Source organism: Bufo gargarizans, chromosome 10, assembly GCF_014858855.1.
Source record: "Bufo gargarizans isolate SCDJY-AF-19 chromosome 10, ASM1485885v1, whole genome shotgun sequence".
NCBI lineage: Eukaryota > Metazoa > Chordata > Amphibia > Anura > Bufonidae > Bufo > Bufo gargarizans.
The window spans coordinates 120,594,474-120,714,631 of record NC_058089.1 but is presented as its reverse complement, the minus strand read 5'-3'; the positions used below and the strand labels follow the sequence as shown (position 1 = coordinate 120,714,631).

General features: G+C 47.9%; 4 protein-coding genes across 18 annotated transcripts; 3 read left to right on the top strand and 1 right to left on the bottom strand.

The window, feature by feature from the left end:
- Nucleotides 1-10,508: 10,508 nt before the first annotated feature.
- KARS1 (lysyl-tRNA synthetase 1) lies at nt 10,509-30,781 on the top strand. Of its 2 annotated transcripts, XM_044270568.1 has the most exons (15): nt 10,524-10,627; nt 15,581-15,753; nt 16,664-16,781; nt 17,276-17,438; nt 19,423-19,516; nt 20,875-21,061; nt 22,666-22,791; nt 22,874-22,993; nt 23,068-23,230; nt 25,518-25,691; nt 26,068-26,153; nt 29,329-29,414; nt 29,533-29,659; nt 30,363-30,506; nt 30,589-30,781. In XM_044270568.1, the coding sequence occupies exons 2-15, from the start codon at nt 15,620-15,622 to the stop codon at nt 30,664-30,666; spliced, it is 1,800 nt and encodes a 599-aa protein (XP_044126503.1). In that variant the 5' UTR covers nt 10,524-10,627; nt 15,581-15,619; the 3' UTR covers nt 30,667-30,781. The 2 variants fall into 2 exon arrangements, with proteins under 2 accessions (XP_044126504.1, XP_044126503.1); XM_044270569.1 differs by lacking the exon at nt 15,581-15,753 and having other exon boundaries at nt 10,509-10,627.
- Nucleotides 30,782-32,412: 1,631 nt separating this feature from the next.
- Nucleotides 32,413-59,515, top strand: ADAT1 (adenosine deaminase tRNA specific 1). Of its 11 annotated transcripts, XM_044270710.1 has the most exons (11): nt 32,413-32,450; nt 33,137-33,198; nt 37,381-37,535; nt 37,775-37,831; nt 41,291-41,345; nt 44,312-44,442; nt 44,818-45,346; nt 51,285-51,424; nt 52,679-52,778; nt 54,676-54,762; nt 59,078-59,515. In XM_044270710.1, the coding sequence occupies exons 1-11, from the start codon at nt 32,448-32,450 to the stop codon at nt 59,202-59,204; spliced, it is 1,446 nt and encodes a 481-aa protein (XP_044126645.1). In that variant the 5' UTR covers nt 32,413-32,447; the 3' UTR covers nt 59,205-59,515. The 11 variants fall into 11 exon arrangements, with proteins under 11 accessions (XP_044126645.1, XP_044126653.1, XP_044126644.1 ...); XM_044270707.1 differs by lacking the exons at nt 32,413-32,450; nt 33,137-33,198 and adding an exon at nt 33,250-33,488; XM_044270711.1 differs by lacking the exons at nt 32,413-32,450; nt 33,137-33,198 and adding an exon at nt 33,502-33,662.
- A 1,843-nt stretch (nt 59,516-61,358) lies between these two features.
- GABARAPL2 (GABA type A receptor associated protein like 2) lies at nt 61,359-79,129 on the bottom strand. The gene is made up of 4 exons (XM_044269986.1): nt 79,024-79,129; nt 69,837-69,892; nt 64,773-64,945; nt 61,359-61,935 (listed from the first exon to the last, which is right to left on the bottom strand). Exons 1-4 carry the CDS (start codon nt 79,055-79,057, stop codon nt 61,845-61,847), a joined length of 354 nt encoding a protein of 117 aa, XP_044125921.1. The 5' UTR covers nt 79,058-79,129; the 3' UTR covers nt 61,359-61,844.
- A 4,885-nt stretch (nt 79,130-84,014) lies between these two features.
- On the top strand, nt 84,015-97,296 carry TMEM231 (transmembrane protein 231). 4 transcript variants are annotated; one of them, XM_044270486.1, is made up of 8 exons: nt 84,015-84,070; nt 85,739-85,962; nt 86,052-86,218; nt 88,173-88,301; nt 90,446-90,589; nt 92,660-92,741; nt 94,827-94,932; nt 96,216-97,296. In XM_044270486.1, exons 2-8 carry the CDS (start codon nt 85,824-85,826, stop codon nt 96,385-96,387), a joined length of 939 nt encoding a protein of 312 aa, XP_044126421.1. In that variant the 5' UTR covers nt 84,015-84,070; nt 85,739-85,823; the 3' UTR covers nt 96,388-97,296. The 4 variants fall into 4 exon arrangements, with proteins under 4 accessions (XP_044126421.1, XP_044126424.1, XP_044126422.1 ...); XM_044270489.1 differs by having other exon boundaries at nt 84,045-84,070; nt 85,742-85,962; XM_044270487.1 differs by having other exon boundaries at nt 84,066-84,149.
- Nucleotides 97,297-120,158: the final 22,862 nt, after the last annotated feature.

Below are 120,158 nucleotides of genomic sequence, written 5' to 3'. Positions count from 1 at the left end.
GTGTAAAAGGACCCTTAGACTCACAAATGCTTGACTGAGAGCAGCACCACTCAGTCTTTTCAGCAATGTGTAAATAAGGAAGACGCAGCATTCCCAAGGATGTGGATTTATTTACCGCCATGGAGCAATTTTCTGTTTTTTTCGTACGCAATGTGATGCTGTGGTCCTGGGGGGCTTTGTAGACAGGCTACTAGTTCTCACGTCTCATGAATCAGCAGGAAATTGATCACATTATTAAAGGGGTTGTCTGGCAGTTTCAGAAATGTATACTGTGTTACTTCACTTTATTTCTGAAAGAAGACACAGAAATCAAGTGATCAGGAGTCAACAGACCCCCAAATCAGACTACCATTCCTCATCAGACCTCCGATCAGACCCCCATCAGACTACCATTCCTCATCAGACCTCAGATCAGACCCCCATTCCTTATCAGACCTCAGATCAGACCCCATTCCTCATCAGACCTCAGATCAGACCCCCATTGCTCATCAGACCTCAGATCAGACCCCCATCAGACTACCATTCTCATCAGACCCCAAACAGACCTTGGATGAGACACAAAACAAATAAATGAACTTACCTCGGTGCTGCCACTCTGCAGATCCGGCACTCACCACTCCCTGGTCTTCCTCGGATGCCTCGCTGCAGTGTGACCTGACAGCGCAGTCAGAAGAAGACCAGGGAGCGGTGAGTACTGCCAGCAAAAGGAGCGTAATGGCAGTGCTAACTAGTATTTGCTTCAGACGCACTGCCATTTTTCCTCCACTTTTGAGGGCAAAAGGTGTGGGAAATACGGTAGTTTTGGGTTGGCAGTACAGGGGTAAGGAGTCTAAGGGATCCCCATTTTTTTTTAGCATTAACTCACACAAGGAGGTAAGGATTTTACTGCAGGAGAATCCCCAGGTTTCAGTCCCAAGAAAAGTCATTAGTTAGTAACCGGACACAACAATGATGAGGTGGGCCACAGCACGGGACAGACAAAAAGAAGAACAACCCGGCGGTCCAGGACCAGAGAGTAGATGAGACTTATATAAAGATAAGCAGGCACCTTCTTTTATCCAAGAATGTACCAAGGAAAATGTCAAAAAATGAAGGAAAATTTGATATCATCCACACATATAGACAAATTGCATAAAAAACATGAGATATTATTCTTCAATAAAACATAGAAAGAATAAGAATAAAAATGGGGATCATGGATGTGACGCGGTGCGCTGCTCTGTCCGGCCCAGAGACACAAACATGGTGTAATCTGAGGCAGACGAAGAAGCACACCACCACCTGCGTGCCGCCAATATGTCCCAAAGGATCCGAACTGAGTGCATATAACATAAAATCCCACCCTAAAATAAACAAAACCCCCAACTGTGAAGATGGACTACTGTATATAGATTGATATTAATAGAGCTGAAAATCCATTCCTGAATCAGTGCCGTTTGCATGCATGATTAGGTAGATAATTTGAGCACTTGATTGGTGCTAAGAATGTTCAAAATAGTGGAGCCCAATGTATCAATTCAAATGTAGCTGTAAGATGTTCAGAGTTCCTTTCGCATATTGGAATAAAGGCAATAATGTAGCCAAAACTTATCCTTATAGAGTTCTCTGTTACAAAGTAAATCGTTGCCACCAGGGCCGGTGCAAGGATTTTTGCCAACACAAGCGAAGCTCCATTTTGCCCCCCCCACAGCTCACCTGGCCCTGGTCCAGTCTGCAGCAGCTGGCTTCTCCTCTGGGTGGTCCTGGTATCTTCTCTCTGCTTCAGACAATCGCTGGTTTGATGACCGTATTTTTCGCCCTCTAGGTTTTAGAGGAGGATAATAAGAAAAACATATTTTCCATAACACTTCAGGTCAGACCAAGAATCAGCCCCCCAATGTTAATCAGACCTCAGATCAAACCCCCCATGTCAGACATTAGCCCCCATCCATCAGCCCCCCATGTCAGCCATCAGCCCCCAATGTCAGCGATCAGCCCCCAATGTCAGCCATCAGCCCCCAATGTCAGCCATCAGCCCCCAATGTCAGCCATCAGCCCCCAATGTCAGCCATCAGCCCCCAATGTCAGCCATCAGCCCCCATGTCAGCCATCAGCCCCCATGTCAGCCATCAGCCCCTATGTCAGCCATTAGCCCCCATGTCAGCCATCATGCCCCCATGTCAGCCATCAGCCCCCATGTCAGCCATCAGCCCCCATGTCAGCCATCATGCCCCCATGTCAGCCATAAGCCCCCCATGTCACATTTCTCCCCCTCCATGTCAAATCCCCCCCTATGTCACATCAGCCCTCCATGACACATTTCTCCCCCTTTATGTCACTTTTTTTCCAGGGTGCGCCCTAAGGCAGCCGCTTGGTCTGCCTTATGGTAGCACCGGCCCTGGTTGCCACATCGTTTCACTAGAGTTCACTTTTCAATGAGTGAGTAATATGGCTCTCTGGGAATCGGCCTCCTGACACTCCACGCTGCTGCTCGGCGTCCCTCGGGATCTGACTCTCCCTTGAATGGCTTAATGCGCTTGGAAATCTTTTAGGCAAAGTTGCTCCTGTAGTCACCCAACCGTATCAGCTCGGTGAGGGGTCTTTTTTGGGGGTTTACCGGACATTTGTATCAGCTCGGTCAGGGGTCTTTTTTTGGGGTTCACCGGACATTTGTATCAGCTCGGTCAGGGGACTTTTTTTGGGGTTCACCGGACATTTGTATCAGCTCGGTCAGGGGACTTTTTTGGGGGTTCACCGGACATTTGTATCAGCTCGGTCAGGGGACTTTTTTGGGGGTTCACCGGACATTTGTATCAGCTCGGTCAGGGGACTTTTTTGGGGGTTCACCGGACATTTGTATCAGCTCGGTCAGGGGACTTTTTTTGGGGTTCACCGGACATTTGTATCAGCTCGGTCAGGGGACTTTTTTGGGGGTTCACCGGACATTTGTATCAGCTCGGTCAGGGGACTTTTTTGGGGGTTCACCGGACATTTGTATCAGCTCGGTCAGGGGACTTTTTTGGGGGTTCACTGGACATTTGTATCAGCTCGGTGAGGGGACTTTTTTTGGGGTTCACCGGACATTTGTATCAGCTCGGTCAGGGGACTTTTTTGGGGGTTCACAGGACATTTGTATCAGCTCGGTCAGGGGACTTTTTTGGGGGGTTCACCGGACATTTGTATCAGCTCGGTGAGGGGACCTTTTTGGGGGTTCACCGGACATTTGTATCAGCTCGGTCAGGGGACTTTTTGGGGGGTTCACCGGACATTTGTATCAGCTCGGTGAGGGGACTTTTTTGGGGGTTCACCAGACATTTGTATCAGCTCGGTCAGGTGACTTTTTGGGGGGTTCACCGGACATTTGTATCAGCTCAGTCAGGTGACTTTTTTGGGGGTTCACCGGACATTTGTATCAGCTCGGTCAGGTGACTTTTTTTGGGGTTGCTTATAGTACCATATAAGTAGAAGAGACTTAGCAAAGCCAAGTTTGCAACGCAAGAAACGGATGACCTGAGTTTGCAATACATGAACAGCGTTGAGGTAGCAGAAATGGTGGGCAGGAGAAGGTCAGACCATGGACAGCATCCAGGAGTGGTCCAGGGAGAGAACCAGGAGCTGCAGAGGGGGCAGGCCTGAAACAGATGCAGTTAGCAGAAGGAAGCCTTCAATGGAACCACTTGGTATCATGTGTAGTTACTTAGGTCTACGGAGAAACATTATCCTTGCATTGGAAGCTTTTGAAACGTTCAAACCTTGTGCAGGACTCGTTCTACGTCCCTCATTAGCTTTTTCTTTTTGCATACTTAGTTATTTTTGGAACTCCTACAGAAGTGACTGAAGAATGCTGAGCGTGTGTAATGACCGGTATACTCACAGCAGACGCGAGATGAGTTGTTGGGGCTCTGGTGGTCCCCGACAGTGTAATTTTACTGTTCAGGCAGTGTGTTGTGCAGCCAATCACTGGCCTCAGCAGTCACGTGTGCAGTACATGCTGCCTCATTGCTCATACCGGTGATTGGCTGCAGCGGTCACAAGGATACGGTGTGTCATGGCTCCAGGAAAATGAACAAAGACTTGGCATAGACAACCGGAGCATCTGTGCTGGAGAGGTGGACCATTTTTTTTACTTATTCTTTATTTATTTAGAAAAAGCAGAATACCAGCAAAAGCCGCACCCATGTGTACTTAAGCACAATATCAATACAAGTCATCCAAAAAAAAGGAAGATATCATCAGTACACATAGGCAGCGGAGAAGTAACAGCCAAGTAAAGTTTATTGGTATATTTTATAACATTTCCTGCAATTTGTTTAATTTGTTAAACTCCCGAACAATCCCTTGAAGATTTCTGGAACCCTGATGAGAACCTACTGATAGTTTATTATAAGGGTGCACAGACCTGTGGGCTGGGGGTGCAGTGCTCCTGAGTGTGGGGGAATATCACTGCGGGCACTGCTGACCCTTCTGGTGCCAAGTTCATAAAAATCTGACAATTAGAGTGCATTCGCACTGCCGTATTTTTCAGGTCCGCGTCCAATCTGCATTTTTTGCGGATCGTACGTGGACCCATTCATTTTTATGGGGCCGCAAAACACGCGGACAACACGTGGATGTCCTCCGTGTGTGGTCTGCATCCCTAAAAACATTAAAGTGAATGGTTCTGTGATCCGCTGCGGCTGCCCCACAGGCGGTGTTCGTGCATTGCAGGACGCAGCGCGGCGTTCGTGTGCAGGAGGCCTATTACTGTGGACCTCTGAAAGTGTCCTGTGGTATCTGGCCCCAAGACGTTAGCAGCAGATGCTTTCAGCGCTGGAAGATCTTAGGTGCGGCCTCCATGAATCGGACACTTTTTGCAGCACAACTCGATCAATTGAGGTCTCAGGATTTGAAGTCAAAACCTGGATCTCTTTGCAATGTTCCCTCCCATCAGATTCTCTTTATGGTTAAGTTTATGATCAGGGGCGTAACTATAGGGGGCGCAGAGGTAGAAGTCGCTACCAGGCCCAGGACCCTGAGGGGGCCCAAAGACCCTTGTGCCACATAAGAAGGTATTAGAGAAAGTGCATGCAGGTCAAGTTACATCTCTGGCTGGAGGGAAGGGGTTAGGCCAAGAATTTGGCATGGCGGAGGGCAGCAAGAAGGCTATGTGCTCCCCTGACCTGCTGAACTCCCGCACCTGGGCCCATGAGCCTTTAGCTACGCCCCTGTTTATGGCAATGTTTGTCTCGCCTCTAGAATGGCCTTCTGGTATTTTGTCCCACTGGATTTCGGTCTTTCTCATATTGACCTACTTTCCATTTGTATAATGCGATTCTGTCCGACCTCATTATCCACTCGAGGACTGCACCGCTCCTCCTTGTTGGGCCAATTGTTAGACTTCTACTGCCTTACTGATCTGGGCTGATGTCGGATACCTGTTCTGTTTTTAGATTTTTGGTCCTGTGATACAGTTTTGTTTGTCTTTACGTATTTTCTTATAGACTTTCATGAACATTGATTAAGTAGAAAAGGGGGAACCGCGAGGACAGATGACGACACATAACTTGGGTTCCAGATTAACTGGCTTTACTGGTACAAGTACAATGTCCCGAATAGCTTTCTTTTTAGGACCACCTATAACTCTTTGGTCACGGTGTGAACCACAAACCCGGCTTTAGATTCTCTCAGTCAATACTATACTTGTCCCCATAGGTTCTCGGCGCTGGCCGGAGGACATCTTAGGTGACACGCAGCTGCACAAAGTTTCAGCAAACCTCAATGATACTCAGGCTGCTTTGTTCCCACTACAGAATTTACCAAACTATGGGCTGGACTGGTAATATTTGGGGCGGTACCTCCTGATGAAGATTCTTGCCAGATCCATGCACTGAGGGGACCATACCCTCTTCCTACCAGGCTGCCGCACCTCTCCCGATCATACACATGGCTACCACGCCACGGTACATAAACTCCAGCCTATTATCCTGGTTGGAAGCAGCGTGAGGCTGATGCCTTGTCCCTGCGGATCATCATAAGGCCTCTTGCACACAAACGTATTTTTCCCCCGTTTACATTCCGTTTTTTGCGTTCCGTATAAAGAACCATTCATTTCAATGGGGCCGTAAAAAAAAATGTGGACAGCACACGGCGTAGTTCCGTTTCGCGGCCCCGCACCACGAAGAACTGTGAGGCTTTTCAGCGGCTGCCCAGTCTTCTCTGTACCCAGCTCGGCCTGCATCTCACTGGCCATCAGACAGCCCCAAATCCTGGAACAGCGATTAAGACTCTATTCACACCTCTGCATTGTCTTTTCCATCAGATTTCCATCTCTCTATAACATCCAGAAACCCAACGTAACACGGATCTTTACGGGTGACAAAATGTTTGCGCGGCAGATGGCCAGTTATATGCGAGGCGTTCTCCTGCCATCTAGTGGTGAAAAGTGGTAGCAATAGTGATAGTAATAATCCCTAATGGGTGACAGTATTACGTCACATTGATGAGGGTGTATTCACACGGGCTGTGCGCTCTCCTCAAAATTGCAGGGGGCGCCGGGCAGCAGGAATTTCAATGTGGGCCATGGGAGCTTATGTTTCCCGTCCCCTCCGTTCAGCCTCATAGGCTTCAGGCTATCATATATGGCAAGGATGGAGGTCATGGACTGGGGGAACTATGGGGGTGGGGGACATTATAAAAGGAGGCAATCATATATGGAAAGGATGGGGGCCATGGACTGGGGTACTATGGGGGTGGAGGCCATGGACTAGGGGTACTATGGGGGTGGAGGTCATGGACTGGGGTACTATGGGGGTGGAGGTCATGGACTGGGGTACTATGGGGGTGGGGGACATTATAAAAGGAGGCAATCATATATGGAAAGGATGGGGGCCATGGACTGGGGGCACTATGGGGCTGGGGGACATTATACAAACGAGGCAATCATATATGGAAAGGATGGGGGCAATTATTACAATAATAATACAGAGGGGGCCATAATTATTACAATAATACAGAGGGCATTATACATATGGGCACTACGGGGGGAGGTTAGGTCTTTTATCTAGTGGCAGTACAGAGGGTCATTGTAACTACATGGGGCACTGCAGGGGTATCAGGGTACATACTTATAATGCGTTATACTGTAATATACCGTACCGGCCCATAAGACACACCTAGGTTTTTGGGGAGGAAAATAAGAAAGAAAAATGTTTTAACCAAAAGGTGTGCTTTTGGTGGGTTTGGAACTAATGGTGGTCTGTGGATGACACACTATTATGGGGGATCTGTGGATGACGGACACTGTTATGGGGGGGATCTGTCATCCACAGACCCCCCCCCCCCCAGCCCATAACAGTGCCATCCACAAACCCCCACCCCTTAACTGTGCCATCCACGGATGTTATCCACAGATCCCCCCCCCCCCCCCCCGCTCCAGTATACAAATATAAAATGTATTATTCAATTAAAAGTGATTACACATGCCCGCTCACTCCTAATATTACCGTACATCCTAACAGCTGCAGTACAATGGAGGCAGGCAGGCCGGGCGGGTGGCGCGTCACTCACTGACGTCACTTGCCTGCGCCGCATGCTTCATTCATAAAGTAGGCGGCGCAGGCAGGTGACATCAGGGAGTTACGCTGCCGCCCGCCCTGCCTGCCGGCATTCTACTGCAGCTGTTAGGATGTACGGTAATATTAGGAGTGAGCGGGCATGTGTAATCACTTTTAATTGAATAAGACATTTTCTATTTGTATACTGGAGCGGCGGCGGGGGCTATAGTACAGTGACTGCACCGCCCCGCCGCTATTGCCGGCCCCCAGCTCCTCCCAGTCCCTCCCCCGCTCGCTCGTAGTTTCAGCTGTGGTGAAACTACGTCTCCCAGCATGCTCCATTTATTTCTATAGAGTTCTGAGAGCAGCCAAGCAAGGGGGGCATCTTGGGAGTTGTAGTTTTACCACAGCTGGAGTGCCAAGGTTAGCCATCACTGTGGTAGGGTGACCTACTAGGGTTTCAGCCAGCCAGGGAGGGCAGAGTTCTTGTAGTTAATCCAGACTGGAGCGAGCAGTCACCATCACGCCGTCGCCGCCCTCACCTCACTAGCAGGCGCACGGGCCGGCATGTTCGCAGCTTCAGGCGGCTCTTCCTTCCACGTCAACACTGCTGCGTGCAGCCCAGACGGGACCACTCCCAGCCTGCGCCTGCACCACGCACCCGCGCGGCTCTGCCTCCGCCCCCTATGTGAATTACTTAGCCGCAGCACGCAGGTATTCTAAAGGGAACCTGTCGTTAAACTTTATGGTGCCGACGAGTTCACTTGAATGGAGCTTAGCCGCGCCCAGGCCAGTGATACTAGTGGTGACGTCACTGGGCCTGCGGTAAACAGCGAGAAGGCCGCAGCACTAGGCCTTCTCAAACAGCTGATCGGCGGGGGTCCCGGGTGTCGGACCCCCGCCGATCAGATGCTGATAATCTATACAGAGGATAGGTCATCAGTTTACCCCTTTAAAGGGAACCTGTCACCTGGATTTTGGGTATAGAGCTGAGGACATGGGTTGCTAGATGGCCGCTAGCACATCCGCAATACCCAGTCCCCATAGCTCTGTGTGCTTTTATTGTGTAAACAAACTGATTTGATACATATGCACTCATCTCACAAACAGGACTCATCTCAGGTTAATTTGCATATGTATCAAATCAGTTTGTTTACACAATAAAAGCACACAGAGCTATGGGGACTGGGTATTGCGGATGTGCTAGCGGCCATCTAGCAACCCATTTCCTCAGCTCTATACACAAAATCCCAGTGACAGGTTCCCTTTAAGCTACATTCTTATCAGGTTGATGTGATTTCAGCTCTAACTGTCAGGAATATGGCGTAATGGTTAATTATGGCTTGTGTCGCCAATTTTTCTACTGCATTATGGCAGCGAGTAAGGAGCTTTGTTATTAATGAGGAGGCTGCTGATTGGCCAATTTCGATGTGCTGCGCCTTCCTGAGACCACTGAGGAGAGAGAAACTGGCACCAGCTTTATCATATCCAATGGAGTGGCGGGGTAAGCAGCCTCATGTAAGAGGTAGGCAGTGGGCGCTAGTAAATGCTGAGTAGGGTGCATGCCCAGTCTGTTTGCAAGCTGTTTTCTTTGAATCCCGTCATCTGACGGCTCACGTGTCTCTCGTATCTCCGATCTCCTGACCTCATAAACACTTATTTAAGCCACATTCAGTTAGAGTTCAATTCTTATCAAAATGATCGACATTTGGGGGGATGGGGCATAATTTGCCTTCAAAGAGAGTGCATGAGGCCTCCACTGGATAAACATCTCCATACACAAGGAGCCTAGAAGAACCTGTATGGCATGAGGCGGAGGCTGTCTACGCCTGGGGCTAAGTAGAGGACTACGTGACTGTCAGTGGGCAAGCCCCTCATGGCAATGCTATGAGTCCAGTGGAAGACCCCTGTATAAGGGTCTGCTGTGATTATACTGGCATGTCTCTATGCAATCCCGAGTATGGGTCCCCACTGAGAGAAATATATGGAAAGTGGGAGTAGGAGTCTTAAAGGGCTACTTCCACCAGGACGTTTACGACACATGGCAGAGGGGGGACCTGCACAGAACATAGCTGTGCACTCAGGTATGGAAGGAACTCCCATAGAAGTGAATGGAGAGAGGTGCGCATGCGCAGCCACCTCCCCATTCACAGAGTTCTTGGGAGAGGTGCTGGTCCTAGTGGTGGCACCTGCACCTATCGGACATTTATGGCAGATGAAGAGATGGGAATAGCCCTTTAATGGTGGCGGGGCAAGCACTAATGCAGACCCTCTGGTTTGTGGGGTGCATGGTTTGACCCGGGCCTGGGGTGCGTGAGGGCAGGAGCGGAATCCCTAGGGTTTAGCTAGTGCACAATGGTCAGTCACGTAGGGGATCGAGCCACGTGTTGCAGGCGAATGTCGCCACGATGGTGGAATAACGGAATTGAACAAAAATTCTAGAGTCTAAAATGGCTGCCAGAGGAAAGCTGTAAACGGCTTTATCGCTCTTCGTACATGTATCAGAATGAAGGACAGGGGTATTCTCGCCTGAAGAGTTCAGATAGGTGATAAATGCTAGAATTGTGGGGGTCTGACCACAAATCACCAAAATGGAGGCCCCAGGACCAGCGTGAATGAGGTGGGGGCCAAGAAGGAGCCCTCCTGCTCTATTCAATATCTGGGGCACTGGGGTGTTCCTGTCACAGACATCAAATGAAGCCCTGTGAAGTATTACAGGAGGGTAAATAAATAAAAGTGGAACACCCCTTTAAGAGTATTTTTTGCACTCGCACTCACAAGCACGCGAGGTACAAAGTAGATTATGAATCCCTGATAAATGTTTATAACAATAACAATATGTGATGTAACTGCCTGCAATACACTGTATGAGTAACAGTCATCACTGTGACTACAGCCCCAGCTACAGCCAACATCCAGGAACCACCACATAAGGCATGACACTTGGGGAGCCAATCGAACGCTGCCACGTCACCAAGCCCCACCCCTTACAAAGACCTGTGGGCGGAAGTAGTTTTAGCGGCTGCGCAGAGTGCTTTCTCTTTACCGGCCAGGAAGAACATGGCGGACGTTGAGGCAGCCGCTCCCGGGGACTGCGAGGCGAAACTGAGCAAGAAGTGAGCAATGGGCGCCGTTTAGAGGGCGGCGGGATAGATGCGAGGCCCGGCCCCTGCAGGGAGCGGCTCGGGGATCCTTTACTGAGGAACATGTGCATCTGCACTCCGCTTCCATGCCTGAGTTGTACCGTGAGGGATTCTGGGGGTTGTAGTTTTCTAAGGCATATCCGAGTATAGGCTGTAACGGGAAGGAGTTAAAAGAAGACTACAACTCCCAAGGAGGCGGCGGGGTTGGCTGATGTAACTGGCAGAGATGGGTTGTAGACTTTCACAAAGAAATGTCTGGACAGAGGATCTAGATGTATAAGGATGAGGCAGGAGTTTGGTCCTAATGGGATTTCTTTTTTCATGTTGTGCAGATTTTCTCACATTAAATGCAAAATCTATGAGACAATATAATTAGTATAATCTATATTGGGGGGGGGGGGGGGGCTGCTTTTGTACAAGACCAAAATGACCGTTAAAGTCCAGGCTAAACAGGAGATATCCGCGTTAGAAATCGAGTCGGGAATAATCGCCGGTAAAACCTGCTTTCGCTTTCAGCTCCATTCACTGCATCCCGATTTCTAACAGCGATATCTTCCCATGTACTGAGGATGTTGCTGTCATTCTAGTATTGCATGAAAGCTTTCAAACCATATAAATCTCTAGCTGCTATCAAACCTGAGATATGAGGGTCTTAAGCAGCTGTCCCCCCTCAGTTAGGAGGAGGAAGAAGGGGAGCAGCTGCAGAGCTGACAGGAGGAGAGAAAAACAGTCAAAATATATAGAAATGTGAGATTATCATCGTCGTACTGACCCACATAATCAGATTGTTTATTTTTACTGCCTAGCGCAGGGATGCACTACAATTCCCAGCATGCCTGGACAGTCTTACAGCTATTAAGGCATGCCGGGAGTTGTAGTTTTACAACAGCTGGCAGGCCGCAGCCCTGACCTAAGTGAACGCTGTAAATAAATTCCACAAAATAATGTAAAAATATAAAAACTATATATACCCCAAAAGGGTTCCTAAAAAAAAAAAAAGACAAAAGTAAAAAATATTTAGAAGAAAAAATAAAAACGTTATGACTGCTGGAACACAAAGAAGGAAATATTATTGGTCCTTTGAGGCTAAAATAATTGTCACTAAGGGGTTAAAGACGCAGTAGTGTCCCCTGAGTTGTGCGCCAACAAGATTTACTAATATAAAAAAAAGTGACTTTTTTTTTTTTACCAATTTTAAGGTGACTGTTAGGAGGTGAAATAGGGGATGTGGTAAGGCTGGTGTCAGGTAATGCCTTCCTATGGGTGCGACTGGGGTGGGGTTAAAGGGATTGTCCATTTCTTATGTCAATAAACCATTAAAGGGGTCGGCGTTGATAATGACATTTTTGTACGTGCCCGCAGCTCGGGATACTCGTTACCTCCATCGTCCCCGCACGGTGTATATCAGGGGCAGCATGGTCACATGCTCCGCTGCAGCCAATGACTTGTTGGCCACGTCACCGCTGACTCCCACCATGCCCTGCTGTAGGCTGTCCGGGAATGATGGGAGTTGTAGTTTTGCAACAGCTGGAGGGCCGCAGGTTGAGCATGCCTGATGTCGTACACGCTCTCCGTGTAATAATACATTTTCCATCCGGGATATCAGCAGATCGTAGCTTTTATGAGCCGGGTGTGCTGCTTCAGCCGCGTTGCTCCAGGAAGGGACATGTTGTGTGACTTGTTTGTCCACAGTTTGATTTTCGTCACATGTTACTTCCAGCGACTGCACTTTTGTCACGAACAGAGATTTTATCCGGTGGTCCCCTCTAAATAATGGACTGAAAGGGGGGGCGTTACTGCCGCCAATCTGCGCTGTCAGTGCCAGAATCACTGAGCCACATCTGCTAGGGGTACACCGCCATCGTCGGGTCTAAAAGGCTGTGGGCAGTAAAGTGGTGGTCCTCTGTCAGGTAGAGTGGCAGGTGCAGGAGGTGTCAGGTATATGCTGGACCCCGTTAATCCGGTATTCTGTTCTTATATGGGGGCAGAATACCAGAATTTGGCTGCAGATGTGAACCAATGCCTAAGTGTACATTTAGGCAGAGGACCCCTTTAGGTTGCAGATTTGTGGGGCAGCCTGAATGGGGTTTTCGAAACGCCGCCTGCTTATGCCTAAAAAAATTGCTTGGATGGATTTTGTCACAGCTTTTACCCTCTGTATTGCACAGCGTGTGGACGAGATGAAGTTAAAGGGGTATTCCCACTTGGGACATTGATGGCCTATCTGTCGGATCTGCCTTTAGTGTCAGACGGGTGCAGTTTCCACCTCTGGGGTCCTGTTCTCGAGATAGAACAGAGAGTAGCTGCCTATGCGCGACCACCCTATCCGTTCACTGCTATTTCCGGCAGACCTGTTAGCGGTGTACGGAGAGGCGGCTGCGCTTGCGCGGTGCACTCTCCATTCAACTAGAGCGCCTGCGCAGCTATTTTTGGAACTCCTATAGTGATAAATGGATGCATGGGCAGCATGCTCTAGATAGGAGCGGGTCACAGAGGTGGGTCCCGCACCTGTCTGATGTGGATGGCATTACCTTGCGACAGGTCATCAGTGTCCCAGATGGACCAACCCTTTAAAATCTCACCCACTTTGCAGCTTCTGTGAAACGCTGCACATATTCTGCCTGGAAAATACTGCAGTGTATTCGCCACGTGCGGCTGTACCCTAATGGTACCCTAATCATGCTTTGATGGCAGCTTTCTCTGACCGCCTGGGCCCCGTGATTTTTTATTTTTTTTGGCAAACGTACAGAAGGGGCCATGTGATTTCTTGTAATCTCGGAGCGCTGGGTTACTCCCATAAGTGCAGGAGAAGTTTCACTTCTGTTTTCCAGTCGTCTGCAGGCTTAGATAAGCCGAATATTAGAAGTTCTAGACGTAAACTGCTAAAACTGAAAAATAATTGTAATAAGATTTTCCTGGACTATAAACCATTGCTGATATGCACTGGGCTTACAGGATAGATGTTTGAGCACTGGGATCACTGCTGAGGATCAGTATGGAGGCCCCTTCAGCGGCCTGTGCCCCTTCCTAGCCTGCCCTGTTGTTGCCCGGGCATACTCATGGGTGGTAATTAATCTAGTAGTGTGACCACTGCCCTAGATTAACCCATCTCACGGACACCGAAGACTTCTGAGACGGGCAGGTTAAAGGGGTGATCTTATGATTAATGTAATAAATAGAAAACGGATATCATATAGGACATGGCAACCTCTTTCTAAGGCCTCCTGCACATGAACGCATAATGCGGGCCGCAATGCACGAACACCGACCGCGGGGCAGCCGCAGCGGATCGCAAACCTAGTCGCTTTAATGGGTCCGCGATCCGGCCGTCCTGCAAAAAGATAGGACATGTCCTATCTTTTTTGCGGAACGGAAGTACGGGACGGAACCCCACGGAAGCACTCTGTAGTGGTTGCGCTCCGGATTTGCGGACCCATTGAAGTGAGTGGGTCTGCTTCCGTGATGTGGAATGCACACGGAACGGTGCCCGTGTATTGTGGATCCGCAGTACGGCAACGGGACACCTACGGTTGTGTGCAGGAGGCCTAACAAAGCTAGGACCAGCGCTGTACCTCACATGGGTCCAGAGGTCTCCTCATTCATTGCTCCATTTGCTCTGCTAGATCTGTTTGCAGCTGGAAGCTCCGGCAGGGCAGGCTGTCATTTCTCAGGGGGGGTATGTACTTGTCTGTCGTAGATGGTGGCACTTGAAGGATGGAAATGAGCGTGTGTGTCCACCTCAGTGCGCTGGACAAAGAATTTAGAAAAATAGCAAACAGCAGGTGGCGCTGTAGACAGGTTTCAGTGAATAGCTCAGTTGCTATAATAAGTGTTCAGATCCAGGGGCCGGTTTGAAAAATGTAGAATATTTTTAATGGGACAACCCCTTGGGCTACACGGCGACGTGCAGAAAAGTCTTAACTTGCCGTCGTGCGATTATTTTAGAGCAGTGGTTTGTCTGCAAAAACGCAACCAAAAGCCACAGCAAAGTTGCAGACGAGGCGCATGTCGTATACGAAAGTCACGTGCAGCACAAAATCCATCAGGTCTGGATTTTTTGGGACTTTAGTTGCGCAAAAAATGTTGCGACACCATTGACCATCACTAGATGCAATTTCATGTTGCAAGAAAAGTGACGCGTATAGCCCCAGTCATAGATGACGTGTCTCGTGGCATTGAGTCTAATGACTGTCAATGCTGTCACCGCACGCCCTGCGTCTCGGCAGTTGCAGGAAACTCGGCGCTGTTGGATTTTTGGTCTCAAGTTGGATGCAACTTCGCCATCATAGACTATGGTGCAAGTTGCGTGCGACTTCTGCCGCCAAGTTGCACAAATACCTTTAGTGGTGGGACGTTTCTGAGACCTGTTGCCGTGCAGCCCCAGCCTTACATACCTCCTGGTGGTCTCATTGGAGATTGAAGGGACACGCCCGCCATGCATCCAGACCCGTCTGGTTAAGTCCCTTAGTAGAAAACTCATGTTGTCCTATAGGGGCCCCATATCTGCATCTATCTTTTTATATTCCCCTGTAATACTTGCATGGGATTTATCTAGACCAGGGGACCTTCAACCTTAGACACTCTAGTTGTTGTGAAGCTACAACTCCCAGCATGCACATTTGCTCAGCTTTTCTCCCATATAAGTGAATGTTGGTAATCCAGAGTGGCGGAGGTTGCTGAACCCCTGATCTAGAGCAGGCATGCTCAACCTGCGGCCCTCCAGCTGTTGCAAAACTACAACTCCCACCATGCCTAGCTGTAGGCTGATCGGGCATGCTGGGAGTTGTAGTTTTGCAACAGCTGGAGGGCCGCAGGTTGAGCATCTAGAGGATGGAAGCGCTGGGTGACATAGAGCGGGTGCTGTGTGGTTGTACGTTGATGCTTTGCTCATGTGTAATGTCTTCCGCCTTGTTGTCTTCCTGTTAGGTGGTAACGCACCTTGGGGGTTAGGCGCTATGTGCTGCCATGGCGCAGGCTCTCCTCAGGCTGTTTAGGAGCCCGGTATGGGCGCCCAGAGCACTTAAGGAGAATATCCTTGGAAAGCATCTCTCTACTTTCTCTCCTCTCTACAAGGACCAGGCACTTCATGGGAAAAAAAGGTTGGTGCCTCCTGTTTCTTTGCGCCTCACCAACTTTTTTCTTCATGAACCTCCTGCCTGGCAGCCACTGGCAATTGTGTAAAATGCTCTTCAGCTGCTATACGAGACTTCGGCCGTATATCGGGCCATTGCTTAGAAGGCAGTTCTTTAATACGATTCTGTTACTCTCATTGTAATTCACAGTAGGATCCAGTCTGCAGGCTGCCCTAGTTTTCTGCTTTCTATATGATTTCGGGGGGGAAGACGACACTGGGATTTTGAGCCATTAAAAACTACCCCCGTAATTCTCCGCCATATGTCTTCAATAGCAGTTTCAATTTGGACAGGGTACTTTCACACTAGCGTTTTTCTTTTCCGGTGTTCAGTTCCGTCCCAGGAGCTCAATGCCGGAAAAGAACTGATCCGTTTTATCCTAATGCATTCTGAATGGAGAGCGATCCGTTCAGGATGTCTTCATTCAGTTCAGTCTTTTTGACTTTTCAGGACGGAGATAATATCGCAGCATGCTGCGGTTTTATCTCCGTCCAAAATTCCGGAACGCTTGCTGGAATGCCATTTCCCATTGACATGCATTAATGCCGGATCCGGCCCCGAGTGTTCCGGCAAAACAGATCCGGCATTGCGGTCTGCACATGCTCAGACCGCAAAAAATGTGAAAAAATTCAATTCCCGACCTGTTTTTACCGGATGACGCCGGAGAGACGGATCCGGCATTTCAATGCATTTGTCATACGGATCGGGATCCTGATCCGTCTGACAAATGCCATCAGTTTGCATACGTCTTGGCAGATCCGGCAACGGAATCCTCTGCCGCGAGTGTGAACGTACCCTAAGACGTGATATGCTCGCTGGATGGTGAAAGATGGAAAACCGCTTAATGTCCTGTCTCTCCTTCTGATGTCATTTCCAGTGAGCTGAAACGGCGGATGAAAGCCGAGAAAAAGGCGGCCGAGAAGGAAGCAAAGCAGAAAGATCAGAATGAGAAACCAGAAGCGGAGGTTGTGGACGAGGAAAGTCTTGATCCCAATGTAAGTTCCTGAGCTTTAAGGGATATTTGGTGTTTTCACAAGTTATCCCCTTTAGGAAAAGCATTAGATCAGTGGGTGTCCTACCCCTGCCCTTCCCTCCACCAATCATGAGAACGGAAACCCTGTACCCCTTGATATGAATGGAATGGCCGGTCAAGCATTTGTACTGCCACCCTATTCATCTCTACGGGGGTACAGCGCTCAGCTATTTCCAGAACTCCCGTAGAGATGAATGGAGCGGCAGTACGCCTGCACGACCTTCTGCTCCGTTCATTTCAGGGGTTCCTGAGGGGTAGGTTCCGATCCTGATTCTCTTAGGGCGCCCTGTCCACGTAGCGGTAAGGCCGCGGTCACAGTTTGTAGATTTCTGTACTTGCCACAAAACTACAGCGAGTACATATGAGGCATGACGGCGATAATCCGTGGACCTGGGTGTAGTCAGGGAGGCGAATACTGACTTTCTCAACTTTTTCCTTCACTTTCCCTTCTTCCAGCAATATTACAAAATCCGAACTCAAGCCATCCAGCAGCTGAAAGGCACCAAGGACGACCCCTATCCACACAAGTTCCATGTTCAAATGTCTCTCACTGAATTCATCGCGAAATACAATGGCCTTCAGGTCGGCGACCATTCGGAGGAAGTCGTCACTGTAGCTGGTGAGTTTACTCTTTGTCTTTTTCCATTGATGGGAACATGATTTTTTTAAAAAAAATTTGGGACAGTCTTGCTCATGAAGAATAAAACCGTAGAGCCTGAAGACTAAACTATTTAGTCTGACCTAGTTGTCGACAACCCCAGCGGTCAAAACTGGTGCCCAGTTTAAAAAAATAACCCACTCACTTGTCCACGGTACCCAGCCACTTCTGGTGGGGACTGAAAGTGGCCAGGAATGGAGCAGCAATGTGGGAACAGCGGGACAGCTGAGAGTTTAGTGGGTCATGGTTCCGACCATTGGGATTCTCCGCTCCTAGGTAGAACAGCCCCTTTAGGCCTCTTGCACACAAACGTATTTTCTTTCCGTGTCCGTTCCGTTTTTTTGCAGACCGTATACAGAACCATTCATTTCAATGGGTCCGCCAAAAAAACGGAAGGTACTCCATGTGCATTCCGTTTCCGTATTTCCATTCTGCAAAAAAATAGAACCTGTCCTATTATTGTCCGCATTATGGACAAGGATAGTACTGTTCTATTAGGGGCCAGCTGTTCTGCAAAATACGGAATTCACACGGATGTCATCAGTATTTTTTGCGGACCGCAAAATACATATGGTCGTGTGCAAGAGGCCCTAACGAGAACCTGACACTTTACCTTTATTCCCTGAGTAATAACAAAGCCAGAGCATCTTTTTCTATATAAGGCCTCATGCACACGACTGTTTTTCGGGTCCGCATCTGCGGCTCGGGTGCGGACCCCTTCACTTCAATGGGGCAGCAAAAAATGCAGACAGCACTCCATGTGCTGTCCGCATCCGTTGCACCATTCCGAGGCCCCGCAAAAAAAAAAAAAAAATGCATGTCCTATTCTTGTCTGTTTTGCGGACAAGAATAGGCATGTCTGCAATGGGCCGCCCGTTCCACATATTGCGGAAGGCACGCGGGCGGCTTCCGTTTTTGCGGACCTCAAAAAACGGCACTGTGGTAGCCTAACTCTGTAGTGCCATTCCTCTATTAAGCCTACTAGAAGTTTAGGAATGAATTGCCGGCAGTCTGCAGTAAAGTTCCATCAGTTGGCGGTGTGTCCCTGCACAGTCCGACACTGGCAGCACTGATCAGATAGGGGCAGACTGTGCAGGGAGATACCCTCAACTGTTAACTCCCAAATGGACTTTTATTGCAGACTTCTGGCAATTCATTCCTAAACTTCTAGTAGGAATAATAGACAAATAGCACAACATAGAAGCAGTAAGAATAGATGCTCCAGCATTATTACATGTGCAGTGCTAAGCCTGTGTGCCCCCACTCGGCCCTGGTCCATCATTGATAATGCACAGAAAGTTTTGTCATGTAGGCTCATAATAAGGATTGAACTCCCTATGTGTCCTCCCCCCATCCTTGTCCCTTAAAAGGGGTCCTCTCACTTCAGCAAATAGCATTTATTATATAGTGTAAGTTAATACAAGGCACTTACTAATGTATTGGGATTCTCCATATTGCTTCCTTTGCTGGCTGGATTCATTTTTCCATCACATTATACACTGCTCGTTTCCATGGTTAAGACCACCCTGCAATCCAGGAGCAGTGGTCGTGCTTGTACTCTGTAGGAAAAAGCGCTGGTCTGTGCTCATCCCCAGGGTCCCGGACACCAGCGAGGCTGACACTTTTTACTATACTGTGCAAGCACGGCCACCGCTGATGGATTGCAGGGTGGTCATAACCCCTGGAAACGAGCCGTGTATAATGTGATGGAAAAATGAATCCAGCCTGCAAAGGAGACAATATTAAGAATCACAATACATTAGTAAGTGCCTTGTATTAACTTTCTCTACATTATACATTCCACTTGCTGACTTGCGAGGACCCCTTTAACATGCTTCAAAGTGGCAAATCAATAGGGTTTTAGTTAGTAAAAGTCTGAATTTTAACCAATATTTTAGAAAACATTTTCTCACTGGTTCGTGACTTTTTTTAATTCTCCTTTTAGGCAGAATCCATGCCAAACGTATCTCAGGGGCCAAACTGATCTTTTATGACCTCCGTGGGGAAGGCATGAAGCTGCAGGTTATGGCCAACTCTAAGTAAGTTTCTAGGTTTAGACGTATTTTCTAAAGCAAGAGATTGAGGTTTAGTTACACAGTATGGCGCCACCTTGTGTTAAGTGTATCCCAACGTGGATGTGCATGCTGAGAGCTGGTGGCCACACGTGCTCCGTCTCTCTCCCCACAGCCATGTCTCTGCACAGTGATCCTTAAAGGGATTCTGTCACCAGGTTTCACCCCTGTCAGCTAAACATATGCTGATGTTCAGGGCCTCATCACGATTCCTAATGTGGGCTTATAAATGTCATCTGTAGCCTTATTTTGCTAAAAAACAGCTTTTACTAACCTGTCAGTCAAAGGAATAAGGTGCCCAAGGGGGTGTTAAGGGATCCAAGCTGCCGGCCGCACCCGCCGCCGTTCGTGCCCAGCGCCGCCTTTCCAGCTTAAATATAAAAAGTGACATGAAAAATTAAAAATAACATCATCAAAAATTATAAAAAAATATGTTAAACATAAAAAAGTGATTTAAACAGCAGGTCATTCTCTGATGACACATTCCCCCCTCCCCCCGCTTTTTACTACTGATGGCCTATCCTCCGGATAGTAAAAAGCGGACGACCCCTTTAAGCCAATAGAAATAGCTTTCTATCTGCATAGCTTTCAAATCCGACCCCAGCAGCACAGATAGCAAAATGATATAAAAGGTAAACTTTATGCCGGAAACGTTAAAACAGGTATTAAAGGGATTTTATTTTTATTTTGGAATATAATCTTCATTAGGGTTTTAAATTTTTATAACATACATAAAGAACAAGTACAATAGGTCATACTCAGACACTATCTGGGTTGAGAAGATGCAATGATGTATGGTTCTAAGAGGAAAGACCTGGACCTGTCCGTCCGGTAAGGGATTTTTCTTGACTAACACATTGATGACCTATCTTCGCGTTAGTTCATCAATATCTGACTGTTGGGGGTCCCCCACAGATCAGCTGTGTGAAGGCCCCACAGCGCTACTACCACCTCTTTAATATACCAGGCACAGCGCCATACATTGTATAGTGGCTTTGCCTGGTACTGCAGCACAGACCCATTGGCTTGAATGGGACTGAGCTGCACAAAGGCCACGGACGTGATGTCAAAGGAAGAGGAAATGGCGCTGTGGCGCCTTCCAGCAGATTATATTTAAGTCTCGGAAATCCTTCTAACAGCCTTTCAGGACATGGTTCATGGGGAAATCCTTATAGCATCGTCCTCCATTCTTTTTAGGATCTGAAATCAACCCACACCAGTACAGAATGTAAGACCTATTCCCTAAGGCGATCGTTAGAGAAATGCAGCGTTACAGATGAGCTGAAACGTAACAACTATCATTAATATTGTTTTTCTAACTGCAGATTTTACAAATCTGAGGAAGAATTCTTTGCCGTAAACAACAAGTTGCGACGCGGAGACATTATTGGAGTGAAAGGAAACCCCGGCAAAACTAAAAAGGGAGAACTGAGCATCATCCCCCAGGAGATGACCCTTCTGTCTCCTTGTCTACATATGTTACCGCATCTGCACTTTGGTTTGAAAGACAAGGTAAAGGAGACGCATCCGGAAGATCGGATCCTGGCGCTAGTCCTGCGTCATCGGGGCAGTGATATCTATGACAACCGGTCGAATATTTGCTCCCGCTTTCTAATCTTCACAGACCAAGTGAAAGATGGAATTTGATTGGTTGCTGTTGGCATCAACGCGAATTGATTTTCATTGGAATCTAGTGTAAAATGCACTTTTACTTCCATGTAAGGCACATGAAGGCGCACGTCAGCCCCCCCAAAAAGTAGTATACCCCCTGATGTATGCAGTACAATTGGGCAGTGTACAATCCCTCCCGTTAGGAGGCTGACACTAGAAAAAAGAGAAATGTTGGCTCCGCTCAGTGCTCTACACCAGGCCAACAAGTTTTAGGCCTCGTTCACATTTCCGTTTTTCACTTTCTGCAGACAGCACACGTACCCATTGCTTCAAATGTGTCTGTTCACGTTTCAGTATATTTTTTACTGACCGCGGGTCAGTAAAAAAAAAAAAATCACGGGGGCCATGCACTACTTTGATCCGTAATGCGGACCAAGCATGCCTATAGAAGTCTATGGGTCCGTGAAAATCACTGACGCGCGTCCGTGTTGCGTCAGTTTTTCACTGAAGGCTAATAGGAGATTCCTTGGAAATTAATTTTCAGCTGAGCAACGTCGGTGAATTATGGATGACACACGGATGGTAAAAACGGACACACGGACCAACCACGGATCTTTCACGGGCATCTTCACGGATGAAACGTGTACGCTTTTTTTTTTCTTCACGGACGTGACACCTACATGGAAATGTGAATGATTCCTTAGGCTCCATTCAGAAGTCCGTGGTGTGTTGCGGACCTGCAAGTTGCGGATCCACAACACACCCGCCCGGCACCCCTATAGAAATGCCTATTCTTGTCCGCAGCTTTTTTTTCTTTTTACTTTTCTTTTTGATTTTTTTCACACTGCAGCAGGGGACTTGCGTATATATTCGACATATGCTCCACGAGTTTACTAGTGCATATGGCGAACATGAAGGGTGAACACGGCCAGTGTTAGTTGTGGCCCCTGAGATATACACCTCCTTCCTTTTGGCACAGAATATTCGGATGCATCGTAGCACAAGTAGACCGCCATTCAGAAGTCTAGGAAAGCTGAATCACGAGCTCCGAAGAAGCAGCAGTCGGGGCCACACTTTTTAGCACCCAACTTTTCAAAAACCTATGAAAGAGCTGATTTTGATTTGTGTCAAATTGACAGAAGACAACGGCACCATCTTTAAAGGGGTTGTCCGATAATTATAAATCTGTGACAAGCCCTAAAATGTTATACTCTTCCCGTCCTCCAGTGCCTTTTACTGAAGCAAAAAACTTCAGCGGTGATGTGCTGAGACGCAGCACGTGACCACTGCAGCCAGTCACTGTCCTCAGCTGACTACCACTGAGGACAGTGATTGGCTGCAGCAGTGACTTTCCATATACCTGCGTGTCATATTGTTGGTGACGTGACCGTTGCAGCCATTCACTTGGCGGTTGACCTCTCCTGGGCGCAGACCATGGTTTCTTGACTGCAGAACTGTTGTTTTTTCCCCAAAAGCCTCATTATTCTTCATCTTCTATTTTGCAGGAGACCAGATTCCGCCAGCGTTATCTCGACCTCATTCTCAATGACTACGTACGGCAGAAGTTTATTGTCAGAGCGAAAATTATCACTTACCTGCGCAGGTTTTTGGATGATTTGGGATTCCTTGAGGTAACTAAACTGTTTGCGATCTGTATAGATGACGTTTGTCCGGAGACGCAACGTAATATTTAGTCACTACATATATTGACAGATTGAGACTCCAATGATGAATATTATCCCTGGAGGGGCTGTAGCCAAACCGTTCATCACCCATCACAACGAGCTGGACATGGACCTGTACATGAGAATTGCCCCCGAGCTGTATCACAAGGTAATTGTCTCCTTCTTGCCTTATGACTTGCGGTGAAACGCCATGGATTGTAGCTAACCAGTGCATTTATTCAGATGCTGGTGGTCGGCGGCATTGACCGTGTCTATGAGGTGGGCAGACAGTTCAGAAATGAAGGAATCGACTTGACTCACAATCCCGAGTTCACGACCTGTGAATTCTACATGGCCTATGCCGACTATAACGACCTCATGGAGATCACAGAGAAGCTGCTGTCAGGTATGTAATGCACATGTGTTCCCTCGAAGCCTTTGTAGCTGGCGAGTGGAGAAGTTAGGAGCAGGGCAATGGGAAACAGCGGCAAATCAATATTGCTGTAAGCCGGCTGTGGTGAAACTACGACTCCCAGCATGCGCCATTCATTTCTATGGGGTTCTGAGAACAGCCGAGCGAGTGTGCATCTTGGGAGTTGTAGTTTTACCACAGCTGAAGTGCCAGAGGTTAGCCGTCACGACTGTAGGCCATAATCCTCTAGGATGAATTAATAGGTTTATGGTAATATCCCTGGGATGTAGGGCAGAGAAGGAAATAATGTCTGTGGTGTAGGGCAGTTTCACATGAGCGAGTCCATTGTGGGACTTACGCTCCGTATGTGAGCGTGATCCCCTATTCTAGACTTGCAGGAGCGCTCGGTATTATACTGATTTATAATGCTGTGTGTCTCTGACGTTACTGATACAGAATCGGTGACCTAAAGCTGTCAATATGATCCTGTAGAAATATGGGGACACACAGCATTATAAATCAGTATAAGTCTAGAACGGAGGATCACGCTCACACAAGGAGCACGATTGTCGCAATGGACTCGCTCGTGTGAAACAGCCCTTAAAGGGGTAATCCAGTTTCAGGATATTGATGACCTGTCCAGTGTAGACGGTGTGCGGGTAAAAACTGAAGAGGGGACAGCGCTCGCCCGAAAGCTGTGGCCTCTTCAAGCATCTGATCAGCGGAGTCAAACCTTCACTGATCCGGTATTATGAAACCCTTTCATGGGTCCAGACATTATCAAATAACTACTGGGTTGTGTAGGGCATAGTGCAGGGATGTGAGATCGCTTACTAGTTTGTCTGGCTGTAGCGCGGTCCGATGGCAGCGGAGAGCGTCACAGCCAGGGAGGAAGTTATCCAAGAATTTTTTTATGTATTTCATCTTGCCTCCTTGATGTGAACTGTTGCATTGATGATTATTAAAATTTCCCTACCGGGCCAGCGCTATGCTCTCCAGTCTAATTAGGTTGCACGCACTTCTGGGATCATGTGCCGTGATCCTAGCCCGGTAACCATCCACAATGTACATGGGCTGTGCCTGCGCAGTCAGGCATCTACGGGCACTGATTGCTGAGTGTTCCGGACTGTGCAGATGCATGCCAGGCTTCAGCTGAGTGGAGCAGTCAGGCAGGAGCCATACACCTTAGACCAGGCATGCTCAACCTGCGGTCCTCCAGCTGTTGTAAAACTACAACTCCCACGATGCCCTTCTGTAGGATGATAGCTGTAGATTGTCAGGGAATGATGGGAGTTGTAGTTTTGCAACAGCTGGAGGGCCGCAGGTTGAGCGTGCCTGCCTTAGACCCATGTCAGCTGAACCTGCTGACATTTTGGCAGACCATCTAATTTGCACTGGCCCTCCTGACTCTCCGCAGATGGACGATGTTGTGGAAGATAATGATCAAGCGCATTGAGTTTTACCCACCTGATCACTTGTTCTCTGTGCACTGAGAGGAGTCTGGCAGTGGCTTTGCCCCATTCGCTACGTCTTCTTATAGGCCCATCAGTATCTGATCTTCTGGGGTCTGAAATGCAAAATACCGCCAATCAGCTGTTCGGCATAACATTGCGCTGTCCTATTCTGTAGTGGAAGAAGCTGGTTACTGCAGCACCATTGAAGTGAATGACAGCAGCACTGCAACTGGTAACAGATGTGGCACATGTGTCCTGTTATTCGGGTGCTCCAGTCGTGGGATCCCAATCACATAAGAATCAATTAAATATACGTAGGCACTCCTTAAGATGCGTTTTCAAATACTGTGCTTATTTTTTATTTGGTTTTCATGTGCAAAGCAACTTCAAGTGTGTACATGTGACGTTTCAGTCCCTCCGGGACCTTTATCAAACACTAGTTGCCATAGAGGAGAAGATTTGGGTTAGCAGGAGTTGTGGAAAGTTGTGTTCACACTGCAGGTACCAGCTCTGTCCACTACACAATGGATTAGTTCTGGTGCCGGGGTTACATTGAAGCGGCTGATCTGTGGGGTGTGGGGTTTGGGGTCCCCGTCTATCTGATATTGATGGCCTGGAAGCTGGACTTAGTACATTTTATACCAACTTTGACTTCACCCGAAACGGCGCTCGACTCCATGATTCTTGCATTCGTCTCTGATAATGATGGGAGAATCCTACCACATTGCTTGGCTTTGGAGGGCCGACTGTGCGGATACAACACTTGTGTATGCCAGATTATAGAGATGAATCTTTCCCGCTAATTAGTTTACGTTGTGTCCCTGCAGGCATGGTTAAACACATCACTGGAGCCTATAAAGTGACGTACCACCCAGAAGGTCCCGAAGGACCGGCCCAAGAAATAGACTTCACTCCACCATTCAGGAGAATCAGCATGGTCCATGAGCTGGAAAAGGTTCTAGGAAAGAAGCTGCCACCAACAGACCAATTAGACACCGAGGGTAAGGATAACAGGCGGCATGTATGGAGATGTCAGCACTTAAAAAAGGTTTAGGGTCCATTCACACGTCTGTAGTGTATTGCGGATTCGGAAATTATGAATCCGCAATACACCCGGCCGGCACCACCATAGAACTAATTATAGACAAGAATAGGACATGTTATATTTTTTTTCCGGAGCCGCGGACCAGAAGATCACTGTGTGCTGTCCGCATCCATTCCTGCCCCATAGAGAATGAATGGGTCCGCACCCGTTCCGCAATTGAATAGATCCTTAAAGACCAAATCTGTCTTCAAAGTCTGAAAATTGTTTTTAAAAAAAGTTCTTGTTGGATTCCTGAAAGTCATTTTTGGGGGGGATTTTTATCTCTAAATCAGAAACCCGCAAGTTCTTAGATGATATCGCTGTGGAGAAAGGAGTTGAATGTCCGCCTCCTCGGACCACTGCGAGGCTTCTAGATAAGGTATGTGATGGATTGTTCAAGGAATAGTAGGATCTTACATCTGTAAAGGGGCAGTGAGGCTCCGGCTGTGTCTAAAGAGGTGCAATAATATCGGCTGCACGCGTGATTTTGGTGCCTTAGTGGATCCAAAGGCTCTTTCTGCCATGTATTGTACAGGTGCTGAGCCCCCCGCTGTGTCCCCTCTGCTGTTATCTGCTTTTCATAGGCTAGGTGCACATCTCCTTATAGTAAATCCAGTAGTCTGCTCCGGCAGAGGGCATTGTCAAGTGCCCTGCTCATTATACTGGGCTCAGACAGGTTTCCAGCATGAATGCCAGCCTCTGCATTATACTGGGCTCCGACAGGTTTGCAGCATGAATGCCAGCCTCTGCACTATACTGGGCTCCGACAGGTTTGCAGCATGAATGCCAGCCTCTGCATTATATTGGGCTCCGACAGGTTTGCAGCATGAATGCCAGCCTCTGCACTATACTGGGCTCAGACAGGTTTGCAGCATGAATGCCAGCCTCTGCATTATACTGGGCTCCGACAGGTTTCCATCATGAATGCCAGCCTCTGCATTATACTGGGCTCCGACAGGTTTCCATCATGAATGCCAGCCTCTGCATTATACTGGGCTCCGACAGGTTTCCAGCATGAATGCCAGCCTCTGCATTATACTGGGCTCCGACAGGTTTCCAGCATGAATGCCAGCCTCTGCATTATACTGGGCTCCGACAGGTTTCCAGCATGAATGCCAGCCTCTGCATTATACTGGGCTCCGACAGGTTTGCAGCATGAATGCCAGCCTCTGCACTATACTGGGCTCCGACAGGTTTGCAGCATGAATGCCAGCCTCTGCATTATATTGGGCTCCGACAGGTTTGCAGCATGAATGCCAGCCTCTGCACTATACTGGGCTCCGACAGGTTTGCAGCATGAATGCCAGCCTCTGCACTATACTGGGCTCAGACAGGTTTGCAGCATGAATGCCAGCCTCTGCATTATACTGGGCTCCGACAGGTTTCCATCATGAATGCCAGCCTCTGCATTATACTGGGCTCCGACAGGTTTCCATCATGAATGCCAGCCTCTGCATTATACTGGGCTCCGACAGGTTTGCAGCATGAATGCCAGCCTCTGCATTATACTGGGCTCCGACAGGTTTCCATCATGAATGCCAGCCTCTGCATTATACTGGGCTCCGACAGGTTTCCATCATGAATGCCAGCCTCTGCATTATACTGGGCTCCGACAGGTTTCCATCATGAATGCCAGCCTCTGCATTATACTGGGCTCCGACAGGTTTGCAGCATGAATGCCAGCCTCTGCATTATACTGGGCTCCGACAGGTTTCCAGCATGAATGCCAGCCTCTGCATTATACTGGGCTCCATGCTGCAAACCTGTCGGAGCCCAGTATAATGCAGAGGCTGGCATTTATGCTGCAAACCTGTCGGAGCCCAGTATAATGCAGAGGCTGGCATTCATGCTGCAAACCTGTCGGAGCCCAGTATAATGCAGAGGCTGGCATTCATGCTGCAAACCTGTCGAATACCAGCCTCTGCATTATACTGGGCTCCGACAGGTTTCCATCATGAATGCCAGCCTCTGCATTATACTGGGCTCCGACAGGTTTGCAGCATGAATGCCAGCCTCTGCATTATACTGGGCTCCGACAGGTTTGCAGCATGAATGCCAGCCTCTGCATTATATTGGGCTCCGACAGGTTTCCAGCAGGAATGCCAGCCTCTGCATTATACTGGGCTCCGACAGGTTTGCAGCATGAATGCCAGCCTCTGCATTATACTGGGCTCCGACAGGTTTCCAGCAGGAATGCCAGCCTCTGCATTATACTGGGCTCCGACAGGTTTGCAGCAGGAATGCCAGCCTCTGCATTATACTGGGCTCCGACAGGTTTGCAGCAGGAATGCCAGCCTCTGCATTATACTGGGCTCCGACAGGTTTGCAGCAGGAATGCCAGCCTCTGCATTATACTGGGCTCCGACAGGTTTGCAGCATGAATGCCAGCCTCTGCATTATACTGGGCTCCGACAGGTTTGCAGCATGAATGCCAGCCTCTGCATTATATTGGGCTCCGACAGGTTTGCAGCATGAATGCCAGCCTCTGCACTATACTGGGCTCCGACAGGTTTGCAGCATGAATGCCAGCCTCTGCACTATACTGGGCTCAGACAGGTTTGCAGCATGAATGCCAGCCTCTGCATTATACTGGGCTCCGACAGGTTTCCATCATGAATGCCAGCCTCTGCATTATACTGGGCTCCGACAGGTTTGCAGCATGAATGCCAGCCTCTGCATTATACTGGGCTCCGACAGGTTTCCATCATGAATGCCAGCCTCTGCATTATACTGGGCTCCGACAGGTTTCCATCATGAATGCCAGCCTCTGCATTATACTGGGCTCCGACAGGTTTCCATCATGAATGCCAGCCTCTGCATTATACTGGGCTCCGACAGGTTTCCATCATGAATGCCAGCCTCTGCATTATACTGGGCTCCGACAGGTTTGCAGCATGAATGCCAGCCTCTGCATTATACTGGGCTCCGACAGGTTTCCAGCATGAATGCCAGCCTCTGCATTATACTGGGCTCCGACAGGTTTGCAGCATGAATGCCAGCCTCTGCACTATACTGGGCTCCGACAGGTTTGCAGCATGAATGCCAGCCTCTGCACTATACTGGGCTCCGACAGGTTTGCAGCATGAATGCCAGCCTCTGCACTATACTGGGCTCCGACAGGTTTGCAGCATGAATGCCAGCCTCTGCACTATACTGGGCTCCGACAGGTTTGCAGCATGAATGCCAGCCTCTGCACTATACTGGGCTCCGACAGGTTTGCAGCATGAATGCCAGCCTCTGCACTATACTGGGCTCCGACAGGTTTGCAGCATGAATGCCAGCCTCTGCACTATACTGGGCTCCGACAGGTTTGCAGCATGAATGCCAGCCTCTGCATGCAGCATTGTTTTTTGGCAGTAAGCCGGCATTCTTTCCGGACACCCGACAGATCCCACTATAGTTAACTGGGGTCTGACACAGCCACGGTAGTGTCCGGCTACGGTGCAGTAAATTCCATAGTCTGCTCCTCTTCTGGATTTACCGAACGCAGATGTGAATGTAACCTTAGATATTTGCGAACTCCGCTGAGAATGGCGTTTTTGTTTCCCCCCTAGCTTGTCGGCGAGTTCCTGGAAGTAACTTGCATTAACCCGACCTATATCTGTGACCATCCCCAAATCATGAGTCCACTTGCTAAATGGTAAGTCCTGACCTGTCACGGTCGGTCCTTACAGCTCCTGTTAGCACGTACACCATTTTACGTACATGATGAAATTAGACGGACTTGTAATTCTTTGTTTTCTCGATCTCCACACAAGGCACCGATCTGAGAAGGGGCTGACGGAACGGTTTGAGCTATTTGTAATGAAGAAAGAGATCTGCAATGCATATACTGAATTGAACGACCCCGTCCGGCAGAAGGAGCTCTTTGAAGACCAAGCTAAGGTAAGTTACTGCTATGTGAACCTCTGTGGGGCCCTTTATTCTGTATCCTACGGTTTGGGAGTCATGTCCTTCCCACTCCTTTCAATAGCTTTTTTTTTTTTCTTGTAGTCTAGGTCCTGTTAATTTGTGAAATTTCTGTCTTATCTCTAAGATTTGCCACCATTTTATGATCAGTGGGGGGGTCTGACCTCTGGGGCCCCCACTGGTCCTGAGAATAAAGCGACCACAGCGCTGCGTTCTGTCACTGTTTGTCCCCTTGCGCGGTGGCACCCCAGTCACCCAGTAAACTCCAACACAGCCCCATTCAAGTGAATAGTGCCGACTGCAGTTTCCAACTACACGGCCAGGTGCCCATGAGGTTAGTCAAAACCGAAAGGGGGGCGCAGCTTTAAACCAGCGATATGGACATCGAAGAAGGTCACAGAAGTCAGAACCCCACTGATCATAAAGTGTGACATATTGTAGCGATATGACATCACTTTAAAAGATAGGAATACCCCTTTAAGAATCTGAGAAAGATGGATGACAACCTAATGGGCTGTCATATCCCCCCCCCCCCCCCAAAAAAAGTTGCAGCCATAGGACGGTATGCAGTGTCATGATGCCAACCTCATAGCCCAGGCTACTGCAAATGTCAGAATGATCAGACCTTGTTGCCCTAAGCGTAAGATCGGTCGTGTTAACCGTTTTCTCGTTTCACTAGGCCAAAGCTGCCGGTGATGATGAAGCCATGTTCATTGATGACAACTTCTGCACTGCCCTGGAATATGGCCTGCCACCTACCGCTGGCTGGGGGATGGGTATTGACAGGCTGACTATGTTCCTTACGGACTCCAATAATATAAAGGTAAGACACGTGAGGTCCTTACGGGATTGTAACCTCCAGTGAGGTCACTGTGGTTCTAACAGCGGCCTTTCCATTTCTCTAGGAGGTTCTTCTATTCCCAGCCATGAAGCCAGAAGACAACAAGAAGGAGCAGAGTCAGGAGTCCGGGACGTCGGTGTAACTTTGGGGATCTGTCTGCTTTTAAGTTGTTTGTTACGTACTCGTCGGAGGTTCTGTCGACACCACGTTGCAGCTCTTGGCTGCTTTGTACTGAAAAATAAATTGTATAAACTGTGGTCTTGGCCTGTAGTGTTCGAACCCACTGGTAGCTGAAGACTGAGGAGCACGTGAAGTCAGAACCAATTAAATGGGTTTTCTGGGAGTTTGATCTCGATGGCCTATCCTAAAGGGAATCTGTCACCAGCGACCTCCTTATCCAACCTTTTACATTGATATAAACATATAGGCCACATACAGGAGTGCGGCTTGGGTGCAACAACAGCAATAGTGAAACCCTCATTGCACAAAAGGCCTTATTTGCATAAAAGTATAATCGCTCAGGAACGGAGCCTCGGATAAACAAGAAAAAAAACACGTTTTAATCGTCAAACAGACAGAGAAGCCACTTATCAGTGGGGCTCTGACCTCCGGCACCCCCGCCAATTAGCGGTTTGAAGAGGCTGTAGTGCTCCAATGACTGCTGCAGTCTTCTACAGCAAACCAAGCACAGCGCCTTACATTGTATAGTGGCTGTGCTTGGTATTACAGCCCAGGTGCATTCATTTGAATGGGACCGAGCTGGAAATGCGCCGCGTGACCGGTAAATGTGACCTCACTGGCCAAGACAGATCGCCGCCTCTTCAAACAGCTGATCGACCGTGGTGCCAGGAGATGGACCTGAAGCGATGAGATACTGATGATCTAGATTGATGAAAGGCCAGCAATATTAAAAGGGGTTATCCGATCCCATATGGCCGGACCCCTCACATACAATAGACTTACCTTGGTCCCTGGCACCCGCGATGCTCCTGGTCCCCACACGACCACCACTGCATCTCCCTGTGCACAGATGAAAAAACATCCGGTGTTGGGGTAGAAGGCAGCCAATGGCAGGCGGCAATGGGGATGGCTCTCACTACTGTCGCCCGCGATGATGGGGAGGGTTGTCCCACTCACCACCTATTGGCTGCCCCCCCATGAGAAAATTGGAAAGCCTAATGGTACTTGCCTAATGCAGCTGGGCTCTGCTTACCTGGCTGCAGCAGTGACCGACAACACGTGACCACCCTAGCCAATCAGTGGTGCACCAAAGAGCCCAGTGCAAGTACAACAGTGCCCAGGCGGGAGAAGCAGAGCGGCAGCGCTGAATCCTCTAGGTAAGTATGGCTCACTTCCTTATTGCAGCCTATTCTCCTGTGCAAAAAATAAATTGAAGCAAAGCACCCAAAATATCCAGGAAAATAAAATGCTAAATGTCTGTGTCCCATAATATTGGAAGACCGGTCATCAGAAAGTTCAGTATTTGCATATTATTTGGGTGCTGCAGGCGACGCCGTCATTGCTGGTACAGGTAAGACCCTGTTCACGTTCTTCCAGTCTGCTGAGAGAATCCTGCAATCTTGTATAGCGGTATACGTCACCCATAGGCTCCCCTATTTTTTTTTTTTTTTGCTATGCACCTCAGTGCAAGCCCTTCCCTACGCTAAAGCATACTGGCCCGGCATATGCCAAGCGTGTCCTTACAGTGGGTCCCTATGGATACGAAGCACAGGCCGGGTGCACGAAGATTGATGTGCGTGTTTGGCCCTTGCCATCCGACACTGATCATGCCTGAGCTATAACCCTGTAGGCCTCTGCTAAATGGAAAAGCCAAACAGTGATGCCCATAGGACTGGGATTGTTCAGAAGTCGCCATCATGCCATGACCCCACACGACTGGGCAACCGGAGCGATGTACAGAACATGGTATACTGTCCACTGCGCTGTTATATGGGGGCACTCTACAGCTGGCAGCATGCATGCAGACACACTGGCTTGTGCTCTCTTATGGGGGGCATCCTACATCTGGCATTGTGTATCTGTTATGGTGGGCACCCTACATCTGGCATTGTATCTGGGGGCACACTACATCTGGCATTGTATCTGGGGGCACTCTGGCTTGTGCTTTATGGGGGCACACTACAGCTGGCGGCATGTATAGGACATACTGGCTTGTGCTCTCTTATGGGGGGCATCCTACATCTGGCATTGTGTATCTGTTATGGTGGGCACACTACATCTGGCATTGTATCTGGGGGCACTCTGGCTTGTGCTTTATGGGGGCACACTACAGCTGGCGGCATGTATAGGACATACTGGCTTGTGCTCTCTTATGGGGGGCATCCTACATCTGGCATTGTGTATCTGTTATGGTGGGCACCCTACATCTGGCATTGTATCTGGGGGCACACTACATCTGGCATTGTATCTGGGGGCACTCTGGCTTGTGCTTTATGGGGGCACACTACAGCTGGCGGCATGTATGGGACATACTGGCTTGTGCTCTCTTATGGGGGCACTCTGGTGGTCCATTACAGGGATATGGTGAATATCTGATTTAATTTTTTTTTCCCGGTGGCGATCTTTACATTGTGCCTCTAAAATCTTGGCAGAAATTCTCAAAATTTGGAAAACTGCTTGCGCAATGCCAATCAAACTTGACTTTGCTGAAAAGGTACTGTGCCTTTAATTTTTTTTTTTATTGGGGGGCTGCAGGACATTATAGAGCAGTAGTTTTTATTTGTTACTATCTTTGTGTTTTACTTCTAGTAGTAAACCTCAGTTTATGTCATATACACACACAGAACACCGTCTAATACTACGTTCCGCGGGGACTTCTGGGTATTGTAGTCCAGCGGGTAAGATCCGCCTTTGTGAAAGTGAAACTAACCGCCGCGAAGAGACTACAGTTCCCAGAATCCCTGTCGCCTCACGTCTGGATTCCTTCCTGGCGCTAACACTGAGGTAAATTCACGGGATAAACGGAAGTGCTGACAGCCGTCGGGTCTGCTGTGTGTGGAGGAGTCTGAGGACCCGGTCTCCGGGCGGCAGAGCCTTCGGCTCTTTTCTATTCTCTTCAGGCTTAGTGCTCGGCGTGTAGTGACGTCATCAACGAAGCGACAGAGAAAAAATGGCGGGGTAATGCAACCACATGTCAGGCTGAGGCAGCGCGTGCCATAGACGGTGGGAGCCCTCTTCCCAGTATGCCTAGTCCCTTATGCCTGGTTACCCGACTCATGGCCGATAGTGGGTGCTCTGCTGGTCTCCATGGCAACAAAACAGCCATTTTCTGTCAGTATATTGCTATTTACAGCAGTTGGTGCAATTTTTCTCACTTTACAATTGCGACGCTAAATTCCTGTATCTCTTCTGTCTTCACCTTCATACCATTTTTCACTTACATCGCCCCTTCGACTTCTCTTGCCCCTGCTTGGCCTTTTTTGGCGGTCTCATGGTGGTTAGGAGCCATTGTGCGGGAGTTGATGCTCTTTTTAGTGCCGCACCCCACCCAATGTGAGTTCTGAGTGCCGCCAATGCAAAGGATGAGATCCTAAGCAAAATATGCACGTAAAACATTTTTCCCTGCATGTGTACGTGGCCTTGGCACCCGCCTGGTGAGGACAGGAGCAGCTGTCGGTGTTATACAGCTGATGCCCGCCTGCACCATACCAGGCGGGTGCTGCCAGTGTTATACAGTTGATACCTGCCTGCAACGTCTGACAACAGAGATCCCATATGATTAAGCCCTCAGATACAACGATCAGTAGTGACTGCGGCATTTAAGTGTATAGACTGTTAAAAAATGCCCCTATTTATCATTAAAAAAATAATTAATAAATATATATATATATATTCCAAAAATGGCCAGAATTTTTTAATATTACCTATCCCACACAGAAAAAAATCCCAGTGCCAGAATTGCCTCTTAAAAAGTCAGACGTACCTCCAAATGGCACCAATGGCCCCTCACATCGCCCCATGGACAGAAAAATAAAAGACAAGGGTGTCAGGTTATGGTGACACAAAGCAGACGTTTAAAGGGGTTGTCCAGGATTTTCATACTGATAGCATAGCTCACTAATATCTGATTCGTGGTGGTCCGATTAGCTGTTTGAAGAGACCGCGGCCGCTTCCTAGGTAATCTGTTCATCAGTCACGTGGTCCAGGTGCAGTTCAGTCCCATTCAAGTGAATGGTCCTGGCCTGCAATTAGGGTTGTCACCTTCCCCCAAAAATACCGGCCAAGTTAAGCCACACCGGAAGGCTTACTGTGGCTCCCAGTAATATTACCGTAATGCCTTTATTAGCACCCCCTAGAATTAGTAATGCCCCATTAGTGTACCCCAGAATTAATGCCCCATTACTGCCAACAAATAAGAGTAATGCCCCCTTATAAGAGTAATGCCCCCACTAGTGCCCCCTTATAAGAGTAATGCCCCCACTAGTGCCCCCTTATAAGAGTAATGCCCCCACTAGTGCCCCCCAGTAAGAGTAGTGCCCCCAGTAAGAGAAATGCCCCTACTAGTGCCCCCAGTAAGAGAAATGCCCCTACTAGTGCCCCCCAGTGAGAATAGTGCCCCCCAGTGAGAATAGTGCCCCCAGTAAGAGTAGTGCCCCCCAGTGAGAGTAGTGCCCCCAGTAAGAGTAATGCACTCACTAGTGCCCCCTAGTAAGAGTAATGCCCCCACTAGTGCCCCCCAGTAAGAGTAATGCCTCCACTAGTGCCCCCGATAAGAGTAATGCCCCCACTAGTGCCCCCAGTAAGAGTAATGCCCTCACTAGTGCCCCCCAGTAAGAGTAATGCCCTCACTAGTGCCCCCCAGTAAGAGTAATGCCCCCACTAGTGCCCCCCAGTAAGAGTAATGCCTCCACTAGTGCCCCCCAGTAAGAGTAATGCCCCCACTAGTGCCCCCCAGTAAGAGTAATGCCCCCACTAGTGCCCCCCAGTAAGAGTAATGCCCCCACTAGTGCCCCCCAGTAAGAGTAATGCCCCCACTAGTGCCCCCAATAAGAGTAATGCCCACACTAGTGCCCCCAATAAGAGTAATGCCCACACTAGTGCCCCCTTCTCTGCTTCTGCAAAAAAACAACAACACTCCTCTCCTCCATTTGCTCGCGCTCACTGGACAGGACCTGCGCTCCAGCGTGATGACGTCTCACGGGTCCTGTCCTCCAGTCAGTAGAGAGTGTTCCCCACAGCGCTAGCCAATGGAGGATGGGAGTTCTGTTTTTGTTTTTTTAACATAATTGGGGGATGTAAAGGCTGTACTAATGGGTGCTCCACAATGCAAGTGCCCATTAGTAACCGTCCCACAGAAAAATACCGGCAACTAATATCGCCGGTAGAAAAATAATTACCGCCTTGCCGGTGAGATACTGGCCGGGTGGCACCTGTAGCTTCAGTACCAAGCACAGCCACTATGGACGGCGCCGTCAGGAGGCTGCAGTGCTTACTAGAGTGCACCGTCCTCTTCAAACACTTGATCGGCAGGGGTGCCAGGAGATGGAACGCCAACTGACCGGATACTGATGACCTATCCCGAGGATAGGCCATCAGTATGAAAATCCCTTTAGGCCCCTTTCACACGAGCGAGTATTCCGTGCAGGTGCAATGCGTGATGCGAACGCTTTGTGCCCACACGGAATCCAGACCCATTCATTTTAATGGGGCTGTGTACATGTGTATTGGTCTTCACGCTTTGCGTGAAAAATCGCAGCATGTTCTATATTCTGCGATTTTCACGCAACGCTGGCCCCATAGAAGTGAATGTAGCTGCGTGAAAATCTCATCCGCAAGCAAGTGCGTATGCGATGCATTTTTCACGCATGGTTGCTAAGAGATGTTGTTTGTATACATTCCGTTTTTTTTATCAAGTGTGTGCAAAACGCATTAAATCACATTGCACCCGCGCAATAAAAACAACTGAACGCGATCGCAGGCAAAACTGAACGACTGCCTGCGAAATTGTGCATTTTTCACTGAACGCATTCGCAACGCATCCGGACACGCTCGTCTGCAAAAGGCCTAAGGCTAGGTCTACACGACGACATTTGTCGCACGACAGATAGGGCGCAACAGTTGTCGCGCGACATTTTGTTGCACCAATGTCGCGCGACAATTTTTATAATGGCAGTCTATGGTGTCGCACTGCAACATGCAACATGTTGCGACTGCGACGCGACAGTCGCAGAAAAATCCATCTTGAATGGATTTTCTGCGACTGTCGCGTCGCAGTCGCAGCATGTCGCATGTTGCAGTGCGACACCATAGACTGCCATTATAAAAATTGTCGCGCGACATTGGTGCAACAAAATGTCGCGCGACAAATGTCGTCGTGTAGACCTAGCCTTAGGGTCCTGATCCAGCGGACAATGCCTGGAATTGGCTGGACACAAACCACAGCATGCGCCCTCTCCACTTCATGAGAAGTCAGTGAAAACGTCATTACGCCTGGCCCTGTCAATTAAAGTGCAGAGGGCGCGGCAGTTGCAGAGAGAGTAGAGCCTCTAGGTGTAATGGTAACACCCCCGTTGCTCCTAGAGGCTCATTTGCATATATTAAAACATCCTTTTTCTCAGCAATGCGGCCACATATAAACATGGGAGCAACACAGATGTCTTCAGCTGCCAAGCGCACATGTAACAGGTCAGCCAGTGTGATAGATACAAAACTGCTGACAGATGCCCCTTAAGAATTGACACACGGTATTGAGCAGTGTAGTGTAGTATGGCATGTACCCTTGCGCACACGCCAACCTTTCACTGCAAATCCAGTGTGAATGCGGGTTAGGATCCTTGGATTTGATTCCACGACTTGTATCTTGCGGCTCATAATGTGATCCTCTGTGTGGTTAAAGGTCGGACGCTGCGGATGAGATCGCTGCTTTGTGCTATGAACATTACCGGACCAAGCTCTCCAAGAAAGGCCAGCCAGACACCAGCAAGGAATGGACTCTGATGGCTGCCGTGATACAAGTGGAGTGTGCGGCGGGAAAGGCAGAGATCAAGAAAGGTGATCATGTTTCTAAGTCTGGGCCATTGTGGTGAGTGGGCACTCTACCTCCTACAACTGCTCTCTATAAGTTTGGATTGTTAGCTCTTGTGTTCATTCATCAAGAGGTATAAAAGCCATGTGCCCCTTATTGTGTAATATTTATTCTGTCCACTAGGTGGTGTACGACTTCCATTTAAAATTTTCTAAGATTTAATTGAATATATATATCATTGTTTTTTTTCTCTTAAATTTTACAGTTGTTGCTATGGGAACTGGGACAAAATGTATCGGGCAGTCAAAATTACGGAAAACTGGTGAGTACAGACCATCCTGACACCTCTTGTCTTTATATAATTGTATGTTAAAAGGGGTTTCCAGTACTTAGATATTGATAGCTCATCCTCAGGATGGGTCATCAACATCAGATCTGTGGAGACCCGGCAAACTGGGACCCTCACCAGTCAGTTGTTTTTAGCAGGCATTGGAAACTATGCTAGGATCAAGGTTCCATCCTTATGTAGCTGTGGTACCATTTAAAGGGAACCTGTCATCAACTTTAGGCTACTTGCACACGACCGTATGTGTTTTGCGGTCCGCAAATTGCAGACCCACAAAAAAAAAAACAGATGACGTCCGTATGCCATCCGTTTTAATTTTTTTGCAGATCCATTGTAAAAATGCCTAAAACAGACAAGAATAGGACATGTTCTATTTTTTTTTGCGGGGCATTTTATGCGGACCCATTGAAATAAATGGCTCCGCATCCTATGCGCAAAAAAAACGGAACGGAAACAAACAACGTTCGTGTGCATGTAGCCTTATGGTGACCTCACTGAGGGCAGCATAAAATAGTGACAGAAATGCTGATTTCAGCGGTGTGTCACTCATGAGCTAAAAGTAAGTGGTTGCTGAGAACCAGCATCATAATCATTGCAGCCCAGGCCTTGAAAAGAGTCAAATCTACTTGAGAAGAGTCCTGGTTATTCATAATCTTCTGCTCTCTCCCCCATCTGCTGATGATTGGCAGTTCTCTCCTAGAGAGAAGGGGAGAAAACTAGGTAGAAGACCGTCAATTATCAGCAGGAGAGCAGGAGATCATAAATAACCAGGACTCTTCTCAGGTGGCCGTGACTCTTTTCCAGGCCCAGTCTGTAATGATTGTGATGTTGGTTCTCGGCAACCTGCGGCTCTCCAGCTGTTGTAAAACTAGAACTTCCACCATGCTCTTCTGTAGGCTGATAGCTGTAGGGAGTCTGGGCATGCTGGGAGTTGTAGTTTTGCAACAGCTAGAGAGCCTCAGCTTGGCCATCCCTTGTCTAGTGGCTGCACTAAACAGCTGCTTGTTGGGAGTATTGGGTGTTGGCCTCCATGATCATGAGAATAGGCCATCATTATCTAACTATCGGAAAACACTTTTAGGCTAGGTCCTTCATGTAATGGAGTCCTGTCTCTAGATTGTTGTTGTGTCTGCCGACTTGGTGGTCGATGATGTGGTGGAGTCCTGTCTATAGATTGTGGTTGTGTTATAGATGAATAACCAGGACTCTTCTCAGGTGGCCGTGACTCTTTTCCAGGCCCAGTCTGCATGCAATGATTGTGATGTTGGTTCTCGGCAACCTGCAGCTCTCCAGCTGTTGTAAAATTAGAACTCTCCAGCAACACCGCAGGAGAAATGCTAGCACAGGCTTCCAGTATCCGTAGTTTCAGGTGCTGCACATCTCGTATCTTCACAGCATAGACAATTGCCTTCAGATACGAGATGTGCAGCACCTGAAGCTACGGATACTGGAAGCCTGTGCTAGCATTTCTCCTGCGGTGTTGCTATCAGTGTGTGAACAGTGGGAGAAGAGGGTTGCATTGACAATCCAACACAATGGGCAGCACATTAAACACATTTTATAAGTGGTCAGAAACTTGTAAATAACTAATGAAAGAATAAAGTTACGTTAAAACCAAGCACACCATTGTTTTTCTTGTGAAATTCCCAATATGTTTGATGTGTCACATGACCCTCTTCCTATTGAAAAAACAAAAGTTGGATTCAAAATGGCCGACTTCAAAATGGCCGCCATGGTTACCACCCATCTTGAAAAGTTTCCCCCCTCACATATACTAATGTGCCACAAACAGGAAGTTAATATCACCAACCATTCCCATTTTATTTAGGTGTATCCATATAAATGGCACACCCTGTATCTCACTTTCCCAATATACTGTAGAACTGCTTCTCCCTGCCTTCCATACTGACTGTCAGTGGTGAGCACTGACTGCCCAGCTCTACTGTATCTCCCTGGCAGCTAGTTAGCGGCACGCCAAGCATATAGAGCACAGATGAGCTGTTAGCGCTAACCTCTGATAGTATAGAAGTCAGGGACAAGTGGTTTATAGTATATAGAGGTCTCTACGAGGGAGGCGCTGAGGGTAGAGGCAGGCTCGCTGTGCACTGAACAGTCTGGAGTGCTAGTGTCCTGTACTGAAAATGGAGAGGGCCATGATAAGGGACAACTCCAGAGACAGGTTTTTACAAAAACTGGACAATCTCCCCAAATAAAGTACCACATTACAAAAAAAACATCCCTTGCATATTTAAAAAAAAAAAAAAAAAGCTGCAGTATCAGGTGCACTTCAAGAAATTACTTGACTCTACTTGTCAACTCTATTGGCATTCAGACAAGAAAATGTCAGCGCATCGATCGGGCAACAAGGGTTAACACGAATTCAGGGGGGAGATGAGTCTGGGTATCATGGAATGGGGTTATTAAAGTAAGTTTCTAACGGAGCCATAGACGTAGCTGTCGGCTGGCATCTCTGCTGCCCATCCAAAAACAAATAAATGTAAATCGACCTGAGTACATTTTCAATTTAATGGGAACAAAGGATAAACTGATGCTGGCTAAGTCTACGTTCACACTGGTGTTTTCGTTTCTGTTTGTGAGATCCATTCAGGGCTCAGCGGTCCAAAACGGATCAGTTTTGCCCTAATGCATTCTGAATGGAAAAGGATCCGCGGCTCAGAATGCATCCATTTGCCTCCGTTCAGTCTCCATTCCGCTCTGGGGGCTGCTTGCAGCGTTTTGGTGTCCGTCTGACGGAACTGAGCCAAACTGATCCGTCCTGACACACATTGTAAGTCAATGGGGACGGATCCGTTTTCACTGACACAATATGGCACAATAGAAAACGGATCCGTCCTCCATTGACTTTCAAGGATGTACATGACGGATCTGTTTTGGCCATGTTACAGATAATACGAACTGATCCGTTCTGAACGGATGCAGACGGTTGTATTATCTGTATGGGTCCATCTGTGCAGATTCATGACGGATCCGCACCAAATGCGAGTGTGAAAGTAGCCTTACAGGGAACATAGGGTCAGGCATGTTAAATTCCAAACCGTTCAGTCCTTCCTGCCATTAAGCAGTCCCATACCGATGAGCCGTGGGGGGAGCTCTGAGGGAGATATTTTATTCTCTGTCACTCCCAGCGATGGCGCTGATTGATCTTTGCTTCCTTATACATTAGTCTTCAGTTGCGACATTTGAACATATTGAGGGGAAGAGGTGAGTTCATTTCACGAGGGTTTCATTTTCCAGCAATGACAAATCCCTGCCTGATGACGCAGTGTTTGTCCCTCTCTGCCAACTTGTCATTGATCCCGGTGACTCTTTGTCCTTATCTTGAGCACGGCACCATATCCAGAAAACATATCCTACTCTGTACTGTGGTGGTTACAAGCACCCTGTCATTACCTCTTACGTTACTTTCTTGCCTAGGTGATGTTCTCCAAGACAGTCATGCGGAAATAATTGCAAAGAGAAGTTTTCAAAGGTAAAGATGAATATATTGATTTCTCTGAGGCAATAGACCTCCAACACTTTTAATGTCCATGATTCAGTCTTAGGGCTCATGCACACGGCCGTGCCTGTATTGCGGTCTGCAAACAGTGGGTCCGCATTCACGGACCCATTTAAGTCTGCAATGAACGGCTGTGTGCATGAGCCCTTAAGTATCAAACTTCTGGTCCCATGTAAGACATTTAAATTGTGATTTAAAGGCTCCAGAACGCCCCCTTATGTGCCCTTAACTCAATTTCAGATTGGCTTTAAGTGGAAAACAAATCAGTAATTTCAGATAGGCTGGGGGCACTGTGCCAACAACCTCATATAAAAGGCTGTGGTTGAGGCAGGGCATCGCACCACTTAACTGGTTCAGATTAAAGGGGTTGCACGTTTTATAAAGCATGCATACATACCTGCCTTTAAATGAAAAATTGAGATTTCTTTTATATTGAGTCTCCTTAAATTAGTTACTCCAGAATGACAAATTATCACTTATCCACAAGGTATTCTGACCCCCAATCAGACCTCAGATAAGAGCCCCATGCCTCTCATCACCCCCATATCAGCCCCCTTGCCTCTCATTAGCCCCCATTATCAGCCCTTATGCCTCATTAGCCCCCATTATGCCTCTCATTAGCCTGCATTATGCCTCTCATTAGCCCCCATCAGCCATTATGCCCCCAGCAGCCTCATGTTTTATAAAATAAAAAAACACTTACCTCTCCTGCTCCTGGACGTCGCCGCTCCTCACCGCCCGCGCTCAGTCTACCCCCTCCTCCGTCTGGTGCGCTTTAACTGGCGCGCACAGTGTGAGGTCGCAGTGCGCCTTCACGCTGTGCGCAGCCCTGCACAGCCAACAGCCGAGGACCAGGAAGCGGTGAGTACAGATCTTTCACCGCTTCCCATTCCCCTGGTACTAATGAGTGCTTCCATAATGAAAGCGCTCAATAGTATTCGCCCCATAAGACGCAGGGGCATTTCCCCCCACTTTTGGGGGCAAAAATGCGTCTTATGGGGTGAAAAATGGTAGCTAATAATTTTCTGATCAGTGGGGGATGGACTGCTGGGAGCTCCACCGATCACAAGAATAGGAGTCCCATGTCCCCTTTTGTATGGGGCATGCACACTGATGCGCAATTTAAACACTATGGGACTGCTGGAGATAGACAAGATCCCTACTTGACTTTCTCCTTCAGTTCCGTAGAAAGCGAATAAAGCAATAGTTTTCTATTCAAAAGGGGGTACTGGACCCATGGATCCTGAGAATGAAGCTGCCAAAGTCCCCTTCGCTTGCAGCACCGCTCCGTTCAAGTGAATTGAATCCCCACAGATGATAATGTGATGACATGTCCTGGCAATGCGCAATCACCTTATGAGATGGGTGTAAAACCTGCGATGGAATGATTCCTCAAGTAATCAATAAAGTGTCTGAGTGTGAAGCATTGATTAAAGGAACGAACTGTATACCAATGTTAGGAGTCAATGAGTCACCATTGAGATGGCGGTAAATAATTCACTCGTTATCTGATGTTACTGTAGTGATAGAAGTGGAGTTATTAGACCATTATCCGGCAGCTCCAAACTGGTCATCGACGTAACTCTCAGCCATCTCCCTCAACTCCGCCATAAACACGCCATAGCAATAGTAGGAAAAGCAACCTGAAAATCTTCATTGTGCCGCTTCTCTTGGGAACCCATGGTATTCTACTAGTTAAAGTCCATAAGTGTCTCTTGCACCAGTGACAATACCATTGCTGTGTTCACATTAGGCAAGGACAGACAAACGGGCATCTAGAAATATTTCCACCCGGACGGTCATTGACCTGTATGTGGGGCTCACGTCCGGCGTGGCCGCAGTGTGTCTTCCTATATTGACCTCCCGGGACGATATTTACCAGAAACAGATCTGTGACTTTCTCTTTGTGCATTTGCTTCCCCACAACTTGGCTGGCAGAGCCCTGGCATCTGTTGTAAGAATAACACTACGTCTATGGAGTATGTCATTAATGGAGCAGATCTGGAGGGTACCAGTCACACCCTGTCACTAATGACCGGGCAGGCGGGAGGCACGCCGCCGAGAATGTCTCTCTGCTGGTCAGTTTGGCGTCTTGTCCTTGGCATATTTGCCCTCTGTCCGTTAACACCACGTTCTCCAGAAGCTGCAGACAGCGGCGCGCCCTCCACATGATGCTTACATGGGAGAACCTAGAAAGGAAGATGAACATTTGTTTTCTGTTCATTGAATTTCCTTTAACCCGGCATCCGATAATCCAGAAAGTTTGACCTTTTGGCACTTGTGTCCATTACATAACTGCACTATAATGTGGAATTTCACAAGAGCAGGCGACTGAGCCGAGAGAGCTAATTAGGACATTCCTCTGATAAGTTATAATAGCAAATGTGGTGTATTTCAGGGGTAAGCTTGCACTCTGTCAGCCATGTTGGATACAGTAGTAAAGGATAAGTGGCTGCCTAGAACGCTTATCGTAGACGGGACATCCAGCGTTTGTTCTGCCGGTAGCTCTTATTAGTCTCTCCTAGAGGGGGGTATTGGGGGGGGGTTTTCAAGACTTTAAAACTGATCAGTGGGGGTCCGACACTCAGGACCCCTGCAGATCAGCTGTTTGAGAAGGCACCAGGCCAGCACTCACAGTAGCGCCACGGCCTTCTCTCTGCTTTACACGTCACGTGTATCAGTCACGTGGCCTAGGAGCAGCTCAGCCCCATTGAAGTGAATGGGGCTGAGTGCAATACCAAGCACGGCCACTATACAATGTACAGCGCTGCGCTTGGTGAGCAGGGAGAAGGAGCAGAGCTCATAGGAACACCGCTGCCTTCTCAAATAGCTGATTGGTGGGGGTCCCGGGTGTCAGACCGCCACAGATCAGATACTGATGACCTCTCCAGAGGATAGGTCATCAGTATTTAAGTCTCTGCTTTCTTGCCTTGGGCCAGGTACCTCCTCCACCAGCTTTCCTTAGCGCTGTCAAGGAGCCATGATTGTGTGCTGGTTCCTGGAAGTGATGCCAACAAGTGGACGCTGAAGCCTGGGGTCTCCTTTGTGTTCTTCACCAGTCACACTCCATGTGAGTATCTGTCTGCTGAGCTCGGTCTTACCTGTGCCCTGGGAGTATAAAGGTGCCCAAGGTAAGAAGAGTAAAGCCGTCCCAACCTGACAAATTCACCAGCTCAATATCTTATGCGTGCCGGCCCTCCCAAACAGGCGACATAGGAGGTAAGAAGTTTTGGGAATGTTGAATTTCCATAGCGGATCCTCTTCTCATGTTAGATAAGCCGCTGCCAGTAAGTCATTCACTGTGGGTCTGTTTGGTGAACCCCTCAGCCGTTCCTCTGAAGCTCATGGAGGACGGTGCAGTGCAGTCATTTCTTCATGTGTAAAGTATTTTATTCTTTGCATCCTACGGAGAGTATATTAGATATATTATTATTTGCCCCGATAGGTGGTGATGCATCAATTATACCCATGCTTCCCCTAGAGGACCAGCTCTGTCCCACCTCTACAGCACCACAGGAAGCCACCCCATTACTCTGCGATCCTATCACAACCACTAACAAGAGGAAGCAGGCTTCTTGTGATTCTCTACCTGCCAAAAAGAGAATGAAGCAAGACGGATCCGACCAGGAAACCGAGAGAATAGCGGAAACCAAGGAAAAGGAAGAAAGTGCAACTTTTAACCCTGAGTCAATAGATGTGTTCAGGACTGGAGCGAAGTGCGCTCCTGGGGAGGCTCAAGATAGGCACAATGCAGGGGTGGACTATCACACTGTGGGAGTCCTCCGCCTTAAGCCGGGCCGAGGAGACCGCACATTATCCATGTCCTGCAGTGACAAGATGGCTCGATGGACCGTGCTTGGCTGCCAGGGGGCGCTGCTCATGCACTTTCTACAACAACCCATCTATCTGTCCTCCGTTGTGGTGGGGAAGTGCCCGTTTAGTCTGCAGTCCATGGAGAGGGCTCTACACAGTAGGTACTACATTATGATAATCCTTTGCTCATTAAATAGATAGTAAGGGCTGATTCCCATGATTGCGCTCGGTCCGGGAAACATGAACTGCATGTTGACCGCATCTCGCGGACTGACTGCGTGGCTTCCCTGACCTGAGCTGACTGCTTCATAGTAATTTCTGATAAAGTGAAATCATACCTGATCGCGGCTCTTTAGTACAGCATAAAAGAGGCGCAATCAGATCGGAAATGACTATTATTATGATAGAATCAGGATGGGGGGGGGGGGGGGCAAAGTTGTTCCGGGACACGCGGCCGACACATGGGCCTTGTTTCCTGGACCAATTGTGATCGTCATATGAATCGGCCCGTAAGTGACGCGTGACGGCCGTTCTAAGAACAGTGTAAGCATGGGGTTACTCACACAGCCTGTGAATAATGTCCATCCAAAAAATAGAACGTCTTATATTTGGCCAAATGGACTCCATTAACATCAATGGGCCCATTCTTAACGGCCGTTCATGAAAGAGAAGTATGCCTAAATTAGGTGTATTTCCGGCACAGATTGTGGCAATCTGCGACTTCCCTCCGCTCACGCCAGGTCGAAAAAAGTGGGCGTGAGAAGAAATGTTCTAAATGTACAAAAGCAAGGGAGCCGAGAACTGGCGCTGGCACCACTTCATAATGGCGGCGGAGGATCCACCGCCAGTGCAGCGCTTAACCACCTCCCGACCGCTGTACGCAGATATGCGTCCGGGAGGTGGTTGCTTTACTCCTCCTGGACGCATATACGCGTCTTCTCGCGAGACGCGAGATTTCCTGTGAACGCGCGCGCACAGGCGCGCGCGCTCACAGGAACGGAAGGTAAGCGAGTGGATCTCCAGCCTGCCAGCGGCGATCGTTCGCTGGCAGGCTGGAGATCCGAATTTTTTAAACCCTAACAGGTATATTAGACGCTGTTTTCATAACAGCGTCTAATATACCTCCTACCTGGTCCTCTGGTGGTCCCTTTTGTTAGGATCGACCACCAGAGGACTCAGGTAGGTCAGTACAGTCCCACCAAACACCACACTACACTACACCCCCCCCCCCCCCCGTCACTTATTAACCCCTTATAAACCCATGATCACCCCAGATAAACTCCCTGATCACCCCCCTGTCATTGATCACCGCCCTGTCATTGATCACCCCCCTGTCAGGCTCCGTTCAGACGTCCGTATGATTTTTACGGATCCACGGATACATGGATCGGATCCGCAAAAAGCATACGGACGTCTGAATGGAGCCTTACAGGGGGTGATCAATGACAGGCGGGTGATCACCCATATACACTCCCTGATCACCCCCTGTCATTGATCACCCCCCTGTCATTGATCACCCCCCTGTAAGGCTCCATTTAGACGTCCGCATGATTTTTACGGATCCGATCCATGTATCCATGGATCCGTAAAAATCATGCGGACGTCTGAATGGAGCCTTACAGGGGGGGTGATCAGTGACAGGGGGGTGATCACCCTGATCACCCCCTGTCATTGATAACCCCCCTGTAAGGCTCCATTCAGACGTCCGCATGCGTTCTGTGGATCCGATCCATGTATCCATGGATCCGTAAAAATCATGTGGACGTCTGAATGGAGCCTTACAGGGGGGGGTGATCAGTGACAGGGGGGTGATCACCCTGATCACCCCCTGTCATTGATAACCCCCCTGTAAGGCTCCATTCTGACGTCCGCATGCGTTCTGTGGATCCGATCCATGTATCCATGGATCCGTAAAAATCATGTGGACGTCTGAATGGAGCCTTACAGGGGGGGTGATCAGTGACAGGGGGGTGATCACCCTGATTACCCTGATCACCCCCTGTCATTGATAGCCCCCCTGTAAGGCTCCATTCTGACGTCCGCATGCGTTCTGTGGATCCGATCCATGTATCCATGGATCCGTAAAAAATCATGCGGATGTCTGAATGGAGCCTTACAGGGGGGGTGATCAGTGACAGGGGGGTGATCACCCTGATTACCCTGATCACCCCCTGTCATTGATAACCCCCCTGTAAGGCTCCATTCTGACGTCCGCATGCGTTCTGTGGATCCGATCCATGTATCCATGGATCCGTAAAAAATCATGCGGATGTCTGAATGGAGCCTTACAGGGGGGTGATCAGGGAGTCTATATGGGTGATCACCCCTCTGTCATTGATCACCCCCCCCTGTAAGGCTCCATTCAGACGTCCGCATGCGTTTTGTGGATCCGATCCATGTATCCATGGATCCGTAAAAAATCATGCTGATGTCTGAATGGAGCCTTACAGGGGGGGTGATCAGTGACAGGGGGGTGATCACCCTGATTACCCTGATCACCCCCTGTCATTGATAACCCCCCTGTAAGGCTCCATTCAGACGTCCGCATGCGTTCTGTGGATCCGATCCATGTATCCATGGATCCGTAAAAAATCATGCGGATGTCTGAATGGAGCCTTACAGGGGGGGTGATCAATGACAGGGGGGTGATCAGGGAGTCTATATGGGTGATCACCCCCCTGTCATTGATCACCCCCCTGTCATTGATCACCCCCCCTGGTAAGGCTCCATTCAGACATTTTTTTTGGCACAGGTTAGCGGAAATTTTTTGTTTGTTTTTGTTTTTTCTTACAAAGTCTCATATTCCACTAACTTGTGTCAAAAAATAAAATCTCCCATGAACTCACCATACCCCTCACGGAATCCAAATGCGTAAACATTTTTAGACATTTATATTCCAGACTTCTTCTCACGCTTTAGGGCCCCTAAAAAGCCAGGGCAGTATAAATACCCCACATGTGACCCCATTTCGGAAAGAAGACACCCCAAGGTATTCCGTGAGGGGCATATTGAGTCCATGAAAGATTGAAATTTTTGTCCTAAGTTAGCGGAAAGTGAGACTTTGTGAGAAAAAAACAAAAAAAAAAATCAATATCCGCTAACTTATGCAAAAAAAAAAAATTTCTAGGAACTCGCCAGGCCCCTCATTGAATACCTTGGGGTGTCTTCTTTCCAAAGTGGGGTCACATGTGGGGTATTTATACTGCCCTGGATTTTTAGGGGCCCGAAAGTGTGAGAAGAAGTCTGGGATCCAAATGTCTAAAAATGCCCTCCTAAAAGGAATTTGGGCCCCTTTGCGCATCTAGGCTTCAAAAAAGTGTGACACATCTGGTATCGCTGTACTCAGGAGAAGTTGGGGAATGTGTTTTGGGGTGTCATTTTACATATACCCATGCTGGGTGAGATAAATATCTTGGTCAAATGCCAACTTTGTATTAAAAAAATGGAAAAGTTGTCTTTTGCCAAGATATTTCTCTCACCCAGCATGGGTATATGTAAAATGACAGCCCAAAACACATTCCCCAACTTCTCCTGAGTACGGCGATACCAGATGTGTGACACTTTTTTGCAGCCAAGGTGGGCAAAGGGGCACATATTCCAAAGTGCACCTTTCGGATTTCGCAGGCCATTTTTTACACATTTTGATTGCAAGGTACTTCTTACACATTTGGGCCCCTAAATTGCCAGGGCAGTATAACTACGCCACAAGTGACCCCATTTTGGAAAGAAGACACCCCAAGGTATTCCGTGGGGGGCACGGCGAGTTCCTAGAATTTTTTATTTTTTGTCACAATTTAGCGGAAAATGATGATTTTTCTTTTTTTTTTCTTTTTTCCTTACAAAGTCTCATATTCCACTAACTTGCGACAAAAAATAAAAAATTCTAGGAACTCGCCATGCCCCTCACGGAATACCTTGGGGTGTCTTCTTTCCGAAATGGGGTCACTTGTGGGGTAGTTATACTGCCCTGGCAATTTAGGGGCCCAAATGTGTGAGAAGAACTTTGCAATCAAAATGTGTAAAAAATGCCCTGCAAAATCCGAAAGGTGCACTTTGGAATATGTGCCCCTTTGTCCACCTTGGCAGCAAAAAAGTGTGACACATCTGGTATCGCCGTACTCAGGAGAAGTTGGGCAATGTGTTTTGGGGTGTCATTTTACATATACCCATGCTGGGTGAGAAAAATATCTTGGTCAAATGCCAACTTTGTATAAAAAAATGGGAAAAGTTGTCTTTTGCCAAGATATTTCTCTCACCCAGCATGGGTATATGTAAAATGACACCCCAAATCACATTCCCCAACTTCTCCTGAGTACGGCGATACCAGATGTGTGACACTTTTTTGATGCCAAGGTGGGCAAAGGGGCACATATTCCAAAGTGCACCTTTTGGATTTCACCGGTCATTTTTTACAGATTTTGATTGCAAAGTACTTCTCACACATTTGGGCCCCTAAATTGCCAGCGCAGTATAACTACGCCACAAGTGACCCCATTTTGGAAAGAAGACACCCCAGGGTATTCCGTGAGGGGCATGGCGAGTTCCTACAATTTTTTATTTTTTGTCGCAAGTTAGTGGAATATGAGACTTTGTAAGGAAAAAAGAGGAAAAAAAAAAAATCATCATTTTCCGCTAACTTGTGACAAAAAATAAAAAATTCTAGGAACTCGCCATGCCCCTCACGGAATACCTTGGGGTGTCTTCTTTCCAAAATGGGGTCACTTGTGGCGTAGTTATACTGCCCTGGCAATTTAGGGGCCCAAATGTGTGAGAAGTACCTTGCAATCAAAATGTGTAAAAAATGGCCTGCAAAATCCGAAAGGTGCACTTTGGAATGTGTGCCCCTTTGCCCACCTTGGCTGCAAAAAAGTGTGACACATCTGGTATCGCCGTACTCAGGAGAAGTTGGGGAATGTGGTTTGGGGGGTCATTTTACATATACCCATGCTGGATGAGAGAAATATCTTGGCAAAAGACAACTTTTCCCATTTTTTTATACAAAGTTGGCATTTGACCAAGATATTTTTCTCACCCAGCATGGGTATATGTAAAATGACACCCCAAAACACATTCCCCAACTTCTCCTGAGTACGGCGATACCAGATGTGTCACACTTTTTTGCTGCCAAGGTGGGCAAAGGGACCCACATTCCAAAGTGCACCTTTTGGATTTCACCGGTCATTTTTTACACATTTTGATTGCAAAGTTCTTCTCACACATTTGGGCCCCTAAATTGCCAGGGCAGTATAACTACGCCACAAGTGACCCCATTTTGGAAAGAAGACACCCCAAGGTATTCTGTGAGGGGCATGGTGAGTTCCTAGAATTTTTTATTTTTTGTCGCAAGTTAGTGGAATATGAGACTTTGTAAGAAAAAATAAAAAAAATAAAATCATCATCATTTTCCGCTAACTTGTGACAAAAAATAAAAAGTTCTATGAACTCACTATGCCCATCAGCGAATACCTTAGGGTGTCTACTTTCCGAAATGGGGTCATTTGTGGGGTTTTTCTACTGTTTGGGCATTGTAGAACCTCAGGAATCATGACAGGTGCTCAGAAAGTCAGAGCTGTTTCAAAAAGCGGAAATTCACATTTTTGTACCATAGTTTGTAAATGCTATAACTTTTACCCAAACCATTTTTTTTTTTGCCCAAACATTTTTTTTTTATCAAAGACATGTAGAACAATAAATTTGGCGAAAAATTTATATATGGATGTCGTTTTTTTTGCAAAATTTTACAGCTGAAAGTGAAAAATGTCATTTTTTTGCAAAAAAATCGTTACATTTTGATTAATAACAAAAAAAGTAAAAATGTCAGCAGCAATGAAATACCACCAAATGAAAGCTCCATTAGTGAGAAGAAAAGGAGGTAAAATTCATTTGGGTGGTAAGTTGCATGACCGAGCGATAAACGGTGAAAGGAGTGTAGTGCCGAAGTGTAAAAAGTGCTCTGGTCATGAAGGGGGTTTCACCTAGCGGGGCTGAAGTGGTTAATTAAGACCGGCGTCTAAAACTAAGGGGCACATTTATAAACAGCCGTTGTTTTCAGTCATGTGAATGTACCCTAAGGCATCTGCCCTTTTTTCTTTAATCCAGGTGCAAAAATGTCTCGGGTCTAGCTGAAGGATTCCATGTGCATGTGCCACGTATCCTGCAGTCACGATTACAGTTTCAGCACGGAAGAGACGCACTGAGGAAAGCGGATGATGCAAGAAAGCTGGGTCCCTGTGGTGCAGGTGAGTCCAGTATAAGAAACTAAACCTGACCGTAGAAGTAGAATGATGGTCGGACCACTCAAAGGTCCTTCTAAAGATATTAACATCTGTGGGAGGCTCCCGAGGTATCTTAGGGGAACAGTTTAAAGGTTGACCTTAAAAAAAAATACAGATAACCTTATGGTTCTTCTCTCCGCGATCAGTCACCCAGGGTTATCCAGTACTTCTATAAGTGCAGTAACATAAAAAGAATAGAATAATATCAGTCAAAAGCAGTAGATGATGATAGCAACCGGGGGAACCGAAGGACCTGCACCCCTGAATCCTGCTCTGCATATAAATATGAATTACTCCTTAGGTGTTTCCCTTTCACCACATCAATAGCGCCGGTTCCGCTCTCAAAAAAGGACCTTCTCCAATCTTTTGTTCCAACTTTATTAACCCCTTCCCGGCATCTGACGGGAATGTATGAAGCAGGTTTAGGAGCTGAGCCCACTCCTTACACAGCAGTTTCTACCTCTGTTATATTAGACATAAATGATGAACAGATAATTGAACATTCTACAAAATTTGGGCTTAATATCAATGTATGGCAGAGGGTCCTTATCTTAGGGGCTGCATCACAATATGAAAAGTTGATCTCAGACAAAGAATACATAAAGTTATATCTAAAAAAATATATACATTTATCCAAATCTATAAAGAAGGTGTGTGTGTATAGATAGATACGTAAAAAAGAAGATATCCATTGCAGGTATTCCCTTCTGTAGACATGGTGATTTGGGTCTGCTTGGTAATATTGTGGCAGCACTTGCACTGTTTGTGGCCACAGTGGTTGGCTCCTACCTATGGGTGCATTATACTGTTATATACTGTTATACTAGGACCTAGGAGAGGACCAGCAGGTTACTTAGGGTTTCACGACATACGCTCCTGTGGCCTCCTTCACGTTAATAGAACCCTATGCACACCCTTTGCATGTATGTCAGGAGCTTTTCCCAGCATACACGCTAAGCTTAGGCCAATAATGTATAACCAATTACTTTTCACACTTCCCCAAAATGGTACACATCCTCCAGCAGATGTTACAGTGTAAGTAGTCGGTGATATCATTCAAAAAAAGGAGTTTCCCAGCATATAACGCTATGCACATTGCTGGGATATACCATCACTTTATGATCATGGGGATCTGACCTTTAGGATCCCAATCAATCTGGAGAATTAGGATTGTAGAGAAATACGTATCATGTAACGCGTACAATCTCTTCTCTGCAGCAATTAGTTGGTGTGCAGTTCCACATCAGCCACTAGATGTCACTGCTAATGGCTACAGACAAGGGACCACGAAGAAAGCTATTGGAACACCACAGTCCAGGTAGGAGAGAGATTTATGTACATTTAGTGAAGTTTCTAGAAGGCGGATGCAGAGCTTCCAGTTACCACCAAGGTGTATCCTACTGAGCAACTGGGGTTTCATGGTACCACATGTACAGTCCATGGTTGGGGACCAGTTTTGTGCTTGTTTGCACTGAGCATTGCACCCACGTCATTTAGTGACATTTGTAAAGCAAGGAATCCAGTCGCTTGGCATCGGAGAACACTGGAGATACCACATGTACATATGAGTATCCACCATGATACATTTGTGATCCCATGAATATGGAGGATGATTGGTTCCCACTTGGAGTCATGTCATTTGTCGTCTCACATGGAAGTAGACTATTGTGTTTTGGCTCAACAAAGGCAGAGTGAGGCCAAAACGTTGCAATTTATGCTATTTTTAATGAAAATGTGAATACAATATTTTTTATGATCATACCGGTGCCTTGAAACAGCCGTCAATATTGTGTGTATTTAAATTTACAACCGGAGGCTGTGTGACTGCTGTTCACACTGTCCAGTAGCTGGATTATCTGATCCCAGGAAAGACTGGACCTCAGCTTAACAGGTTTGGACGAAACTAAAACGTCCTCGGGTATGCGGAACTATGGTGAGAGAATGCATCATACTGGTGTCCTGTAGGGGCTCGCTATAATCTCCCATCCTGCCAGTAGGAGCAGGAACCCATCAGGAACGGAGAGGGCGAGGTGTATGCGTCCTAGTTGAGTGCTCTCATTAAGAGAAACAAAATAAGATTAGTGCAGGTTTGAACCTTTTAATGGCTAACAAATATAGAAGTAACGATGTTACATAGCCTTCATCAGGCGTACTACCAAGGGACTGGTGATGTCTCCAAAGCTCGCTATGTAAGTCATTACTTCTATGTTTGTTAGCCATTAAAAGGTATCAAACCTGCAATACTCTTATTTTGTTTCTCTTAATGAGAGCACTCAACTAGTTTTCTATTGGTTAACACGGTACCATGCGTCCTTTCACAATAACGGGACTTTGAAAATAGCTGAGCGTGCGTACTCGCCTTTGTTCGGAAGTCTCATAGCAGTGAATGGAAAAGGCCAGAAGAGGGCTGCTGTATGAGGAAAGAGAAGAGCTGCCATAATGAGGAAGCACCCCAGAAAGTTTCGGACCCCAAGACTGTAGCTGAGCATGGTGTCAAAAACCGGTGTCTAAAGACGTCCATGCACAAGAGAAAACTGAAACTGGGGTCGGCCAAAACTACATGTGAGAGGCATCGCCGTCTGCTCAAAGACAGGAGACTTATCAATACCAGTGTTTTCTACACCAGTCCTGATATCCCCTGTGCCACCGGCGTCCTAAATGAAGCTCATCCTCCAGCAGTCTGTGTAGAGTTCGGGTATTATTTGTACCAGTAAACTGATGTTAATATCTGTCGGGGCTGATGGCCCTGCCCATGCCAACCTCCTTTTTCAGAAAGTGGCAAGGGGGTGTAGATACCCAGTGTTTGCAATCTTTTTTTTTTACACCAGGGAAGATAACTGTGTCCCCTTACTTCCTGGTCGACCAGTTTATTCTGCCATGTTGCCGGACAGATCGCTTAAACAAGTGATCCTCAACCTGTGGCTCTCCAGCTGTTGCAAATTTGGAATTCCCAGCATGCCGTCTTGCAACAGCTGGAGAGCCACAGATTGGAGAATACAGGCTTGTACATGAACGATCCTATGAATGACTGAACTGCGGGCGATCACCATGTCACGGGTATGGCCGACCTAGAAAGTTGTTAGTGAATTTCCCCATAAGAGTCCAATATCATTGGTGGATGGCATCCTCTGTACAGTAATAACTGATGGTCACTACTTGTGCTGGTTTCATGATGTGATGTTGTATTTAATAGTGATTTTTGTCTGTTTCTCCAGATCGCGGATCTGTAAAGTAGAATTATTTCACATGTTCCGTCATCTGCTAGAGAGCCTGTCGGAAGAGCAGATCCCGGGGTCACTCAGGTAACCGTGTTACACGTGGCTTCTCAGCACTGGAATACATGGATATACATGTAGTCATTTTTATATCATTTAGCCCGGAGATGGTCGCTCCACCCTCGTCCTTCTTGTAGTTCCTAAGTTACAGTAAATATCTCATTGTACATAGTAAAGTGGTGAGGCTGTATAGAGATCTGTAAGTGGGTTATTGCCAGTATGGTGTAATGATCGGTGGATTAGCAGTTCTTCCCTCATAGGGTGTGACTGCTTGGACACTTGCCTGCTATAAAGGATTTTGTGAGTGGCTTGTGATGTCACCCCATTTTGGGTACACGTATGAGCGGATGAAAAAGTGTTCATTGTTTACTAGCCGTCCCACCCATATAGCTTCTATGCATGGAAAAAGTCTCCCCCTATATTCACTTTATTGGTCCTAAAATTGCAGTTTTTGAGAATCGAGTCATGCAAAGCTACATTATACTTTGTGTTTTACCTCTTTGCTATCTTCAAAATCTCAGCTTGCTGTCAGTGAGCGGGAATATTTCTGTTAACATCTAAATGCTGATGAGACAATACAGGGGACGGTGTGAGAGTCTACTAGATTTGTATCCACCTGCACCCCAGACGGGTGCATTTTACCTGTACCGAAACACTGGAGCAAACATCAGCGCAGGATAGGATTCTTTAGACTGGATACTTTGTGGCGAATCTTCAGCTGTGACAAATTCCAGGCCCTGTTATTTTTTTTAGCTCTGAATGTAAAGCAGCAGAGATCCTTAAGGCGGTGATGAACTGAGACGCAACATATGTTAAAAAGTTGCAGAACTGGAGTCATTATAGGAATGTTCCAGTAACAAGAAGTTACAGAAAAGGCATAACTATTAGATTGAGTCCAACCACCAGGACCCCCACGATCACTAGAACGGGGGCCTTGTGTACCCTGTTTGCATTGATGAATGGTAGAGCATGCACAGCACTGCTCCATTCAAGGTGACTGCCAGAGATTGTGGAATATGACGCTCATAGTCAGTGGGGGCCCAGCAATCAGACTCCAACTGATCTGCAGTGGATGGGGATAATTCCTGATTACCGGAATACCCCAAACAGGAAAGCCCATTGATTTTGCAGTTGTGACGAGTGCTGTGTGCCGCTGCGGGACACCCATGTTGCTCCTTGTAGAGAGGATTATACAGTACAATGGAAAATAGAAGTCGCCCTCTTGGATGCCGCCTCGTCTTTCGAGCACTGAGATTTACACTCCGCCGCTCCCAGGCTGTCACCGGTGTTAAAAAAAAATCACTTGCTTCCCTGAAGTCAGAGCTGGTAGTGATGCCAGGAAAACTTGGCTAATGTCTGGTGTCACTATAACACAGAGGCCTTTCTATGAATGGAGCGCCTACTGCCAGGAGGACATTGTCTTACAGCACGTTTTCTGCAGCTGCACTTAGGGACCTCATTTTTAGGTGGATTTAATATAATTTTTTTTTTTTTACTGGTGACTTATTATTCGGGTGCAAGTTCAGACGGTTCTGCTAATTCATCTGCATGGCCCCGTTACAATGTATCAGTGCAATTAAGAACTTCCGGACAGAGCTTTGAGCTGCTGCGTGTGTCCTTTATGTTGGCTGGTCGGATGGGTCCCAAATGTAACATATGCAGATTTTTGCCATGGATTTTACCGTATTTATTGCAACCGTTGAAATCTGCGGTGAAAAACGGCGTCTTTCCCACAGCATATTGAGCACGGTCATATCTGCGCATGGATTTTTCTTCTGCGTGCAGATTGGGTTTTGAGCTCATCAGGAGCTAGATTCGTTCACCAGCAGCAAGCAGGGAGGGATAAAAAAACAAAGCCTTACAAAGTATAAATGACATTTTCACCGTCTCACTTGCTTCTTGTGTATAAAATGTCTGTAATCAATTAGGGGGATTGTATAACCAGCAGTTACCAGACCACTCGCAGTGCTGCACGTCCCTCACACAATATACGCTGCTGTGACCCCAGTCTGGATTCTGCTCCAGCACCGCTGCCATCGATAGCTAGGACTTCAGCTTCAGGACGTGAACATATGGGGGTGGTCACATGAGGTCATCCAGCTTCACACACCAGGAATGTCTGGATAATAAAAATTAAACCAGGCCTTTATAGACTTCCTGTAAGCCTACTTGTTGACTTCATCCTGACGCCCCCATGTTCTCAGTGGGGAGAAGGGACACCTCTGGCGGAGGCTTATCTCCCATCAGATCCAACATGCTCTTCTTGGTGGCGAGACGGGACACGGGGCACACCCCTTAGGCTACTTTCACACTCGCGTTTTGTGCAGATCTATTCAGATAATAACCGTCTGCATCCGCTCAGAACGGATCCATTTGTATTATCTGTAACATGGCCAAGACGGATCCGTTTGTATTATCTGTAACATGGCCAAGACGGATCCGTTTGTATTATCTGTAACATGGCCAAGACGGATCCATCTTGAACACCATTGAAAGTCAATGGAGGACGGATCCGTTTTCTGTCGTGCCAGATTGTGTCATAGAAAACGGATCGGCCCCATTGACTTACATTGTGTGTTGGGACGGATCCGTTTGGCTCAGTTTCGTCAGACAGACACCAAAACGCTGCAGAGCGGAATGGAGACGGAACGGAGGCAAACTGATGCATTCTAAGCGGATCCTTTTCCATTCAGAATGGAAAGTAGCCTTAGGCTACTTTCACATTGGCCTTTTGGCTTTCCATTTGTGAGATCTGTTCAGGGCTCTCACAAGCGGTCCAAAATGGATCAGTTTTGCCCTAATACATTCTGAATGGAAAAGGATCCGCTCAGAATGCATCAGTTTGCCTCCGCTGCGTCTCCATTCCGCTCTGGAGGCCGCTTGCAGCGTTTTGGTGTCCGTCTGACGAAACTGAGTCAAACGGATCCGTCCCAACACACAATGTAAGTCAATGGGGACGGATCCGTTTTCTATGACACAATCTGGCACGATAGAAAACGGATCCGTCCTCCATTGACTTTCAATGGTGTTCAAGACTGATCCATCTTGGCCATGTTAAAGATAATGCAGACGGTTGTATTATCTGAACAGATCCGCACCAAACGCGAGTGTGAACGTAGCCTAAGATGGTTGGCCAGGCCTGCCACAATTAGTGGGTTCAACCAGTGGTCTTCTGATGCGTATGGCCGGCACACCCAGGATGACGATCACTGAGATGAAAGTCGTTAACCTGGATTAACCCTTTACGGCACCTTATCTGTGATGATGCTTGTGTACATACGTATTGGCCCCCACATGCGGCTGACGACTACCAGTCCTTATCTAGTACTGATCACTTGTCATTGCATTCTCCTGCTGTATACTTTGCTGTAAGACAGCAGTGAGTACACAGGGAGCTCGCGGCCTACGTGGGGTCAGATTTGGGATGTCCTTGCACTGACACTGCGCCCTCACGCACCACACCCTGTTAGGTGCAAAACTAAACAAGGCAATTTTGTAGCTGGCCGTATACTCTGGATGAAGGTCAGTCGAACACGCCGACCATCTAATGTATATATCTGACCAGCTATCTAGGGGTACGGCCACACGGTCAGGGCTTCTGCAGTTTTGGAGGACAAAATGAGTGGATTGTAAAAGTAAAGAAAGTATAAAGGAGAGATACGACTTCACTTTTTATTTTAATTCACTCCTGATTTTGGCTTCCAAAACTGCTTGAAGAAACCTGACCGTGTGGCCGTACCCTAAGCGCCATGTACAAACATGACATCACCTGTGCAAGCTATAACAGCATCCATATGGGTCATCACTAGGCTTGAGCGAATCGCCTTTCAGATCATAGATCCGAAGTCGATTCATTTAAATACCTCGATTTTTTTAATGCCGTTTCCGTACAGCATTAAAATGTATTGGCTCCATGGAGCCAAAGTTTGTATTGCCCAAACTAATTCATGTCTGCGTATTTTAAAATAGGAATCCGAAGTGGGCTTTGGTCCCGAGGTACCAGCCAGTACCAGAGCCCACTTCAGATTCCTATTCTAAATTGTTTTTCAGTACGCAGATACGAATACAGTAGGAATTCAGTCTCGCACAACTTTGGGCGATATGAATTTTGCCTACACTGAGCCAAGAATCGATTTCAGATCTATAATCTGAAGGTTGATTCGCTCAAGCCTAGTTGCCACCCAGCTTTCCCAAGGTTGTAGTAAAGTCCCACCTGATTAAATTTTAAATATTTAGCAACATAAGAGATGACAGTTTTATACGAGTTATGTGGTTTTAGGGTTACTGGTCACATAACTGGTTTCTGTTCATATCTTACAATATTTTATCTCCTTTCTTCCAGGGAATTGAAGACATACGGTGATTATAAAGAAGCTGCTCGGTCCTACCAGGAAGCCTGGAGGCTGCTGCGAGAACAGGTACTTACATCCTGGATCCGAACATCACGTGACTACCTGAACTTCAGCTGAGACCCAAAGTGCAAATCACCGACCTGGCACAACAGAGGTTCTGGGAGAGGATGGGAAAGCCCCTCGGTGATGTGCGCCTCCATCTGCACTTGAGCTTTACATTGGAGGCTGTGTGAGATCTGAACTCGTCATTTATACATTTTTCTTGTAACCGAGTACCATAGACTCCAACACCTGCAATGTGACTGTCAGTCTCCTACTGGTAGGACTGTATCAGGGGTTAGGCACACAGGTGTGTTACTTGCGGTTTTTGGCGCAGATTTTAGCTCACCTTTGCATTAAAAATTGACGATCTGCAGACTTAAAAAATCCGCACGGCTGGTCAGTTTGTGTTTTTGTTTTGTGTAGAGCGTGTAAATGAGTCCTGTGAAATCTCATTCACTGGTACTGTATAAGGCCTCATGCACACGGCTGTTACCCAGCAGTGCCCACAACATCACTGCCCTGTGCACGCCACATCACGACTGCAGACCATTCAAGTAAATCCAGAAGGTCCGGTGCGGAACGGAGGCACAGAACCCCACGGAAGCAGTACAGAATGCTTGTTCTATTTTTTTGCAGTGCGGACGGATCACAGACCCATTCAAGTTGAATGGGTCTGGATCCGTCTGTGACAGCTGTACGGTTGTATCTGCACAGAAAAAAATCCGTAACAGGTGCAGGTAGCCTTGAGCTACTTTAACCCGTTTTTTTTTTTTTTTTAAGTCCTCTCCTGATCCTGAGTCTTCTCCTGCATAACGGAAACGGGACGGATCTGTTTTGCAGCCCTCAGACTTCTATTATGATGGAATGAATAACATGGTAACTGAATCCATAACGCAATTCTGCTTTTACCAGTAAATGACCTAATCATGACCATAGAAACCTCCCTGCCCGGTGGTCACAGCAGTCCGCAGCTTGTGCCACATATCCTGTGCAGTGTACGTTCTGTCGTCTCCAGTTCGTGCAGTCCGCCATATCCCATTAGGGACAGGTCACCGCTGTGCACACCGCATCTGACTGATCATAAGATATTCGCCGAGTCATTGAAGTGATGTACTGAACGGTTTTATTTTTCTGAGTGTAAATGTGGACGTTAAATACTGGGAATTACTGATACAATGTCAATCACTAATCAGTTGTGTTTTACAGCTAAGGCCCCTTTCACACGGGCAAGAATTCTGTGCGGGTGCAATGCGTGAGGTGAAAGCATAGCACCCGCACTGAATCCAGACCCATTCACTTCAATGGGGCTGTGTACATGAGCAGTGATTTTCACGCATCACTTGTGCGTTGCGTGAAAATTGCAGCAAGCTCTATATTGTGCGTTTTTCACGCAACGCAGGCCCCATAGAAGTGAATGGGGCTGCATAAAAAAATTGCAAACAAGTGCGGATGCGGTACGATTTTCACACATGGTTGCTAGGTGACGATCGGGATGGGGGAAAATAATAGCATTCTTAATACAGAATGCTAAGTAAAATAGGGATGGATGGGTTAAATATAAGAAACAAAATTTAACTCACCTCATCCACTTTATCGCGTAGAGGATCTCCTCTTCTTTCTTCAGGACCTGGTTAAAGGACCTTTTGATGATGTCGCTGCGCTCATCACATGGTCCGTCACATGCTCCATCACCATGGTGATGAACCATGTGATGTCATCAAAAGGACCTTTAACCAGGTCCTGAAGAAAGAAGAGGAGATCCGCTACGCGATGAAGTGAGTTAAATTTGTTTATTATTTTTAACCCCTCCAGCGCTATTGTACTATACATTCTGTATTCAGAATGCTATTATTTTCCCTAATAGCCATGTTATAAGGGAAAATAATACAATCTACACAACACCGATCCCAAGCCCGAACTTCTGTGAAGAAGTCCGGGTTCGGGTACCAAACATGCCGATTTTTCTCAAGCGTGTGCAAAACGCATTAAAACACTTTGCACTCACGCGGACAAATCGTGCATTTTCCCGCAACGCACCCCATCTTGTCCGGCCCTCACACGCGACACCCGTGTAAAAGAGGCCTAAGGGTCCATTCACACGTCCGTAGTGTATTGCGGCTCTGCAATACACCCAGCCGGCACACAAGCGCAGATAAGAATAGGACATGTTCTATTTTTTTCCGGAGCCGCGGACCAGAAGATCGGGTGCGCGCTCTGGAAATGCAGATAGCACACACTGTGTGCTATCCGCATCCATTCCTGCCCCATAGAAAATAATTGGGTTCACACCCGTTCCACAAATTGCGGAACGGATGCGGACCCATTCCACAGACGTGTGAATGGACCCTAAATGTCAGCAAATTACATCAGGTCTTCAACATAATCAAAAAATATATATAATAAATCCATATGTATGATGAATGCTACTGGTGCGGTCACTGAACCCCACCTTCTATAGCTGTACTATTATTTAACCCCTTCACTGATGCCCACTATATTGCCAGTGCCTTTGGCAGGAAAGGTTGGTTCTTCACAAAGCACGAGAAATAAATTACGTTAAATAACTAGACTAAGACATAGATGAAGGACAAAACGTAGGTAAGTAAAAGAAAAGAACGCATCCAGTTAGTGTGCATCGGCCCTATAGGGTGGAGACGTATGCATCGTGTTAAAACCACCAACGTTATTTACAAGATTCACAAGCGGTCAGTATAGCTAAACGCCAAACGTGTTCTCTCCGCTGTACGCCACGTACAAAAAGCCGTCTTCGTCTTTTTCTTTCTCGTACAGCTGTCCCATGGTTAGGCTGGAGGAGAGAGAAGGGGGACAATTAGTGGCCCAGAAATTCATGCTTCACAATGTCAGTGTTTCCGTTCCTTTGTGTTAGGCCTCTTTCACACGGGCGTCATGTTTTTTGCCCGGATAAGATGCGGGTGCGTTGCGGGAAAATGCACGATTTTTCAGCGCGAGTGCAAAACATTGTAATGCATTTTGCACGTGCGTGAGAAAAATCAGCATGTTTGGTACCCAAACCCAAACTTCTGTGAAGTTCGGGTTTGGGTTAGGTGCTGGGTAGATTGTATTATTTCCCCTTATAACATGGTTATAAGGGAAAATAAGAGCATTCTTAATACAGAATGCATAGTACAATAGGGCTGGAGGGGTTAATAAATAAAATAAAATTTAACTCACATTAATCCACAGCTTCTCTTCTGTCTTCAGGACCTGTGGTGACGTCACTGCGCTCATCACATGATCTTTTACTATGTGATGGACCATGTGAGGAGCGCAGTGACGTTACCATAGGTCCTTTTCCTCACAGATGAAGGCAGAAGAGAAGCCAGGCTGCGCGATCAAGTGGCTTAAGGAGAGTTAAATTTATTTTTTATTTTTTTAACCCCTCCAGCGCTATTGTACTATGCATTCTGTATTAAGAATGCTATTATTTTCCCTTATAACCATGTTATAATGGAAAATAATAATGATCGGGTCTCCATCCTGATAGTCTTCTAGCAACCATGCGTGAAAATCGCACCGCATCCGCACTTGCTTGCGGATGCTTGTGATTTTCACGCAGTCCCATTCACTTCTATGGGGCCTGCGTTGCGTGAAAAACGCACAAAATAGAGCATGCTGCGATTTTCACGCAATGCACAAGTGATGCGTGAAAATCACTGCTCATGTGCACAGCCCCATAGAAATGAATGGGTCCGGATTCAGTGCGGGTGCAATGCGTTCACCTCACGCATCGCACCTGCGCGGAAAACTCGCCCGTGTGAAAGAGGCCTTAGTGTTAACTGGTGTGTTCCTTAAAGGGAGTGTTTAATACTGATGACCTGTCCTCGGGATCTGATCGTGGGGGTCTGACTCCTGGTACCATCGCTGATCAGCTGTTTAAAGAGACCACGGCCTCTTCCTAGTTCAGTGACCTCACTTGCATCAGTCACTTGGTCTGGGCACAGCTCAGCCCCACAGAAGTGAATGGGGCTTAGGCTACTTTCACACTTGCGGCAGTGTGATCCGGCGGGCAGTTCCGTCGTCGGAACTGCCCGCCGGATCCGCCGATCTGGATGTGACTGAACATTTGTGAGGCGGATCCGTCTCACAAATGCATTGCAAGAACGGATCCGTCTCTCTGCTTGTCATGCGGACAGACGGATCCGGCATTCCGGTATTTTGAATGCCGGATCTGGCACTAATACATTCCTATGGGGAAAAATGCCGGATTCTGTTACCACGGAACAGAACGCAATTCTATGACATAATGCCTTTAGAGAGGACTCCCCTGCATAACGGAAACGGGACGGATCCGTTTTGCAGCCCATAGACTTCTATTATGACGGAATGAATGCCTCCAAAGTAGGGCTGCAGTAAACTATTATTTCAGTAATCGAGTGTTCTATCGATTATTTTTTATGATTAATTGAGTAATCTAATAAGAAAAAAATGAATTCATAAACGGTTTTCCTTTATAAAAACTCATCAAACCCCCTGCCATCAGTCCCCAACACCCTTCGTTCCCCCCCTGTGCGATCAGCCCAGGTGCATCAGTTCCCCCAGTGCCATCAGCCCCTCCATGCCATCCATTGCCATGTCCCCCAGTGCCATCTGATCAGCCCCTCCATGTCCCCTACTCCCCCAGTGCCATCTGATCAGCCCCTCCATGTCCCCCACTCCTGTCTGCCCCTCCATTGCCGGCTGTCCCCCTTCAGTGCCAGTAAAATAAAATACTTACCTTTCTTGTAGGGGCACCGCTCCACAGTTCCTTCCTCTTTTTCTCTGCGCGCTGCACTGGATCCTGACGTCACACAGCGTCGGGTCATAGTGCGTGCTTACGTGACCTTACTGGATTTCAAAAAAAAAAATTGCATCGAGGATTCGTTTGTGTCATGTGACCACGGAGCGGGAGTGAAGCACTTGCTATTACTTACCGCTCCGTGGTCACCCACCGGCCCGCCCCGCACTTTCTTCCGGACACATAGTCAGGTCATAGTGCACATAAGCGTGCACTATGACCCAATGCTGTGTGACGTCAGGACGACAGTGCAGCGCTCAGAGAAGATGGAGGAGCTGTGGAGCGGCGCCCCTACAGGAAAGGTAAGTACTGTCGCTGGGGACATGGCTAGGAGGGGGAGATGGTGGCACTAGGGGGCAGTTGGGGGTGCAAGCTGATAGCACTGAGAGAGCAGCTGATCGCACTGGGGGGAGGGTGTTGGGGACTGATGGCAGGGGGTCTGATGAGTTTTTATAAAGGAAAACAGTCTATTAATTCATTTTTTCTTATTAGATTACTCGATTAATCGTAAAAAATATTAGTTTACTGCAGCCCTGATTCCTACACACACATTGGACATTACTGCTTGGATAGAGTCAGACCCTCTACTTAACAACCAACACAGCACTTATCGCAGTAATTCATAGCAGACGGCCGAGGGGTGGAATTTTGCTGCAATCCAGCTGTGGATTTGCTGCAGACTTCACCCTGTGCATCGCATAGCGTGGTATCGGCAGCATAAACTGACACGCTGGGGATATAAAAAGATCTTTTGTTGCCGCCTGTGGATGGGATTTGATAAAATTCCGTCCACTTTGCTAGTACTGCTAGCATGTGGAGGCGTCCGCACACTACACCGTACCACTCACCTGGATTGAGGCACAGTCTTATCTACGAACAAGAAGATGGCTTTTTCTGAAGGCAGCTGGATGCGTTTTCTGATGATCCACATAAACTGAGCCACGGTGATATCAGAAGGGACCAAGTATTTTCGCTTGTCGATATCCACAATTTGTGAACCGGACACTTTCTCCACGATGACCTGGGACGTGGGGAAGGCTTATTAGTACTGTGGATTAGGGATCGACCGATATTGATTTTTTTAGGGCCGATACCGATAATTTGTGAACTTTCAGGCCGATAGCCGATAATTTATACCGATATTCTGGGAATTTTCATTTAAAAAAATAAATAAAAAATTGCCACAAATCTGCTGAAAATTAATGTTTATTGTTAGGCCTCATGCACACGACCGTTGTGTGCATCCGTGGCCGTTGTACCGTTTTTTTTCGCGGACCCATTGACTTTCAATGGGTCCGTGGAAAAATCGGAAAATGCACCGTTTTGCAGCCGAGGCCATGATCCGTGTATCCTGAAGCTGCTACCCAGAAGCTGCTACCACCCTATATAACACCACATTAAGTACAGCTCTGGACACTGTTGCCCCCCTCACACACAACAAAATCCGGAAAATCAACAGACAACCCTGGCACACCAACCTGACCAAAAAACTCAGACAAGCTTCCAGGGCTGCTGAGCGGCAATGGAAGAAATCCCATTCTAAAGATCATTTCACCGCATACAAGCAATCCCTCCTCATATTCAAATCCTCACTCGCTGATGCAAAACAGGCTTACTTCTCATCTCTCATATCTTCCCTGTCCCACAGCCCTAAACAACTTTTTAGCACTTTTAATTCCCTTCTCCGTCCCCCAGCGCCCCCACCCTCTCCTCTCTTCTCAGCTGAGGACTTTGCCAAATATTTCAAACAAAAGATAGTCCACATCAGAGAAAGCTTTACTACACAGTCCCCACAGACCCTCTACACAACTGCTCGGTCCTCTTCTCCCAAAACCCACTTCTCTACCATTACAGAAGGTAAACTCTCCACTCTACTCTCCAAATCTCATCTGACCACCTGTGCACTTGACCCAATCCCATCCCACCTCATCCCTAACCTCACTGCAGTGTTTATCCCAGCCCTAACTCATCTCTTCAACCTATCACTAAACTCTGGTGTCTTCCCCTCTGCTTTTAAACATGCTACCATTACACCCATCCTCAAAAAACCTTCACTTGACCCATCTTCCTTGTCCAGTTATCGCCCCATATCACTTCTTCCGTATGCCTCAAAGCTACTTGAACAACATGTCCATTCAGAACTGTCCTCCCACCTCTCCTCCTGCTCCCTCTTTGACCGCCTACAATCTGGCTTCCGACTCCACCACTCGACCGAGACTGCCCTTACCAAAGTCACCAATGACCTACTCACAGCCAAAACCAAGAAACAGTACTCTGTCCTCCTTCTCCTTGACCTGTCCTCTGCCTTCGACACTGTTGACCACTCCCTTCTGTTGCAAACTCTCTCATCTCTTGGCATCACTGACCTGGCCCTCTCCTGGATCACATCATACCTCACAGACCGGACATTCAGCGTCTCCCACTCCCGCACCACCTCCTCGTCTCATTCCCTCTCTGTTGGTGTCCCGCAAGGCTCTGTCCTAGGACCCCTGCTCTTCTCTATCTACACTTTTGGCCTGGGACAGCTCATAGAGTCCTATGGCTTTCAGTATCACTCCTATGCTGATGACACACAAATCTACCTCTCTGGTCCAGACATCACCACCTTACTATCTAGAATCCCACAATGTCTATCTTCTATATCATCCTTCTTCGCCTCTCGCTTTCTTAAGCTTAACATGGATAAGACAGAATTCATAATCTTTCCCCCATCTTGTTCAACCCCCCCAACAGACCTATCTATCACGATCAATGGCTGCACATTATCCCCAGTCAACAAAGCCCGCTGCCTTGGAGTTATCTTGGATTCTGCCCTTTCCTTCCGACCGCACATCCAAGCCCTTTCCACCACCTGCCGTCTCCAACTCAAAAACATCTCCCGCATATGTGCTTTCCTTAACTTTGAATCTGCTTGTACATGCCCTCATTATCTCCCGCCTAGACTACTGCAGCATTCTCCTCTGTGGCCTTCCATCTAGCACTCTCGCACCCCTCCAATCTATCCTCAACTCTGCTGCCCGACTAATCCACCTCTCACCCTATTATTCCTCTGCCTCTCCCCTTTGCCAATCCCTTCACTGGCTCCCCATTGCCCAACAAATTCACTTCAAAGTACTTACAAATACATACAAGGCCGTCCATAACCTGTCCCCTCCCTACATCTCTGAGCTAATTTCCCGATACACCCCCACACGCACTCTCCGATCCTCACAAGACCTCCTTCTCTCCTCTCCTCTTATTGCCTCTTCCCACAATCGACTCCAGGATTTCTCCCGTGCATCCCCCACACTCTGGAACTCGCTGCCCCAACATATCAGACTCTCACCTACAGTGGAATCCTTCAAAAGAAACCTGAAAACCCACCTCTTCAGACAAGCCTACAACCAGTGACCCTGCTGCCTCTATACCGCCATGACCAACTTAACCCGCACCTACTGTGTCCTTCTCCCATACCATGTAGATTGTAAGCCCTCACGGGCAGGGCCCTCTCTCCTTCTGTACCAGTTTGTAACTCATTTTGTTTATGATTAGTGCAATTGTCTGTATTATGTATGTGCACCGCTTATCATATGTACAGCGCTATGGAATGAATGGCGCTTAAATAATAATAATAATCTTCTACAATTGTACTATTGCTAAGTAACCATGGCAACCAGGGCTGCAGTAGCGTCCTGGTTGCCATGGTTACCGATCGGAGCCCCAGCGATTAAACTGGGACTCCGATCGGAACTCCGCTGCCACCAATGATGGGGGGGGGGGGGGGGAGGAAATGGGAGACCGCACACTGCCACCAATGTTACTGCTATAGAGGGGGGGGGGGGGGGGGGGGGGCGGCGATGGTGGTTGGCACACTGTGCCACCAACGATTTAATACAATAGAGGGAGGGAGGGGGGGCGATGGTGGGCGCACACTGTGCCACCAACGATTTATTACAATAGAGGGAGGGAGGGGGGGGGCGATGGTGAGCGCACACTGTGCCACCAACGATTTATTACAATAGAGGGAGGGAGGGGGGGGCGATGGTGGGCGCACACTGTGCCACCAACGATATACAAACTGGGGAGGGGGGGGGGGGCTGCCCCCTGCTGCCTGGCAGCCCTGATCTCTTACAGGGGAATATGATAGTACAATTAACCCCTTTAGGTGTCGCACCTGAAGGGGTTAATTGCTATCATATCCCCCTGTAAGAGATCGGGTGCTGCCAGGCAGCAGGGGGCAGTCTTGTACAAAGTTTGTAGTGTATTCTAACCTGAAGCGTCCCCATCACCATGGGAACGCCTCTGTGTTAGAATATACTGTCGGATCTAAGGTTCACGAAGTAGCTCATATCCGACAGTATATTCTAACATAGAGGCGTTCCCATGGTGATGGGGACGCTTCAAGTTAAAATATACCATCGGATTGGAGAAAACTCCAATCCGATGGTATAAAAGAACTCCAGACTTTACATTGAAAGTCAATGGGGACGGATCCGTTTGAAATGGCACCATATTGTGTCAACGTCAAACGGATCCGTCCCCATTGACTTGCATTGTAATTCAGGACGGATCCGTTTGGCTCCGCACGGCCAGGCGGACACCAAAACGACTTTTTTTTCATGTCCGTGGGTCCTCCAAAAAGCAAGGAAGACCCACGGACGAAAAAACGGTCACGGATCACGGATCACGGACCCACGGACCCCGTTTTTGCGGACCGTGAAAAAAAAATGTCATGTGCATGAGGCCTTAATGTGTGTTTTTTTTTTTGTAAATCTTTCTTTTTCATTTATATTTAATATTTTGGTGTTTATTTTTATTTTTGTAACTTTTTTTTTAACTAACTTTTAGCCCCCTTAGGGACTAGAACCCTTGTCCTATTCATCCTGATAGATCTCTATCAGGGTGAATAGGAGCTCACACTGTCCCTGCTGCTCTGTGCTTTGTGCACACAGCAGCATGGAGCTTATCATGGCAGCCAGGGCTTCAGTAGCGTCCTGGCTGCCATGGTAACCGATCGGAGCCCCAGCATTACACTGCTGGGGCTCCGATCGGAGGAGCCGGGGAGAGGGGATCCTGTGGAGGGGCGCACTGCGACTGGGGTGGGGGGGGCCCTATGCGCCACCACTGCTTAATACTGGGGGGGGGGGAGGGCGCACTGCGCTTAATCTCTAATTTATTCATATACAGGAGGCGGGAGCTGGCTGCCGGCTCCCGACCTCTATGAGCAGTAGCTGCGATCCTCGGCACCTGAGGAGTTAACTACCGCAGATCGCATCTACAGCTCATAGAGGCCGGGAGCCGGCTATGTGATTCTGCAGCTCCCGCCTCCTGTATATGAATAAATGAGAGTTTAAGCTTCATTGGTGGCGCAGTGGCCATAGCTCCTCCCCTCCTCTTGTCCCCTGTCCTCTCATTGGCGGCAGCAGCACAGGGGGAGGAGACACTGCTCCTTCTCCCCTGTGCTGCTGCTGAGGGAACACGGAGAGCGCTGTCAGCAGCGCGATCTGTGTTCCCATACGCTATCGGAATATCGGCAAAATAAATGCTGATATCGATAGCGTTCAAAATCCTGAATATCGGCCGATAATATCGGTAAATCCGATAATCGGTCGATCCCTACTGTGGATATGGGGAGGATGCTGACCGCTACCATTACAGAGACCTCATCGTAAAGCTGGCGTCGCCTCAAAAAAACAAAAGCACCTGATCCACAGAACGGACACCAACGGCTCCTGACAGACAACACTGCCTATAATGGGGTCTGTGTGGTTTCCATTAGGGGCTGCGGTATTCTGCCTGCATTTGTCCCCAGAGTCTGTGACTATAAACCCCCCAGTGTGCAGAGCTGAGCGGCTGATACAATCTGTATACGGCTCCATGTCGTCTCCGCTCTAATACAAAGAGCACTAAATAATTGAGTGAGGAGAACTTACCGGAACACGGTCTGGATATTTGGCTCGGATTTTCGCAGACTCCACGCATCTGTGTTCTGAGAAAAGAATGAAAATCAGTGAATAAAGGAGAGTGAAGATAATGAGCAGGAGATGACAGTGATGTCACCCGAGCCCTGAAAACAGGTGAGCGGCGCTGAAGAAATGTGGGCGAGAAGAACCAGTGGAGCAACCGGTGACACAAAGGATTCTTTATGGATGAGGCGGGTGTGATACAGGGTGCAGGTCCCGGAATGGAAGATATCGGATGTACTTCCCACTACGGGCCGTCGCCAAGCTTTCCCAGACAAACTGCAAATCCACAGCAGCTATCCCAGTGAAATCCACTGTGTGAACATGTCCTTAGGATGGTGGACGAGCTGGGAGCTGCTACAACAGTTTACGATGCCCGACACAGCAGCTGGCTATACACACACCGATTTCAGAAGACCATCTAATGCCAACCTGCGGCCCTCCAGCTGTTGCAAAACTACAACTCCCAGCATGCCCAGACTGCGTGCAGCTATCAGTCTACAGCAGGGCATGGTGGGAGTTGTAGTTTTACAACAGCTTGAGAGGCGCAGGTTGGCCATCCTGGATCCAACATGTATGGCAGCGTCCTGACTCTCCGACTGCAGATGTCGGGGGAGAGAAAGATCGCACTGTTGGATTTCAACATGGCCAATCCCGCCTGAAGTGATGAGCCGCCCCCACTGTTATCAGTCAGTGACTTTTACCCACTTTACCTATTACAGGTAACGTGTCCGAGGGCTGTCTAATGTGTATGGCCACAGGGAGAGGGACACGGGTCATGGACAGCTGTCTAATGTGTATGGCCACTAATTGACAGCAGGTGAGGGGTCAGGCCGTCCTCAGCCTCCTGGGCAGCGAATACCTCGCTTACTATTTTTTTATTTTTGTGTGACTGTTTTTTGATCTTCAGAACCTTTTAATATGTCCTATTGGTGCATAAGGGTGTCACAGAGTCCGGTCCTTTGGTCGCCAAGCCACCAACTGCCTCTGACCAGTAATAACCCAAGGACGCTCCCCTCTATTTACTGCCTCTGACCAGTAATAACCCGAGGACGCTCCCCTCTATTTACTGCCTCTGACCAGTAATAACCCAAGGACGCTCCCCTCTATTTACTGCCTCTGACCAGTAATAACCCGAGGACGCTCCCCTCTATTTACTGCCTCTGACCAGTAATAACCCGAGGACTCTCCCCTCTACTGCCTCTGACCAGTAATAACCCGAGGACTCTCCCCTCTATTTACTGCCTCTGACCAGTAATAACCCGTGGACGCTCCCCTCTATTTACTGCCTCTGACCAGTAATAACCCGAGGACGCTCCCCTCTATTTACTGCCTCTGACCAGTAATAACCCGAGGACTCTCCCCTCTACTGCCTCTGACCAGTAATAACCCGAGGACTCTCCCCTCTACTGCCTCTGACCAGTAATAACCCGAGGACTCTCCCCTCTATTTACTGCCTCTGACCAGTAATAACCCGAGGACGCTCCCCTCTATTTACTGTCTCTGACCAGTAATAACCCGAGGACTCTCCCCTCTATTTACTGCCTCTGACCAGTAATAACCCGAGGACTCTCCCCTCTATTTACTGCTTCTGACCAGTAATAACCCGAAGACGCTCCCCTCTATTTACTGCCTCTGACCAGTAATAACCCGAAGACGCTCCCCTCTATTTACTGCCTCTGACCAGTAATAACCCGAGGACGCTCCCCTCTATTTACTGCCTCTGACCAGTAATAACCCGAGGACGCTCCCCTCTATTTACTGCCTCTGACCAGTAATAACCCGAAGACGCTCCCCTCTATTTACTGTCTCTGACCAGTAATAACCCGAGGACTCTCCCCTCTATTTACTGCCTCTGACCAGTAATAACCCGAGGACTCTCCCCTCTATTTACTGCCTCTGACCAGTAATAACCCGAAGACGCTCCCCTCTATTTACTGCCTCTGACCAGTAATAACCCGAGGACGCTCCCCTCTATTTACTGCCTCTGACCAGTAATAACCCGAGGACGCTCCCCTCTATTTACTGCCTCTGACCAGTAATAACCCGAGGACGCTCCCCTCTATTTACTGCCTCTGACCAGTAATAACCCGAGGACGCTCCCCTCTATTTACTGCCTCTGACCAGTAATAACCCGAGGACGCTCCCCTCTATTTACTGCCTCTGACCAGTAATAACCCGAGGACGCTCCCCTCTATTTACTGCCTCTGACCAGTAATAACCCGAGGACGCTCCCCTCTATTTACTGCCTCTGACCAGTAATAACCCGAGGACTCTCCCCTCTACTGCCTCTGACCAGTAATAACCCGAGGACTCTCCCCTCTATTTACTGTCTCTGACCAGTAATAACCCGAGGACTCTCCCCTCTATTTACTGCCTCTGACCAGTAATAACCCGAGGACTCTCCCCTCTATTTACTGCCTCTGACCAGTAATAACCCGAGGACGCTCCCCTCTATTTACTGCCTCTGACCAGTAATAACCCGAGGACGCTCCCCTCTATTTACTGCCTCTGACCAGTAATAACCCGAGGACGCTCCCCTCTATTTACTGCCTCTGACCAGTAATAACCCGAGGACGCTCCCCTCTATTTACTGCCTCTCATCTAAACCTAGTTTATCACCAGACGTCCTCAGTAAACCCCGGGGGCGCAGGGTGGGGGCTCTGCTGCTACTCACCATGCGTATTTACTGCTCCTAGTTAGTGACCTGATACCATAAGCATGTGACAGTATTACTAGAAGGTAGTAAAATACTCGCACCATATAATCCATCCTGATCTACAAGGAGCGCACTTGTTTATCACACACGACAGCTTTAAAAACTATAAAGATAAGATAGAAAGATTATAAGGCTGTCAGGTCTGCTATCAGAGAGCAGCGGTGAGGGGGAGAGGCTGATCTCACCATTCCCCTGCTCACCCCAAGAAAGCCTGCTTCTTACCCCCTAGTCTTATAGAAAGCCTGTGAGTCCTGCTCCCCCTACCCGTCTTATAGAAAGCCTGTGAGTCCTGCTCCCCCTCCCCGTCTTATAGAAAGCCTGCGAGTCCTGCTCCCCCTCCCCGTCTTATAGAAAGCCTGCGAGTCCTGCTCCCCCTCCCCGTCTTATAGAAAGCCTGCGAGTCCTGCTCCCCCTCCCCGTCTTATAGAAAGCCTGCGAGTCCTGCTCCCCCTCCCCGTCTTATAGAAAGCCTGCGAGTCCTGCTCTGCTACACCGACCCCCCCCCCAGTCGTATAGAAAGCCTGCGAGTCCTGCTCTGCTACACCGACCCCCCCCCCCAGTCGTATAGAAAGCTGCGAGTCCTGCTCCCCCTCCCCGTCTTATAGAAAGCCTGCAATTCCTGCTCTGCTACACTGACCACCCCAGTCGTATAGAAAGCCTGTGATTCCTGCTCTGCTACACCGACCCCCCCCCCAGTCGTATAGAAAGCCTGCGAGTCCTGTCCTGCCCCCCCCCCCCAGTCGTATAGAAAGCCTGCAATTCCTGCTCTGCTACACCGACCCCCCCCCCCAGTCGTATAGAAAGCCTGCGAGTCCTGCTCTGCTACACCGAGCCCCCCAGTCGTATAGAAAGCCTGCGAGTCCTGCTCCCCCTCCCCGTCTTATAGAAAGCCTGCAATTCCTGCTCTGCTACACTGACCCCCCCCCCCCAGTCGTATAGAAAGCCTGCAATTCCTGCTCTGCTACACTGACCCCCCCCCAGTCGTATAGAAAGCCTGCAATTCCTGCTCTGCTACACCGACCCCCCCCCCCAGTCGTATAGAAAGCCTGCGAGTCCTGCTCTGCTACACCGAGCCCCCCAGTCGTATAGAAAGCCTGCGAGTCCTGTCCTGCCCCCCCCCCAGTCGTATAGAAAGCCTGCGAGTCCTGCTCCCCCTCCCCGTCTTATAGAAAGCCTGCAATTCCTGCTCTGCTACACTGACCCCCCCCCCAGTCGTATAGAAAGCCTGCAATTCCTGCTCTGCTACACTGACCCCCCCCCAGTCGTATAGAAAGCCTGTGATTCCTGCTCTGCTACACCGACCCCCCCAGTCGTATAGAAAGCCTGCGAGTCCTGTCCTGCCCCCCCCCCCCAGTCGTATAGAAAGCCTGCGAGTCCTGCTCCCCCTCCCCGTCTTATAGAAAGCCTGCGAGTCCTGCTCTGCTACACTGACCCCCCCCCAGTCGTATAGAAAGCCTGCGATTCCTGCTCTGCTACACTGACCCCCCCCCCAGTCGTATAGAAAGCCTGCGATTCCTGCTCTGCTACACTGACCCCCCCCAGTCGTATAGAAAGCCTGTGATTCCTGCTCTGCTACACCGACCCCCCCCCCCCCAGTCTTATAGAAAGCCTGTGATTCGTGCTCTGCTACACCGACCCCCCCAGTCGTATAGAAAGCCTGTGATTCCTGCTCTGCTACACCGAGCCCCCCAGTCGTATAGAAAGCCTGTGTCCTGGTTCTCCCTACCACTTATAGATCAAGCAAATTTTGTAGCAAGTGGCATTTCTGCGCCGCCCTCACCACTTTCTGAGAAGAGGGTTAGGCCAGCGGGTCTGCCTTTTCTACAGACCCATTTCCCCCTAGTGCGGCCGGACCCACTGTGGTACTTACCTGATCACCACCCCTGGGTTACAGCTCCATCGCTATCCTGCAGGTTCCGGGTCTCCATGCGTAAACATCCGGTTTGACACTGGTCACCTGACCACACAGAGATTACGTGTCACCCATGCATCAGCGAGACCCGCATGGGTGACACCTCTGCAGCCAATTACGTGACCAGCATTAAACCAGATGCTGGTGCGGGGACACCTGGGACCTGAAGATGAAGAGCCAGCGAGGATCAGTTAGGATTACCACTGCGGGTCCTGCCCCCTGTGGGGGAGGGTCTATAGAAAGGATCCCAGGGTGAACAACCCCTTTAAGGGTATGTCTATTCAAATCTACTGCAGCACCTTTTAAAGGGGTTTTCTGAGGATAGGTCATCAGTATCTGATCGGTGTGGGTCCAACACCCAGGAACCCCGCCAATCAGCTGTTTGAGAAGGCAGCAGTACTCCTGTGAGCGCTGCAGCCTTCTCTTAGATTTTCCTAGGCCAGTGACGTCACGTCCATCGGTCACATGGCCTAGACACCGCTCAGCCCCATAGAAGTTAATGGGCAGAGTGCGATACCAAGCACGGCCACTATACAATGTACGGCGCTGTGCTTGGTGAGCTGCGAGAAGGCTGCGGCGCTCACAGGGGTCCTGGGTGTCGGACCCCCACCTATCAGATACTGATGACCTACCCTGAGGATAGATTATCAGTATATTGTTTTGGAGAATGGGATAATACGGAGAACTTGTAGTAGCAGCAGCAGCCCCCCCCCCCCCCATGCCTCAGCCTCGTAACCCGGGAACATTCAGGATTTTAGGTGGTTTTCATTTTGCAGTTTATGCAGCGGAAGAGAAGTGAGTACATTCCAGAAGTGCACGACACATGGTATGATCCATGGTCAGGTAACGTATAGCGGGGGGTGGGCAGCACATCATACAGCTGTGAGATCACATATAGTGGAGGGGGTAACGTATAGCGGGGGATGGGCGCCACATCATACAGCTGTGAGATCACATATAGTGGGGGGGGGGGGTAACGTATAGCGGGGGATGGGCAGCACATCATACAGCTGTGATATCACATATAGTGGAGGGGGTAACGTATAGCGGGGGATGGGCAGCACATCATACAGCTGTGAGATCACAGTGGAGGGGGTAACGTATAGCGGGGGGTGGGCGCCACATCATACAGCTGTGAGATCACATATAGTGGAGGGGGTAACGTATAGCGGGGGGTGGGCGCCACATCATACAGCTGTGAGATCACATATAGTGGGGGGGGGGGGGGTAACGTATAGCGGGGGATGGGCAGCACATCATACAGCTGTGATATCACATATAGTGGAGGGGGTAACGTATAGCGGGGGATGGGCAGCACATCATACAGCTGTGAGATCACAGTGGAGGGGGTAACGTATAGCGGGCGATGGGCAGCACATCATACAGCTGTGAGATCACATATAGTGGAGGGGGTAACGTATAGCGGGGGATGGGCAGCACATCATACAGCTGTGAGATCACAGTGGAGGGGGTAACGTATAGCGGGCGATGGGCAGCACATCATACAGCTGTGAGATCACATAGTGGAGGGGGTAACGTATAGCGGGGGATGGGCAGCACATCATACAGCTGTGAGATCATATATAGTGGAGGGGGTAACGTATAGCAGGGGATGGGCAGCACATCATACAGCTGTGAGATCACATAGTGGAGGGGGTAACGTATAGCGGGGGATGGGCAGCACATCATACAGCTGTGAGATCACAGTGGAGGGGGTAACGTATAGCGGGCGATGGGCAGCACATCATACAGCTGTGAGATCACATAGTGGAGGGGGTAACGTATAGCGGGGGATGGGCAGCACATCATACAGCTGTGAGATCATATATAGTGGAGGGGGTAACGTATAGCAGGGGATGGGCAGCACATCATACAGCTGTGAGATCACATAGTGGAGGGGGTAACGTATAGCGGGGGATGGGCAGCACATCATACAGCTGTGAGATCACATATAGTGGGGGGGGGTAACATATAGCGGGGGATGGACAGCACATCATACAGCTGTGAGATCACATTTAGTGGGGGGGGGTAACGTATAGCGGGGGATGGGCAGCACTTCATACAGCTGTGAGATCACATATAGTGGAGGGGGTAATGTATAGCGGGGATGGGCAGCACATCATACAGCTGTGAGATCACATATAGTGGGGGGGGGGGGTAACGTATAGCGGGGGATGGACAGCACATCATACAGCTGTGAGATCACATATAGTGGGGGGGGTAACGTATAGCGGGGGATGGGCAGCACATCATACAGCTGTGAGATCACATATAGTGGGGGGGGGGGGTAACGTATAGCGGGCGATGGGCAGCACATCATACAGCTGTGAGATCACATAGTGGAGGGGGTAACGTATAGCGGGGGATGGACAGCACATCATACAGCTGTGAGATCACATACAGTGGAGGGGGTAACGTATAGCAGGGGATGGGCAGCACATCATACAGCTGTGAGATCACATAGTGGAGGGGGTAACGTATAGCGGGGGATGGGCAGCACATCATACAGCTGTGAGATCACATATAGTGGGGGGGGTAACGTATAGCGGGGGATGGGCAGCACATCATACAGCTGTGAGATCACAGTGGAGGGGGTAACGTATAGCGGGGGATGGGCAGCACATCATACAGCTGTGAGATCATATATAGTGGAGGGGGTAACGTATAGCGGGCGATGGGCAGCACATCATACAGCTGTGAGATCACATATAGTGGGGGGGGTAACGTATAGCGGGGGATGGGCAGCACATCATACAGCTGTGAGATCACATAGTGGAGGGGGTAACGTATAGCGGGGGATGGGCAGCACATCATACAGCTGTGAGATCACATATAGTGGGGGGGGTAACGTATAGCGGGGGATGGGCAGCACATCATACAGCTGTGAGATCACAGTGGAGGGGGTAACGTATAGCGGGGGATGGGCAGCACATCATACAGCTGTGAGATCATATATAGTGGAGGGGGTAACGTATAGCGGGCGATGGGCAGCACATCATACAGCTGTGAGATCACATATAGTGGGGGGGGGGGGTAACGTATAGCGGGGGATGGGCAGCACATCATACAGCTGTGAGATCACATAGTGGAGGGGGTAACGTATAGCGGGGGATGGGCAGCACATCATACAGCTGTGAGATCACATAGTGGAGGGGGTAACGTATAGCGGGGGATGGGCAGCACATCATACAGCTGTGAGATCACATATAGTGGGGGAGGGGTAACATATAGCGGGGGATGGACAGCACATCATACAGCTGTGAGATCACATATAGTGGGGGGGGTAACGTATAGCGGGGGATGGGCAGCACTTCATACAGCTGTGAGATCACATATAGTGGGGGGGGGTAACGTATAGCGGGGGATGGACAGCACATCATACAGCTGTGAGATCACATATAGTGGAGGGGGTAACGTATAGCGGGGGATGGGCAGCACTTCATACAGCTGTGAGATCACATAGTGGAGGGGGTAACGTATAGTGGGGGATGGGCAGCACATCATACAGCTGTGAGATCACATATAGTGGGGGGGGTAACGTATAGCGGGGGATGGACAGCACATCATACAGCTGTGAGATCACATAGTGGAGGGGGTAACGTATAGCGGGGGATGGACAGCACATCATACAGCTGTGAGATCACATAGTGGAGGGGGTAACGTATAGCGGGGGATGGGCAGCACTTCATACAGCTGTGAGATCACATAGTGGAGGGGGTAACGTATAGCGGGGGATGGACAGCACATCATACAGCTGTGAGATCACATAGTGGAGGGGGTAACGTATAGTGGGGGATGGGCAGCACATCATACAGCTGTGAGATCACATATAGTGGGGGGGGGGGGGGTAACGTATAGCGGGGGATGGACAGCACATCATACAGCTGTGAGATCACATAGTGGAGGGGGTAACGTATAGCGGGGGATGGGCGGCACATCATACAGCTGTGAGATCACATACAGTGGAGGGGGTAACGTATAGCTGCCCATCCCCCCCAAATATTTAGGAGATGGTCGACCCCTTAAAGATGACAACTCTGGGTTTTATTTACTGGGAGTTGTAGTACTTCACGGAGGCCATTATAGTACTGTCAGGATACATATCGTGATCAGAGCCTATACATAGTGATATGGGGGGGGGGGCAGTGGTGGTATACAGGAGGCGCTCTCATATTTTCCATATAACTAGTGGTTTTACACTATCGTGATGAGAGATAGGGAAGGCTATTGCGATATGTCACGATATAATACACAGTGAGAGGAGGGGAGACCTTATGTGGCAAAGCAGAGGATGGAGGTGGGAAGAACTAGGACAGCAGGTGATGGCAGGATATCGCGATATGACACGATATATAGGGGGGGGGGCAGACACACCGATGTGTAGGGGGATGGGAGCTTGTGGTAACGTGAAAGGCAGAGCTTACAGGAGAGGATAGGGCGGTATAGAGCGTATATGATGAGGCACGACTATCGTGACATGACACGGGCCCGGCCTCCCCCCGCAGTCTCCTCAGGGCCCCTCTCACCCAGTGCGTGGTCTTCCTTGAACATCCACTTCATGTTACCGAGCGGTGACAGCGACGACAACAACAACCGGGCGGGGCCTCCCTCTGACGTCACTTCCGGAGCACAGTGCACACCGCTTCCTGACTCCACCCACACATAAAGGAGAAAAGTGGGCGGGGCGAACTGTCAGTTACTGCGTGATGTAGAGCGCCGATGACGTCATCCTGCAACAGAGGCTGTAAATACAGTCACCTCCTTAGTTTACATTGATCCTGTGTTATTACGACACCTGCAGGAAGTTTTTTTAAAAGTTTTTTATGCAATTAAAAAAAGTTCAATGCACAGTTCCTCACCATTATAAAACTATTGCTTGTCAGTGAATAGCAACACATTTCGTTTACATTTTGAAGCTTGCGACCTGTGTAGGGACATCAGATAGATTGTATTAGGGTCAAAAAGACCCTGAGCCCCGCCCATTTATAGAGGACACACCCCCAGCCTATGGCAATCCAATCACAAGTAGCCAGAAGATGAGTACAGACCCCTGACAGTTCTTCCAATGTCCCCTCTATGGACCCGCATCACTGCAAGAACTGGGATGATCCATGTGAGCTCTCAATAGGGGGAGGGGAGAGCTGCAACAAAGGAACTCAGCATGCCTGATCCTACTTCTCCGCACACCCCCATCATACTTACCAACTCCCACAGAAACCTTCATGGAAACTGTAGAGAATGTAATCTCCTCACCAGTGACTGTATCTGAGTTATCACCTCCCTTCTGATCCTCAGCTGTGTCATGTGACCAGCACTCACACTTTCCAAATAATTCCTCATTCACACCTCAGTGTTTGGTCAGTGATTTCAAGCCAAAAATAAAGAACAGGTGCAGATCTCCCCCTTACACCTTATCTCTATGGAGGCTCTAGTCCTGGTTCTGGGTACCAAACACTGACGAGTGAATGAGTCTTCACCCGACATCTTATGTGTGGACCGGAAGTCAGTTTCTCTATGTATTCCTATGGGAGCCTCAATGTCAGTCTCATAACCGACTTCGGAGTGCTGGTCACATGACACAGCTGAGGATCAGAGGGGAGGTTATAACTCAGATACAGTCCCTGGTAAGAAGATGGCCTTCACTACAGATTACATCATGGACCTGTCTAGCAGATCAGGGAATAACATTTTTTGTGGGAGTTCTTCTTTAAAGAGCCCAAATCAGTACTTTCAGGCCCAACCCGGGAGATTATCCCCAGAACGCCCCCAATAAGCCCACATCTGTGCACCCCCTGCCCCTTCACACCCTCAGGTCAGTGCTGCTGGAATTCATCTAACCCGTGGCGGACTGGGAGCATACAGTCACCCTGCAATAAAAACTAAAAGTAGTTCCATGTTGTAGGCGGTCCATAGTGAAGGAAGGTGGTAGGCAGGGATAAAAAGTAGGTGGGGCCAGCAATACCGTAGTGCAGCACAAAGTACCGCCCACGCAGAACCAAATACCACAGTGCAGCACAATATACTGCCCCAGCAGAACCAGATACCACAGTGCAGCACAAAGTACCGCCCCAGCAGAACCAGATACCACAGTGCAGCGCAATATACCGCCCCAGCAGAACCAGATACCACAGTGCAGCACAAAGTACCGCCCCAGGAGAACCAAATACCACAGTGCAGCACAATATACTGCCCCAGGAGAACCAAATACCACAGTGCAGCACAATATACCGCCCCAGCAGAACCAGATACCACAGTGCAGAATAATATACTGCCCCAGCAGAACCAAATACCACAGAGCAGCACAATATACTGCTCCAGCAGAACCAAATACCACAGTGCAGCACAATATACCGCCCCAGCAGAACCAAATACCACAGTGCAGCACAATATACTGCCCCAGGAGAACCAAATACCACAGTGCAGCACAATATACTGCCCCAGCAGAACCAGATACCACAGTGCAGGACAATATACCGCCCCAGCAGAACCAGATACCACAGTGCAGGACAATATACCGCCCCAGCAGAACCAGATACCACAGTGCAGCACAATATACCGCCCTAGCAGAACCAGATACCACAGTGCAGGACAATATACCGCCCCAGCAGAACCAAATACCACAGTGCAGCACAATATACCGCCCCAGCAGAACCAGATACCACAGTGCAGCACAATATACTGCCCCAGCAGAACCAAATACCACAGTGCAGCACAATATACCGCCCCAGCAGAACCAGATACCACAGTGCAGGACAATATACCGCCCCAGCAGAACCAGATACCACAGTGCAGAATAATATACTGCCCCAGCAGAACCAGATACCACAGTGCAGCACAATATACTGCCCCAGCAGAACCAAATACCACAGTGCAGCACAATATACCGCCCCAGCAGAACCAGATACCACAGTGCAGCACAATATACCGCCCCAGCAGAACCAGATACCACAGTGCAGCACAATATACTGCCCCAGCAGAACCAAATACCACAGTGCAGCACAATATACCGCCCCAGCAGAACCAGATACCACAGTGCAGGACAATATACCGCCCCAGCAGAACCAGATACCACAGTGCAGAATAATATACTGCCCCAGCAGAACCAAATACCACAGTGCAGCACAATATACCGCCCCAGCAGAACCAAATACCACAGTGCAGCACAATATACCGCCCCAGCAGAACCAAATACCACAGTGCAGCGCAAAATACTGCCCCAGCAGAACCAAATACCACAGGGCAGCACAATATACCGCCCCAGCAGAACCAGATACTACAGTGCAGCACAAAATACTGCCCCAGCAGAACCAGATATCACAGTGCAGCACAATATACTGCCCCAGCAGAACCAGATACCACAGTGCAGCACAATATACTGCCCCAGCAGAACCAGATACCACAGTGCAGCACAATATACTGCCCCAGCAGAACCAGATACCACAGTGCAGCACAATATACTGCCCCAGCAGAACCAGATACCACAGTGCAGCACAATATACTGCCCCAGCAGAACCAGATACCACAGTGCAGCACAATATACTGCCCCAGCAGAACCAGATACCACAGTGCAGCACAATATACCGCCCTAACAGAACCAGATACCACAGTGCTGCATAATATACCGCCCCAGCAGAACCAGATACCACAGTGCAGCACAATGTACTGCCCCAGCAGAACCAGATACCACAGTGCAGCACAATATACTGCCCCAGCAGAACCAGATACCACAGTGCAGCACAATATACCGCCCTAACAGAACCAGATACCACAATGCAGCACAAAATACCGCCCGAGCAGAACCAAATACCACAGTGCAGCACAATATACTGCACCAGCAGAACCAGATACCACAGTGCAGCACAATGTACTGCCCCAGCAGAACCAGATACCACAGTGCAGCACAATATACTGCCCCAACAGAACCAAATACCACAGTGCAGCACAATATACTGCCGCTCCTGCTGATTCAACTGTATTACAGTCCTGAGGAATTCAGGAGGGCTGGTCAGGTGCATAAGTTCTTCATGCCCCTAGTATTAATTAATCAGAGCTGAACCCGGACATTCCCCCATATTCGCCCCGGCAGCCCCCCTGACTTGAGCATCAGAGCAGTTCATGCTCCGATGCCCTCCACTGAATAGTGCTGGGCAAAGGCATTTTCTGGAGTTCTGGTAACGTACCGGGCTCTCCATGGGGCTGCCAGGCGGAGGCTTCCGCCCAGCTGTGAGCCCTGTGACATCACCGGTACTGATGGGCAGGCTTTAGCGCTGCCCTTTCCTGTAAAACAGCCGGGGCAGCGCTAAAGCCCGCCCATCAGAGCTGTTGATGTCACCAAACACACTGCCGGGCGGAAGCCTCTGCCCGGCAGTGTGTTATTGTAATTACAAGAGCCCGTACCCTGCGCGATCCAGCATGAAATGCTCCGATGCTAACATCAGGGGGGCTGTCTGGGCGATGCGAGGAGGGTTTGGGTGGCCCCTGGGCATCGGCCCACTGGGAGATTTCCCTGTGGGGTTTGACCAGTCCACCCCTGTTCACACTTCGGTGGGACATGGACGTGTGCAGCTCATGTTCTCCATGGACAGCACATGGATCCATTGAATTCAATAGGTGTAGTCACATCCACTACCGTGCTCCATTTTCCTGACCAAAAGCGCCCATTCAGGTAAATGGTTCCCTCAGCACCGCAGAGGAGACAGGCCGCCTTCTGTTAGCTTTTTTTCAAGCCTGTGATAAAAAGATGAGACATGGATGTAAAAACACGGACATAACATAGGAGCGGTCCAGTCACGGATGGAAAACAACATAGGCCTATGTATAAGGCTACGTTCACACTGGCGCGTTGGCTTTCTGTTTGCGAGATCCGTTCAGGGCTCTGCGGTCCAAAACAGATCAGTTTTGCCCTAATGCATTCTGAAAATAGAATGTGTCCCATTCTGGTCCGTTTTGCAGACAAGTATAGGAATTTTGACAATGGAGTCCGTATTTTACAGATCGTGGACTGCAAAATACATACGGTCATGTGCACTAGGCCTAAGGCCTCAATGTGCGCGGCGCCCCCGGCTGTAGGTGGGGGGCTTTCTCCGGCCTAGCAGTATCATCGGCTCCTTTTTAGGCTTAATTGATGTTCTAAGTGAAAGGTAAATAGTAAACGGCGTCTGAGGGCCCGGATCTACGCTGTGCGGTCACCGTTACAGCTGGCAGGCGCAATGTCACCGCACAAGCTAGGAGGCCATGTCATGTATGGGGGGCCTCCAGCTGTCACCTGCACTGACCCAGTCATACATGTACACCGCCCCTGCCCAGTGGGTGCTGTACTGCTCTGATGTTTACCATACAGGAACGTGATGTGGAACTACAACTCCCAGCATTACTGACAACTGGTGAGCCACAGAGTCCTGATCACTGACATACAAGATCACACATCTGTGCCTACAATGTTACAGAGATACAGGCTGCCCAAGATCACGTGCCCGGCAAACGCTTCCGGTGTGCTGCTTGTCATTACCTAGCATTTCCGGTTCATGGCGTCCGTTGCTATGGAGACCGCGCGTTTAGAGGCTCCTGTCTGAGGTAATCGCGGGTCCCGGGGTCCTCAGCTCCCGGTGCGGAACGGCGGCCGCGGGGAGATGGAGGGGGAGTATATATAGAGGTACACAGGAGGGGGTATATATATAGCGGTACACAGGAGGGGGTATATATATATAGAGGTACACAGGAGGGGGTATATATATATATATAGCGGTACACAGGAGGGGGTATATATATATATATAGAGGTACACAGGAGGGGGTATATATATATATAGAGGTACACAGGAGGGGGTATATATATATAGAGGTACACAGGAGGGGGTATATATATAGCGGTACACAGGAGGGGGTATATATATAGCGGTACACAGGAGGGGGTATATATATAGCGGTACACAGGAGGGGGTATATATATATATATAGAGGTACACAGGAGGGGGTATATATATATATATATATATATATATATATATATATAGCGGTACACAGGAGGGGGTATATATATATATATATATATATATAGCGGTACACAGGAGGGGGTATATATATAGCGGTACACAGGAGGGGGTATATATATAGAGGTACACAGGAGGGGGTATATATATAGAGGTACACAGGAGGGGGTATATATAGAGGTACACAGGAGGGGGTATATATAGAGGTACACAGGAGGGGGTATATATAGAGGTACACAGGAGGGGGTATATATATAGAGGTACACAGGAGGGGGTATATATATATAGCGGTACACAGGAGGGGGTATATATAGAGGTACACAGGAGGGGGTATATATATAGAGGTACACAGGAGGGGGTATATATATATAGCGGTACACAGGAGGGGGTATATATATAGAGGTACACAGGAGGGGTATATATATATAGAGGTACACAGGAGGGGGTATATATATATAGAGGTACACAGGAGGGGGTATATATATATAGAGGTACACAGGAGGGGGTATATATATAGAGGTACACAGGAGGGGGTATATATAGAGGTACACAGGAGGGGGTATATATATAGCGGTACACAGGAGGGGGTATATATATAGAGGTACACAGGAGGGGGTATATATATAGAGGTACACAGGAGGGGGTATATATAGAGGTACACAGGAGGGGGTATATATAGAGGTACACAGGAGGGGGTATATATATAGAGGTACACAGGAGGGGGTATATATAGAGGTACACAGGAGGGGTATATATATATAGAGGTACACAGGAGGGGTATATATATATAGAGGTACACAGGAGGGGTATATATATATAGAGGTACACAGGAGGGGGTATATATATAGCGGTACACAGGAGGGGGTATATATATATCGGTACACAGGAGGGGGTATATATATAGCGGTACACAGGAGGGGGTATATATATAGCGGTACACAGGAGGGGGTATATATATATATATAGCGGTACACAGGAGGGGGTATATATATATATAGAGGTACACAGGAGGGGGTATATATATAGAGGTACACAGGAGGGGGTATAAATATAGAGGTACACAGGAGGGGGTATATATATAGAGGTACACAGGAGGGGGTATATATATATATATATAGAGGTACACAGGAGGGGGTATATATATAGAGGTACACAGGAGGGGGTATATATATAGAGGTACACAGGAGCGGGTATTTTTTGGGGGGGTTCAGAGTATTTTCTCTATTTCCAGTTCTCCCATTACACCTGTACAGCAGGATCCATGTAAAGAGCAGCAGAGCGTCCGGACACGGCAACGAATTAACCCCTTGAAGGCGCGGACCCCCCGACATCTCCACCATGGCGATCTATGAGGTCTACTCTCACCCGCTGCTGGTTAGATACAGAAGCAGCCTGTGCTCCAGAGCCTCGCTCTTCCTCCTGGTGGTGCTGGTGCTCACCTATATCCCGCCGCTCTTAGTTGCTTACCGCAGCCAGGGTGAGGCGCCCCTCTTACTACGTCCTATCAGATTTAGCACCTTTCTTTTTTTCTTTCTTTTTTGTAATCCATTTATCCATTTCTTCCAGGTTTTTGGTTGAAACAAAGCTCTTATGAAGAACAGCCCAATGTCCGTTTTCGCTATGAGGCGTTGCTGATCGCCCTCACCGGCAGCAGCGGGGGTTACGTCGCCTGGAGCACATTTCAAGGATTCAACAGCTTAGTGGGGGAGCGGCTCCGGATACCCCGAGTATCGGTATGTAGCGTGTTCTGTATACTGAACATACAGTCTAAGGCCTCTTTCACACGTCCGTAGTGCATTGCGCCGGCACCCCCATAGTACTGCCTATTCCTGTCTGCAATTGCGGACAAGAATAGGACATGCTCTATTTTTTTCCGGAGCCGCGGACCGGAAGATCGGTGGCGCGCTCCGGAAATGCGGATGCGGACAGCACACTGTGTGTTGTCCTCATCCATTCCGCCCGCATATAGAATGAATGGGTCCGCACCTGTTCCGCACAATTGCGGACGTGTGAGTGGAGCCTAAGGCCTCTTTCAGACGGGCGTTGCAGGAAAATGTGTGGGTGCGTTGCGGGAAAAATCTTGCATGTTTGGTACCCAAACCCAAACTTCTTCACAGAAGTTCGGGCTTGGGATTGGTGTTCTGTAGATTGTATTATTTTCCCTTATAACATGGTTATAAGGGAAAATAATAGCATTCTGACTACAGAATGCATAGTACAATAGCGCTGGAGGGGTTAAAAAAATAAAAAATTAATTTAACTCACCTTAGTCCACTTGATTGCGCAGCCGGCATCTCCTTCTTTCTGTCTTCTTTGCTGTGTGCAGGAAAAGGACCTGTGGTGACGTCACTCCGGTCATCACATGATCCATCACATGATCTTTTACCATGGTGATGGATCATGTGATGACCGGAGTGACGTCACCACAGGTCCTGTTACTGCACACAGCTAAGATGAAGACAGAAGGAGATGCCGGCTGCGCGATCAAGTGGATTAAGGTGAGTTAAATTTATTTATTTTTTTAACCCCTCCAGCGCTATTGTACTATGCATTCTGTATTCAGAATGCTATTATTTTCCCTTATAACCATGTTATAAGGGAAAATAATAATGATCGGGTATCCCCATCCCCATTTCACGCAACCCCATTCATTTCTATGGGGCCCGCGTTACGTGAAAAACGCACAATATAGAAATATAGAGCATGCTGCGATTTTCACGCAATGCACAAGTGATGCGTGAAAATCACAGCTCATGTGAACAGCCCCATATAAATTAATGGGTCGGGATTCAGTGCGGGTGCAATGCGTTCAACTTGCGCATCGCATCCGCGCGGAATACTCGCCCGTGTGAAAGGGGCCTAAGGGCGCATTCACACGCCCAAGCTGTGTTTTTTTGGGATCCGCAAAACACGGATACCAGTCGCATGTGTTCCGCGGAATTTTGCGGAAAGCACAGGGCCAGCGCTATATAGAAAATGCGTATTCTAGTCCACGATCACGGATAAGAATAGGACGTGCTGTATATTTTTGAATAGACCCTCGGGGGGAGACTGGTGTAAAGCAGAACGGGCTTAGCTGCCCCTAGCAACCGATCCAAAGGGGCTCTGAAAAACGTAAGGTGGAATCTGATTGGTTGCTGGGGGCAGCTAAGCCAGTTTTACAGTTTCCTACCATGATGTGTATACAGTTCCTAGGCCAACCTAGGGGTTTCCATGGTTACAAACGACAAACCCTGTGTAGTGTGATCCTGCACTCCCTCTTCTATCATTGACAGGCATTAGGTCTGCGCTGTAGACATAAAACGGTAGATATTTTGGTGCTCTGTACGGGGGTGCCAGTCCAGGGACCGTACTGTACAGAGGTGCCAGTCCGGGGACCGTACTGTACGGAGGTGCCAGTCCGGGGACCGTACTGTACGGAGGTGCCAGTCCGGGGACCGTACTGTACGGAGGTGCCAGTCCGGGGACCGTACTGTACGGAGGTGCCAGTCCGGGGACCGTACTGTACGGAGGTGCCAGTCCGGGGACCGTACTGTACGGAGGTGCCAGTCCGGGGACCGTACTGTACGGAGGTGCCAGTCCGGGGACCGTACTGTACGGCATGAATGTGACCAAAACCTTACTTTACCTTCTGGTAGCGGTTTAGTCCGGTCACATAGTAACGTGACTTTAATCTCCAACTTGCAGGTTCGAGAAGAAGATACAAACCAAGATGGAAAGATGGATCAGTTGAATTTCCACGTGGAGCTCCCGTTACTCGCGGTGGAGGATGTGTACGGCGTCCAGCTTATTCTCACCTTCTCCTACCAGCTGTATGTGAGTGCAGAGGACGTCCTGTCATATAGAGTGAATGACATCAATACTTAAAGGGGTTGTTCATCTTTGGTGTGCTGTTTTGCTACCCCCCCCCCCCCCTCTCCTCCCCTAGAGGGAAGCATACTTAACTTCTTCCCGCCGCTGGGTTCTGGTCCCTACGGTCCACCCGCTGTGGCTGACTCACTTCGGTCTCTATCCTGTCGGGTCATGTGACCTGCAGCTAGTGATTGGCCGCAGCAGTGACACATGGGGGACACGTCACCACTGCGGCTAGTCATTGGCTGCAGAGGCCACGTGATCTGTCAAACAGGATGCTAAGGACCTGGAATGAATCTGCGGCGGGGAGCAGGTAAGTACGCTTCTCTCCGCAAATCCGGCCACCTGGGGGGCGTTGGCAGAAAGGCTCCCTAAAGATGAACAATCCCTTTAAGGCCGAATGCACACGGCCGTTTTTCATGGCCGTGAGCGGTCCGTGGAACCGCGGCCTGGATTCCTGCTGAGAGCAGGAGCGCACGGCGTCATTGGTTGCTATGACGCCGTGCGCTCCCTGCTGCCGCCCCAATACAGTAATACACTATACCAGTGTATTACTGTACTGTGGCGGCAGCAGGGAGCGCACGGCGTCATGGCAACCAATGACGCCGTGCGCTCCTGCTCTCAGCAGGAATCCAGGCCGCGGTTCCACGGACCGCTCACGGCCGTGAAAAACGGCTGTGTGCATTCGGCCTTAAGGATATACTAACCAAATGTACATTCCCTATTAAGACCTACTGGGGTGGACTGGGAACTTAAAGTGGCCCCTGGGGGGGGGGGCGGGAAGTACAAGTGGCCAGATATTGTAGGCGGGTCCAAACTGATAGAAGGTGGGACAACACAAGTAGGCGGAGCCAGCAATACCACAGTGCAGCACAATATACCGCCCCAGCAGAACCAGATACCACAGTGCAGCACAATATACCGCCCCAGCAGAACCAAATACCACAGTGCAGCACAATATACCGCCCCAGCAGAACCAAATACCACAGTGCAGCACAATATACCGCCCCAGCAGAACCAAATACCACAGTGCAGCACAATATACCGCCCCAGCAGAACCGAATACCACAGTGCAGCATAAAGTAATACTCCAGCACTACCTCCCCAGAAGACACCCTCTAATGGTCAGAACCACCAACTGTCCTCGGGGTGGCAATACAGTTGAATTCAGAAGTTGGGGGGGCACCTGTAGCCGCCATCTAGGTACAGATCATTACTTACATTGCTGGTTGCCAAGAGGAGGCCTCAGGTGGCCCCTGGGCATGAAATATAGAAAATGGTGCAGTATGTCAATAAAGGCTATATTAGTAAGTGCCATATAATCATCTCACAAACACATTGGTCAACAGTAACCAGAAAGTGGACAACCCCTTTAACTCCAGAAATTGGTATAGTTTATAGCACACATCTAGATTTGCTTGCTGGCACCTGGACGGTCAAAAGGTGCAGCAAATGTATTCATTTATTTAAATTTGCTGCACTGTACTCACTATAGCTTAAGACTGGAGTGTGGAATCCTAGCAAGTTCCCTGCAGCGTGTTTCCATGGTTACAGACTACAAACAACCCTGTGTAGTCTGATCCTGCAGTCATGTGTTACGCTCTTCCATCTGCCTTCTCTTCTGCTGTCTATAGCAGCGGTCAGCAGCCTCCGGCAGTCTAACTGTTGAGAATCTACAACTCCCAGCAGGCTCAAATCACTTCTATTGGAGTTCCAAGAACAACCAAGCAAGTGTACATGCTGGGAGTTGTAGCTGGTTACTGCACCCTGGTCTATAGACTAGCAGGGAGTGAAGGCTTCTGGACTGGCCTACATATGTGGTTTGTAATCCGTAACCATGGAGATACAGAGCTCTGCACGGGAGCTGTGGTCACAATGCAGATTATAAATCAAGGGTATCTGGAACGTTGCTTTAATATTTTTTTTTATGTAAGATTCAATGAAGAAACAAAAAAGTGATTGCAAAAGTGGACATACCCTTTAAGGACAGGAACACTTAGGGGCTTGTGGTGTGCAGGGAGTCTGATACTTCCAATTGTAGCAATGTACGATGCTTTACTAGAAGCTTGTAGACTGATCCGCCACGTACTCTATTTCTACATGTGCAGAGGATGTCTACGTTTGTTATGCAGAGCATGGCGTTCATCCAGTTCACCTCGCCTGTCCCTGGAGCCAAGCTTTACATCAATGGGGACCTGAGGCTTCAGCAGAGGCAACCGCTAAGTCACCAGGGACTGGACACCACCTACAATGTAAGAAGAACTTCATATTATTACCAATAGATAAAACAGGTTCAGTCTGATTGTTATCGGTGCCCTACACCTTCAATAGCTGAACCCTCGGACCGCCAAAGCTGTCCCCTGACTCTCCCATACGCATACGTGTATCTCTCCCGATTCCCCCATAAGGCCACGTGTATCTACACTGAACAAAAATATAAACCAACACTTTTGGTTTTGCATGAGCTGAACTCAAAGATCTGAAACATTTTCTACAGACACAAAAGACCCATTACTCCCAAATATTGTTCACAAATCTGTCTAATCTGTGTTAGGGAGCACTTCTCCTTTGCCGAGATAATCCATCCCACCTCACAGGTGTGGCATATCAAGGTGCTGATTAGACAGCAGGAATATTGCACAGGTGGGCCTTAGACTGCCCACAATAAAAGGCCACTCTGAAATGTGCAGTCTGATCACACAGCACAATGCCACAGATGTCGCAACGTTTGAGGGAGCGTGCAATTGGCATGCTGACTGCAGGAATGTCTACCAGAGCTGTTGCCCGTGCAGTGAATGTTCATTTCTCTACCATAAGCCGTCTCCAAAGGCGTTTCAGTGAATTTGGCAGTACATCCTACCGGCCTCACAACCGCAGATCACGTGTAACCACACCAGCCCAGGACCTCCACCTATATCATGTTCACCGCCATGATCGTCTGAGACCAGCCACCCGGACAGCTGCAGCAACAATCGGTTTACATAACCAAAGAATTTCTGCACAAACTGTCAGAAACCGTCTCAGGGAAGCTCATCTGCTCGTCATCCTCATCACCTCATGTTACAGCACGATAATGCACGGCCACATATTGCAAGGATCTGTACACAATTCCTGGAAGCTGAAAACATCCCAGTTCTTGCATGGCCAGCATACTCACCGGACATGTCACCCATTGATCATATTTGGGATGTTCCGGATCGGCGTATACAACAGCGTGTTCCAGTTCCTGCCAATATTCTGCAACTTCACACAGAAGAGGAGTGGACCACCATTCCACAGGCCACAATCAACAACCTGATCAACTCTATGCAACGGAGATGTGTTGCACTGCGTGAGGCAAATGGTGACCACCCCCCCCCCCCCCCCCCCAGTAAGGCAAAACTGTGCACATTTTAGAGTGGCCTTTTATTGTGGGCAGTCTAAGGCACACCTGTGCAATATTCATGCTGTCTAATCAGCACCTTGATATGCCACACCTGTGAGGTGGGATGGATTATCTCGGCAAAGGAGAAGCGCTCAATAACACAGATTTAGACAGATTTGTGAACAATATTTGGGAGTAATGGGTCTTTTGTGTCTGTAGAAAATGTTTCAGATCTTTGAGTTCAGCTCATGCAAAATTGGAGCAAAACCGAAAGTGTTGGTTTATATTTTTGTTCAGTGTATCTCTGCTGCTTTACATCAGTATACCTTTTCTCCAGTTGTATGGAATAGTGCAGGTGGCTGTGCTATTCCATAAAGAGTCAACCCGCAAAAAACAAACAAAAAACCCCCCCACAGTATATGGTTTTTATTTTTTAAATGACAGCCTGTAGGGAAGATGTGTGGCGGTGTATGTCAAAGGCGCCTCCTGATGTATGCCTCTGCCAGACTGCAACTGCACAGTGAAGAGTCCCTTAAAGTGCCCGTACACCTTTAATACTTGTTGGCCGAACAGCTATTCCTCCCGACTCCCCAGATGCCTAGATGCTTAGCGGAGTCGGGAGAAGGTGCTGCCAGACTCTTTTGGCAGCAGCTTATCTTCCTTGACAACAATAGGATCGGATGTTAAAATTCAATATGCCTGATCCTTTTTTCCCTCTGATATCGGCACGCCTTCCTACACATAAGATGGTCGTCGGACTGTGATCTACCATTAGTCGGAAAGCATTGTGCCGAATTTGTAAAATACAAAAGGACAAAGACCCGCTACGTCGCACACATGTGCCTCTACTCTCGTTCAGATGTCTTCTGTTTTTAGACTGCTGGTCAGGAATATGACCTATTCATAGAGGCCAGATGTGGGGAATGATGGTGTTTTTCTGATTGCCCTCACATATTAGGTGTCCGTCATCAATGGAACAAGCCCATTCGCAAGTTCTTATGATCTGACAAACATAATATCGGCTTATCAGGAGAGGAACGGTAAGTGCAATCCTGTACAGCTACCTCCATAATCAGTTCTGATCTCTGGTGCCAGGATTATGATTCACACACATCATACGGATTTCTGGGAATACCGGGGGCCTGGATTATTTATGATTTGCTCGCTGATATTTCTATGTTATTACAGACATATATTATTTGCCCCCATAAGTGTTTGATGGGCAGGTGTCCAAACCGCTGAGTCGCCCCTGATCCCCAATATGGCCATTTTCAGGATTCACAGTGATGTGTCCTTAAATTTTGTGATTACCTGCAGTCTATGGGAAAATCACTGCGTTCCGGCCACAGGAACCCAGGCTACCGTAGCAACTGAAAGCCCCCACGACCCATTTGGTCACTGAGAGTATAGTGCTCCCGGTAATTGGCCGGTCAGATGCCATGGTCACAATTAACCATGGCTTCTGGGGGGTTAAAAGTCCATGATCGGCGTTATTGACAATCATGTACTCTGCCGCTAAGTGTCTGCTGTGTAAATCATTGGCTATGGCGCCTGCTGAGCTTCTGAGCGGGCACTAACTTTAAAGACCTGAGATACTCTGTACATGTATGGTGTATGTCGGGAAGGGGTAATAAGTGTCCTAATTCCGTAGATTGGGAGAGATTGATCTGAATGTTGTCTGCTGGATAATTTGGCGCGCTGAGTTATTTAATGCCCCTGTTAACACCACAGCCTCAAGTACTAACACAATGGCGTTCAGTGACCCGTTATATCACAGAAGGGCAGAACACAATGGGAAATTACTTTCGGACAGAAAAGCGGCGCTCAGGCTGTCAGCAGAGTTAATTTGTGGGAATTATATTACAGCTATAGAAGACAATTGTTGTAACACCTGAGGACATTTCTCAACCTAAACGACATGTATATTGCTTTAGTTGCATGTACGTGGTCATTAAAGAAACCTTTAGACGGCCATATATCTTTAGATGGGTGACTGCTCGTACAAATGCTGCCTCTCCCAGCTACCCCATACACATGCACGCTCGGCTTGTGCACGCTCCCTGGGGGTGAGGGAAGTAAGTCACCACCAGACACATCGGGCTGGATCTGCCATCAGGAGGCGCAGTCGCCCAAATATACCCCCGACAAAATCAGCTTCTTACTTATAAGGTCTTCCACGATGTTCTGTAACAAGCGAAGGCCATTGCAAAATGTCTCACCTGGTGAAGAGGACATCAGAAACTGTCTCCCAGCATTGAGGGGTTTGGTAATTGCAAATGTCATCTCTAGTCAACTATAAAAATTACAGTGGCCATATCCATTAGGTTAAAGGGCATCTGTCAGCAGTTTTGCACCTTTGACACTGGCTGACCTGCTCCATGTGCACTTGGCAGCTGAAGGCATCTGTGTTGGTCCCATGTTCATATGTGCCCGCATTGCTGAGAACAATGATGTTTTACTATATGCAAATGAGCCTCTAGGAGCAACGGGGGCGTTACCATTACACCTAGAGGCTCCGCTCTCTCTGCAACTGCTGCTCCCTCCATCTTTGACAGGACCGGGCAGTGTAAATGTGATCAGACCTGGTACTGTCAAAGTGGAGAGGGCCCAGCAATTGCAGAGAGAGCAGAGCCTCTAGGTGTAATGGTAACGCCCCCATTGCTCCTAGATACCATCATCATCATTTTTCTCAGCAATGCGGGCAAATATGAACATGGGACCAACACAGATGCCTTCAGCTGCCGAGCGGACATGGAACAGGTCAGCCGGTGTCATAGGGACAAAACTGCTGACAGATGTTCTTTAAGGTCAGCTGAAGCTGACAATGTTGGTGAGACTGGCTGACCATCTCATGTGTATGGGGGTGTCTCAACTCCTTCTATCCCCAGAAGAAAGAAAGAAAGATCAGACAGATCAGACTTCATCATGCCCAATCCTTTTGTTTGTGGGGGGTGGGGAGGAATAGCTGTCGGACAATCAAGTGTTGGACCTGCAGCTAGCCAAAGTGTATGACCGAAGTATGAGCTATCCTAGTGTCGGGGACATATCTGTGATTATCTCCATCCACCCTGTATAGATATTACTATGTGATTGTCATACGTGGCCATAACTTTGTGTCATTGCAGTGACTACCTTCTTGAACAATCCCAACCCAATATGGCTTGTGGGCAGAGGCACTTCTGACCCATTTGTGGTCCAAGCCGTCATCCGTTACCCTGTGGAGACAATTTCATATCCTTTGTTTGTTGCAGCCATTTTTAAGGAATCCTCGTTCAATTTTTTATTAGAAAAACAATGGGGGGGGGGGGCATTTATCAACCCCTTTACGCAAGAAGACAGGTGCAAGAAAGTCGTAAAGTTTGGCGCATGCCTTCCTAGTGCAAAATTTTGCAACTTTTTGGGATTAACTTCAGAAATTGAGCCCAGACGGGAGACGATGAGGGTGGAGCTGGTGTAGGTTTTAGTTCTGACGCATGGACCTGCAGCGATGCGCCAAAATTATGAGACACTTTATAATTGTGGCGGATCTGACGCCAGTGGGGATAGGTCAAGACTGCTTTCTTAATAAGTGTCCTTCAAAATCTCTACGCCTTTGTTGTTCCCCCATTTGATTTATTACGGAGGGGCAGAATCGATGTGTTTAAGAAAGATAAGGGGAACAATGGGACTGTGCGATCTACAACGATCTGCAAACAGTTGTTATCATAGGGTGAGAATGGAAATGTTCCCTTCCGGAAATATCCTGGGTTCAGTGAACTTTTCGGTCAATAGCTGACACGTTTCGGGGATGTTGAGTCAACATTATGTTGACATTGAAAGAACAGAAGACGTAAAAAAATCCAAAGTCTGTTTCAAGGTAAAGATCACAATTGAATAGTTACCAGAAGGGGCGGCTCGTCGTCAGGGAGCCATCTTTACTTGCTGCGCCCCGAATGCTTCCAGCACGTTATACGTTCTTCTCGTTGCTCTGCAGCTCCACTTACAGTGCAGTCGCCTTAGGCTGTATCAATCACTATATCAAAAATGGTATGGGCAGTCATGGATGAGCCAAGATGAGCCGCAGCTCTCCCTCTTGGTGGAGTTCTCCTTTAAAAGGGTCCTCCATCTCTCACAGTGCAGGTGAAGGTGCAGTCATGAGCAGTTATTCATGGCTGTACGTGGTCGCGTGGATGAGACATATAGACATACTGAGAATGCATTCAGCTGCCCCTTTCCCATTCATTTCAGTTGGAGACATTTACATCTTATTAACACTTTGTATAGGACAGTAAAACATACAGGCGTCCGTGTTATTCTGGTGCGACGAGGAAAGTTTTGCAGTTGGCGTATACACAAGTTCACAAGGTGGCGGTCCATCCACCGCCTCTGCTCCGTTTCATCTCCTGCTTCTGTTCACCAAATGTTTCATGAAACAAATGCAAATATTTCTTCCATTTCCCACTCATTTCCTTTCCTTCTTCCTCTCATTTCCTGTTCTCATCATCTTGGGTTTTGTCCTTAATAGTCGGCAGCACGTATCAGCCCGGCTTCTGGGAGATGATCAAATTCGCCTGGATCCAGTATGTCAGCGTCCTGCTCATCTTCCTGTGGGTCTTCGAGAGAGTGAAAATCTTTGTCTTTCAGAACCAGGTCTTGACGACGGTACCGGTGTCGCACTCCTCGTCCTCCAAGCTGCACCAAAGCTGATGGCGGTGCTGTGGGATCTGACCACACATCACACTGGGTTTGGTAGGGCTCGGGGGATATTGACTTACTCCCAATTTAGTATACTGTAATTAGGCATCACAAACACTTGGGTATTTTCTACAATCTGATTTTAGTTTTTTACTTTTTATTGGTTATTCCCATGTTATACAGTCAGGACACAAGGATATGCTATCACTTTATGATCCTTCGAGGTCTGGCTGACTGGTATCCCCATAATCTTGAAATGATGGGGAGCACGGAGGGTGAATGGTAGTTTAGCACTGCAGACTTTGAAAGGAAAGCAGCACTTAAAGGGGTTATCCAAGTTCTCAAACAACCCCCCCCCCCCCATGTGCCGGGCCCCTCACAGGTAATATACTTACCCGGCTCCGCCGCTTCTCCCTGTACAAGGATAGGTCATCAATATGAAAAGCCGGGACAACCTCTTTAAGGCAACCAAGCAGTCTTAAAACGTGCCCGATTTATCATAGTGGCTCACACTATGCGGGAACCTATTCTGTCAATGGAGAGGGAGGGGCTGTGGCAGCAGAAGTAGGAGGAGCATCGGTACACAGAGTGGCTTGGGCCCGCCCTCAGTGCACTTAACTGCACATTTTGTATATGGATTCAAAACCCTTTTTCTCTAGAAAGAAGCAATGGATCGCTAAGCGAAAGTTATCATTACATTCAGACGAGCTAGTTCGACAAGGCACTGGTTTATCGGTGAATTTCCTGGTGACAGAATGCCTTTAATTCTTCACATATAATTTTTATATGGCCTGTTTTTGATTATTATCTTCTTAAATTGATAGTATTTTGGTGATATATTATGTAAATGGTGTTTAAATTGTTTGTAAGGAAATATTTTGTACCATTTTTTTATCAGTTTAATAAAAGATACAAACAGGACTTTCTATCTGCTATTTTTCTCCTTATGTTTCCGCCACACACATACGGACATGGACGTCAGCCAAGATGTCTGCCGTGTGCGCTCTACTGGAGGTTATGGCTTTAGGATCAAGGCTCAAATAAACTCGCGCCACTTTACAGGGGGGACAATCAGAAGAAGCGCATAGCCTGGGTCCCACGCCTCTCCCGACAGATGGAACGTGGATGACGAACCAAACGTAGGGTGCCTTTTATAAGCCGTTTTAGAGAACTACTTCATCCCCTTCATCATACGTAAAAAAAATATAAAATAAAAACGGCAATATTACCAAGGGAAGGGTAATGCCAACATCTAACCTCATTTCTGTAGGTGAAACACAAAGAGGGATCTGAATAGGGGCTCAGGAAACGGAAATAACGTGAGCGTTCCACCGTGGAACACATGGATAGAAGATATACTATATAAATGTCCCAAACATATTATTAGGTATATACTGTATATATTAGTTTCACTCGTAGATCGCTTAAAAATATTGTACTTAAAAACGAATATTCGTAATAATACCAGTGGACGGAGTGTGACGATAATGCCACATTCTCCACGGACCACACACGGTACGGTATTTTAATGTGTGTATTCACACATCCGTGTTTTACCACGGCCTATGGTTTCAGCACGGAAGCATGCTCTATTTTCTCCATGTTCACGGATCAATCATGCCTATTATAGTCTATGGGTCCGTGAAAACCACGGATGCCATCAGTGTTTCACGGATCATTAGGAAGAGATGCTTAGAAAATTATTTTTCAGCTGCACAGTGTCCTTTAAACACGGATGGCACATGGGCATCAAAAAACGGATACACTGATCCTTCACGGACGCATCACTGACCACTTTTATACGGATTTGAGCATGGACGTGTAATCCACGGACACAGACGTGTGAATGAGGCTTTAAGGCTGCCCTGGTCTAATATATGTAGAACAGAAGCGGATGTGTACGGTGCATTCCAACCTGGGACGTACCGCAACAGGTGATACCGGACATTATTGGTGCCCTCCTCCCATCAATACACTTGTATTATTAAAATACACAAATATTTCTCCCATACAGCGAATGGTGTAACGGAAGAAAAATTCAAATTTTATAAAAAAAAAAAAATGTATTTATTTTTTTCAGCTTCCCACTAAATCCTATGCAATATTAACCGCCAATAAACAAGTCTTCATATAGTGATGTGAGCGCAAAAGAAGTTATGGCTCCTGGAGGGCAGGGAGAAAAAACTAAAACGTGTTGAGCGAACTTGTGGTTTAAGTTCTGCGTCCAAAGCTCGGGTTCGGATTATCGAAGAATCCCGTTATGGATTCCAAATTCCATTATGATCCGTGGTAGCGGAATCCATAACGGGATTCTTCGATAACCCGAACCCGATGTTTGGATGCAGAACTTAAAACACAAATTCGCTCAACACTAAACCCCACCTAGGATGGTGTTTTTGAATGGGCGCAGCGCTGCAGTAACCAGCTCCCTCCACTACATAGTGTATGGCGCTGGGCATCTCAACTAGAGGAGAGAAGCTGAGCTGCAATACCAGACAAAACCTATGGACTAGGGTGGCACTGTTTCTGGATTTATTTATTTATTTCTAATCATACAACCCCTTTACAGGTGGCACAGTTTTGCACAGCTGGTGCCTGGAAAAGCTGGGTGGCAACCCCTTTGGGTGACAAAATGGCCATCTTGGTTGTCACTACTTTTCCTAAACGGCTGAATACAACTTGACAGAAGAGGGCAATGTAATGACATTTCGGATTTTATTTTTGATGTTTTTTATTACCTGTGGTGCACAGGGATGGGTGACTGCTAGGGATGAGCGAATTGACTTCGGATTAAACATCCAAAGTCGATTCGCATAAAACTTTGCTCCGCACAGTATTAGAATGTATTGGCTCCGATGAGCCGAAGTTATTACTTTGCGAAGTCTCGCGAGACTTCGGGTAATAACTTCATAAATTAATTTGTACTGTAAAAAAACATTCCCCGAACTCCCCAGAAATCAATTAATGAAGTTATTACCCAAAGTCTCGTGAGACTTCGCAAAGTAATAACTTCAGCTCATCGGAGCCAATACATTCTAATACTGTACGGAGCGAAGTTTTATGTGAATCGACTTCAGATGTTTCATCCGAAGTCGATTCGCTCGTCCCTAGCACGGACGGCCATTCAAGGTGACTTATTTGCATCTCTGTTAATTCCTCTGCTTTATATTCAGCCCGAGCCGCCATACACGGTGCAAGTAATTTCCATCATAATAGACGCCTCTCCTCCGACCGACTCCGAACCTGGATGTAACATCTAAATGCCGTTTCCCACAGTGACTGCAGCATTGAGAATTAGGGGGAGGCTCAGGGTTGCGGGGCCGCATGGCAGCCGACATAGGATTCGCCTTCTGTATTATTTGTCGTCTCCTTTGAAGCAATTGAACCTTTCAAAGACTTATCTAAATGCGAGACACCTTGTCGCCAATGTCTGCGATCTACCTGCACGCGACATTTCGTATTGCTAATTTGATGAAATTAGCACCTGTCATGTGATCAAAGATTGCGGTGTAGCCATTAGGGTATATCCGCGCAACTCGTCGCCACCACGACTCCACAATCGCAAAAAATCCAGCAGTGTTCTGGGATTGTGGCAACTTAAAGGGGTGTCCCATGATTAATGCAAAAACGGAAAATCAGACATCATATAGTCCATGACAATCTCTATCAAAGCTAGAACCAGCCCTGTGCCTCACGTGGATCCAGAGATCTTGCCATTCATTGCTAGATTTCTATCAACCTGGCAGCTCGGGGGCATTTTATTGAATAACTCAGTGGCTATGCAAAATTTTTATTTACATGCAATTACAAAAGTATTCAGATCCAGGGGCTGGTTTGAAAACTGTCAAATATTTCGTAACACATCCCCTTTAATGGTTGTGTTGCAACTCCCTTCATTTCAGATGATGCACAGAAATACGTGGTTGTGGAACTGGTGATGCTTCCAAGATCACCGTGTGGCCCCATCCTTAGGTTTATCAGTAGAGCACCTGCTGCTCAACCAGTAGGGAGAGCTATGACAGGGAGACCCTTATAAGGGGGGATACAATTTAAATAGTTGATGGAGAAGAGCTGTCAGCCTGTTGCTCCCGGTTTGCCTAGGCCAGGGATGTGCAACCTGCAGCCCTCCAGCATGCTCTAATAGCTGTAGGCTGTCCAGGCATGTTGGGAGTTGTAGTTTTGCAATAGCTGAGGGCCTCAGGTTGAGCATCCCTAGCCTAGGCCATAGATTCATGTTATGTCTATAGACGGAGGAGGGTCCGGCGGCTGCAAGAAGTCTCTATCGCTATTCATCTGCTGGAGGCGGAATCAAGATCAGCAGAAAAAAAATCTCCAACAACCCAATGCCATTGTGACCCAAGAAACCCATCAAGGTGCGTCAGCAGCTATACATATACCTTAAGGCCTCATTCACACGACTGTATTTTGCAACCGTGTCCAAGCTGCATTTTTTTGCAGACATATTCATTTCTATGGGTCCGCAAAAAACGGACAGCACGAGGATGTCATCTGCGTGCTGTCCACCTCCATACGTCTGTTCCGTAAATGATAGAACATGCCCTATTCTTGGCCGTGTTGCGGACCAGAATAGTTATGTCTACTAATGTGGATTGCACACAGAAGGGGGTCTGTATTTGTCGGATCCGTAGTTTGCATGAGGCCTAAAGCATCAACCGTTCCCGCCACTTGAATCTGCTGCCAATGCTCTCCTGTGCCCCGTTACATCTCTGAACTTTGCTGGGGGAAAAAAAAATCCATTTTGGAGGTTGCAGAGCATAGCACATAATACTGTAGATATGTTCAGAAAGAGGAGGCTTTAAAGGGTTTGGTCAGAGCAACTTTCAAGCCCCTATTTGGCACTTTGGTGTAAACTACGGGCGGTTGGGTCCCAATAATTTATCCCCACATAAAAGGTGCCAGCGCTTCGGGTAAAGCTTCTTAAGGTCCCTTTAGATGGGACAATTCAGCAGGCGATTGTCAGGAAGGAACCGTTCCTGCTCGTCAGTGGAGACCGCCTCATCTACATGCAGTGATTGCTAATGCCATCGCTCGTCCCCATACAGACTCATTTTGCCGGCAGCAGAGTGTGTTTAGCCGGTACGAACTGCTGCCGGCAAACGACTTAGGTGCCTACACAATCAATCCAATTACCCGGCGAATGAGTGTTTCTCTCGTTCCTCAGGTAATCGGCAGCATCTTTACATCGCCGGATAATTGCTAACTAGCATTCCGATGAACGCTCGATTCGCGACCCGCGTAACGGGCCCTTTACTTTCTCGTAACAGGTATTTTATGGTCTTATTAAATGTAAGGTGGGAACATTACGACAAGGAGCAGTAACTCCACCAAACCCTACTGCAAGAGCAAACATCTCATCGGAACGGCTAAACTGAGCTTCAACATTGTTAACTTGAAGGCACCTGCATGGGACAACAATCATCAGCACATCCAACACACGGCATGGTGGATATGCCAACATGGAGACCGCCAACATGGAGACCGTTTAGAAAATGTAATGGCCCTTTGACATGGACCAAGGATTGGCATCAGACAAGATGCTCATTTGTTGGGTGATTGCATCAAAATTCCTCTTTTCGCTTTGTGTAGAGAGGACTGTGCTGCTGACAACCTGCAAATAACGCGTGAAAGACCCTTTAAATGAGCGCAGATCAACTTATATATCGTTGGCCCGTGTAACTGGACGCTTAGACGTTGTGTGGGTTAACAGTTATAGGTGGTGAGTGCCCAAGATGAATAATAAATATATTGAAATGGTTCTCGGGGACTTTTATATTACAGGGAGTGCAGAATTATTAGGCAAGTTGTATTTTTGAGGATTCATTTTATTATTGAACAACAACCATGTTCTCAATGACCCCAAAAAACTCATTAATATCAAAGCTGAATATTTTTGGAAGTAGTTTGTTTGTTTTTAGTTTTAGCTATTTTAGGGGGATATCTGTGTGTGCAGGTGACTATTACTGTACATAATTATCAGGCAACTTAACAAAAAACAAATATATACCCATTTCAATTATTTATTTTTACCAGTGAAACCAATATAACATCTCAACATTCACAAATATACATTTCTGACATTCAAAAACAAAACAAAACAAATCAGTGACCAATATAGCCACCTTTCTTTGCAAGGACACTCAAAAGCCTGCCATCCATGGATTCTGTCAGTGTTTTGATCTGTTCACCATCAACATTGCGTGCAGCAGCAACCACAGCCTCCCAGACACTGTTCAGAGAGGTGTACTGTTTTCCCTCCTTGTAAATCTCACATTTGATGATGGACCACAGGTTCTCAATGGGGTTCAGATCAGGTGAACAAGGAGGCCATGTCATTAGATTTTCTTCTTTTATACCCTTTCTTGCCAGCCACGTTGTGGAGTACTTGGACGCGTGTGATGGAGCATTGTCCTGCATGAAAATCATGTTTTTCTTGAAGGATGCAGACTTCTTCCTGTACCACTGCTTGAAGAAGGTGTCTTCCAGAAACTGGCAGTAGGACATCCTCAACCCGAAAAGGCCCCACAAGCTCATCTTTGATGATACCAGCCCAAACCAGTACTCCACCTCCACCTTGCTGGCGTCTGAGTCAGACTGGAGCTCTCTGCCCTTTACCAATCCAGCCACGGGCCCATCCATCTGGCCCATCAAGACTCACTCTCATTTCATCAGTCCATAAAACCTTAGAAAAATCAGTCTTGAGATACTTCTTGGCCCAGTCTTGACGTTCAGCTTGTGTGTCTTGTTCAGTGGTGGTCGTCTTTCAGCCTTTCTTACCTTGGCCATGTCTCTGAGTATTGCACACCTTGTGCTTTTGGGCACTCCAGTGATGTTGCAGCTCTGAAATATGGCCAAACTGGTGGCAAGTGGCATCTTGGCAGCTGCACGCTTGACTTTTCTCAGTTCATGGGCAGTTATTTTGCGCCTTGGTTTTTCCACACGCTTCTTGCGACCCTGTTGACTATTTTGAATGAAACGCTTGATTGTTCGATGATCACGCTTCAGAAGCTTTGCAATTTTAAGAGTGCTGCATCCCTCTGCAAGATATCTCACTATTTTTTGACTTTTCTGAGCCTGTCAAGTCCTTCTTTTGACCCATTTTGCCAAAGGAAAGGAAGTTGCCTAATAATTATGCACACCTGATATAGGGTGATGTCATTAGACCACACCCCTTCTCATTACAGAGATGCACATCACATAATATGCTTAATTGGTAGTAGGCTTTCGAGCCTATACAGCTTGGAGTAAGACAACATGCATAAAGAGGATGATGTGGTCAAAATACTCATTTGCCTAATAATTCTGCACTCCCTGTAATGCCCTTTCTCCTTAGGATAGGTGATTGATTTCAGGTCGGCAGGGGTCCAACTCCCCCAACGATCAGCTCTTCTGCACTAGCTCTGACCACAGCAGCATTGCTCCCATTCACCTGAATCCTGCAGTAACCAGCTCTGTCTGGTGTATGGAGCCGTGACGTTCCGGCGCCTGTTTCTGGTGTGGGCGGGGGTGCTGAACTCTCGCCAATCTAATATTGATGACATATCCTGAGGATAAGCCATAGTCCGACATTCATCTCAGTTTTTACAGGTAATTAAAATTCACAATTGGCTCTTCTACAAAAACTGACCATACGCATTAGATGTCAGTCGACCAAGTCTGCTGATTTCTTCAGGACCGGCCAACCATCTAATGTTGTATGAGGGCCTCCCAACTCTCCTGTGATGACAGTTGTCAGGGAGGATAAGGATGGGGCTGTTAGATTTCAACATGGCTGATCCTTTTGTTTCCGTTGCGTTAAGCAGCTGTTAGAGGTGACTGGTAACTGATTTCTCCACTGTCCCTCGAGAACACATGTATGCTCTGCCAAGCCCTGTGTGCATGTGTGAGTACAGAATTGTGTAAGGCGTATGGCCGGCCTAACTGTACATCTAAGGAGTCTTGTTTGCTACATGGCTGGGGCTGGGGCTGTATTTCCAAAAGTTCTGAAGACCCAAACTCTCACCATTTATTAATGTAGGAGCCCCATGAACTTATTCGGTATCCAACCAAAGAGAGGAAGAAGGTTCAGTAGGGACTGGGCATTTCTATGAAGTCTCGGTCACTCTGTGACTAAAAGATAAACCCGCAGCTCCTGAAATGGAGGAAATGGCTTCACAAGGAAACCCCGCAGAGCAGGTCGACAGAGAAAGATCACAGAACCAACAAAAATAGGTCTCCGGGCAGCTAAGCTTAGACTTTACACAAAAATGTTTATATATTTTTTTCATTCTTTCTTCTTCATTTTTTTGGAGCTGCAACCAAAATAATAGTAGTATAGCCTTCACTTTAAGCAGTCTCTTATTATGGAGGCCGGACAGCAATTGAGCTCTTTAATTTTGGAAACCAAAAGAGAACCCTATGACTCAGACGTGCATTCTACAGGACCACACCCAACCTCATGTGTACACTGTGCGAGGGTTTGGTGTTCTTGGGGGGCTTTTTATACTTCACTTCCCAACACCAAAAAGGAACAGTCGTGGAATTATGGAAATCATAGGATCGATTGACAGGTTAACCACTTCATTACCGGAGTGTTTATCCCCCTTCCTTACCAGGCCAGTTTTTTAGTTGCAGCAATGGGCGTATCTAACTGCAAATAACTGATTTATTTCTGAGCCATTTCCTATTATTTTTAACGGGACGCCTTAGACCTTTGATGGATATAATATAAAAAATAAAAATATTTTTAAGGAAAAACTGAAAATTAGGAATTTTATTTTTTCCCCTTTCTTATCATTTTCTTTCTAACTATTACAAAAGGTTTAAAGACAAAACATTTCTAAAACCATTCCCGTCTGCTTGTACCCTGAAAATGGACGCTATTTATGTAGTTTATCTACTGGCTGGCCCCGCCGCAAGACTTCATAGGACTGGAGCGCATTTTGGAATTTGGCCGCCTATTTTTCTATTGCCGGTTCTATAGCACCGCACTGCCAAAACGTTACAGGCCCCTTCAAAGTGACTTTTTTTTATTTTTTTTTTATGTTATTCGCCTAAGGTATTCATTCTGGGGATTTTTGTGCGTGTTTGTATATTTTGCGCAGAAAAAAAAGCCTGCTATACAAATTATAGCTAAAACAAATACCTAGCTTCCTAAAATAAACAAATGTGTGCATGTTTGTATATTTTACACAAACAAATTCCACTATACTATTGCTAAAACATATAAATCTATATAAATTTAATAAATATATATTTTTTAATTTTTTATGAACAAAAAAGGGGCGGGATGTTTGTATGGGTGTGTACGTAGTCTAATTACTAATGCTAATACTAGTAACTATTGCTTAATCTGTTTAAAAAAAAAAAAAAAAAAAAAAAAAATATTTATTTACTTTTTTTTAAGTGAATTAACCTCTTTCTGCCACAGTCAAGGCAGGAAGAGGTTAATTCCATCTTAAAGCCAGCAGGTGGCGGTCTTACATAAGAAAAAGCGCTCCCTGACGGCTTTCAGCTTCTTCAATGTAATGCACGCTTGTAGCAGAGTGCTACAAGCATGTATTACAACCAGACCGCTCCAGCTGGCTTCCGGACTTCTCCCTGTGACCGCAGCTATCTAATGATAGCACGTCCGCAGCGATCTGGCGTCACGGGCGGCCGGCAGATCGTGATATAACCTGACGCTTTTATACGTTGGGTTACAGATCCTTCCTCCACGACTAAGTAAGTCGTGCAGTGGTAGGCAAGTGGATAAATATATTCAAAACATCCCAATTTATTGAGTATCGACCATAAGCGCCACCTGCAGAAATTCACGCACTTACACGCTTTGGCAGGTTATCAGTGAGGTTATTAATGGTTCTGCCATAGTGAATGCACTTGGGCACACAGATCATCAAGATCAGGTGCTGGCACCTCCCATCGCAATTGCCAACCATTGCTATCTCAGAAGTGCTTGAAGGGAGACAAGTCCAGAGGCCATGGTAGCATGTTTAGGCCACGCAGAGTGGTCACAGTAGACAAGCAACATGTGGCCTGGTGTTGTCCTGTTGATAAACCGTTTTTTCCTAACCCAGACAATGGGGGCATACCTGTATCGCTAGGATATAATAATAACCTCTAAACAGGTCACAGATAGGGTGGCCAGATGTCCGATTTTTTTGACTCCAGGCCCTCTGTTCGGCACAAGGTCAGGACGGACGGCCAGAAGTCCTCCTTTTTTGTGGTTAAGCGTGACAGCCGGCAAGTCCAGCTCAGACATGGTCACTTTAAGTATCTCCAACAGGAGGCAGGTCCTGGCAGCACGTCTGGATCACAGTGCACTGTACCATGACGTCACAACGTCATCAGCGCTGCAGCTGCTGTACCAGCCAATTCTGTTTTTTACGGTGGGAACAGAGGAGTGCGGGACGCATGGAGGGAGGGATCGCGGATGCCGCCACGCTGCCCAGTCTCTATCTACAGAGTGATTAGAGTACAGTCTCAGACACTCACCTGAGCCCCAACCGTTGAAACCACCCGAGCTTCGCTCTCTCTCTCTCTGACTGCCAGAGACTGTGTCAGCCAGCCAGGTCCAGGCAGCACTCAGGCACTGAGCTCAGCCAGCCTCCCTCGACTCGGCCAGCCCACACTGAGCTCAGCCAGCCTCCCTCGACTCAGCCAGCCCACACTGAGCTCAGCCAGCCTCCCTCGACTCAGCCAGCCCACACTGATCTCACCCAGCCTCCCTCGACTCAGCCAGCCCACACTGAGCTCAGCCAGCCCACACTGAGCTCAGCCAGCCTCCCTTGACTCAGCCAGCCCACACTGATCTCACCCAGCCTCCCTCGACTCAGCCAGCCCACACTGAGCTCAGCCAGCCTCCCTCGACTCAGCCAGCCTCCCTCGACTCAGCCAGCCCACACTGAGCTCAGCCAGCCTCCCTCGACTCAGCCAGCCCACACTGATCTCACCCAGCCTCCCTCGACTCAGCCAGCCCACACTGAGCTCAGCCAGCCTCCCTCGACTCAGCCAGCCCACACTGAGCTCAGCCAGCCTCCAGCACAGCAGCCAACCCACACAGTGCACAGACAGTCCACTAGGCATTATTAGGCCCAGGTATTACTATTTGTTATTATCTGGCCTTGGTATCTACTGTATATGATTATGTACAGTCGTGGCCAAAAGTTTTGTGAATGACACACTTTTTAGGGGGGGAAAAGTGCGTCTTATAAAGCGAAAAAACACAGTATATATTTTTGTATGGTGGAAATGGAATGAAAAACATAATTCTGGCATTGTTTTTTGGGTTTCTTTTTTTTATTAATTTTTTTTAAATAAAATTAGCTGTGTGTTAAAAGTAACATGATAACCTTATTCTGCGTCTTCGTACGGTTAAGACAATGCAATATATATAAATCATTGTATTATGTTTTACTACTTTCACAGTGTGAGGACTTACTTATTGTGTGGTGAGCTGCTATTTTTTTATTGGTACCATTTTGGAATATATGCAACATTTTGACCAATTTTTATTAAATGATATTGTAATATTTTAGACATTTTTGGATGCTAATTATGCTAATTATGTTTATTTTTTATTTGTTTAATTTTATATTATAAATGGAAAAAGTTCTTTTTTAATCATTTTTTTAAATTTATATATCTATTATTTTAAGCAAGTGTTTTGTGTTTCCTTTGAACCGGTGACTGAATGTACCAGACATTGCAATACTTCGATACTGGTTTGTTGTGATTTTAGTGGATTCAAAGAGCCCCCTCCATTTGTCTTACCGCTCAGATGCTGCGGTCACTATTTATTATTTATTTTATGCACTTATATAGCGCTACTATATTCCGCAGCCTGTGTTATGGCTGATCCCAGCTGGCCTCCGCGGTGTATGGAGACAGCCCAGCTTTGGAGCTGACGCCATAAACTTCCTGGGCCCATATGACATACAGTACATGTATTTCACACGTCATTAAAAGGAATGGCATATTGCTAGGATATGGCATCACGTTCAGATCAGTAGGGGTCCAACTGCCAGGACCCTCATTGTTCCTGAAAATTAATGAAAATGAAAATCCTTTTATTATGATACAAATCCCCTGCTTTCCTTCACACAGCCTTAGAAGTAAATGATAAAATTCTGTCTGCCTGGAGCCACCACTAGAGGGAGCTCACTGCTTTATACAATGTGATCTGCTTTATTAACAGGTAAGCTTCACTAATAAAAACTTAATAGCCTGAAGCCACGAAGGCAATGTGCTCCCCTGCCCATAAAGCACTGAGGGAAAGGAGGCCCAAGCTGAACTCTTTCACCAGGGCCCATGAGCCTTTATCTACGCCTCTGCACTAACCCTTTAATTCTCCTATGACATACTTGGGAGTCACCTGTTGGAGCACCATCACCACGTAAAGAACTTCCTATGGTAGAGGAACCCTGCCTGGCCTTAGGCCTGTTATTTTGACAAATTTTTAGCTATTCGAGCTGTAGTTGCCATTTTCAGATGCAGCCATATCAATTATGATTACTTTACTATTACATATTTTTTCTAATATGAGAAATGGGATAGGTAGTTTTTTTACATTTTAAAATAAAAAAATAAAAATGTTTTCAAAGACTTTATTCAGCTGATTTTACTTGAACCTGTAATCACTCGATCACTTGCACTATAAACTATAATTCTTCTTTATTGCTGTAAATATAAATTTTACTGGAATTCTCTTACTTTCTTACATAGGCAGGTTATAATAGGACCTGTACCACGGTAGGTCAGAGGGCCTGCAGAGCGCCTCCAGTGGCCATAGCAACTGGTCATCATAGAAGAGGGAGGGAGTGGTGTCTGAGGGGGTTAAATGGCCGGAATCGTAGTTCTCTCTGATCCCAGCCTCTGTGGGTGTCAGCTGTGTAACACAGTCAGCACCTGCAATGCATGGCCTGGGTTCAGCTCGTGAGGCCGCTCCATACACTAGTATGGGGAAGAGTTATGGTAACATCCAGCACAAAGGTAAAGTGCGGACAGACTAGATGTCCGTGCTGCAAAACCATTAGGCAAACAACATCCTTTAAGAATAACAGGAACGGTGAATCCTTTCTAACATCAGGTACCCTGAATTGCAACTCCACTTATGTGATTTATATTCTTGAATGCCCCTGCGGCCTACAGTATGTGGGTCACACAATACAAACTCTACGAAACAGACTGAATAAACATCGGTCAAATATTAAAAATAAATTCTTGAAGCATGGTGTATCTCGACACACTACTGAATGTCATGGCGCCAGCATTTCTGGGTTCGAAATTACGCCCATCGATCAAATTCCAGTACATCAACGCAAGAGCCTTGAATACATCAGATGCCGCGAGATCTACTGGACCCACAAATTTCATAGTTTAAACCCGTATGGTCTCAATGAAGCTTTCGAGATCAATCTTTGAATCCTATTCCCATTAGAAGGTTTCATGTACTATTCAGTACACCATTACACGGTACTCATATATTATATCTAACGAACTGCATGCATAGTCTCATTATTTATTTCATGCAGGGTGGATTCAATGTATACCCCTTAGGCTACTTTCACACTAGCGTTCTGCTGTCCGCTCGTGAGCTCCGTTTGAAGGAGCTCACGAGCGGACCCGAACGCCTCCGTCCAGCCCTGATGCAGTCTGAATGGATGCGGATCCGCTCAGACTGCATCAGTCTGGCGGCGTTCAGCCTCCGCTCCGCTCGCCTCCGCACGGCCAGGCGGACAGCTGAACGCTGCTTGCAGCGTTCAGCTGTCCGCCTGGCCGTGCGGAGGCGTGCGGATCCGTCCAGACTTACAATGTAAGTCAATGGGAACGGATCCGCTTGAAGAGGACACCATATGGCTCAATCTTCAAGCAGATCCGTCCCCCATTGACTTTACATTGAAAGTCTGAACGGATCCGCTCAGGCTGCTTTCGCACTTAGAAATTTTTCTAAGTTATAATGCAGACGGATCCGTACTGAACGGAGCCTCCGTCTGCATTAATATGAGCGGATCCGTTCAGAACGGATCCGATCAAACGCAAGTGTGAAAGTAGCCTTACTATTGTGTTACCTTATGATTTAGGACTTGTTATTATAATAATTATCTATTATATTTTTTTATTAGTTCTTTGTACACATCTTTTATATGAATCGTTGTATACCATTTATCTAATATAATAGGACTAGACATTAAGCCCGTTACAATAACGGGCGCTAAAACAGTAGTACATAAACATTAGTCGGAACAGTTTATATTACCGTATTTTTCGCTTTATAAGACGCACTTTTTCCCCCCAAAAGTGGGTGGAAAATGACAGTGCGTCTTAAGATAGATAAGATAAGATGCCTTTATTGTCACTGTACAATACCATGTAATACAATGTACAATACAATGAAATGTTGTTTGGAGCAATCCTAGATGCCATGGACAGGGGAACAAGAACTGACATTTAAACGAAAGCATTACACTAGAAAAAAACAAAACCTTGCACTAGAAGGCGTTACTATTCACAGTTCACAGCATATATATAGTAAGTGCTTGTGAGTATATATATACACTGATCAGACACCACTACAGATAAGAGGTCATCATGGGTTCATGAATGCAGCAGTTACTTTCAGTCTGTGGTAGTTTCTATCCTAGGAAGGGGCAATAATCTCCGAGCATTTAGGAGACCGATTGCTTTGGGGTAAAAGCTGTTCTTCAGCCTAGTGGTGCGGGCATGTAGGGCTCTAAGACGCCTACCAGAGGGTAGGGGAATGAAAAGGCTGTGGCCGGGGTGAGTTGGATCCCCGCAGATAATTTTTGCCCTGTTGCTGCAGCGAGCAGTGAAGATGTCCTCCAGTGATGGTAGCTGAGGACCAGGGATTCTGCCAGCCATTCTGATGATGCGCTTGAGGGTCTTCTTGTCCTCAGAAGAGCAGCCGGAGGACCACCCTGTGATGCAGGATGTGATAACAGATTCTATGGTGCAGCTGTTTTGGGAGTTGTGATTTCTTCAGACTCCTCAGAAAATAAAGCCTCTGAAGGCCTTTTTTGGTAATTTCTGTTGTGTTTTTTATCCATGATTGGTCCTGACTAATATGAACTCCCAAGAATCTGAAAATTTGAACTATCTCCACGTTTCCACCATTAATGCTAATGGGATGGTGTCCATTTTGTCTCTTCTTCCTAAAATCCAGAATTAGCTCCTTTGTTTTCTTGGTATTGAGTATGAGGTCGTTGTTCTTCCTCCATCTCTCTAGGCCTATCACAGTCGTGTCATCTGCACATTGTATAATGGTATTGGTATTGTGAATAGGTTTCTAGTCATTGGTGAAGAGGGAGTAAAGGAGAGGGCTCCACACACAGCCTTGCGGTGCCCCAGTGTTAAGTGTTAGGGATGAAGAGAAGGGCTTGCCCATGCGTACGATTTGTGGTCTTTTTGTAAGAAAATCCAGTACCCAGTTGCACAGGTGTGAGCTGAGACCCAAGTTGTTCAGTCAGGGCCGGCCTTAGGTGTTCAGGCGCCCTGTGCGAGCTAACCTTGTGGCGCCCCCCTCAAAAAATAAATAAATAAATATTGTGTGGCACAGTGTAGGCTATATGTGTATAACAAACATATCTCACATGAACACTTACAGTTACTTGGCTCGGCCCTTGGGGATCTCGGACGCCACTTCCACACTTTGGCCGGGGGCTCGGTGGAGCTGATGTCGTGTTTTATCCTAATGAGAAAGATTTCATAATAAGTATTTGGAGAAGGGGCAGAGGGATAGCAGAGCAGGGAGAGACCCGGTGCTGCTACTAGGGGGTCATACCATGGGGGAGTAATAAAGCCCACCATAATGTCCCCCCCCCCCAGTAGTAATAATTCTCCTTATAATGTAACAGTGCAAAAAATACCCCCTTGTAATGCCCCCATTTGAGCTAATGTCCCCATAGTGCCCCCATAATGTGCCAGTATAAAATACCCCTATATAGTGCCCCTAGTAAATGACCCCATAGTGCTCCACACCCTCCTTCCTCCTAGTGCCCCCCATAATGTACCAGTATAAAATGCTCCAGTAGATGCCCTCAGTGTCCCCCATAATTTGCAAGTATAAAATACCCCTTCTTAGTGCCCCCCGTAGATGACCCCATAGTACTCCTCTCCCCCCTTCCCCATAGTACCCACCATGTGTCCCAGTATAAAATTGTACTGTACAGAGAGCCCATATAAAATACCCCTTCTTTGTGGCCTCAGTAGATGCCCCTATAGTGCCCCCCAATCATGTGCCAGTATTAACAGCACCCCCCGTGCCAGTAATAATAGCCCCCTATGCCAGTAATAGCAGCCCCCCTGTGCCAGTAATAGCAGCCCCCAGTAATAACAGGCCCCCTGTGCCAGTAATAACAGCCCCCAGTAATAAGAGCCCCTCTGTGCCAGTAATAACAGCCCCCAGTAATAAGAGCCCCTCTGTGTCAGTAATAACAGCCCCCAGTAATAAGAGCCCCTCTGTGCCAGTAATAACAGCCCCCAGTAATAACAGCCCCCCCCCCTTTGCCAGTAATGACAGCCCCCGCCAGTAATTAAAGCCCCCCTTTGCCAGTAATAACAGCCCCCCCTTTGCCAGTAATAACAGCCCCCCTTTGCCAGTAATAACAGCCCCCCCTTTGCCAGTAATAACAAACAGCCCCCCCTTTGCCAGTAATAACAGCCCCCGCCAGTAAAAGTATTGTACATAATAAAAAAAATAAAAAAACACACATACTTACCTCCATGTCAGTGATGCGATGCAGGCCTCTTCTGGCCTGTGTCCCACGCTGTATGGCTCAGGTGGCGCGATGACATCATCGCACCGGCCTCTGATAGGCTGCCGGCCTAGTGCCTGCAGCCTATCAGAGGAAGGGAAAGGGACACGCCTCTCCCTCCCCTGCCCCGCAGCACAGGCAGGCATCTATATCGCTGTCCTGAGGGCGGCGATACAGATGACTGGGCGCTTCCACAATGGAAGCGCTCATCTCCCTGTGCCCAGCGGCCGCCGCCAGCTCGGGGGGGGGGGGCAATTGCCCCGTTGCCAGTGGCGTACCGCCCATAGAGGCAGACCACGCCACTGCTATGGGGCCCGCGGCACTGGGGGGCCCGTAGCGCAGATAAGGCCCCGCCCACTGATGACCAGCAGCCGGCTATGCGGCTGCTTTTCTCCCCAGGGCCCCCCCCATGTTTAGCTGAATCGCCTCCCAGAGGCGCGGCTAAGTCCTAGACACCCGCCCCCCTCCTCAGCGCTGCGCTCTGAAACACCCGATCCTCCTCTCGTCGGCGTCCCAAATCCCGCGCAGGCGCAGTGCCGGCGATTGCCTGCGCCTGCGCTCTGATAATACGGCTGAGGGCAACAGCTTCAACATCGTCACTGGGCATGCGCCGAGCCCAGTGACGATGTTGAAGCTGTTGCCCTCAGCCGTATTATCAGACCGCAGGCGCAGGCAACCGCCGGCACTGCGCCTGCGCGGGATTTGGGACGCCGACGAGAGGAGGATCGGGTGTTTCAGAGCGCAGCGCTGAGGAGGGGGGCGGGTGTCTAGGACTTAGCCGCGCCTCTGGGAGGCGATTCAGCTAAATGATGGAGGCGTTAGAGTTTTCATATTTAGGCGGGCACGGCACTAATCAGAGGGGCACCGTTCCTGGGCACCGTGGAGAAAGAAAAACGCCCCTCTGGGCTCCAGTCCGGCTTACAGCAAGAATCGATTTTTAGAAGAAAGGACAAGACTGACATGGAAAAGAAGAACACAGATGGAAAAAAGGTACTTTATTAAACATGGATCCATGAGTACCTTTTTTCCATCTGTCTTGTTCTTTGGATTGTGAGTCTTGTCATTTCTTCAAAAAATCGATTCTTATGATATGTAAATGACGCTGTAAGGAGCCCAGAGGGGCGTTATTCTTTCTCCATGGTGCCCAGGAACGCCCCTCTGAAGTGCCGTGCCCGGCTAAATTTGAAAACTAATAACGCCTCCAAGTTCACCTAAATCGCCTCCCAAATCCGATCCTCCTCTCGCCGGCATCCCAAATCCCGCGCAGGCGCAGTGCCGGCGATTGCCTGCGCTATGATAAGATGACTGACGGCACTGCGCCTGCGCGGGATTTGGGATGCCGGCGAGAGGAGGATCGGGGTGTTTGCCGCAGAGCGCGGCACTGAGGAGGGGGGTGTTGAGCACTTAGCCGTGCCTCTGGGAGGCGATTTAGATGAACTTGGAGGCGTTATTAGTTTTCAAACTTAGCCGGGCACGGCACTTCAGAGGGGCGTTCCTGGGCACCGTGGAGAAAGAATAACGCCCCTCTGGGCTCCTTACAGCTTCATTTACATATCATAAGAATCGATTTTTTGAAGACATGACAAGACTCACAATCAAAAGAACAAGACAGATGGAAAACAGGTACTCTGTTAAACATGGATTCATGAAAAAAAAATTGGGGGTAAATTGCTAGTGACAGATTCCCTTTAAGGCTACTTTCACGCTTGCGTTCAGAGCGGATCCGTCTGGTGTCTGCACAGACGGATCCGCACCTATAATGCAAACGCTTAGATCCGTTCAGAACGGATCCGTTTTGTTTTGTTTTTTGTTCATGATAGTGCAAACGGATCCGTTTTGACTTTACATTGAAAGTCAATGGGGGGCGGATCAGTTTGAAAATTGAGCCATATTGTGTCAACTTCAAACGGATCCGTCCCCATTGACTTACATTGTAAGTCTGGACGGATCCGTTTGCCTCCGCACGGCCAGGCTGCAAGCAGCGTTCAAGTGTCCGCCTGCTGAGCGGAGGACAGACGGAGCCATACTGATGCATTCTGAGCGGATCCGCATCCACTCAGAATGCATTAGGGCTGGACGGATCCGTTCGGTGCCGCTTGTGAGAGCCTTCAAACAGAACTCACAAGCGGAGACCCGAACGCAAGTGTGAAAGTAGCCTAACATGGCACCCCAAATAAGGAGACCTGCAGGCTGCAGCAGATATCCCATGTGACAGGTCACCCCCAGGAAACCCCTAACAGTTTCTGTAGGTCATGTATAAATTTATTTAATGGGGGTGTGGCATGGGAGGAGCAAAGTCAGGAAGTGGGAGGGGCCATGGTGGGTAGTGGGCGGGGTTAAGGGGCCCAATTCAGATTTTTGCTATGGGGCCCAGTGATTCCTATGTACGCCTCTGCCCGTTGCCCCCCCCCCTGGATCCGCCACTGACACAGGGGAGGGGGAATCAGGTCAAACAGGGGAGGGGGCTGGGGGCCCGTCCCGAGGGAGAACACAAGTGCCGCCTCGCCTGCCGCATATTACACTGCGAGCTGTCGGCCGCCCGGCGCCCGTGTTGCTATGGCGCCCTGTGCGGCCGCACAGCCTGCACTCCCCAAAGGCCGGCCCTGTGTTCAGTTTCGTTGCCAACTTGTTGGGAGGGATGGTGTTGACGGCCGAGCTGTAATCAATGAACAGCGTCCGCACATCGCTGTCTCTCTGCTCCAGTGTGACAGCGCAGTGTGAAGGGTAAGTGAGACGGCATCCTCATCCGACCTATGTGCTCTGTAAGCAAACTGGTATTGGTCCATGGAGGGGCAGATCTTGCTCTTCATGTGCCTGAGGACAAGTTGTTCAAATCACTTCATAGCAATAGGAGTGAGAGCCACCGGGCGATTATCACTTAAGGTCTTCATCCCGGCCTGTTTTGGAATTGGGACAATTGTGAAGGACTTCAGGCAAGTGGGGACAATGGCCGGCTCCAGTGAGCTGTTACACATACTGGTAAACACTGGTTTCAGCTGTTTAGCACAGTTTTTTAGGACTTTTCCAGGAACTTCTTCAGGGCCAGCTGCTTTGTGGGGAATAATGTGGCTGAAGGCCCCTTCTACCTCCTGTGCTCTCAGCATCAGGGAACATGATGGAGCCTCTTGCTGGGTTAATCCGATGATTGGCAGCTCATTGTCTTTGTCAAATCGTGCAAAAAAATGATTTAGGTCATCAGGAGAGAAAGAATTTCCAGTGTTGATAGAACAGGTGTTGCTCTTATAATTGGTAATGGACTTGATACCCTGCCACATGCTTCGGGAATCAGAGCTTGTAAAATGATGTTGTATTTTTGTTTTGTAGCAGCGCTTCGCCTCCTTAATGCCCCTCTTCAGATTGGACCGGGCTGTTTTGTACTCCTCTGGGTCTCCCTTTCGGAAAGCAATGTCACGGGCCTTCAAGAGGTTTTGGACATTTCTGTTTATCCATGGTTTCCTATTTGGGAAGGTCCGAATGATTGACATTGTCCATGCAGAATGTAATATAGGACAGAGGAGGCAGATATGTTTAAGTCTGTGTGATTTTCCTTTGTAGCTGCCGGTTTAAACAAATCCCAATCTGTGTCCTCAAAACCATCCTGTCGTCTCATTGTGGCTTCTTCAGGCCAAACTCTGATTGTCTGCAAAGTGGGCTTAATCCTGGTGAGAAGAGGTTTGTATGCTGGAGCCAAACACAGAGACATGTGGTCCGGCCTGCCGAGATGGGGGGCAGGTGATGCTGTGTAAACATTTGCTATGTTGCAATAGACACGGTCCAATGTATTTCTCCCCCTAGTTGGGAATTTAACAAACTGGTCTTATAAACTGGTTTTATAAAGTCTTCTAAAGCAAATGCTGCCAACTCTGATGGCGCTGATACATCGCTGCCGCACTGCGATGTATCAGCGGGATGGTAGGAGGGGATGGAGGCTGGCAACACTGGCGGCGGTGCCCGATGCAGTCACTGTACGGTAATACATCGGGCCCCGCACACAGCAGTTTTCATAAGTAAAGTCATGGTACAGTAATCCTCTTCAAGCAGTACTCAGGCAATCCTCTGTACAACTTACTATGAGGGCGGCAGCGTAACCTCGCGATCACTCATTCACGCTCCCGCTCTGCCTTTATGAATGAAATGGGAGAAGCGTGAATGAGTGATCGCGAGGTTACGTGTGTCATCCACAGATCCCCCCCATAACAGTTCCATCCACAGATCCCCATAACAGTGTCCTCCACAGGTCCTCCATAACAGTGTGTCCACCACAGATCCCCCCCTATAACAGTGCCATCCACAGATCCCCATAACAGTGTCATCCACAGGTCCCCCATAACAGTGCCATCCACAGATCCCCCCATAACAGTGTCCTCCACAGGTCCTCCATAACAGTGTGTCCACCACAGACCCCCCCTATAACAGTGCCATCCACAGATCCCCCCATAACAGTGTCCTCCACAGGTCCTCCATAACAGTGTGTCCACCACAGATCCCCCCCTATAACAGTGCCACCCACAGATCCCCCCATAACAGTGTCCTCCACAGGTCCTCCATAACAGTGTGTCCACCACAGATCCCCCCCTATAACAGTGCCACCCACAGATCCCCCCATAACAGTGTCCTCCACAGGTCCTCCATAACAGTGTGTCCACCACAGATCCCCCATAACAGTGTGTCCACCACAGATCCCCCCCTATAACAGTGCCATCCACAGATCCCCCCATAACAGTGTCCTCCACAGGTCCTCCATAACAGTGTGTCCACCACAGACCCCCCCTATAACAGTGCCATCCACAGATCCCCCCATAACAGTGTCCTCCACAGGTCCTCCATAACAGTGTGTCCACCACAAATCCCCCCCTATAACAGTGCCATCCACAGATCCCCCCATAACAGTGTCCTCCACAGGTCCTCCATAACAGTGTGTCCACCACAGATCCCCCCCTATAACAGTGCCACCCACAGATCCCCCCATAACAGTGTCCTCCACAGGTCCTCCATAACAGTGTGTCCACCACAGATCCCCCCCTATAACAGTGCCACCCACAGATCCCCCCATAACAGTGTCCTCCACAGGTCCTCCATAACAGTGTGTCCACCACAGATCCCCCCCTATAACAGTGCCACCCACAGATCCCCCCCATAACAGTGTCCTCCACAGGTCCTCCATAACAGTGTGTCCACCACAGACCCCCCCCTATAACAGTGCCATCCACAGATCCCCCCATAACAGTGTCCTCCACAGGTCCTCCATAACAGTGTGTCCACCACAGACCCCCCCCCCCTATAACAGTGCCATCCACAAATCCCCCTTAAAACTGCCATCCACAGACTCCTCATAACAGGGCGTCACCCACAGATCCTCCATAATAGTGTCATCCACAGACAACCATTAGTTCAAAACCCACCAAAAGCACACCTTTTGGTTCAAAATATTTTTTTCTTATTTTCCTCTTCAAATATCTAGGTGCGTCTTATCATCAGGTGCGTCTTATAAAGCGAAAAATACGGTAAATAGCAAGGGAATTTGACCACATAGTATTTCTTGTTTTTAAATTTTGTTTTTGTCAAAAATATTTTGGCAAGAAGTCTAAAGTAAAATAATAAAAATAAAATGGAAACGTATATATATCACAATACAGTAAGTATAATTATTATTAGTGTAAACAATCTGCAATATACAACATCTGAAGCAGATAGGAAAAATTTTGTATTTTTTTTACCTCTAGAAAAGTTTTCTATAAAATTTCTTTATAGACAACATTTCTTGTAAATATTCTGTCTGAACTTGGCAACAGTTTGTTCAGGACCATCTACAACATTTACAACCACATCTGAAAAAGCTGAATACTGGTTCTGGTAAGTAAATGCCAACTTTTTCTAAGGTTTGCCCCTTGAGCTTTATTAATTGTCATGGCAAAGGCTAATGTAACTGGAAATTGTCACCTTCTTAAGGTAAATGGTAAATTAGTAGAGGATGGAGCCAAATCAATACGGGGAATAAAGACCATGTCCCCTTCAGCTGAACCTGTTATTACTTGAGCAATAATGAGGTTTCTTTTCAAGTCTTTAACAAAGAGACGGCTTCCATTGCACAATCCTCTTTTGCTGTTTATATTCCTAAGGAGCATAATTATTGCTCCCTTTTTAAGGTTCAGTCTATGCCTCGGCGTTCCTGTTGGAGTTAGCTCAATAGGATAGTTCTGCATATCTTCCCTAGTTGAGTCATCAATTGAGTTTGAGCTGAGGAATGTCACAGTATCTCCTTCCAAAATGTTTAGCACCTCTTCATTTATGCTATCAACATCAGAGTTCTTTGGGCAATGAATACATTTTTTTGTTATCTTTGAGACATCAGCAACTGGAATTCTTTCTTCAAATAAGTCTTTGACAATATTTCCTGTACATAAATTTTTTGAAGGGATTTCAATTATGTCTTCGGGCAAACCGTCAATGTGTGGTGTATCATCATTGCCAACTTGGATCAACCAATAGCTGAATTCAATGTCAACTGAACGGATATTGTTTGTAAGGTTAAGTTTTGCCACAGTTTATTGTACTTTATACATGCTTCTACAATTTTTGTCCGGTCACCATAAGGAACCTTTGGAAGTGTTTGCCGAAAATCTCCACCAAGTTATAAAACTTTTCCTCCAAAGCGTTTGTGGTTATCCATTATTTCTTTTAGCAGTTCTTTGACCACTTAAGAGCAATAGAGGTGGCCATTGTACACTCATCCCAAATGAGTACTGTAGATGATCTCAAATTTTCAGCATCAGCAGAATTGAGACGCATATTTGATATTGAGTTTTAAACTATCGGAGAAGGTAATTTGAACTGAGATTGGTCTGTTCTTCCACCCTCAAGAAGATTGGCTGCTCTACCTGTTGAGGCTACAGGGAGCGCAATGTTACCTTCTCCACGAACTGTGCTGAGAAGGGTTTTGTGAAGATTTTACCACTACCTCCTGGACATCCAAGAAAAAAACAACGGTTGCAAAGGTTATTTTTTGCTATAGCT

Bases quoted from the DNA above. Each gene is read 5' to 3' on its own strand.
- KARS1 (XM_044270568.1), top strand. From the start codon at position 15,620: ATGGCGCAGGCTCTCCTCAGGCTGTTTAGGAGCCCGGTATGGGCGCCC. The intron at 22,792-22,873 runs GTAACTAAACTG...ATATATTGACAG, and splicing joins ATGATTTGGGATTCCTTGAG to ATTGAGACTCCAATGATGAA. The intron at 23,231-25,517 runs GTATGTAATGCA...GTGTCCCTGCAG, and splicing joins CACAGAGAAGCTGCTGTCAG to GCATGGTTAAACACATCACT.
- ADAT1 (XM_044270707.1), top strand. From the start codon at position 33,310: ATGTCATATACACACACAGAACACCGTCTAATACTACGTTCCGCGGGG. The intron at 44,443-44,817 runs GTGAGTATCTGT...TTGCCCCGATAG, and splicing joins CTTCACCAGTCACACTCCAT to GTGGTGATGCATCAATTATA. The intron at 54,763-59,077 runs GTAACCGTGTTA...CCTTTCTTCCAG, and splicing joins CAGATCCCGGGGTCACTCAG to GGAATTGAAGACATACGGTG.
- GABARAPL2 (XM_044269986.1), bottom strand. From the start codon at position 79,057: ATGAAGTGGATGTTCAAGGAAGACCACGCACTGG. The intron at 69,893-79,023 runs GTGAGAGGGGCC...TTCTTTTCTCAG, and splicing joins CAAGGAAGACCACGCACTGG to AACACAGATGCGTGGAGTCT. The intron at 61,936-64,772 runs GTGAGTGGTACG...TCTCTCCTCCAG, and splicing joins AAGACTGTGCCTCAATCCAG to CCTAACCATGGGACAGCTGT.
- TMEM231 (XM_044270486.1), top strand. From the start codon at position 85,824: ATGGCGATCTATGAGGTCTACTCTCACCCGCTGCTGGTTAGATACAGA. The intron at 85,963-86,051 runs GTGAGGCGCCCC...CATTTCTTCCAG, and splicing joins AGTTGCTTACCGCAGCCAGG to GTTTTTGGTTGAAACAAAGC. The intron at 88,302-90,445 runs GTGAGTGCAGAG...CTACATGTGCAG, and splicing joins CCTTCTCCTACCAGCTGTAT to AGGATGTCTACGTTTGTTAT.